Source organism: Myiozetetes cayanensis, unplaced genomic scaffold (assembly GCF_022539395.1).
Source record: "Myiozetetes cayanensis isolate MyiCay16 unplaced genomic scaffold, myiCay2020 scf6-25, whole genome shotgun sequence".
Classification (NCBI taxonomy): domain Eukaryota; kingdom Metazoa; phylum Chordata; class Aves; order Passeriformes; family Tyrannidae; genus Myiozetetes; species Myiozetetes cayanensis.
In genome coordinates, this window is record NW_026087853.1 from 55,638,945 (window position 1) to 55,783,123 (window position 144,179).

At 41.8% G+C, this 144,179-nt stretch overlaps 1 protein-coding gene across 2 annotated transcripts; it reads right to left on the reverse strand.

Annotated features, from left to right (window-relative positions):
* Positions 1 to 1,941: 1,941 nt before the first annotated feature.
* On the reverse strand, positions 1,942 to 80,530 carry ANO1 (anoctamin 1). Of its 2 annotated transcripts, XM_050335291.1 has the most exons (28): positions 80,396 to 80,530; positions 46,884 to 47,062; positions 44,241 to 44,567; positions 41,871 to 41,969; positions 40,250 to 40,401; positions 38,889 to 38,943; positions 36,357 to 36,408; positions 33,714 to 33,779; positions 33,161 to 33,216; positions 31,601 to 31,642; positions 28,120 to 28,184; positions 27,431 to 27,565; positions 26,041 to 26,201; positions 22,798 to 22,880; positions 21,152 to 21,163; positions 20,250 to 20,321; positions 18,285 to 18,362; positions 17,025 to 17,099; positions 14,837 to 15,038; positions 13,860 to 13,971; positions 13,653 to 13,710; positions 13,441 to 13,541; positions 12,696 to 12,841; positions 11,372 to 11,524; positions 9,765 to 9,817; positions 7,977 to 8,161; positions 6,720 to 6,825; positions 1,942 to 5,786 (listed from the first exon to the last, which is right to left on the reverse strand). In XM_050335291.1, the coding sequence occupies exons 1-28, from the start codon at positions 80,451 to 80,453 to the stop codon at positions 5,526 to 5,528; spliced, it is 3,144 nt and encodes a 1,047-aa protein (XP_050191248.1). In that variant the 5' UTR covers positions 80,454 to 80,530; the 3' UTR covers positions 1,942 to 5,525. The 2 variants fall into 2 exon arrangements, with proteins under 2 accessions (XP_050191248.1, XP_050191247.1); XM_050335290.1 differs by lacking the exon at positions 18,285 to 18,362.
* Positions 80,531 to 144,179: the final 63,649 nt, after the last annotated feature.

Genomic DNA, 144,179 nt, shown 5'->3' on the forward strand with positions numbered 1-144,179 from the left:
GAGCAGGCAGAGCAGCCACTCACCTGCACATCCCCTCTGGGGCTTGAGAACTTACCTGCTGCTGAGCCAAAGGGCTTGTACCCACCAGGACACAACTTCAGTTCTGGAACCTGGGTGAGATTTTACAGCTTGATCTGCTCAGTGTTAAAAACAAGTGTGTGTTCTGAGAGGAACTGTTTATCTTTGATTGCCAAGGATCGTGGTGTTATTTGCAATGCAGTGGAGAAGGCACAGTCGCCACACTCTCACTGATCCTGGAGATATTGTCTCCTTCCTACTCTGTTTTCATCCCATTCTTTCCAAAGGATCAAAGCCTTCCAGCCTTCATCTCAACACAGGACCGACAGGGTTGTGTAACTTGGCAAGATGAGATGGCAGGAACAGTGCAGGAACACTGGCAGAGGCTGCCTGATAACCCACCTACAAGATGTCCTTGCCTTAGGAAGCCATTCTCTTCCCAGAAAAAACTTCTGTGGCTGATCTGTCAGCTAGCTCGGGTGTGAGAGCATCAGCCAAAAGCCTGTTCTTCTTCTCTTCCCTATTTGCACCTTTCCCCCAGCCTCCATCTCATATTCCAGCTAGAGAAGACGACCAGTCTTCATTTAGAAGTAAAAATAAGGAATAACCTTTTCTTCTGCTCCAAGACAGGTTGCTTAACTACCTGCCTCTTGCCCTGAAAAATGGGCTTTGTTACACTTTTAAGTTTCTTTAGAACAAACACTCTGCTAAACATCTTGTCTCTTTTTTCTCATGAGCATCCCAATGGATTACCTTTCCCATTTTGGCCTGAATTTTCTCACAGAGGTGGTACTGAGCAAGGTGAAAGCTATGACCTCAAAGTCTTTAAAACCAAGTTGTAACCAAGTTCCCATGACTGGATTTTCCAAGCCCTTTACCTGGTGGAAATGAGAACAACGGGGCACCCAGCTCTTTGCTGCTCTTACAACGCGTCTGCATCGACGTATTTTGGCTTTAGCTGGCACTGTGGGTTGTAAAAGAAACCTGCAATAACTGTCATGAGTTTTTAAACTGGAACTAATCATTCAATAAGCAACTCTTAGCCTCATGCAAAGTATGCTGCACTCACAGGGAATCAATGGAATTACTTCCTTTGGCTTCAGGTGGCCTGGAATCAGGTGGCGTGAATGGCATTACAAATGAAGGATGGGGGTTAAAATTCAAAAGAAGCCCATTAATAGTTTCTCCTTCCAAAAGGCCTGTTGGGCTAAAAAAAGAAGGTTAAAAAAAGAACTTCGGTTTTTCTCTGCTGGACTAAAAATGGCATATTGTGTTTGGTCATGGAATAAATAGTGCTCAAATGTGCAAAAGAATTGAACCAGAGTTTGAATGGAATTCATATAAATTTTAAGACGGGGTTTCTTCAGTGGTAAGAGGAATAAAAGTTGTTTACTCTGAAAACTTCATAGGAAAATATAAATGCACTCAAGTGACCTCTGGAACTTCAGGAGAAGTCAGACTCCTGAGGTATCAGGATGAAAAGTAAATTATTATTGCTTATTGGAAATCACCACAGCCAAAAGTATCATTAACAGCTCAGGACCACAGAGCATGGAGGGTTTAAAAATAGAAATGTGTCTGTGTCTTGACGTGAGACTTATTCATCCTTAAGCTATTTAAGACTGCAAAATATTTGCAAGACAGTATCTTAGAAACACAATGACATGGAAATCCAGAAGATTTAGATTCCCACTGGCAACACAATAGGGTGGGTATGATTTCCTCGTCGGATGCACTGACATTGTGTCTTTGCTACAAACTTTGGATGGCAGAAAGCAAACTGTGATTTAGCAATGGTTCAGAAATGATCTACAGAGCCATTTCCAGCAGCAATCTTCCCTATTGTCTGCATTTCCTCTCTTGGACCGAGCAAACTGGTATAATGACTTTCCTCTTTAATACATTAATACTTTGGGTTTGGGATTCTTTTTTTTTTCTTCCCTTTTTGATCAAAGCGGGGCTGGGAAATGGGGTTTTGTACTTACAGTTTTGGGGCAGAAGCAGGCCGAGAACAGGTGGAATGCACGTTGTGGAGATACTGTCATGTCAATACAGAATTCAGCTGTATTTTTACAAATAAAAATATTTGTTTTGCTATCTTTCATCCAACCTGTCCCGAAGAGTTCATGGGAGTCACACTGAGGCATGTTCAGGTATCCCTTGGTCACTTCCAGATCCCTGCTTCTCTGTTTTAAGGTTGTTTTTCCCCCCTCCCCTCTTCCAGTGAATCCTTATTAGCATAATCCTGCCTCGAATTTGCTATTGCTAAAACCCAAACTTGTTTCCACTTGCATCCCAAACACGAGAAAACCTTCTGGAAAAGCAGCACAACCACAGTGCAAGCCTGGTTTTGAAAGGCATTATCTTGTATCTAACTATTGTAAGGTCTATCTATTTACTATTTTGTCCTTAAGAATTGACAAACCCAAACAGTTACCAACTGGGCTTCTGGTGTTCATTTTCTCAGAACAAAATTCCCACCTTCTAACTAAACGTCATGAGTTAAGACTGTTCATATTTTCTGGCTAGGAAAGGAGGATTGGTATGAAGCCTCATGCTTTGCCCTCTCACAGAACTGTTAAATGGGAGAAGATGAAAAAAATTCAATCAGCAAATCAAGTTCTGAGCCCAGCTTTGCCTGTGAAGGTCCCTCAAGGCAGCAAAAACGTGATCTCCACTCTGCTTCCCTTCACTGTTGAGTCAAAGGAATCCCTGAGCTTCACTCCTTGGGTTTTACCATTCCTTTCTTAGCAATTAATCCACTTTTCAAATTAAAAGAACAAAGCAATTAGCATTCTTCCTCGTTAGGAGCCCATTTCAAATGTCTTAGTGAAAGCTCCTACACGTTACACTCTGCTAAATGCCAAGGATTAAATCAGAAGAAAATGAAAGCTCCCAGGCTAAGAGCCATCACTTAATATTTAGTGTCTGCAGTGCAACCAAAAACTCCCCCTGTGCTCTTGGAGACAGAAGGATTTCAGGGGGGATTCACTTATCTCCATGTGGGTCTTTCAAAGCAGCTCAAAACCCCAGATGTACCTTGGGCTTTGTTAGGAAGATGTCGGGACACTCAGAGCACAAGGAGAGCTGGGAACAGAACCTGTCCCACAGGAGAAACTCTTGCATATTTAAGTTTATTTTCAAATAAGTGTTCAAAGAAAAAGAAAAAGGGGAAAAAAAAAACCCAACAAAACAAAACTGAAACCAAAATAAAACAGATTTAGTATATATTTGCTTTTCTTAAAAAAATGATTCCATGAAAGGATTTTATAGATATCTAAGTAGTAATACAGATTTTTATATACAAAATTCCATTTCAAACAATTTACTGTACAAAAGAAAGTATAAGCAACTATTTAATGATTTCAGCAAATTATGAAAAACTCTGCTAAGTATGTGTTCAGGATATAGTTCTACCATTTACAGGAATGTCAGTATTAAGTTGGGAATACTTTCAGGTGAGTATTTACAGATTAAAACCCCCTTCAAGGACGTTCCCTAAGATTTCTCTTTAGAACAGGTAGTTCAGGTTTGTCTTTCTTCTGGATCTTTTGGGCTACCGAGGAATGAGAGGAAGAACATGTTTTCAACAAGATGTGTGGACAGAATTCTACTTGAATTATTCCCACTCACAGTCCTTTTGCAGTCAGTGGGCCTGATCTGGTAAACACTCACTACTAGGAATAACACTTACGTGGGAATAAATCAGGCAGGATTTGGCCCTCCAGCAACAAACTACCATAAGTTACAAATTTTAAAAATAGTGACATTCCTGCAAGTCAAAATACAACAGAAACAAGAGTTAACAAAATATAAGCCCTTTATTAATAAAAATCTTTGGTTGGATCAATATTTTAAATAAGCTTCAAGAATATTTGGTTAATACCATTTTCTTTCTTCCACATAATTTCTCTTCTGATACCTTCTTTGGACAGACTACAGAAAAATATCAAGTTTATCACATACTTTAAAACAAATAAATATATCAAAAGCTAAATATGGCAATTTTTTTTTAAAGTTCTAGCATTAATCTTTAAATTAGTTTGGCAAAGAAAAAAGAAAAGGAAAAAAGAAATAACCAACTTCTCTTGAAAACAGTCTTTCAACGTTTGGTTTTTTAACAAACCATACAGTAGTTAGACTCTAAAGAAATCCTTCCTTTTTATTTTCTTTTTCAGTTTTATATTTGCAATGCAAGTGCCATGGACGAGACAAAGCAATAAAAGAAATCAGGTTAATTGCACCAATATTATTTGGAAGTGCAGTTTATCAATTGACAAAGCAAAACTAAAATGTATTATGCTTAAAAGGAGTTGTACTGATGGGGTTTAACTAGGCATGGTAAGTAAGGATTTTACACTTATACTTTAAGGAAGCTCCTTGTACAAAAGATAGACTATTTTAAGACAAAAGAAGAGTCCTGTAACTAACTGAAGGTCTGGTCCTGTAGCCCCAGTGCAGGCAAAACTTCCACTGAAGACAGTGAGCGGTACACATTTTGGGTTCACTCCTCTGGCACAGCCTCTGGGAAATGCCACTCAACAGCACAAAAAACTGTGGGAGAAACTGGGGTGTAGACTCCCTTCTCCTGCAGAGGACACAGGGCTACAGGGGGAAACCTGGCTGGGAAAGGGATGTGCTAAAACAACAGGGAAAAGGGGATTTCCTCAGCAACAACAGTGTCCGAGTACTGGGCAGGGCAGTGCGAGTCACTGGAGCTCCACGTGTGCTCTGTTAGTTCAGGGCATTTCACAAAATGCTCTGTGAGCATCTCCCTGCTGGGAGGATCCCAAAATTGTGCTGCTGCTGCTGCTGCCTGGCCATGAGGGAGGAGCTGCTGGGAACTGCAGCCTGGGGCACCGGGGTAGCTCCATCCACAGCAGTCGCTCAGTGGTGAAAAAGGACTTTCCAGATTCCCTTTCCTGATGGTTCTGGAGGTCTTGGATACACAGCGAGTTGCCACAAGTGCCCCAAACACTTGGTGTGACACTAAAGCTCTGCTTGTTTCAGACACAGAGCTAAACCCAGTCTTGGAAAGCAAGTCAGTCTGGGAGGCTTTACGTGGGTTCTCTCCACTCTAGAGCTGATTTTGTGTGTAATTTATCTGGTTACCCCATGGACCTTCAAACCTGGGTTTCCAAAAATATCTTAACTTGCTATTATTATTTAAAATTTACTTCACTAGTTAATCAATAGGCTAAGGTCAAATTCTCAGAGAGTATCTCTAGCAAGATGTACTAAGTACCTGCATTTATTAATGCACGCCAACAACAAGAGTGGTATCTAATGATGAAATATAAAAATTCCCTGCATTTACTGCTTGTGCAAAAGAAAAAGAACATTACCAGAAATAGAACGTGGTCCTCCATGTCTGCAAGAAGGGCATTTCTCACAAAGATGGGAGTGAAATGGCAGCACATCCTTCAACATGCACCAGGTTGTCCATTACTCGAGTCCTGCCCTCTGTGGCTTGTGGAATGCCCCGACATACTCAGCTCCCTCCTCTTCTACACATCCAGAGGATAGGAATGGCAGGAGGACAAGCTGCCACTGTGGCTCCTGGAGAGTCTGGGGCTGTGATTGTTACAGTTTTCACCTTTTCTCTTGTCCGTGTCTTTCCAGGTGTCGAGCATGTGCAGCTTCCCTTGCTCTTCCCTCATGAAGACCTCCACCATGAGAACCTTCTCTTTGTGGATCTGCTGACTAATGTCCTTGGGAATGTCTGGGATAATCCAGTCCACAAAGTCACTCATAAACATGACCAGGTTCTGGAAATGAAGTTGTGAGAAAATGTCAGCAAGGTCAAATGAAAGGATGGCTGTGGGGAAAGGGGGCTGGTTTTGGTGTACTCAGGGAGGAAGGATGAAGAAAGGACAATATTTGAGTTGGGATCAACTGCATGTCACAAGGCTGGTGCTGAACCAAATTCACCTCAACTGCTTGCTCGTGCTAGAGTTGAAAAAAAAATACCTCAGGCTCAGATCTCTGTGATTTATGTACGAATACTGTCACAGCCACTGAGAATTCCAAAGGAAATACTGGCAGTGATAAACAGCTCAGGAGTTTTGCAGTAGGAAGGCAGAAGCAAATGTAAGAGGTAAAAAGTGGTGACAGCTTGTAAAATACACTCCAGTTAAATGTTTCTGATTTAAAAACCTTAATTCAAGGAGAGGGAGGTCCTTCACAAAAAGATACATAATTTATCCAAAAAAACCCCAATAAATTTTTTAAACAAGTTTTTCAGATAAGGCAAACTTAAAACACTTGTGTCACAATAACCAGTGCCACTGTTGTGACTGAATAATGCCATTTAAGGACAAATGACAAGATTTTGCCTTCTTGTTCAGGTGCAACATAAACTGTAACTGGGAAAAATTTGGAAATTTCATTTCTTGGCTAGCTCTAAAAATGATTTTGCATTAAAATTGTTGATGTCCTATGGGAGAAATTGGTGGTACTTAATTAGTATCAGCCTTGTGCTTTGCTGCTCTCTAAGGTCATTAATTTCTTCTGCATCAAACCAGTTCAGAGAATCCCTGGGGATGCATTTTTGCACTGAGGATATACCTGTACCTGGGTTGGTGGTACGAAGAGGGTGATGAGGATGGGCAAATTTCTTTTCCTTTTCCATGAAACAACTGTGAATGAAGATGTTTCTTTGGCCTAATAACTTATTCCCAAGGGTCTGCAGCGCAACCTACCTGGAAAACTATCACAAAGGCTAATCTTGCTGCTAGGACAGCCCAGAAATCCTTTGAAATGTCATATTTGTTTTCAGACCAGGGGGGTTCTCGATAATCTTTGTATCTGCAAAACAAGACTCGGTAAATTGGTGATGTCATTCAGAAATTTTAGCACTGGGATTAATAATTAATACCAAATACTCAAACAATAAGTGGAACTGTCTAAAAGAAAGTTCACTATTACAGCATGATGTCTCAAGTAACCTTCAAGCTTTACTCCAATTTAAAGGTCTTCCATCTTAATACCCCCTGATTAGTACAAATAATATAAATTTTTCATAAGATGGAGTAAAATACACAGCTCAGATGATTTATTTTGTTTTAACGTAGGTAAAAGGACAACATCTATTTTTCAAACTGATTTTAAAGGCAAAAATACTGATCTCAGTAAAAACCAGTTTAAAACCACAGCATCCTGTCAATATTTTGATGGAATTAGGGCCCCATACTTTCAAATGATTTAAAAGTCCTTGAAATACCAAAGAACGGATGGAGTGGCAAGAATAAAGTGGCTGGGATTAGAAAGCAAATAAACTTGGCATTTTGCTTTTAGACCGTGACACTGACACTGCTGTTCAGTCAGTTCTGTGCTAAAACCTGTTTGCCAGCCTAATTCATCCTGTGCCCAGAGAGCACCAGAAGGGAACCAGGAGAAAGTAAAAGCAAGCAAAGGTAATACTTATGCAATTTTGGTTGGTGTGGTTTTTTTTTTCCCTTTCTTCTTGGAGTGATTTTTTTTCTGTTTAAAGGTCATTGCAACCAATTAACTTGCACTGTCAAATATATAAAGAATATAAATATAAATGTGATATATATATAAATACAAAAATATAAACATTCTTCTATATAAATATAAAATATTATGTTTATAAAGGTGAGGTTTTTTCCCCTGATCAGTTTCTTTAAGTTTTCACTATATGTGAAAGTCATCTTTTTTTTTTTTTACTCCCCTGGAACGTCTCTTTCCTCCTTGTCCTCTTTGCATGGACAAACAGTGAATTTAACTAATGCTAATGTCCATTTCCCAGAAGAGAAGCAGTAATTCATATTCAGGCTTTGTGACTGCTTAATACGTAAGCCAAGATGTTCAAGACAAGGGATATAAAAGCCACCAAGGTGCTAAAAAGGAACTGAAAATGCAAGGGGCGTAAAAATCTGCCCCGTTCCCAGCCGGCTGCGAAAACGCTTCTCATCAGTTATCATTCAAGGGAGTACCTGCATATCTGGACCTCGTAGCCAAGATCCAGGGGGTCGTTGGGAGCTGTTCCTGCTTGGAAATCGCTGACATTAAAAGAGGATAGTGTATGGTTGACGAAGCCATGCATGGTGCCATTCTCACTGTACATGTACAGGTACACGAGGCGTGGAATGAAGTCGGATGTGAATGAGATCACAAATGCCTAAGCCACAAGAGTAAAGAGTGAGCGCAATATCCAGGCACTGCTTCATTAACAATACCCTCATTAATTGCCCAAACAACTCATGCAACTTAGGGGACACTGCAGCCTACAGGGCCCTAAAAATGGGGCATTCACTGCTGATATTTACTATGATATGGTGATATTTGCTGCTCTGCTCTTCTGGGTTGCAGCATATCAGATGGAGTAATTCCACGCCAACTGAGATATCCCTGGGTGATCTGAGCCCCGCAGAGAATGGAGCAGCTGCACCCCCAGCACCAGAGGAGAATTAACACAGTAGTCCTTCTCCTTGCCCCAGTCGCAGCTTGTCCCTGGTGCATTGCCACAAGGTCCAACTGATTGATTTCCAAGCGCTTTTCCTGTTCTGCAAAGAACTGACAGCGAATCGACTCTTCAAGTTCTCATTGCATTGCAAAAGGGCCATTAATTGTGTGTGGTTTTTGACTCCATCAAGATAAAAGGATGAGCAGACGGAGCCCAGTTTTAATTTTGAGGTCACAAAAATTGCATTTCGTTTGGTTATTTAAAATGGTTCTTTCAAAAAAGATTGCACAGAAAACGCACAACAGCCAATTTGGCTGAGTTCTCCATATCTTTACCCTTCCTCATTTATCATTATTATGAAACATTCTCAGTGGCATAAATCTCATGTACATGTGGAACAAACACGGTACAAAATGTTTTATTTATTTTATGGTAAAGAGGAACAGTACATTGATCAAAGAGGGAAAATAACACTGACAAAGAGACTACACAGAAGGAAAGAGAAAAACATAGAGGAATTATTTCCAAAGAAAAAGACGAACTAAGGCAGCAGACCAAACAACCAAAAGAATGGTTTTGCCACAGCCCAACAGACCCCTGGGGGCAAACTGAAGGGATTTCCAGTCTGGATAATGTAAAAAAAAAACCCCCAAGTGAGTTGATGGACATGTGGCCATGAGCCCTACACAGCCTCTGGTTTGCTGCATCGCAAACAGCTTTTGTTTTCATCTTTCCCCAGCTGGGGTGCAAGGAGGATGATGATCATTGTGGGATTATATTCCTACAGAGTACCAGAGAAGCACATACATTAATATATTAAGGTGTGCTGAATTTTTCTAGGGGCTGGGATGCGGATTCTGATGTTGAAATAAAAAGTATTTTCAGGGTTCTCAACACTCTCTGAGTGGGAGCAATGGGCAGGTTCTCAATGGAGGGGCACTGTGCTCTGAGGAGATGAACTGATTCTCGTCCCATACCAGACCCAGAATAGCACTGAAGTTAAAAAATATATCATCTTAGTGGAAGTATTTCAAAAGAGCAAAAGTAAGCAGCCGTGGTCCTGCTTGTTTGAAGGGCAAAGCTGTTTTATGAAAACATTCTGGAGAGAAGCTGCAATGACTAGCTACTATTTCACATTATTGCTACTACTATCACAACTTTAAAATAAACACTGCAACTAATTCTCTGATAGTCCCAAAACTTTCTACATCACACACTTTCGCTTGATTTAAGGGATTTATGCTAAAATCAAACTAATGGAGCAGAATGGAATAGCCAGCCTATTGAATTCAAGTTTTGTTCATGCTGATTTACTTACGTTTATGATGACAGCAAGCTTTCCAATGCCTCTGAGAATGTTATACCAGATTCCTGAGGGAAGAGGCAAACATATAAGTTCTGTTCTAGTCCTTAAAATTCCATAAATTACATTTTTAGTTAACGGTGCTAAGAGCACCTGAACTAGAGTTACATTTTAAATAAAAAAAAAGGAACAAATTATAAGAAATTAATTTAATGACTTGTAAGCAAAGGGAGCCAAAGCTATGGTTTCCAAAGCTATGTCTGAGCACTTTTTTTTTTTTTTTTTAAGCTAAAAGCTTCTTTGAGGAAGAGAAAGGCAAGTGTGTGTGAGAGAGGAATGCTTGGAAGAGAAGGCAGGTGTAGGTGGCTTTACACAGGATGATGTCCCTGGAAGACTCCTACAGCCTGGCTTTCTGGCAGAGCACACACAAACCAGCCTGGGCAGAGAACAGAGCTTCAGAAAAAGGTATGACAGTGTCCATGGAAGCAGGGATAGACCTCTGTTTGTGGCTACCCACTGCCTTAGGCAGGTAGGACGTTATCCCTCTCCTGATCCTGACAATCCCTGTGCTAAAAAACTCGTCTGGTTTGTCTGTGGCCCTCTCAGTCTGCCTTTAGGATGTCTCTGAAAGGAATGAGGTTTTTTCACCCACAAGGCTGTGATGGAATTGCAATGAATTGCAATTAACACCCTCTCAGAAACAAATTAAAAAAACAACAACAAAAAAATCAAAACCCCACCACAGCCAAAAAACCAACAACACCCTCCCTACCATCTCCACCAGCAACCCACGGCATCAAATCAGGCAGCCACAAAAAAAAAAAAAAAACCCATCCCCAAAGCAAAGACAGGGCAAAACGTGATGTGTTCTTCAAGTCCAGGGTGATCCCAGGCCACAGGGTGAGCCCAAGGAAAAGCTCTGCCTGTACAACAGCAGAATGAACCCTGAGTTTAGTAACAGACCACGAACTTTCCTGCTCTCGTTGGCCAGCTCTGTAATACAGACAATTATCTTATTTCTATTTTTATTTTAATGACCTTTTTAGTCCTAAGTAACCAACATTTGGGAAAAACAGCTTCCTTGATACGTACACCTGGAGCTGTTAGGCCTCCCAGTAAGGGGTGACTGGTCTGTTGTCCCTGTACAGCAGAGCCCAGTTCCAGCTACATTCACTGCAGCTTTCACCCTTCTGAAGTTCTTCCTGAGTAGGGACACGTTTACTCACAGCCTTCTGAGTCTCCTCTCAATCCCAAGGGTATTTCTGAGGCCAGTCCAGACTTATTAAATGCAGAAATTTTTGCCTCTACAAGAAAACTGCATTGCCGGGAAGGATCATTGCTGTGCAGAGCCATGCGAGATATTTTGCCACTGCATTGATCATTTTGATTTAAAAAGTGATAATGCTTGCTTAATAAAATATTAATCTGAATTTAAAGCTCTGGTCTTCCTATTTTAAAAGCAAAGCCTCGAAGAGTTATGGCAGTTCACAGTTAAGCCACAGTCTAATGTTTTGAATTTTCCTATAAATATCTTCCTGTTATTGAAACTAACTCAGCACAATAACATCCTGCCATCAATCCAGGAATAAACAAACAGGGACGCAATAGCAATAAGCACTTACCTATATCCTTTGCTCTCACTGCCACCGGTCTCCTCAGCTCAGTCACAAACTTTTTGGCATCCAGACGGATTTCAATGATGTTGTTCAATAAGGCAAACAGAGGTGCCAGAGGGAAGGACGCAACGAACAAAGTTACAAACCCAAACTGGATAACTGGAAATGAAAAGAAACCCTTTCAGTGGCTGTGGGTAGTATTTACCAAATGCTTCCATCACCACGTCAGTGCCATCCCCCGAATTCTGACAAGGTGACAAGTTCTGGGAGATTAAATCCCATTTTCTGTGTCAGGCACAGTTTGCATGACAGCTGTTCCACTCAGGCATGGAAGGTCCTGTTGCCACCTTGCAAAAAATGCAAGGAAAAGTAACCACAAGGATGGGGAAGCTCCTAAAACAATTTTTCCGTGGGGAAGACCGGCACAGGAATGACCTGAGGGAGTGGAGTTATGGCAGCAACAGTGTTAGCTCTACCTACACTTGCCATTTGCCACCTGGCAGGTTTTTAGCCTTCACCGATCCCACTTGGAAGCTTTGGAAAGGACATGACTGATTCTCTGCCTCTGCTGGGAATAACTTGCTGCCTACAACCTGGGATGTATCTGCTTTTTGTTTGCTGAGGATATCGCACTGATGTCATGTTCATCCTGGCACTGCCAGTGCCACATCCTTCTCTTCCTCTGTTACTTCCAAATGCTGATCTCAGTAACTGCATCTTTTCTTATTTTTAGGAACTGACAGCATGACCTCTTAGTCTGTAGCATTAGATTTCCATCTGTTTCAAGTACTCTGAACATCAAGGTCAATACATATTCTAATCTGTCTCATTCAATATAATGCATTACTTGAAAAAAAAATAAATTAAATGTGATCTGTTGAGTACAACCTGGCCTAGAGACACATCTCTCTCTCAGCAGATTTAGACCAGACTTCAGAAAAAAACCCAAAGACTCTCGTGTGGAAATTATCAAACCTTAATTAAGTCATCTGCAATATAAGGTGGAGCTTGGTGATAAAATATTCCTCACAATCTCAAGTATATGCCACTTGTAATCATTTGCATTTGAAACTTGGCAGTGACGTGTCACATGGCTTGAAAGAAAACATCCACAATATCGTGCTAAAGTAAGGGCTTGTGAACAGCAGGGAGCACAGTTCAGCCCTCAAGCAGCCAGGGTTGGCTGAAACATGCTGCAATCCAAGACCGTACACGTCAATAATAAAGTTATCTTCATGTCCACCGAATCTACAGTTCAAAAAGCTCTGCCCTCCATCCCAATCAGTCAGAATAATTATGGCTTAATATGCCTTCTTTCCACCTCACTCACTCATTTCCATGTATTCAGGGGTGAGCCCAGCAAAAGGCTCCAGGTTATAGTCCACTTCATAACGCTGCTTTTTTTTCATGTGCTCTTCATGGTCCAAAGAACGCCGACGCTTTAATTTCAAGTATCGGATGAATTTCTTCATTTTTCTGAGGGAAGTGGAAATGATTCAGTTAGAATCCCATTCTCTGCTCATTTCTCAGTTATTCACATTAACAGGCACGACAAGCTCTGTACTTATTTTCATAAGAACTGTGCAAGAGCCACGATATGCTATGAGTATCTCAGGTGTATATTATAAAAGTATACATCAAAGAGATCAGGCACTAAAATATGGTAATAATTGAATCACTTGTTCACCATGACACCTCTTGCTAACCAGTAGGAAAGCAATAGATTGCCCAGCACTTTTCAAAGACATCTGCATTGCTGGATGCATTGTAGCAAGGATGCAGCTACTCCCAGTCACAGAAGCATGGAATTCCAGAATGGTTTGGGCTGGAAGGGACCTTAAAGCTCATCTTGTTCCACAGGCAGGGACACTTTTCACTAGACCAGGTTGCTGGTCATTCAGCTTGGCTTTGAAGCCCCCTCAGCTCCTGCTGCTCTGCAAACACAGACTTACTGCAAAACCTCTCACGCAGCCCGTGAACCACCTTCCCATCCAGGGGCGGAGGACACACAGTGCAAACTGCAGGCACTGTAAAAAACACTTGCTAAAAGGAAAAGAACAGAAGTCTCTACTTACGGGATGCCAATCTCAAACAGATTGTTCTGAATCAGCTGCTTGCCCAGCATGATAATACTGAGCTGGATGCACAACTCCATCAGGCAACCGCCCGGAGCACACTGGGGTGGACAGGGGAAAGGAGAGTCAGAACAACCTGCTGCATCCCCCTGGCAGGGGCAGAGGGTGCTCCCACCCAGCAGGACTCACAGACAGGATGGGAATGCAATTACCTCTTCCATCCGGAAAGAATGGAAAATGTAGACGTAGTCACCTGGACGTCCGACAAACCTAGGGCACAATGGTTAGAGTTAAATGTTTTATACTTCTAATATTTTATTCTTAGAGCATTTCATGTCACAATCCATGCCTTTGAGTGGGAACGCTCAAAGTTTGGGGCTGAAAAGATGAAACCCTGAGCAGCCCTTGGCATCACTCACCGGCCTTTGAAGAAGGCGACGTAGAAAATCGGGGTGTAGGCGTTGACAAATTTCAGGAGGAAAGCCTTGAAAATCAGCCTCTCTTCGAAGTTCTTGTCAGTTTTGGGCACCTCTGGAACCAATGTGAGACAGAAAAAAGGCGTTAAGGAATTATCCTACCTGCAATGCTTCAAGATCTTATGAACAGATTTTGGAAAACATCTTTTAAAACAAAGGGGTGTGTATGTATAGCCTTATATATATATATATGTATACATGTGTATCTATACTTTTTATATATATATTATATATATGTATATATGTGAATCTATATATACTTTTTATACATATAAAATAAGTATTATATATAGTTTATATATACATAATATTCTAATATTCTCTCAACATAAAAATATATATTTTCAATATATAAATATATGTATTTATTGAGGTTATATATCTATCTATCTATGTTGAGGTTGGTGGTCAGTCTGCTGAGGATCCCACCATTCAGACACGCTACAACAGTAATTCCAGTTTCATTCCACATCTGGCTGACCTTCAGGACAATCGTTTGCAGAGGGATGAAAACTTACCTGAGATATTCCTGAACCCTTTTATTACCGACAGCTTTTTTGGAAATTACTAAAAAAGTTTTTTTACTAGACTGCTTTTTTAGCACCCTTTTTCTGCACTTTTCCATGTGCCTTAAGCCAATTAAAAAATGGCAGAAAACAAGGGCTACTTGTGGGACAGAGGAGAGCGAAGCTCGAGATTAGGCATAGGAATTCCTGCCGGGTTAGTGATCTGCTCTGCCACTGCCGAAAGAAAAGCTCCGACAATAAATGCTTCTGAGTAGCTGGTCAGAATTTTAGCCACACATTAGAACTTCCTGGGATTCGCTCGCCGCTTCGCAGCCGACCCATGGGTGGCAGTGATTTGGGTCCCCCTCCTTTTGGAACTGTCCCAGAAAGTACCAGCCGAGGGCCTAAACCCACCGATCTGCGTGAGCCACCTGGCGATGCAGCCGTAGACCTCGTCCAGGATGATGATGACAACCAGGTTGATGATGACGGCGGTGGCGGTGACGGTGACGCGGACGCTGGAGCGCCCCGAGGGCGTGGAGCTGATGGCCAAGGCGGCGGCCGTGGAGATCCTGTAGATGATGACTCCGAACACGATGGCGAACGTCAGCCCGACCTGCCAGGGGAGAACGGCCCGGCCCTCCGGTGAGACACCCGGCTGAAAACGCTCCCTTTGGGGCTCAGCAATGACCTCAGAAACGGGGTCTCTCTGGGCCACATCCCCGCTCCAGCCAATCCCGCATTCAGGCTCCCAAACACTTGGATGGGCTGCGAGAAAGGATCCTCCTTTGCGAGGGACTTGAAAATCACTTGGAAAAAATTGATATGACGGTGCCACAGCCACAGGCAAAAGGTTTTTTTTTTTAAAAGGCACCCAAATGTGAACTACTTGCTTAGTAGTATTAAAAAAAATTATATATTACTAATTGCTAAATACTGAGCACTAAATACTAAAATATTATCTATTACTAATTAATATAAATATCAATACCTATTAAAAGTATTGGTGAGCTTGCTTTCAGGCCTGAAGCCAACAGCATCTTGCTTAGCAATATTAAAACAAATTTATATCTTACTAATTGCTAAATACTGAAATATTATCTATTACTAATTTATATAAATATCAATACTAATTAAAAGTATTAGTGGTCTTGCTTTCAGGCCTGACACCAACAGCATCTTGCTTAGCAGTATTAAAAAAAATTATATTTCACTAATTGCTAAACACTGAGCACTAAACACTAAAATATTATCTATTATTAATTAATATAAATATCAATACTAATTAAAAGTATTGGTGGGTTTGCCTTCAGGCCTGACACCAACAGCATCTTGCCTATTAGTATTAAAAAAAAATTATATTACTAAAAACTAAGTTGTAAAATATTATCTCTTACTAATGAACATAAATATTAATTAAAAGTATTAGTGGGCTTGCTTTCAGGCCTGTCACCAACAGCATCTTGCTTAGTAGTATTAAAAAATATTATATATTACTACTAAGTAAATAATTAGCACTAAAATACTCTATATTACTAATTAATAGAAATACTAATATTAAGAGTATTAATGGGCTTGCTTTCAGCCCTGGCACCAACAGCATATACACATGGTATTTCCTCTACTGATATAAAAAAGTCATGTTTGAAACAAATAGGAATATTTCTGCTTAACTCTAACACAAGCCTTCAAATCCCTTACTCAGGTTCGTTGTGCTTTTATAATCACAAACTGAAATTAAATCTGACTAAATCAACACAATTCCTGGCAAAGTAAAATCTCACTCAGTTTTTCATTGTTTAAACAGAGGAATAATTTTAAAACACGGTTCTTATGAGGTACCAATTCTTCAGGTGAGAATATTAGATTTGCTGCATTTCCATTCTCTAAAAATGCAAGCATTAAAACCAAACCAAAACAAACCAAAATCCTTATCCCACAAAAAAAAACCAAACAACCAACAACCAAATCAATTCAGTTAGTCTGGAGAATTCTACTTTTGGAAAGGGCTTAAGCTTTTTTTATCTGCCTGCCAATCTGTTCCTTACCTTGAGTTATTGTTATTTCTGTCAACATTTGTTTTAAATGCTTATGCTTTATCAGCAAGTGGAAGAAGGCTGTTCTCATCATTACTTTACCTTTTTCTTGAATTAAGTGCTCTGTTTGCAGTTCTCCTGTTAGATGGGGTAACTCCAAATTTGGCTGATGCATTAAAAATCCTTGCCATCATGATTGCAATTGGCAACAGCATTTCTTTCAAAGAGGTTGGTACAGAAGTAGGACTGTTTTCTACTTCCTGACCACTTTCTGACAGGTTTTGTCCCATCAGTGGTGGTGGGAATCTTCACTTCCATGCCCTCATTTTCTCCTGCCCTAATTTAGGATTCTTATTCCTTTACTGGAAAGAGATGGCAAAGCAGAAACTCAAGTTCTTGAAAAGATTTTAGACTATGAAACAATAAAATGCTTGAATTTTTTCCACTGGGAAAAAGTCACTGTGAACCACATCCATCTGATAAAAGTTTCACTCATGTTTCCATCCCTTCTGTTCTACACAATGACTCAGTAACACAAAGTTCAGGTTTTGCCAGGTGGTGCTTACCATGAAGATGATGCCAACAAAATTGGTTAAATAGGCTGGAAAACGGTCCTTCCATGTCAGCTTTTCTTTATCTGTCTGAAAAGTTTTTTTGGGGAAAAAAAGAAAAGGCACATTTAATGAAAAAAAGGAGGGTGTGATTTTGCACGTGGGACAAAAACAGAGAGGGGGAAGAAAAGGTTGGTAAAAACACAACCAGTCAGACGATGCAGACATAGTGTTTACAGCTACAATTCCACACAGGCAAATTGTTTACTCCATATCCAGGTTCAAACTGGTCAAGGAGCCTGCACTGGGAGTATAAATAAACCAGATTTTTTTTTTCTGTATACTTTTTGAAGGAAACATGCAAATATGCTGTCAGAAAGCATGAAGTAAGGTCTCTCTTACTGTTAAATATTTTCTTTTGCTTTCCCTAGAAAAATTCTCCTCCTTCCTCTCTCCCTCCCCAGTTAAAATTTGCAGCTTTGTAGTTACATAACTGGCTCACTTAAAATACAGATTTAAGCATGGTATGGAGTAACTCCAAGGTGAACATAGAGTTGACAGGGAAGATCTTGTTTTGGTGCGTGGCAAGACTTTAAATTCCTTGGGTGTGAGTGATTTTTAACTATCCCCTTGGTATTCAGTGGATCACACCAACAGGAGTTAAGGTGCCCATGGCAGGGGGCTGGAACGGGATGGTCTTTAAGGTCCCTTCCAACCCAAACCATTCTGTGATCCTCTGTATAAAAAGTCTTTGTAGAATTCCCTAAATCCAGTCAACCAGCCACTGCTTGAATTTGGCCCTGAAAAATGAATTTAGAGCACTGTTGCCCATCCAGAGTCCTTCATAAACTTTGATGCCCGGAATTGTTTTGAAACACCAGAAAATAAAGAAGAAAAGGAACATCACAGGAGAAGATGCACACATTGTAACGAACATAAAATTTTTGCTCAAGTTCTGTTTTCACGACATGCACGTTGTCATTTGCAGGGAAGTGCAAAGCAACTCTCTCAACACACGGCCCATGCTCCACTGCAAAACAAAGTCAGATTTCCCAGGATGGGAAATATCTCAGATTAGCCATGCAGTGCCATTCCCAACGCATGGAACAGCGTCCCACAAGGTGCTGAAGAAACAGGGGGGGAAGAAGGGGAAGAAACCCAGAACTGAATATGTGAATATTAAACAGAGGTTCAACAGCCAAAAAAACAAATTGATTTGTGTCTTCCATAATTACTCATAATTTGAGTTTCTTCATAAGTTTGAATAAAAAGAACCAATTTCACCCCAGCCATGACTGTCTTAACTCTTTGTCTCCATTTGTTTGCTGTCTCTTCTGGGAAATATCGGTGCTTCTGATGGCAGCCAAAGGAAAACAAGAAAGGGTCGGGCAATATCACATTACAAAGCACTGCTCAATTAATTACACACTCTCTACTGCCTCAGCTGACACAGCACTTGAGCACAAGTGAATGCTCTTTTAGTTTGCTTAAGGCTTTGTGTTTCAGCTTTGAGTTAATAAAACATAACAACAACAGGCAAACCCTTGCCCCAAATCCTTGGGTACCTCAGGCAATCCTGAAAAAGATATTCCCTTTTTAATTGTGCCTTTCTTTTATGAAATATAAAGAATGTCCAAAAACTTTTTCCTTTAATTTTTTTTTTTTTTTTTAATTGGACTTCTCTTGAAAATAATATAAGGAATTTCGGTTTAGCTTTACATATTTTTTTTCTTTGATAAGATTTCCAAGTTGTCTTACAACTGTTGAGAATTTGAACTTTAACACACCAGATCCCAGTGAAAGATAACCACCAAGTCTTTCAGGAAAAAAAAACACCAAAACAACCTCCTTTTCTCACGTTTCCCAAATTAGCAACATCCAATTTGAACGCAGCCCAAAAATTTATAAATAGTCTGGTTAAAAAAAAAAAACAAAACCCCAAAACCCTCTTAATTGCTCAACTTTCATTCTTAGGGGGCCACCATTCATTAATTGCTCAATTAGTCTTCCACATTTAAGAACTGAATTCTTAATATACTCAAAAGTACAGCATTTTTTACAGGTTTTAGCAGAATACAGTAAAACCTGTATTCAAAATTGTTTACCCAGCCCGTAAGAGGGCAGCAACCCAAATTCTTTCCCTTCTGCAAGAGATTTGAAAGGGATTTGATCTGCTGCAACAGAGGTATTGCATATGGCACTGGACCACTTGGAGCATCCTATAGATTAATGGGAACAAACCACTGGCAGCTCTGCAGCATCTTTTAAGAAGATGGTACTCAAGTATAAATTTACTTTAACGCCAGTCCAATCTATATATGCTTCCCTTAAAGAGTGTATTCTGCAAATATTGTTATTGCAGTTGGTATTTTCATAGGGTTGTCATAAAATCCCTATTTAGGGAATGGCTCCACACTACTGTGCCACTGGTAACAGAGATAAGAGAGGAAACTCTGCCAACAGGTTTGGTTTTTAGCTGGAGCTTTTGCTTCTCTTCTTAAAAACACAGCACACAAATAGCTAAATTCTTGCAGTTAAGGGGGAATAACTTCTGGTGGGGTGGAAACCCATGTGTGAGGGAGAAAAGGAGCTTTTCCAAATCAGTCTGCTCTTGACAGGCAGTCACAGGGAAAGAATTACAGCCTTCAGGGAAAGGGCAGGGAAGCTGCTCTTAGGGATGAGTAGCTGCTCTCAGGATGACTGGCAGCACCTTTCTCATGATGGTGTAAAAAGAGCAAGTTAAAAGCAGAAGTGAGCGCTGCATTGTTCAGTGGAATAAAATGGAATTTGTGCTTTTAAAAGGCTGAAGATCATTCTCAGAGCTGGAATTCGGTGTGGAAATTGCTGTTAGTGCTCTTCATTAATGTTTTTATTTGCAGAGACAGTCTAGCAAGGCAGAGAACTTCTCCTGAGAGGTTTTAACTGCACAGAATAAGATGTTTTGTTGCAGTTTTCTCAAACTTGATTTATTAATGTAACAGGAGCACCCCTTTGATGGGGCTCAACTAGTTTCCCTAAGCCACAGTCCTCAATCTCATCATTAAAGGCATTTCTAGACTTAATCAGGTGTTGTGCCCTGGCACACAGCAAGTATTCTAGGATTGAAGACTCCTGGAACTTAAACACAAGTGAGCAATAGTTCTGTCTTTTACCTATTCCTTAGTCTTGGGACAGTGCCTGCTGTAACAACCTTCTTTTTCAGTCTTTTGTAAGTGAAACAAGTCAACATTTTTACCATACCTCTTTATGTTTGTGTTCTTTTCTCAGTGACTTTTCTAAAACTTTAGCTTCGTACTCTGCTCTTGGATGATCCTGTGAAATAAGTCATATTTAATAAAAAGCAAAATTACTTGTTTTCTATATCAGCTACATAGGAACTGTTTGCAGGTCGATTTCCTGGTAATTTCTGAGTTTTATAATTGAATCCCAATTTGCTTGATGCCATTCATGTCAACTGATAGTTGACTGTAATTAAAAAAATGTTAAATTCTGTACCATTCATAGTTCTACAGCAGCAACTGCAGAACAATCTGGACACCCACGTGCAATGTTACACAGATTAAATTTAATACATGAGATATACAGCACAACCTGCAGACAGCATAGTTCATACCAAGTGACATGATGCTTGGATTTCAATTACCTATATTTTCGATAAAAATTAGATGTCATTGTCTGTAATTTCAGTGATCCTCAGCTCGTGAGGGAGACAATTTTCTGCTGTAAGTTTGCAAAATACTCGGCTTTGGGATCCCAGAGAATTGTCAGCTGGGGCCTTCCCCTAATCCTGTCTTGGACAGCACCCACAGATTCTCCACGTGCATTGAAGGAGAAGGTGTAGGAAACAATTGGAAGTAAGAGACAGCCAAAAGATTCAGAAAGATTCACGGATTCACAATAATTATGCATTCATAAAAGAGTCAGAATTCAAAATTATGCGTTGGATGGGAAACAGAACGGAGCTGAAAAAAGTCTGAACAAGTGGAGAGCAGGAGGGTGTAAAGGCAAAGCAACCAGTGGGAGATCTAAAGAAAATCTGATGCTCAAAAAAGAAGAAATGGAGGTCAAAAGATGGCATTCATCAGTAGACATGGAATAAAAAAGGTAGGAGCGATTGAAAAAAAAAAAAAAATTTTCCAAACCTTGACTGCCTCCTTCAGGAAACCAGAAAAACCCCACGAAAAACAAGAAAAAAAACACAAATAAACAAAAATTTGATTACTGAACAGTTGCAGATCATACTGGATTTATATTTTCAAAATTACATAAAACAGACACAGGTACAGCAGATGGTAAAAATCAGTCTACTCGTGTTCTACATTTAGTAACATTACTGTCAGTGTTTTATGAACTAAAAACACCAGAAAATGAAACACTTTGGGTTTTAGCCTTTCACTTGAAACCCTGATTCTTCAACACGATTCCAGCTTAAGTTTCCCCCCAAAATCAGAGACAGGAGGAGCCTAAATTCGGGGCTAAACGCATGACTAGATTATCCAGCACCGACTACCCAAAACACAGAACAAAATATACTGTATTAGCAGCTGCCGTGTGGAGCTCTGAGCTCAGACATGAAGGGGATAGACATCGGAAAGATACACTTAATCCTCTCCACTTTCATGTATGATAACAACAAGTTGCCAAAAATAAAAGAGCGGTGTAGTGCCCAGGAAATAAATCCCTCTATTAAATCCCAGTAAACAGGTATGAACCAGCACAGCACACGGCACAGAGGCTGCTGGCACGGGGGCCCCTAAATATATTAGGAAAGGAGATAAACATATTAAGGGCAGGGGATAATTCAAACAGAAGGACTTTGGGGGCGAGGGGAACGATGCCTGTGCCCGGTTTAGTGAGCTGGGTCGTGTTAAACCCGGGGCTGGGTAGGGTTTTGTTTCACGTGAGCAGTATTTGTTGTGTATCTATTTAGAACATCTCGAGATATGACAAGGGAGGTCATAGTTCTTTTAATAACAACAGCAGGGCAAGGCTGGGGGTGGGGGGGGGCTGGGACCGTGTTCTGCTCCAGGAAGGTGCCTCCTTTATCTTTTTTTTTTTTCCAAAGTGACAGAATTAAACCCAAAAAGGTGGGATACAGCTTTTCAGCTTCTCCTTTCCTCCCTGGATTTTGATGACCTTTTTTCATACTTATTCAGCCCTTTTTCCCTTTATGTTCTTTAGCATATTTAATACAACCCTGGCCAGAGATATTATTTTTCTTAGCCAATGAAAAAAACCCAAACCCACCACCTCCACACTATGTCCCTCCCAATGCCTCAACCCCACAAGTCTGGCAATGCTTTCTTAGCTATTTTCCAAGTCAGGGCTTGATCTTGCATCGTTAAAGTTAATAGGAATTTCTCAGTGCTTTATTTTACAGCGCTGTAACTTTATCAGCTCCAGTACATTCATTCCTGGTTTACAGCAGTGTGTGATGAATGAGGTCCTTAGCTGTTGGCACCCTGACATCAGCCCAGCAGTGAGCTCTGAGCTGTATATTCCATGCCTACACTAGGTGTGACCAGACTACACACTTCAAGAAAAAAAAAATAAATAAAAAAATCACATTTTGTGGCTATACAATTACGTTTCTACGGCAACAAGACGTACTAGTCATACCCTTGCTACAGAAACCTCAAACAGCTCATTTATAGGGATTTTCCTCTCTCCTGAGTGATGGAAACACCCCAAGAACAATTCCCCATGAGGCAAAGCCTATCAGGTCAGGGTGAGGAGCTATTGGTAACACCACGGTGGAAATGAAAGAGTCAGAACTGAAGGGACAAACCTCCTCCTCTTCAAACCCAGTCAGGTCCCACCTGTAGTTGAGACGCATCTGTTTTCTCTTCCAGTGTTCCATAAAGGTGGCAGCTGAAACAACAGTTTGACATATAATACCATATAACTTCAATTTTTGCTCTCTTTTATTCAACAGTCATGTCTGTCTGGGAAATACTTATGGACCAGGAGTCAGTCAAATGTTTTTTCTAGGTAAGCTAAAAAAAAAAAAAAGGGCATTTATTGCAACCACGACTTCATGCAGAAAGGTGCCTGCAACTTTTAAGGGGTCTAAGAAAGTCAGGCTCCCAAGCTTATTTAAATATTTTTATGTGTGATTAATGGTCCTCACCTGCATATAATTTCATCCAGAAGTGCAAACAAACCCATGTTTAATCTATATAAAATATAGAGTGATTTAACTAACCTTGAACTAACCTAGACATCAAGATAACTACATCATATAAAAATGCTTTACACCCTAAAAGATGCTTTACACATCTAAAGGTCATAATAGTGTGGTTGGCTCTAATCATTCCACCCAAACCTGGACACTCACGGCTGGTGTGAAAGCTGCAGGTGGGCAGGCTGTGAGAGAGGAAGCCTTTGTGGGTTTTTATCACTAAAAACACTGCCATTTTCTTTTTGATGAAGAGGGACTTAGAGGAAAAAAAACCTCATTAAAGCAAGTCTTGAGTCCCAATGAATGATCCCAGCCTATATCAGTCTATCTGCCCCTGAGACTGAGTGAGTTCTCAGAGGACATATTTAGATGCTGGGAATACACCAGAGTTGTATAATAAATAAATGATTATGAAAGAGGCAAGTCTACCAAGAAATGGTGTTCCCAGGGGAGTTTCCTGCAGTGAGTATTAACAGATGTGCTCAGAAACACTCATATCCAGAGAAAAACAGAGGCAGGGAGAGGGTAAGAAAGTTGAATGGAGAGGAAAGGACACCCTCATGACTGGAGCCAAGCTGGGGCCGTGACATTCATTCGCCTTCCAAGTGAAACTCTCACATGGAAAACTTACAACTCAGCCCCTTCACAAGCCACAGGCTTCCTGTTAATCAGGATGGCCATAGCTGTGTCTTGAGAGGGTCTGTGTCATGGTTCTGGAATTGCCTCCCCTCTCCCGGCAGTTCTCACGCCGGCATCTGCAGCTTCCACGTGCAGCCAGAAACACGGAAAACGAACGGGATGTCGTTTCCTCGTGCTACCAGAAACCCTTCTGTGGCCCTGGCTTACAACGGGGCAAGATGAAAAGACTGTCTGAAACACAGCCAGCTCATTTCAGAAGCCCTAAGTGAAGGTGCCAGGGAGTGATGCACCACTGCTCTGCCAGGAGCACCTGCATTTTCATATTTCATCTGCGCTCGTAAGTGGAGCTTAAAAATTCCCAAAGGCTGCTGTCCAGACGATCTTATCAGGGTTCTCTGACATTTTTAATGCCGTTTAATACCAAACAGCACTGGGCTAGAGTCCATGTTTAATGCTGAACTTCTGACCAGGGCTCATTTTGGTTCTATAGTTGGTTTAAGGTTTGTGGGAGTGGAGTTTGCCAGGGTGTTAAAAGACCACCACAATACAAAGAAAGCCTGGCCTAATGTTTGCTCACAGTAATACCCCTAAACTTGGGCTAATTTTCTTGCTGTGCTAAGGGTGCTCTGTGTCCTGAGCAGGTTACTTGAGTCTCCTCTGCCTCAACTCTTCAACTCTACATGAATTCAATAATGAAAGTTCAAAACTATGTGGAAAAAGTTCTTATTTTCCTCAACTGAAAAAGACCTCTCTGAAACAACTTTTGTTTTATGTGGTATTGTACCACAATGGAATTTTAGATCGATTCCAAAGAACTTGAGGAGTTTCACGTCCCACTTCAAAAATCTCTCAGATTTTGTACAGAGCCCAGAAATTGGCTTCTGCCAATCTTTTTTACTTTGCCCAAGACTGTAAAAAACAGTTGAAGAGACCCATGTTTGCTATGGAAAGGGAGGCAAACTGTTACTTTTTGGACAACAGGGTTCACAATAACGGTAAATAAGGGAGACAGAAGTTGACACTTGACTCTCTGCATGAGAGAATTTGGCTGTTTAAAATCTGACACTGCATCTTGCTTTGGGGTGTATCACATTTCTCCCTAAATGCTGTGTGGCCAGATGATGATCTGTGAGACAGCAATCCCTCCTCTCTGCAGCAAAGCTGGTTGAACTCAACCTCCCCCCACCACTTCCCAGCTTTCCCTCCAAACCTGCACCCCACTGTTCCCAAAATCCCTCTGCCCTAGTCCTTCTCCTCATGGTACTTGATAATGAGCTCTTAGCATTGCATCATCTAAAACATTATCATCTCAAATACAGACCTTGGCCAAAAAGACAACTGCTTTAAATTGAATTCTGTAGATTGTACTTGAACCTGTTCAGGTGTATGGTACTGTAAAAGCAGCTCCCACGATAAATAAAACCTCAGGGTATATTATTAAGATGAAATATAATTCAAACTAGGTTTTGTTAATTCATATTGTATGTGGCCACCAAAACTCCTCTCCCCCCGTGCCCATGCCTGGGAGGAGAAAAGCCCTCCAATAACCATTCCTGAAGTCCCTCTCAAAGAGGTTTCATGAGAGGGTTAATATCTTTACCCAAGTTCTAGAGACAAGCCAGGAAAGGTTAATTGATGTGCTCAAAGCACAAGGGCAGTCAGCAGCAGGAAAAATACCTCCAAAGCCACTGTTCCCACTTCAGGGTCTGCCTGCTGATAAACTTAATTGCATCTCAGAGCACGCTCAGGAATCAATGCTGGTTTGTCCTGAAGATGCTAAAGGCCATTACACTTCCCCCCAGAGCCCTCCCCTCAACCCCAGAGTACATTAATACATTTCTTCTGTAATGTTCTAAAGTGGAAGCTGGCTCTGCAAAGAGATTTTTTTTTTTTTTTTGGCAAGCTGTGCAATCCCATTAATGAAATTTTGACAGACCACGCAGCAGTTTTATGACAGATGCTTAACAATGTCATTTGACGTTCAGCTTGAGCAACTTTTTGAATTTTAGCCTCCAAGTCCAGAATATAAATTTGGGTGTGGCAGATTCATGGGAAAGAAAAAAGCTAAAAAAAAAAAAAAGGAAGGATAAAAAGAGAAGCTCTTTATATCATTAACTGCCTGAGTATAAATACACTGCTTTATCTCTTCTGTTCCTTCCTGTTGTATTTTAAGTAATTAAAAACTTAACGTGAAGGCATAGATCTTCTCACCCCAGAGAGCCATGAAGACTGAGAAGAAGACAGTGGCAGGGTTATCAAACAGATGACTCGCACGAGCAGTCGCACAAGCTGAGCTCATCTTCCAGTAACTGCACGTCCTGTCACACAGGGGGCACATGGTGATGTTGTTTCTCTGGTCACACATTTCCATACTGCAACAAAGCAACGAGACATGGGGAAAGCATGGTCAGTGTGGCTCCATCTTCGTGCTCTGATGATCTTCTCTCCTCTGGTGGTCTGCAGGACCACCAGATACCACTCTAAGAGCAGTTCAGAGAGCTCAGAGCAGTTCTGTCCATAACCTCCACCACGGCAGGGGCTGATGGCTGATGGCTGATGGCTGCTGACTCCCTTTTTACTACAGGATTTTACAGAATAAAATAAAACTAAAATACTCTTGTTTTGAAATTCTAACTACAGTAATAGATAAGGTACAAGTATCAAAAGACTGGAGTTCAACCAATTTATCTTCTCCGTGCTCCATCTGTGTAATAGCAACAGTGACCCTCCCTTTGACTTTCTTTAACTGTTGGAAGCAGTACAAAGCAATCTTAATGAATTTTAAAAAACACCAAACAACTATTTTTTCTGTATCCATTATCTGCTTTGTTATTCAGGGCTCGTGGTTGTTGTACAAACCATGTAATTTGCATCTCCAGCCGATGATGCGTGCAGGGCAAATAATGCAAAAATCAGAGGGCTTTAAAAAACATTCTAATGCAAAACTTACTAAAGGATTAAAAATAGGAGGACATCAAGATTTTGTTAATCTGATCACGGTTGCTTGTTTGAGGGCTGTACATTCTTGATGCATCTCTAAGTCACACAATGTCGAAGCACCAAACCCCATCATTAGCAGCATTTTGTTGGTTTGTTTTAACATAATGATCTCAGTTTGGAAAAAAACAACCAACAACCACCTGAGCAACTGGCCAAGAATTATTTGTAGCGCATCAATGCAAACTCCACATGTAAAATTAACAATAAGTGCTAATGAGATAAAAATGGGCTGTTTTGTGCCCTTGGTAGGGTCCATCACTTATTGGAAGCTGAGACCAGTGGGGCTGCAATCCCTCCCTCCTGTGCAGGTGGCTTAATTTTAAGCACAGCTCCCAAAAGGTGAGGCCTGCAGGGCATGAGGATGGAGAGTGGTAGGAGCACACCCTTCTCCAGCAAGTTGGCACAGAGAGAACTTGGGAAGCCACAGCCAGGAAACAGGACTGGGGTGTTGGGATGTGGATGGCACAGGCCAAGCCCCGGGAACCACAGGCACAGGGGGTTCAGCTTTGCTCACCCTACATGACAAAACATTTCTAAAGAAAGGTAACTTTGAGTTTCCAGTGCCCTCCAGCAACAAAATCTACTTATTTATTTGTCTTACCTGGGTATATTCTCATCCACAGTGGCACAGCCATAGAGGAAAACGATAATGCCAACAATGGAAGCTGGAATAAGCATTTGTGTATAAACTCCCAGCCAGGCAAAATATAGCCCAATCTTCTCTCCAAAGTATTTTCTGAAATACATTTTTAAAAAAAGAAATGAGAGAGAAATGTTTCCTATTTCTTAAAATAAAACGTGGCTAAAATTATGAATCACAGATGGATTAAGCATGGAGAAAGTAAGATCTGGTGACCTGTGGGAATTTTCTTCTTCTCAGAGGACTCTCTTTCTCATGATGCTTGGAGTTCATCCAGAGACACAGACAGGCACCATGAAAACAAGTCAGCTCAACTAGTCATTTTTTCACCCCCACACATTTCTGCTCTGCAAATTGGTATCTTTGGATCTTTTGTGAGCGAATCCTCTTTAAAACGTACCTCATTTTCTTCAAAGAGCCTCATCATGAGCAAATAAAAGTGATTCAAAATTCAAAGATTCCACTCTAGGTGGGATGCATCAGCACGTTCCAAGCTCACACAAATCTCCTTTTCTCCCCATTTCCCATTCACCAGAATCCCCCGGGGTGGCACTGAGGGCACGGACACCCCGCCTGGACACCCACATCGGCACCTCCGAGCACAGCTTCACCTCTGCCCCACGGAAACCCACCAAGGGCTGAACTCTCACCTCACCAGGTCGATTGGCTGGTATTTATAAAACACCCCGTAGCTCGCCCACTCCTCGCACAGGAGCTGCAAAACAGAAAGGAGAGGTGAGAGCTGAAGGGGCAGCGTGTTCCCCTTTGGCCCCAGCAAACTGCAGAGCTCACACTGGGGGTCTGCTCTCACCGCGCTGCGGTTTCAACCCACAGCGTGCCAACACGCTCAGTCTGCACTGAGCATTAAAAAATAAATGTGCTGATTTGGCATGCCTCTAACACAGTGATGAATTCTAGTACATTAAAAGGCTCTTCAGCAACTGGACTGATGGATAACCACAGCAGAGGCAAGGGAGAGCAGTCCTGGTTTTATGCTCCGTAGCAGAATGGATGTGAAAGATGAATATGCTTCGAGTATTGAGAAGGCAGAAAAAAAGAAAAAATTAGGATAAACTGGTTTGTTTTTGCTACACAAACTATATAACTCAGCATCCATCAAGAGGTGCTGGGCAGAGGTGCCTCAAAGGCTACATTTAGGATCATTTTCAGCTTTAAACCACAAGAACCCAACGATTTCCACTCTTCCTTTTGGTTGGGATATGGCCCAAAGAAAACAATGATCCCCATTACTGATCTAAAAAATCCTCACAAAAATCCCTCACAAAAATCGGTTCCTTTGAGACCTTTAACTTATCCTTTATTTTGTAAAAGATATAAACAGTGCTTCTCAGACCTGATTTTTTTTTATTAATGCAGTTCAGCTAATGGAGTGAAGAAGAAATCCAAAAAATACTGAAGAAGATGAACTGGGCTCTCTGGCCACCTCTGTGGGAGAAGAACAGCTTTACATCTGCTTGTGAGGTTAGATCTCCCTTTACTGCTTCATCCCAGTGCACAAACTTGGTAAATGTTCCTGGAGCAAGGACTGATATTTCAAGGAGACCCCTGGACAGTCACTTCTGTTTTTATTAATTCAACAACACAATTGCTTTTGTTTTTTTTCCTCAAATATAAGAGCACAAACTGATTATTGCTGAGGTATTTATTGAATGTGGGGTAAAACAGAAAATGTCAGAGCTTGGTTACACAACCCTCCCTGGGTGGGGTGAGGCTGCACACCCAGTGCAGCTTTGGAAGAAACTTGAAGAGGAACCGAGACTTGAAGCAGGATCATCAGAGGGAGGGCAACATGATTAAAACCTTGCTCACAGCAAACAGCCCAAACAGGATGTTATTCCCTAAATATATAGGCTATTTTATCATGAGAACCTTGACAGATGTCAAACTCCTCCATCTCCCCAGTGAAATGAAGGGCAGGCCAGAGCCTGACCACTGCCCGTGCCCGTTCCTCCTGCTCACACTTCATCACACGCAAGCCAACAATGTTTCTAGAGCAGTTTTGGAATTCTCTTGCCAAACAAACCACTAACACAGACTTTCCAAGCTCAGCTGCCGAACTTCTCGTGCAAATGGTTTGAGTCATTAAAAAATAAAAAAAAAAAAAAAGGCAACTTCTTAACTTTTACAGAAATGTGACATCAAAAATAGAAGTGGATTGTGGGTTTTCCCCCTCAGCAACCTAAAATCATTAATCTGTATTAATTTCCTTACAACAGTAAAGGTAGAAACTGATCCTAACAGTAGGCCTGTATTAAACAGCAACATTCTTGTATATTTTGTTTCTATTCTGCTTTAGGTTTCTTTCAACCACATTTTCCAAAAGTTTAGGGCCCACTGCCTGTGTCTGGGAAGCAACGATTTGGGGCACCTTGACATCCATGTGCACTCTGTTTTAACTTCTTTTTTACAACTAAGTCTGTGCTGTAAATTGGATTCCTTTTCTGTGATCTAAGCTTGTCAGGCATATCAGGAAAATACTCAGCTAAAGGGATTTTGCATCAGTGCCATGTTTTAATTTTGTGCAACTCGAAACCAAATTTGTGTCTAAAGTACAAATGAATTATCTCATTTATCCTGACATTTATCAGCCTGATATTCAAAGCACAGCTTCAAAGACGTGATTAGAGGAGATCAGCACACTAGACCTAAATATTTACTTCATTTCTATGCCTCAAATCCTTAATTTTCTTGTTAAAAAAAGGCACAGACCTAGGCTAGCACTGGATTAGATTAAAGAAAGCTTCAAGAAACCAGAAGAAACATGCTAAAAGACACCAAAAGATTATTTGAGGGAACTTAAAGTCAAAAGCCAAGGTAAACATTCCCAAACACACAATGAACTTGTGAAATGAGTGAATTTGTGAGGTTTGAAATGTTAGCAGTGAAGAAGATAATCCAGACACTTTCAGAAAATATAGATTTTCATCCTATTTTTGGATGGGTGTTGTGTTGCTTAATAATGAAATGACAGGTACATGGTATTTTTAACACACAAATCAATAGAGGGAGGGCAACAACATCCACTGTCTTCTGATGAGCCATTTACATCCTAAAGGCCCAACAGATCGTTAATTTTGGGTACCTATTTTTATATGTCCAACCTGAAGGTCTTTAGATCTCCTTTTCCTACGAGAAATGAATGTCCAGAGCATTTCTTTGGAGACGAAACCATGAACCAAACTGGAAAGGCAAAGTTTCAGGTCTAAAAGCCACCACATGACACCCAAATTTAGCAGCTCCTCCCAAGAGAACTGGTTGTAACCTCTCTACTTCAGTTTTTGTCTGATAGAGAGACAAAAGCCAGACTTCTTTAGGGAAGTGTGACAGGCAGGGTGCAGTAACCACACTTTGAATTAAGAAACCAACATTTCCACAAAGAGTGAATTTTTTTTTTCCTTATGAAAAGTGTTTCCTTAGAATAATTCCCACTTGTTTTACCACAATAGACTGATGTCTTTCACTATACAGACAGTTAAACCACAATTTAAACCATGGACTGAAGAGAAATGCTGTACATCCACAGGACAGTTTCTGCCTGAAGAGCACACGTTAAAGCTTTGCTGAGGACCTCTTATTCCTGATAAATATTCCATATTTATCTTTCCCAGTTGCTTTCATGCTTATGTTTGCGAGTGCTTCCCACACACACACCCCAGTTCTGATCCTCACACTGCAGATCAGCAGCAAATTTAATTCGGCAGAGGTTGCAGTGCTGAGACTGGACCTCGCCATGGAATGAAGCAGGATTTGTATCTGGTAAAGATACCAGAATATGACTGAGCATATTCTCATCAGAGCTGGCCTGAAATCATCTGAACTTTAGGAGGATTTATACATAAATGCTGTCAATATTTTCACCAATGTGGCAAGAAATGTATCATTATCGAGCTGGGTATTTTATACATATTCCTTATTTATACACACCATATATACTACTTACTGATGCATATTGTACTGCATTCCACATTTGGGCAAATTTAAAAGCTGGGAAGTACTTCTGTACTTTTGCTGCTTGGCATTTAGTGCCTTTTTGCAGTATTTTCTGTGGAATCTTGGCAAACATCCAGATTGCAACAGGTGACATGTTAAACCCCCTCTGTATCAACTTACTTTTCTGTCATTGGGTTCCACGTTTTCACCTTCATAGTCACCCTTTAAAAGAAGAGAAAACCTGCGTCATTCAGTGAGTTGTGCCCAGAACTGCTCTGTATTTGCATTCCCCTGTATCCCACTCACTCAATGCATCAAAACCAGAAAAAGCAAGCTGTAAAATAATGCTGTATTTTAGGAGTCCATTTGTCATGGCACACTTCGTCTTCTGTCACCAGGCACATTAAGAAAGAGTAATAGTGTCTGTCATTGGGGGAGAAGGAATGAATAAGTGATAAAGGTGGCCTAAAAATGTCAGGGGAAAGGATGTGGTATTGCCAGGGTATTTGGGGTTCAGCTCAGTCTGCTTGAAAGAGAAGAAACCAGCTGAGAGAGCTGATCCCTATCCAGACTCCAAACACTCAGGGCGGATTAGATTTGAGGTTTTAATTTGGAGCTATTTTTAAATAAGATGAAGGAGTAAACCAAGACAATAAATAACTTATATACAAGACTATCAGTAGCTGTCTAAAGACGTGAGGCAAGGACATGCAGAGAAGTTTATTTAGCCTTTCTCGATTTCTACACGATACCGCTGCAGTTTGAGAGTCCTGGCATTTATGATAAACATCAGGCAGATAAAGAGGCTCCAACATAAAACTCTCACAGTCCCATGTGAAACCAGTGTGAGTGTGGGGAGCAGAAAACTAGGAAGACACACTTCATCCTCACATCCCAGGCCAGAAAACCGGCACCAGGCTTGGCAGCCCTTGGATGCTCACACAGACGGTACATCAGGAGCAAGGAGAGTGACTGCCACGTCCCCTTGACATCTGTTAAGCTTTTCTGTAGAGCTAAGAGTGTGTGTTTGTCAGTTCTAGCTGCACCTCGAACCTCTAAGTAAAAATGCCATCGGCATCCAGCTGTGGGCCCCTCTGGCAGGATGGGAATCTGCAGCCCTGGTATGAGTGTCACCAAAATTCCTTAGCTCTCAATAACCCGCTCCACGAGCACCACAGTTGAACACACTCTTGACAATCTTAGTGAACCGCCCAGGAGCAGGTTTCATCGGTTAGAAGGTCTGCAGTCACACCCAGTCCCAGTGCTTTTACTTCGGAAAATGCTTATGGTTTTTCCTCCAGTGGCAACTGATGGCACAGACACACACAGCTACTCACACCTCCGTACAGCCAGGGGGGATTCAGGGAGGCAACGAGGGAACCAGCCCTTGGTGCCCCAGGAATAAATATGTTTCCCAGCACTGATGCCAAGCATCTCCCGAGCAGAAGGTCAGAAACCAACAGAAGCATTTAATTCGCTAAACCACCGAAACGACTCTCCTAACGCCACGTTCCAGTGTCACTCATGATCACCAGATGCAGGACAGAGGTGGGGGGAGCCATGAAAACTGAGCAGAGCGATGGAAACAACGTGCAGAAATTCCTGCAGTCGTGGTACAGGTGAGCAGGAAGTCAGGAACGGAAACACTTGTGCCAGGGATGATGCCATTAACACAAAACACATGAAGGGTTTCTTGGTGACAGACAGTGGACACGTAAAATATATTACAAGATCACTTACATCATGCAGAGGATACGCAGCACTGTAAACTCCATTGGCAAGCAGACTGGTGATCCCTTGAAAAATAAAGACATAATAGTTATTTATAATTTCAAGGTTAGACAGTCTCACTTTATCATCCTTCCTGGAGATTTCCCTCAAAATAACAGTCATTTGATCAGATAATGATTTTTTCTGCCATCTCATTCCTTTCCATGTAGCTTCATTTTTAATCATATAGGTTATTATACATGACTCATTTTATGAAATGGAAAACTGCAGAGAGCAAGAGGAAGTCATATATATTTGAGAATCAAGAAGTAGAAGCCAATGACTTGAAATTAGTCATTAAAATAAATTACATTTTCTGAAAAGTCAGTTTGATTTAAGGGCAAGCCTGAAGATTTGAAAGTGTAGCAGAAGGCTGGATCACAAGGAGAACGTGGCTGGAACTGATGGCACATGGAAACACACATCCACACACATCACCCACACAGAGCTTTGAATTGAGATTTCAGATTGATCAGAGAAATTGTAGGGAAAGCCTTTGCGAAGACCTTGGCGTAATACTTACCATATTTACCACATTTTCGTCTTTTATTTAAAAGGGTAGTTTCCTTCTTTCTTCCCTCTCCTTTCCCTGTTTACACATCCGTTTATTAGTGACATGCAACGAGGCTGAAAGCAATTAATGCTTCATCTATAAATTTATGTGGCACAAGGGGCTGTGAGGTGTCCCAGGGCTGGTATCCTCCTTATCCACCAGAGTGCGGGTGGGGCAGGAGGAATTAAATGTGCAAGTCTGGAGGAGCACAACACTGCAGCTCCCTGCACCATTCCCAAAGGTTGGGAACCTTGACTTTGGAGGGTTGTAGCTCATTGCTTCTCTAACTCTCTGCAGATATTAATTACAGGCACTTCCAATTGTGGTGTATTAACCACGTCTGGAGGTGTTGTGTCATCCATCTGGGGAGTCAGTGAACCAGTTCTGGGTGCTGAATCAGGGCTAAGTCAATCGCTTGCCTTTGTGCAAGGCAAGGGTGATTAATGCCAACTGGGGAAAAAAAAAATTAAAAAAATCTGGCCACTGGCATTGTGGGGAATTCAAAAGGATTTAAAAAAAGAAAAGAAAAATGATGTGCTACAGTGTGCTCCATGTCACCCATCACTTCACTGCTAAGAAAAGAGTGTGGGACTGGATATGAAAGAACAGCAACTATGAACCAGGAACCACTATGAGCCACTATGAACTATGAACCACTGTGGGCTCACAGAGTCATTTTTGATTGCTCTTGGAAGGGGAATTTTTCAAGTTCATTAATGTTTTCGAGATACTAATCACCTGCTGGAGGAACAGCTCCAGGAGTGCTCAGTATCTTGCAGTATCATTAATTTTCAAAGCCCTATTTAAGATTATACAGGTCTATGAATTGTCTGCAAATGTTCTGGCAGAAACAACCGGTGAGCAGATAAATTATTTTTCTAGTGCTGTGTGACTGAGAAAAAGAGCTACATAATCCCCCCTCTACATTTAACAATGGAGACAGATTCACATTTTCACGAATTTTCAAAATAAACAACAAAGACTGCAGTGTTCCCTGGGCAGTTCCCTGCCTTTTTCCTGCTGGGCAGCAACACTGCAGCGTTATCTGTGTTTGCTCAAATCTGTTTGCTGGGTTGTAACCCAGCATTCCAGCATTGGAACACAAAGGATCTGGCTGAGTTATGCTGAGTGCCCACGGCTGGGCTGGGCTGGCCTAATGGCATTTTTATTGGGTATATTGTGTGGCCTTGCCAGTCCTAGGCAGAAGAATGATCCAGGAATCCTAACACTCTACGATCCTTTAGCCTCTGGCCTGTTCAACTAATCTCTAATGTGTTTCCCATTTCTGGACCGAAAAAAAAAATAAGAAAAAAAAATAATCAAGTGAGAATCCAACTCCAAGGCAAGAATTCAAACTGAGCTGTGTGACCTTCCCCTTTCAAGAGTGCAACGACGTAATTTCCAGTGAAAATGATCCAGCACCAGACTTGAAAAGGGTCCTGAAAGTCACAGATTAATTTGGATTTCCCAGGCTACAGAGAACAGCACTTCTGTTAATACTGGCTGAACACCAAAATTTAGTGTATATAAGGAGTCAACAATTGTACATTGTATGTTGTTACTTCAACACAAAAGCCAAAGCATGGAAATGATTTCTGGCATAGTTATTCTTCTATTATTTGATGTCTTTCTAAGCAGCTGATGGGTCAATATTGAACAGAACTACCTGTAATTCAAGTTCTCATTGTTTTATTTAACTGCTTGTAAGCAAATAAACGCTATAATAGATTTCAACAGTTATCAAACATTTTCTCCCATGTTCATGCACTTTGCTCATACAAACTTGTTTGGGAATTCACCCTGCTGTCTTATTTATTTTGATTTACCATTAACTATTTGTTAACTTTGGTCTCATGGTCAAGTATACGCCTAAATATGCATAAAACAAAGCTTGCAATAGCTGAACAGGATAAGTTCCCAACCAGTCATCAAGGTGATCTGATTTGCAATTCATGTTTACCTGCATTATGAGTTTAATTCTTACAGCACAAACCCTAGGGCTGAAATCCTAAAATTATTGGTCGTGGCAGCAGAAACTCCACACCCCTGACTTGCAACAACTGTTTTGAGGGCCAGCTCCAGTGCAAGCCTCAGTCCTTGGCTGTGCCACTGGATTAATCTCAGTTCCACTTAGGACAGTGTTTTGGGCAGTCATCAGTTAAGACCATTTCACTCATGGCGCTGAAAAATCACCCCCCTCCCTTCAAAATGTGAGGCTCCTGCTGAAAAAGAACGGGCCAAGCCATAGACTTTCACTGCAGTTACTGAAATTCATGGTGATACCCTCATCCATTTCAGTGAGGGTAAAACTGAGCCAGCTTATCCACTGGTTTGTATCAGCAGCCAGCACTGCTGCAGAAGACCTAAGTAACGTCTGCAGGGGCTGAATGCTCACTTACCATTTAATTTAGAGTCAAATCTCTAAAGTCACATTTGAAAAAATGTCAAACAGCTACCCTAATTAAATCAAATTTCCAAATAAAACAATTACATCCACATACATCAAATTAGAGAGCAGGGGGAAGAACCTAAACTCCACAGCCATTTACAACAAACAATTGTTTTCAATACCTGAAAATTATATTGACCTTAGAGCTAAATAAAGTTCCTTACCCATGCTATATTTTGCTTTGGTACATGTTGTTCTTTTCAGTATTTCATAGACCTGCAGGAGCAAAACAAAAGAAAGGAAAGGGTTACTCCCGACACTGCCAGTGAAAAGCACAATCTTTCTGTATGCAGCTCCAATATTGGCAAAACCAAGATGTCAATGAAGTCATCATTCTTTACTAAAAGTCATGGCATTCAGGAGAGCAGGGTTTGGAGCTTTCCACGCCGAGTTATCCGTGCAAGGGAGAAATGCTTAACTAAACAGCGGCTACCGAGAGAATTGACTGGGGGAAACGGGGCTGCATCTACCCAAAAATGCTATTTTTGCTTGTGTTAGGCATTGATTGAAGATCAGGAGCCCTCTTCTACCCAGAGCAGCTCTTCCTTCGCCTCCAATGGCACAGGTTGGCCCCAATCCAAGGGCTCCAGCAGAGCTTCGGTCTCACGGCGTGTACACAGCACGCAGCCATTTATCAAACGGGACTAACACGGGCTGACCTTAAAATTTCTGAGCCTGCCTGACCTCAGTGGCAAAACAGATGTATTTATTTTGGGATTTATTGCATTTATTGTCAAATAACCTTTGCACAAGCTCAGCAGGCTGCCCCAGAGGTCGAGCTTTCGGCCGCTCCCGGGCAAGGCAGGCACCCGGCTGGCACGAGGCTGGCAGGGGAGCGGGCAGCACAGGAAAACCTGGAGCAAAAGCATCTGCTGCCCACTGCCTGGTCTGTTCAAGGAGTCATGGATTGGTTTCCTGGCTCCCTAATCCATGTGTTAACTTGGCTCCTGCCCAATTCACCTGAGGAAGCAAGTGAGGGCACCCGGGGCAAGCCCCACAGCTCATCTGCCTGTCATCTTGTAACCCCAGTGAGTTAAAGGGCTGTCACAGAGAGATTTCCACTTATAAAATCTTTTTATTTTCTTTTTTAATAACCAAAAGGTCTTGGGCTTAGTTTCTATCCAGCAAAGACTCACGGGTAGTGACTAGATTCCTGTTCACTCTGCAGTAGGCGGAAGGGTCAATATTTGCACTGTGGTTCACGAAAACGTATGAGAGAGAACTTTTAAGAAAGAAGAATACAAATAGAAAGGAACACAGGATAAAATGGTGCTGGGAAGCATTCAATATGCCCTTCATTACTGGGTGATTTTTTTACAGGGATTTAAAACAAAGCAGCACACTACAAGTATTATTGTTATATGCCCAGTATTCCTTGAGTGGTTTAAAAAAAACCCTATCCCTCCTCTTCCTCTCTGTCTCTGCTACAACCTACTGTTTCAGCCCATTTTTTAGTTAGTCTTTTTCACCCTCTTGTCATACAGTTCCATTTTGTCTTCCTGTCTTGCTCAGCCTGCTGTCACAAATTTTAACTCTTCACTTGTTCCCTTAAGTTCCTTCTACTTACAAGCTTTCTTTTACTGTACACCCAGACATTTATAAAAGAAAGCCTATAATCTATTATTTTTGTTTTGTTTTTGTATTTGTATTTATTTTTTCACTCTCAAGTTAAATGTTTTATCTCAAACAAACCAAACCTATGTTTGTCCTTTTCTTTCCCACTTCTGTGCTGCTGCTGCTGCTGCATCTGCCTTCCCTGGCCAAGCTCACTTTGTCCTGATAACCTGCACTCACATCAAACCACTGCACTTCAAGCTAGAGGGGAACTACATTATGGAATACACTGGAATTTCAAAGCAGGAAAGCAAAGTTAGATATCTCACACCCCTTATCATCCCAACAATAAAAGGCAGCTCCAGCTGTGATATAAGCTCTTTTTGAAACCACTCAGCATCCCACAAGGCTAATGTTAAATATAAGATAAAAGCAGGCCTGCAGTCACATTCCAACACACCAGTTAGGGGCAGTGGAATGGGGCAAGGAGTCCATGTTATACTTTGAAAAGTGCTGCAGCAAGTGCTGCTGGGCACAGTCCCTTCCAACTGCCCTGCATGTCCTTTCAATTCCCCCCTCAGTGCCTATAAAGGATGCTACACCTTCTTCCCCACTCTCTGTAAGTCAGACAAAAATCATGTACCTCAACACTTTAAATACCATTCTAGAGAACTCCCTCTCCTCCCCAAACTATAACTAATACTCCCTGTAAATACCTGGCTGTTCTACTGGAATTTCGCTTGGGGTATTTCCCCAGTATTTTGCAAAAAAGAGCAACATTATAGTTACAAAAAGGTAAATGAGTCAATAGGGGTGCAGGCAGCTGGTGACAGAAACAGTGGCAGAATTTAAATATCCCTTTCTGGTGATATCTCTACTAAGAAAGTGTATCCCAGATTAAACGTGAACTAGAAATGATTTTCCAAAAGGCAGCAAACTGTTAGCATCAAACACTATTCAGCACATAAGCTAAACGTGGAAACGCTTTATTTATAATTTTAATAACAGATGGAACAGGAGAACCCTGGCATTTGGTTAAGAAAGGTAAACTTGAACAAGCATTGCATTAAAGCTGGCAAAGGGGCTGTTAACACATCAATTAAGGCACTATCCACCATAAATTATTTATATTCAGTACTTACTATAGTGCTTCTTGTTTTGCTGTCAAAGAAGGAATCCTTGTCAGACAAATCAAATCTGTTAAAAGATCAGAAGGAAGCCCATTAGGTTAAAAAAAAAAAAAAAAGTCAGTAATTTCCTGCTCTTGTCGACCCCTTCAATATTTTCATTTCTCCAGGGGATCTCTCAAAGCTACCACTAAAAAGCAGCTTGTAGAAACTTTGCTAAAAAGAAAATCCAGCCCAACTCCCATAATTTAAAGAGGCTGCTTATCCATTTTACTGGGTTTGTACGTTTAGGGGATTTTCTGCACAAAAGAGACTGTTGATGCTCACTGAAGTTGAATTCCTGACCACTGCTGGCACCGAATTTCCCCTGATCATCTCTATATTTTCCTCTGTGCCTGAAACCCCGTGAGGCCACTCTTGCCTCCCTTATTCAACAAAGGCACAGTTGGCCTCACTGAAAAAGCCACCACTGCAAACAGCAAAGGGCACATCCACACCCAAGCTCAGGAGCATCTTTTGGACCTTCTGTGAGCCACCAGGCTCCTTCACTGCAGGAACATCCTACACTCAGCGAACGCATTTCCTGCAAGTCCAACACCATGTCAGATGCCACATACACTGACTGGCCCAACTCACACACACAGCTCCATCAGTGTTCTGCACCCCTTGATGAAAAACTAAAAAATGCTGTAGGTGCAGTGAAGAACTCTTGCCCTGGGACTGTTATTTGTTCCAGCTGGCACATCCATAAACACAGGCTTCAAAGAGACTCCTCTGGGATTCTGGCCAAGGAAGAGCAGCAAAGCAAAGCAGTCCAGGGCAGCAGAAACTTTGGCTGGACCCCACCTTATGATTTTTTCCTACACCCACATTTACAGCTGTTCTTACTGATCTGAGGATCGATGGCAAATCCACCACTGACTTCACAAAGCTTCAAAGATGAGGCCTGGCTGGCAGAACCTCTGTCAGCTGCCCACACCAGATAAATGAAATTACTCTAAAACTTATCAGCCCACATCTCTGGCTACACATTTTACTGAGCATTTTACTTTATGTGGAAAAGAGACTATTGTAAACCACATTATAAATCTTGTTCGGCAGCCTAACAGCTGAAGTGCATGGCTATATAGATATGCATTGTGTGCCACAACAGCAGCTAAAACTCACAGAGATTTCATCTAGTGGCTCTACAAAGGCTCATTCCTCAATGGAGAGCAAAAAAAAATCCCCCCTAGAAGTAAATTTGCTACAAAGTGGAGCAGTAATCCCAATCAAAGTGTTGGTATTCATTTCCCCATTCACGTTTTGGTGTCTTAGCTGCTACCAGGGAGGCTGGAACCTGCTGATGTGGAAATTTAGGGAAAGCTTTCACTTACAAGTGCTGCTTCTCTCTGGAGAAGGGGTAGGAGAGGCGCTTCACCGTCTGAGGTTTGTGTTCTGCCACCTTGGGCTGGATGGGCTCTGTTATTTTTTGAATCACAGAATTAATCTTTTTCAGAAGACCGTGGGTCTGGTTGATCTGATACATCTGAGGGGGGCAAAGGGAAAAACAGTAAAACTCTATTGTTCTTTTGGTTTTCCATAACTCAGAGTGAACTGTAAGGAATAAAGCAGCAATAAAATAAATACAGCCCAATAAACAATCAAGGAGCATGGCTTAGCTTCTTGAAATCATTCAGAAAGACAGAGATGGATGGGAAAGTCAAACCAAGGCAAGCAGAGGAAATCTATTGCTTTTTCCCTGAGAGAAAACCTGGCCAGTGATTGATTCCAAATAATCAGCACTTGGCTCCTGAAACACCGGTTCCTCTGGCTTTCACCGTTTTTTTGGTGCAGTGGAACAAAGAAATAAAGGAGCTACAAGGGCCCCTCTGCAAAACAACTTTCCCAGGGGGCTTTCCTGGGAATATTGTCTGTATTTCAGGAGTCTCACCTCTTCCATATAAATGAACCAAAACATCTTGTATTGTCAGCTGAAGTTCTGTAGCACTAAATGCAGGAATTGTGTTAGCAGGTTAAAAAAAAGAGGATTATAGGCTTCCCTCTCCAAGCCACAGAGACTACGTGCAGATCCATGGCAGGGCTCCCACCACAGGAAGATCAGCTGGAAATAAGGCTTTTGGGATCTGAGGGTGTTGCCAGGCACATGGCTTCTCCTGGGCAGCGTCTGCAGGGTTAGGTGGCCTCTTTTACACACTGAAAACCCATCCACAGAATGCCCACCTGAACTTTACTTCAGTGGTAAAGCAGCTTTAACCACAGGATGGCAACAGAGCTTTTTACCTAATTGTGCTTCTGATTAAAATCAGTGGCGAGTGAGGCAATAATGGGGATTAATATGAAATCCAAACCAAAAGTGTGGTTTTACTCTTGTCATAAATGATGCTGGGCTTTGAGACTGTCTCTTGCTCCATTACAGACTTCCCTCTGCAGTCTGGGACATGCACTTAGTCCGTGTTTAAATATTAATCCATCTCTAAGCTGTGCTCACTGAACAGGTAGCTATCTATCATGGGTGATTTAGAATTGATGAAAATATACTGTCATCTCTTTAATGATATTTCAAATATTCTGAAAGGTAATTTATTTTGTGGGAGAGTGGCCCCCAACCCCTGCAAATGTGACTCACGATGGACATGAATAGTCACCAAACCCAGCAAGACAATTCCTTATTTTTATGCTCATTTTCACAAATCTGGTGCTTCAAATGAGGAAAAAAATGTTCAAAACACACACAGAAATTTCATCATCAGTTTCAACCTCTTCTTTTAAAACACACTGAGGATGAAATCACTCTCATCATGTACAGATGGTGGTAGTGGCCAGAAATTCTTGATTTCCATTCCTCCTTCTCCTTACTCTTTCTGCTGCCCCAAGCAAGTTTGTGACTCTCATTTTTGGTGCAGATTACTTTTAAAATGGTCGTGGGAAGAAAAAAAAAAAAAGCAACATATTTAAACTAAGCCTTCAGGAGGAAGAAGGAAAGCCATGACTCACCTTTTTTGTGGGCATCTTGAGCTTAAGAAATTCTGCCTCCCGACACAATACATTCCACGGTGCGTGTATTTTTACAAATCCAATCCCATGGATTTTAGTCTTAAAAAAAAAACCACACACACACACAACAAAAAAGCAGGAGAAAAGGTTACTGATGAGAGGAAATAAATTATTTTCCCCCCTGTGATTGATACACATTTAAGGAACAATCAGTCCATTACGGCCAACATGATAAATCTCATTTGTTTGAGATAGCTGGTTTCTAACAACAGGACAATCACTGAACACCTCACTGTGCTGAGCTGCTATAAAATGTGACTCAAAAATACCATTGTCTTCCAGAACAATTACCACAAGGTTAAACAGATTAAAAACTGTTTGGGAAATAAAAGCTAATGCCTATGGACACGAATACAGGCAAAGCCAGTTAAATCTGAAGCACAGGCATCCAGCCAAATGGCGTGATTTTGTGAGTGTGTTGTAATTACTGGGGCTGAGAGAGCCTCCTGAGAGCTGCCCAGTATCTCAAAGGAGCAGCCTCAGAACCAAACGTGAGTGTTCACATTAAAACACTACAGGTTATGATTGGGAAAACTGGTAGGAAGAATTCAACAGAACAGAAGGAAAGAAGGCCGGACATGGATGTTTGCTCCTGGCACTCCCACGTACACCCATGTTTACTCCCACTGGAGCAATCATTTCAAAGGCACTGGACAAATGATATCAAACCAGGAGGCATTCAGCAAACAGAAGAAAAATGACCTCTAATGCATCTTTCTAACCTTGCTGCTGTACCAAGTCAGGCAGTACAGTAACGAGCTCTCCCGCAGCTTTATTCCTCACTGGTTTTCTAGAAATTGGTTGCTCCGAGGACCAGAGAATGGTTTGGGTTGGAAGGGACCTTAAAGATCATCCAGTTCCAACACTCCTGCCATGGACAGACCAGGTTGCTCCAAGCCCTGTCCAGCCTGGCCTTGTTTTAATCAAATATTTTTGGACACTGAGCCACCGACCACAACTCTGTGTGTGCCCATCCAGCCACTGCATTGAAGAGAGTTAAAGTGACTTATTAAACATCATCTGTTTCAGAAACTTTTGCACTTTTGGAATCAGTAAGGCCTCCCATGCAACTTGTGGCTTTTCAAGCTCCAGTGATTGCAGGTTTTTCTCCCCTACACTGTGTAAATCCCTGAGGTTTCTCCCTACTTTCCTGATCTGCTCTGGTACCTCGCACTGAAAGGACAGAGTTCTCTCTCTTTTACAGCGTCCTGGTTTGAACCCTGAGCCCTTCTGCATAATTTGAAATCATATTACATGTCACAGGTGGAACCTCCCATCTTGCAAAGGATTTAAATATCCGTGACTTGGCACAGCCAAGCTTTCAGTTCACTACAACAACCTGCAAGTTGGACAGAAAGCAAGTCTTATTTTCACTGGAAGACAGAGAAGGGAAAGGTCTGTTGAGGGGTTTTTTTGCATTAGACCATGTAAAATATATATATTACATATGTGTATATATATAAATACAAAAAATATGCAAATGTCAAATTCATGAGTAGTAGGTGGTAGACTTATTTTCCTAACACTCTTTTCAGGGGTCTAAATGTTTATCTCAGCTTTCAGATGCTGTCAATAAAACCAGCATAAATGTTTACCCTCTCCCTCAGGAGTTTCAGGCGTATTGGCTGCATCAGTTCATTGTAATAGCTTTCTTTGAAATTAATATGGCTGTGTCTATTTTCTACTAATCACACGCTGGCAGTACTTCACACACATCATTTTTTCACAGGGGCTAATGGTCTTTTAATAGAATGTAGTGGTTTCAGGGTACAGGTGAAAGGAGTCACAAGCTGTACTGTTCACGTCTAAGAATGGAAAGAGCCAACTGTAGCACAGACCCACGCGCTCGGGTGCGCACCAGAAAACCTCCCGAGCAAATTTAATTCCCTTCGAGTCTCTACAGAGGGATAAAAATGTCACTGCAGTGGGTATTTTTCCCTCAGAGCTGGAATTACCAGTGGACTCAAAGCACTGCATGTTGCAAACCCACCAAACTGGGCTTAGCATTCGGGGCAATTTAAGCCTCGCTAAGAGATGTGACAACTCAGCAACGAGCTGTGTTGCAATAGTGGACGTGCCACGAGTCCTGGCCAGGAAAAGTCAGGAACTTCACCTCACTGGGGCATCAACAACACCGTGGCACATTCCTGTGATGCGGATTAAATCCGTGGGTGAGGATGGCGCTGCCAGAACTGACATCAAATTCTGCAAGAGCTGGGCTTGTGTAACCTTGATCAGAGTCAGGTTCACAGGAGGGGCCCAGCATCTCCCAGGATTTGACCTCTTTAAGTGTTTTGAATGGATCCTTACATCCTCATCACGTTCCAGTTCCAGACCAGCCTCCACGAGGTTCCCTTCATACTCCTCCCTGCGAAACCTCTTGTCGTCCTCATGGTAATCTATGTGAGGTTCACCTTCCCCCATTTCCAGCTGCACTCCCTTCCCGGGAAGTGGCTGGTCCTGCTTGGTGCTTCGGACACTTGAGTCATTCTGCTGAGCTCTCCTGGCGAGCGTCTTCCCTGCTGAGGACTTCTTGTAGTGATAAACGAGGATGTAGTCTACTTTCCTCTTGCCATCTCTGAAGTAGAGTCCGTATTTGCAGTCAGCATCTGGATTTTTGGACAGGGAATTTAACAGCTGGAAGCAAGGAACGGGGGTGTGGAGAGAAGGAGAGAGAAAAAGAATGAATGCATAGGCCAACATGGACACCAGACAGACCATCCCTCGTATCAAGGCCTCCTTCTTGCCTGGAGCACATGATGACCTGTGTTCAAAGAGCCAGCAGATTGGAGGAGCCCCCCCCCCCCCATGCTACTTACTCAAAAAATTTTTGCAAGTTAACACCTTCAATTTTACTGATAGCCAGCTGGGATTTTATTGGCCAGAAATAAATAGATTAGATGGCTGGGATTTAATCTAATCACCAGCACACCAGTTCATAAGTCAGCTACTCGGTGGGTTTGGTTTTCTCCTTTGGGGGTTAATCGCCACTAAGATCATCTGTCCTTTTCCACCCGTGACATCTGCAATGTTGCAATTCTGACAATCAGATTAATATCATGTGGAAACATTTCTCACTTCTCTTATCTATCATTGCAAGTTCATATCATCTGAGAAAGAGATCATCTTAGATAGAGACTGAAGGGAGCCAGCTGGTCCTGCAGCGCGGCCAAAAATGCAGATGGACTGCGGCCAGGGAAGTGGGTTCAGTGCTTATTGAGTTTCATCGCTTTTTCTCCCCCACTTATAAAGCCCATGTCACTATGCAATCTGATGGTGGCAAAGGCTTTATTCCCAACCTGAATTAACGCTGTACAAGATGCAAGAAAGGCGAGACTTTCAACACAATTCCATTTCCAAGCATTTCTCTGAAAACTGCACAACTGCAGAAACATAAAAAGGCACTAACAATTATTAATTTCTACTTTCGTAGCATTTCTCATGCATAATTCACAATCCTACTCTTGGAGATGCACAGACTAAAAGAAAAAAAAAATGTAAAAAATTTAAAAAAATTTCAAAACTTACACCAAATAAATAAATATACAATAAAATAATATAGCATTTGGTGCCACCATGGAGTTCACTCTTTGTCCTCTTCCCTCTTTTCCCTGTTCCATGGAAGGTTATTTAACCATGACAAACTCTTCAGGGCACAGGCTGTTCGTGTTTGTGCCCTATATTTAGTTCTTAAGCACATATAAAAAGACCATTATTAGCTGTTATATACAATTGTTTCATGATTACCGGGCACGCAAGTGTGAACCCAGGAGGGTTTTTTTAAAGCAAGCTTGTGGCAGGCAACTCACTGATGCAAATTTCTACAAGAACCAAATACTAACAAATGGTAGCTAACTGGATTGTATTTAACTTGTAAAGATGCATTGATCTGATTAATTAATTAATTAAACAGCAGTTTCTGAAAAACTGGACTGAACCACCAGATGAGAATGAGAGCTCCTTCTCAGTTCTCTGGACTTTCCTATTGGAAAGCTGACCATGTGGAAAGCTGATTACTTAGGAGAAGGTGCTGCACTGTGGTTGCTGAAGGCTCAATAAATTTATTAATATATGAGAATGGTTATGTCCCACTGCAAACAGGGTGCAAAGAAATAAGTGGCCAGATTATTTTAAGGGTGGGGTATTAATGCTGAAAGGTGCTCATGGGCCACAGGCTGTCTTGCAGGGCTGCTCTGCTGAAATACAGAGTTGCATGGACTTAGACCATGTAAAGCTCATTGTCCCTTCAGCTGAGGATGGGACAGAGAAAAGACATTTCAGTTTTACCACAGCAGGGGAGATATTTACACCCTGACAAATTAGTCCTCCATCCTAACTAAGCCCAAGCACCATAAAACACGTCTTGATTTTTCTGGTACCTCTTTCCCCAGCAAGATCTGTTATACAGCCCATTCCTCCTCGATTCCTTCACCTGAATAAACTTCTTTTTACATGCTTATGGCACAACCAACTCGTAATCATGTTGGCTATTCACATTACCAACTGTCTTTAAAATCTGTGTTACAGAATTTAACTAAGGCACAATTAATGACAGAGGATATCTAACCTCTATTGTGTGCTACCCAATATTAGTTTAATGTTGCCTATGATAACAATGGCTTTTGCATGAAATTTTAGACATTTTTTACTGTTCTCCTCCATATGGGCAAGGAGGTTGCCACAGCCTTACTGCCAGATTCCTTCCACTGAGAAGAGCCAACACCTTTTTAGGCTACAGGTCAAACAAGGCTCCCTTGCTTCCCTTTCTTGCACATCAAGGAACAAACCCTGGGCAAAACCATGTCCCGTGGCTGGTGGCAATCCTCCCCAGCACCTTTGAAAACCAGAGGGAGAGGATTTCAGAGCATCCTGGGAATGGAAGGAATGAGAAACAAGCTGAGGGGTGAAGAGCAGGACGCCTGTTATGAGACATCTGGCAAGTCCTTTACTCACTGTGCTCTCGTGCTGGTCATATCCGATGTCCTCAATAGCTCGGATGTTGATGATGTGGATCCCCTTCTCCTCAGCAGGCAGACAGGAGTATTTCTTGTTCACCCTCATTCCTGTGTCCTCTGGAACCTCGCTGAGATCTTCTGGCAGAAAATCCACCCCATGAAACTCACTGTCTCCGTCTGAAAAGAAAGTGACCAATTTTATCAAGACACTTTTAATTCCCAACCCTTGCTCCTCCCAGAGCCGCCCAAAAGCTGAAACGTATCCTGTTCCTGCCTTCTTCTGCCAATGAGCCCTTGTGCAGGGCTTCCCACCCCACCCCTTCTCTGTGCCTCCCTTCTCAGCTTTCCTCAGCCCTCTTCAGCCCTACCTGGGTCTCCTCCTCCTCCTCCAGAGGAGAAGTGCTCAGTTAACTCAGCGCTCAGTTAACTTTTCTCCCTGCACTGCTGTCCCAGGATGTGTTTATGGTCTCATGGAATGGTTATATTTCTTGGCAACAAAAGGGAAAAAAAAAAGAGGGAAAAAGAGGGAAAAAGAGGAAAACTGCCTGGGAACAAGCTGGTGAGGATAGATGGCACGGTGCTTTCCTCTTTTCAGCTGGCATTTTCTCCTTCAACATGCACTTGTTCATGCTGAAAAACAAAGTTGAAAGTTTCCCTTCAAGTACCTGTATACTGCATCAGATTTACTGAACCATCCTTTTTTAAGTAGTCTTGAAAATCTGGGCTTTTCTCCCTCTCAACCTGCCACACATTTAAACTGTTTCCACTGACTATTTAAGTATATAGATACCCTAAAGGATCTAACATCAAAAATTCACTACAAACTGAGCAACCAGCTGACTGACAAAATGCAAACTAGTGTTTGCATATATGCACTTATTTAAGCAATACAAGGCAAAGTGTTCCAAGATTTTATTCATTTTGACATTGGAGTAAAATCCTGCAGCATTGTACCTTTTTTTTTTTTTTTTTAAACCACACAGGAGCAGGACTTGCTTGTCTAAAGAGTGAATATAGAGCAAGAATTTTAGAATTTAGCCTTTAACGGGCTGCTAAATCACCTTTCCCAAACGACAAAACCATGCAGAGGAGCACACTAAAATAGTAGTTATATTACAACAGGCAGTGGTTGCTGCAACTGGTTCAACACTCTGTCTCTGGAGCAGATAGCAGCACAGGGGCTCGAGTGCACAAGGAGGGGCTGAGAGATCCCCACTTACACAGCCCAAAGAAAAGGCAAATGACAGGGTTCGATTCCTGCCTTCAGCTGCCAGCTGAGCAGGTACAGACACAGCAGTGCCAGATCCTTCCCACAGGGGCACAGCAAAAGGATGGGAGGCTACAGACACGAGATGCAGCAAAGGAAATTACAACAAGACATGAAAAAAAAACCCACCTCAATGCTCTAACAGCAGGGGTGACAACATGATAGGGAAGGAGCCAGAGGGACTACAAATCTCCATCCACCCCTGGAGATGGTCAGAGCTCGACCACACATGGCCCCAAGGAACCTGACCCAACTTTAATGTTGGGAGGGCACTGCAAGGACCTGGTGATGTGCAGGAGCTCTCACGGACAACAACCTACTGGAGCAGGGGAGGAAGACGCAGCCAAAACCCTGGTACATCTCTTGAGCTTATCAGAGAAAGTTAAACATTATTATTATGGAAGTCACAGCTGCAGTTATGCCTGTCTGGAACTTGCAAACACCACAAGTTTGTGGATCTTCATTTCAATTCTGGGAAATCTGGTGCTCCGAGCGGCTCTCTCCAGGCTGCCTTCCCAGGAACTTCAGTGCTCATTAACATCATCACCCTGCCATAAAATCTGGGCATCAGTTATCCTCAGACATTCATGGGCACAGCATGGAACACCCACATCTCTGCAGATCTGTGCTGCTGTTCTTGGCCTTTCTTTAAAATTCTCAGTAGTTCCCTCGGAGCAGATGCCACACTTGTGGTCTTGGGGCAGCATCCTCCAACTCGGTGAACCACTTGTAACAGTTAAAAAAGCTTTTTTCTGGAATAATATAGAGATGCAGCCAAAAAAAAAAAATCTTCTGTCTCATGGGAGCAATTAGGATGTTTGTAACAATTCCCTACACATGTATGCTCTCTTTTTCCCAACGTATACATGCACATACATGCAGAATCCCTGAACAGTGGGAACTGGAACAAGGGTGATCAGCTGCAGGACCCAACGTACTCAAGCTTTTATTCTACAGCTGTAAAATACTCATAAAATAATACGACAACTTTTGGAACTTCCTAAGGATACCAACCTGCCTTTTTATTTGGAAGGATGTCTGAAACAACTTTGTATGAGCAGTGAGTTAAGTGCTGTAAAAATCCACTCTTCTCTTTCCTCCTTTTACACTTCTACTAAGTAAACCCAAGTTACTTCAGCAGAATACAGAGGATATTGGAAGAGAAGCACCTTCTTCTGACCAGGTGAAATTGAATAGGTAGAATATCTCATAATGGACCTGTGACCTGAAAAATCCTAGCTTAGAAATTACAACTGGGATGGAACAGCTTTAGAGCAGCAAAAATCACAAGCTTCACTGAGCCCAAACGACCTCCCCGTGCTCTGGAGCTGCACTTCTGAGCAGTATTTGTTAAGCACACAGCACAGAGCAAGGAGACCTGCTCAGATGATTCAGGACTATTGTGCAAGCCCAAATAATCCCCCATCCACAGGTATATATTTACACTTCTGTTTACACATCAGTAGCCTGGCAATACCGGAAAGAACAAGAGCTTCAGGTAGGCAATGAATCACGCAATTTTGGTTTATTATGACTGCTGGAAAAGACGTGAATTGTGAGAGCCTTCTTGATAGAACCTTAATTACAACAAGTTTGATTTCTGTACTTAAAGGTGGTGTCAGGATTTAATACCAAGTAAAGCCATCCAAAACCACTTTGGTAATCACAAACACACAGGGATTATAACCAGTTCACTTGTGCTGATTTGGCAGAGGTCAAAGCCTTCTGCTGCAGAATACAAAACATCTTTTTACATGGAATGGAGTATTTTGAAGGCTTAAACCCAAGAATCTCTATTTTGTGCTGATTATATTAAACAAGGACAAAAATTAAATCTCAAAATAAATTCATGTCCAGAATTATTTATGGCAAGATAGTAGGTGTTACATGAAGAGTGCAAAGCACATTAATGCCCTAATTCAGGTAGAGTGACATCCTAATCTCTTTGTTGGGAGCTGAAAGAGAAGAGCACTGTGAAAACTGCTAGCTTTGCTGCCTTCTAATGCTGACTAACCCACTCTTTTCTATTTATTAAGCAGAAAACACTACAACAAAGACTCGAAGAAGCACTTAATATATTTCAACACAGCTGTAAAACTAATCCACCCTTTCTCCTCTGTATCCACAGGTGATGTTGTTCAAAATCCCATGGATTTCCAGTCAGCAGAAGTCCCTAATATTCCTGGAACACAGACTCAGACCCACCCAATGCTTCTTTTACACTTTATTATGTGTTGCTTTGTCATTTCCCAATATCTGCTACGAATCACAAAACACCCTGCCAAGTGTACAGTACAGAATTTTGAATACTTTAAAGGGATACTTCAAAGTATTCCCCACCTGACTCAAAACATCCACATTCTATAAGACTGTAAGAAAGCTGAAAAGCACTTGATATCAATTTCATTCCCATCCATGAGCCAGGTTTGAGAAGGTATTTGTTGAAAATCAGATGGGTATGGAGCTTCTTCTTTCCTTAGCACAGGCACTGCCAGGTCATTCCCATATTTGCAGTTAATAACCCTGTATTTTTCATATCTGAAATAAAAGAACTGGCCTTTAGGCAGCATTTGTGTTTAGAACAGCTCCATAGTTATGTGACCATACAAATACCTTTAAAGCTGTTCCTTTTTTGTTCGGAGTGAGGTAACATGGGAGAGCAAGAAAGAGAAGACGTAGAAACAGATGTTTGCAGCAGCTCTTAAACTACCTTTCTGCTCCCTGTGGAAGTTTTCCCAGAGATTTTGGAATGCTGTGGATTGCAGTGAGCCTCCAGCTGCAATCCAGAGCACGGAGATGCTACAACAACCTTGTAAACCGCAGCAAAGTGAGAGAGATTCTGAAGTTATTTCCCTGTGAGATGCATCAGGTACAACGAGCCCCTGTGCCATTTCCAGTACAAAAATAAGCAAGCCCTGTGTTCATCTGGAGCAGACAAACCTCTATGAACCCCAGAGATGAGAACATGAGGACAGAAGCTGGGGTCTGTGCATGGCTGGTGTCTTCACACCAGTTACTTCTCCCCCTGAATCTCCAATGAGTCTCTCACTCTGAACAATATGGGAAACAAGACTGAATCTATTAAAAAAACCCCTCAAGCTTGAAAATACCTCCTCCTTTGTTCAAATTTCAGTTGCAGCTGTGAAAATTCTCAAACTCTTCTTGTAAAAATTAATGCTAATTAATGATGAATTTCCCACCACTGAAATTTTCCTCATTTAGACAATTGGACTCCTGTATTGGACTTTAATCACCAGGTGAACCAGAACAAAAAACCTGCTGTAGAAATGGGTGTATTTTCTCCCTGACTAGCCACAGACTCAGTCAACCAGTTTATTGATATTATAGTCATGATCATGCATAGCCACTGAATATTCTCAGACAAAAAAAATATTTTTATCATTAAAATAAATTTTAAAATTGCATTCACACCACGCAGTTTTTACAAAAATATCCTGCACTACTTCTAAATTAGCATCATCAAGTCAGCATGAGTATATATAAAAAAATTAACAACTAGTTCCCTGAAACTGATAATGTTGCTGAAGTTGCCTTCCCTTATCTCCTGTTGCTTTCTTTTTTAGGGAGTATAAGAAAGTGGTAGAGCAAAAAAGTCATAAAGACACCCGAGTTAACTGTCCCAGTTGTTCTCAACAAGGAAGAAGCAGGAGAGTTATGAGACCATGTGATTAAGACTATGAAATGTCCACGTTCTTATCTTTTTGCTTTAAATAAATTATGATAGAATTCAGAATGAAAACTTAGGAGTCACTTAGAATGACCCTGTTGAGATAGGGGAAGGTGCACATTATGGAAGTCATCTGCACACACACACGCATATGCCAAAAGAAATAACACATAACCTACAAGTAAAGGTTGAACATTTTGTTCACACCAATATGTTGGATATTTTTTTGGATTTGGGCTCTTTTTTTCAAGGAAAACTTCGATAAGATACTGAGATAAAATGCCTTAGTGTGGTTTTACTTGCTACATATTGCCCCCTAGCAGCAGAATCCTCCTTCAGCACATTCTGACCCATTTCTTTGCCTCCTGCATCTTCCAAATTCAAAGTCAGAGGTTAATCCTTGGGCTAAGAATTAAAAAAAAACCAAAAAAACCCAAAAACCCAAAACTTTCAAGTGACTCACCTATCACTTTCTCCTTTTCTTAGCCCACTCCTGATATACTACTGTGTATATATATATACACTGTATATATAAAGGTTGTCAGGTTTGGAGCCCAAAATCCCTGCTTCATCCCCAGGAAAAACCAGGCAAGGCAAATGTCACAGGGAGGCTCAGCCTGCCACCACCCCAGCAGCACGGCTCATTCCTGACCAACGGGTCATTCCTGCCGGCCCTGGAATCTCTGCCATGGGAATGCCAGCGAGGATACCCACTGCTGGCAGGGAGGGGAGTTCTTTTTTGGGCTGCTGACACCTGTTTACGAGGCACTGGCCTGGGACCAGCAGCCCGGGCAGGAACCGCGGTGCTCTCCGAGGAGCGCTCCTGCACGTCCTGAACTTCTGTTCTGTTCAAAGCCCAGAGGTTAAGCCCTGATTAGATCCACACCTGGGGCCAGCTGATTTAAATTTTCCTTCCCCTCTCCAGCTGTGAACGGCCAGATGTTGCCTCCAGCTGTGCTACTGGTGGAGAGGCAGCAGGTTTCACTCACAGCACTGCCTGGCCTGGCAGGCAAAGGGCTGCTGGAAAAGGCAACCAACCTACCCTGGGGCAAGTTTAGTGCCTTTGGGGATGTTGACACCACCTGTCCATCCTTTTGGGGATGTTCATACGTCCTGTCTATCCATCTGCAGAAATGCCCCTTTCATCTTCTCTAACACCACGCTAAGTAGGACACCTTGGAACTCTCCCATCTCCATTCCTTTTCCATTTGTTTTAAAACTCATAGCCCAGGTCTATACTGGTTATTACCTTAATGAATCAAACATGATGTTATGATCCAATCCATTAAAAAAAAAGAAAATTATCAAACAGTGAAATAAGACTTGGACTCCATGGACAGTTTCCTTTACAGACTAGAAATACTTTTAATATACCTGATGCTGACAACTCTGTTGGCCCTTTGCATCACACTGAAGGGACAGAGACTTTGTGTCCAGTATTTGGGAGGCTGAAAACCAACTGCTGCCACATGGGTGGAAAAAAGTCAGCTCCTGGCAGGATTATTTGAATGATCAGCTGGTTTAGCTCTGCTTCTCAGTACTGAGAAATGGTGGATCTCTCTGGAGTGGGGCTGCAGCTTTCCTGGAAGGCTGTTTACAGCTTTAAAGTTATTGATCTATTATTATCATTGACATCCCAAATGCAGGTTAGAAGGACACACAACTATGACATCATTTCTATTTCTGCCCTTCTATTTTTGTTTTTAAAGATTCATTTACCCTGTTTGCAGCCCGGAGCCCCGGGCTTGAACACATCTGATCTGCCACAAGCCTTGTGAAATAAAAACAAAGAGCACAAATCACCTGAAAACTGCTGTGACAGTAAAATGAACATTTTTTTTAATTGAAATGGCATTTTCAACAGCATGTAAAGGACCAGAAAAATATGAATTCTACCATAACATCACTGCCTATTTAGAGCCTGTGAAATCTGACATTTTATAAAGACACAGAAAGTCTCTCCCCCATCCCAAGACAAACTGCATTTTTTTTCACCCCAACTACCAACAGCTATTTAATGATCCATTAAGTTTGCTTTCAGACATATTTCTAGTATACCTAAATTCAGCACTCCTCTTCTGCCAGACACCAGAAAAATATTTCAGATTTGCTTCTTTTTGCTATTCCACAAAAAAAAAAGCACTAGAGCCACGCTCAAGTCTGTCATAAAAACATGAGAATGGACTAGATATGCAAGGGCCACTGAATCCATGCTCTATGAATCCTGTTAGTTACATTTTGAAGGGTTATGATGCTCATTATTTTGTCTGTATGTTCTGAGGGAAGAGTTTTTATCTATGGAAGCAGCAAGATGAAAGGAAAAAATACTAAAAAAGAGATTATGGGGAGAGAATTGGTGTGTATTGGGACAACACACCTAAACTCTCACCAGCTTTTTAAGATGTCTAAATACACTTAAAATATTGAGTATATTTTCCCCTACCAGGCTATTACAAAACACTCCTTATACCAAACACGTGAAAATGAGGATCCAAAAATTACCAGTTTTACTGTAAAATCCCAGTCAGAGACTAAAATTTGGGGCTGAGGCCACAGCATGCACTGACTGGCAAAGCTGCTCTTTATCCCAGAGGTTTCCCATTTAAAGTCCTAATCTTGAAACATTTGCAGTCGTGTTTACATTTCCATGCAAAGTCACCAGGGCATTCAGACCACATACACTCGGGCAAGGATGTCTTGGAAGGCTTTGCTAAGCTGATAAAGGTTTGGGATACAATCACCACATTCAGGAGCTGCAGCTCTTTTAGGTTTGCCCTGAGAGAGGCAGTCACTGTGGTCAGGGTTGGGTCCTGTGGGGCAGAGCTCCACCTTGTTCATATATGTTTTTTGGGTGTGCCAAGGCAGGTGGAGCTGATTTGACAGGGAGACGGTGATATGTGATATTCAGCCAAGGTCCCAGTGCAGCCTCTACCTCTGTGCTGTTTGAGGAAATCAAACCAGATTCTGCCCTGAGTAAAAGCTTGGCTCTCTCAAGTTTTCTTCACGCCCCTGCAGTTTTAACTTGGATGCAGAACAGCACTGATTTATGACAATAAACGGGCAAGTTCCACTGGCAGTTGAAATAATCTCTCTCCCTGGGCAAGGGAATGCAAATCAATGACTGGGAACAGCTCTGTTAACTCCTGTCTATCCATGAGAATACCATTCCCTGTGCTCCCCAGTCTTAATTAACTAAGCTGAGGCATTCCAGAGACAGAAGACCTAAGAAGTGATGATGCAACCAGGCACGTTTTTCAGAAAGACTTGAGATCTGACTGCCACAGAGAAGCTGATGCTCCAGGAGGGTGCCACATGCCAGCCAAAGCAGCTTTCCTTTTGCCAAAGGATGCAGAAACACACGCTGCAGGAAAATAAGATACTACACCCTAGGTTTCCCAGCGGTCCCATCTTGAGTGGCAAAATCCTTGGAGCAGAGAGCTGATCCACCAGCAAAGAGAGCTCCCCTTCAGTGCAGGCAAGGGGAAGGATTGGGCCAGTGCCTTGGTAAGGCGTTTTGAGACCCCCCAGATGAAAGGCACACTTGAAATGTTTGAGCAGGGACAGACATTCTTTGCAGTTTGGCCCTCAGCAGGGAAGCTGGTCATGACAGGAGGGTTGAGCCCAGGATCACCAACCCCCTTCCTTAAGGAGCTTTTGACAATATTTATTATCTAATACATCTTCCTGTCAAAGGAGCACCCAAGATCCAAGCGTTAACAGCTGCCCTGTAGGTTTGTAACAGGGAGACAGACTTATTAACAAGACTGGATTATCCAAAGGCTTATTCACCATCAGTGAATTCACGTTTCCCACTGAAAAACAAAGGAGGGGAAATTGCCGTGGAATTGCTGTCAAGTGTGAAATGGAAAGGAGCAGAGCATGGAGGGCTCTGTGGTTGCTGCAGGTGGTCAAAGGCAAAGGGGCCAAAACCTCTCTCCAAACTTCTAAGTTTAACTCCTAACTCCTTCTTGTTTGTTCTGCAGCAGTACTTTTCCACAAGGAGTTCCGAATCCATACCAAGGGTATGGATTGTAGGAGTAGATTTCTGCTGGAGGGGCACTACTCTTTCCAAAAATCCAAACAGCAAACCCAAGAGTTCACATCATGAGACAGACAGATTTTGAAAGATCATTGTGTCCAATCCATGCATAAACAAGGACATCTTGGCAAAATCAAAGACATGTCCTACTAAAAAAAAGGACAGTTTTTCTAATTATGATAATCATGGAAAACACTAATGTACTAATAACAAAGGGCAACTGCAGTCCAGTATTTTATTTCAAAAATTGTGAGATATAGGAAAAGGGGGAGTCCTTTCTGTCTTGTTCCTTATTCTCTGAGAAATCACCCCCAGAATAAGACTGACAACCACAAGTATCAGCATCATCAGGCTTCCCATGACAAACTCTCAATACTCTCTCTCTTTAGTACCAGCTGTGAATCCTCCTCCACTGAGGAAGCAACTCTGAGCACCATAAATGTGTGAACCCAACCAACTAAAACTGGAAATCTTGTATTTTCAAACAGGATTTCTCTTCTGGAGCCAAATACTCTGTTAATCCCCCCGAATTGTGGCTGTTCCACCATGAATCAGACCAAAACGCATCCCATGCACACGGTTGATGAGGGTTTGCCCAAAGATATTCTGGGTAAGAAAGGAACCAGCAACTCCTGCCAAGAGCAAACACTGGACATCAACTCAGATAGAGGGAAAATATTATTTGTTTTCATATTTCCTGAGAAAGACACTGAGCATGTTGTAACCTTGTTATTTATAGAGGGTCAAGGTTTCATCCCAGAATTTAGGAAAGGAATTTATTTTCCCCTAAAGTGTGATTAAGTTTATAAGCTTAAGACAAGTTTTGATTGTGTGCCTGTTTGTTGGTTTTTTTTTTTTGGTTTTTTTTTTTTTTTTGGTGTTTTTTTTTTTTTGTTTGTTTGTTTTGGTTGGCAAAATAATATTTCATTCTCTGGTCTTCTTTTTTTAAAAAAAAAAGGAAAATGTGCTGTTCATTTATCTGGTAAATGTTTATCTGTTCAGTGTTAGAAAACCCTAAACAGTAGAATAAAATTGAATTAAACTTTAATATATTGCTTATCTTCAAGCATTGAAACACTGAGAAAAATAATACTCTGCATGAAAAAAAAATACCTTGTTTTGCCAAAATGTTTAGAAAAGTAATTTTTTTGAATACTGTCCTTTAGTGTATCTGTTATTCCATAAACTCTTTCAAAATATATTGTAAACTGTTACTTGTAAACTTTATTGCTTTTTAATAACACATATTCAGTGCTGGTTGGTTCAGTCAACCAGTTTACAAAACACAGGATGCATTTTTCTCAGCTACACTTCAAGTCTCATAAATAGTCTCTATATTTTTAGGGATTTTTTTTTTTTTTTAATATATATTCAAGCTCTTTGGAAATTATCTTGGTGACTGCTTTTTCAAACAAGCAATGAACTTATTGCTGATTAAGAGAAATAAAAGTCCTTCTCCCTGACCACAACAGTGATGTCAATATTGGATTTTAAAGGAATAGAGGGCAACTAGCTAAATAAAAACAAAGGTGTTGCAATTCTGACTGAGTGGAGATACAGCCTTGAACCATTTGCTTTACTAACCTTTTGGATGTCTGGAACTCTTGGCTGGTTTGTTATTTGGTTGTTTCTAATTATTATGACTGGCCATGGGTCTGAGGTACTTTGGGAAGTGATATGATACAGAAACAGCATTTACGGTGGAACAGGCACAATAACACCCAATCAGATATTGCCCAATGCATTCATTTGAAGGACATATGATATTTAAAATATTTGAACCAGCTGCAGCAGCTGCAAAAACACCTAAGGGTGTAAATCTTTTATTTTCACACTGTCAGACTCGGGCCCAATTCAAGATCAAGGCACCCTTTCCATGAGCTGCTTGGTAAAGATGTACAGAGGGGGAGGCAGCTCACCTGGCTCAACAAGACCAGGGCATCACCCTCCTGTGGCCCTGTTTCCCTCCTTCACGTGATAAAAATCTCAAAAAAACCCAAGACAACCTTCCAAGTGATGTAAATTTGCTGCCAGCTGAGAGCTACAGAGGAACAGCAGTAAATATTCTTGAGATAAAATATGTATGTAATCCATCACCCTGGATTTATACCCCATAAGAGACCATATACTGGGGGTAGGAGGGTTTAGGGGTGCAAATTGGTGGGGGACTTGATTAGGGGAAGCTAAGTCAGATCTCCTCCCTAAGGAACAGCTTCCACTGAATCAGCTCCTCCACCATCAATACACACGTAAATTTAGTGCCCCCAAACAGGTCATAGCAACTGTACCTCTGTCAATAACTACACATACTTACATGAAGAAATATTTCAACATTGCAGCACATGTAATATTTCTGAACCTGCTTATTTTCTTTAACTAATTTTAACACAAGCGTGATTTTTGTTTAGATGAAACCAAGACTCCTTTCCTAAGAACTTTTGTCCCTAACCATACTCCTTCAGGAAGTATTTACAGCTCAGATCAGCAGCTTGAATTCTTTACTCCTTTTCCACCTGCAGGCTGGTTCTTGCCTGTGACTTGCCCTTGAGACTGAGGACAAGCAGGACAGCAAATGCCACCACAGCACAGCTCCAGACAAAACAGTCCAACAAGATGCTTCAAGGAAACATCACGCACCAAAGAAACTCTTCCTGATTAGCAACCCACAGTGCTGCATCACCAAACTGTACTTTGTGGAAGGCTGGATGCTCTAATGGCACTGAAAATCGGAGCCACTATAAACGTAGGTATGACTTGCCCCCACCCAAAGCTTTTGGAGTGCCAGTCCTTACAGGAGAAAATATCGACAAACCAGTGCTGTCACTCCTGAACATGATGTGCCAGTGGAAAAAAAAAAAAAGAAATCCATCATTGCACCTACTCCAGGCCTGTGTTAACAATTCCCACAGCACCCCATTGGGATCTCCCCTGGATTAGAAAATATCAAGTGCTTTCTCTGCTAATCTTTGCACTTGCTAATCAGCCATCAGGCTCTTAGAAGGGACTCAGCCTATGGCCTTTTCAACAAGATTTAAGAAGCCAAGCAGCAAAATCAGCCGATTGTAGAAAAATCTGTATCTGAAATGCTGTTTTACATAGTAAAAACAATTGCTTGCTGGAAAGGGACACTTCTTGCTAATCTTGAGGCTTTTGAGCACTTGTATCCTGTTTGGCTCCTCTCCTCATGCCTATTTATTTGGGAAGTTTATGGTGCAATTCCCAGAGGTTTGTTTGGATGCTGTATCACTTACCCACATCAATAAACAATCTGGAGCACTGTTTAAATATGGAAACACTCTGTAGCAGCACAACCAAAGGGACTGGTTGTGCTGCTGTTGAGCCTTAGGAAATCTATGCCTCAGGGAAAAAAAGAGGTGGGGAAAAGGGGATCTTCCTGTGCAGGCAGCCATTTATCTGTCATTAACCCACCAGCATCACTGGGGCACATCACACAGCTGGAAGATTTACAGATTGCAAAACAGGGATGCAGTGCAACAGATAAAATTCCCACCTGCAATGACCCTTTTAAAACTTTTTCCTTCTGAGTGGAGTTTTGTTTCATCACCATGAACCAAACCAGACAGTCTGGTTGTATCCTCAAGGGACTCAGTCCTCATAGGTGCAGTTCAAGCTGGGATGCCAAGCTTCTGCACCCCTAACACACAGCAATATCCCCACCACTGGCACAGGGTCCACTCTGCCCTTGAACTGGAGACTCTTCCTTCTGCTTTTTGAGAAGGATATTATTGTTTTTACCATTTACTGACAGTTCTCTCCTTACTTTGTAAATAATAAAGACCAGGATGTTTCTGCTCAAGTCCCGGTGTCTTGTTTTTGGGGAGACACCTTCTGTTGAGAACTTCAAGCCACCACTGCCAGCAGAGGTGCCCTCAGATCAGAACAGCAGCAAACAGTGTCAAACCAAGTTGCAGCCAACACCTCCAGATCAAACTGCACACCCACTGCCTGTCCACCCTCTGCCCAAACAGGACTTCTCGATTTCAAGGAACACCCACAAAAATAGCTTTGCTGTGACTGTAAATCCTTAACAAGCCCATCAGGGCTCTCAGCACAGTGGAACGTGGTTCTGCTCAAACACAGGCTGTTCCTAAACTTCTCACATGATAGCTCTGTCTAGCATTGCAGGATGCTTCAGGACTCCCTCCTCCTGTGTCAGCTGATCCCAGCACAAGTGTCCCTCTGTGAGACACAGCTCAGAGAAAGGAAAATTACAGCTCAGAGCATGTCAAGCAAGGTACTTCCAGTAAAGATGAATGAGCAACAGCAGCATTTCTATGGGGTATTGCCTGCAGCACTCATCATCCCCTATTTCAGACACATGAGCTCAAATTTAAGCACGTAAAATGACAGAGGAGGCAGTGATGGAAGGGGAAGCTTGTCTTGCTAGAAGACAATAAAAAACCTAAAAAATTACTCCTTCATTACCTTCTTTCCTCCTACCTCACTGAGTGGTCAAGAAGCCAAAGGGCAATGAAGAACAAATGAAGTGCCCATGTGACTACATCAACATTTAAAATGCTCAGTTTAGAGGTCAGTTTGGACGAGGCTCCAGTGCAGAGGCAGGAGGTTCATACCAGAGCAATGGAGGCAAAAGAATAAAATAAAAACAAATAAATAAAATAAAATTAAATAAACCAAAACTATTTTCGTAATGGTACTTGAGAAATTTATGAATGGGATTCTGCGATGGGGTTGCCTGAAATAGCAAAGATTTGGACATGATGACCCAGGAGTTCCCTGAAAGCAGCTGGCACAGAGGCCACGCGTGCACACGGGGTTTCCCACTGTTTCCTTTCCTCTCCTGTAGGCTTTTCCCTCTGAGTTACAAACAAGTCCCAGCAACAACACAGAGCATCTCAGACTAGGACAAGGATGACAAACACTGTCCCACAAACAAGAATTCTACCCAGAAAGCAAAATGAAGTTTGCAAACCCCATTGGTCAAATGTGCCTCTTCCACCGCTTTCTTCCAAGACATATTTTTTCTTGGATTTCTTTTCATTTTGGTTGCTCCCCTGTAGGCTTTAAGCTGTATGACACACACTTTTCTTGTGAAAAGATGCTAGAAACTGGATAAAGTACTCCAGGTCAGGCTTTTCCGGCCCTGAGCAGGATTAGTACATGTTCCCTTACATGTATTGTGGATTTATGTTTAGTTTATGAGTCCTAGACCCTTTTCTGAAGAACTGCTATTTAACTGGCTCATTATTCCTACCCAGATGGAGGATTTTGCACTTGTCTGGTTCTCATCTCAAGTCATGGGAGCACATCCTTTTCCAGGAAGATAAGAAACAAAAGTCTGCTTTAACAAGGTAAGATTTAAGGCTGCCTGTACCAGATCCAAAACTCCACAGACACAAAACGCTGAAGGGTGAACGCGATAACTTCACTGGTTCAAGTTTCAAGAAATTTTTATTAGGGGAATTTGCCATCAGCATGCTTTATTTCAGATCTATTACCAACTGTCCTGCCACGTCCAGCCTGAAGTTGGCACAGAGGAATAGAGCTGCCATTAACTCATCTGGGTGATTTTTTGAGGAATTTGATGGAAGTACAAACCATATGTCCCCACGCTCAAAGAAAATGAAACCAGTACTTCCAAGTGACCTGGTCATACACAGATCCAATACCTGAAATTGTGGAATCAGGGCAAAAGTTTGGGTTTTTAACACAGCAAAACTTAGGAGGAGTAAAGCTGGAGGAGATTCTTCTCTGTAAACACAAGAGCACATCTGATGGAAGATCAAAAAGAGAACTTACACTAATTACACTGAAAAACAATCAGCACTCCAGAACAGATAATAATGAGGAATGAACACTGAAGGAAACTCTGATGTACTTCGTAGATAACTGTGGTACTTTAAAACTGGATTCAACTCAAACATGTAAAACATGTCAGTCTGAGATCTACATTTCAGATTGAGAATGTGTTGATGCACAACTAGACTTTAAAATAAACACACGGTGGAGCGGAACACAAACATGGATTGAAAAAGAAAAAAACATCAAAACCTTGCTCTTCATTTAAATCTCCCCTGTTGAAACAGCTTTAAAACCTCTTCTCCTTCACACAAGCTAAATCCAAATGCCAAATTTTACTGAAGATATTCTTAATAATTGAGATTTCAGCCTGGGTTGGGTGAGATGCATGTTGACTCAGTGCAATTTGAGTCACGGGTACAGCCCCGATCAGACTGACAGCTCCTTCTTTGACCACTTGACTAACAGGCCTTATTTATAAAGAAACTGGAAATAAGTGAGCACAACACCAAGGGCAAACATGTCAGTCCTGACTGAGGAAAACACAAACCTGTGATATTTCAGCAGTTCATTCCTCTTGTGGATTCTGAGCAAAGATCTCTCAGGCTGGATGGGTCTGGTTCACTCCAGACTAACTGGCAGGACCAAGTTAAAAAGGTGTTTCCAAAAGCATCAGGAGCAAAAAGGATGAGGAATAACACCACAGAGTAAAAGGACAGAAATTTGGAGTCATTCAAGCTTCTCTAAACACACTATTTTTTCTTATACTCCCATATAACAGTAAAATATTTTTCTAGAACACCCTTTACCAGAAAGTCACCCGAGACTAAACTAAAACGACTGCTAAAGTTTTTCTATGACTGCAGCTGAATGAAATACATGAACATGGAAAAAGCCACCACAGGGAGGGGAAAAAACACTCCAACAGCAACAACCTTCCAACTCAGAATATTTGGTAATTCTGTGAACAATCAATCCCTCCATTTACACAACAAATAATGTTCATGTGATACACTTCATTTTCACTCTCTGCAGCCAAGGCAGGGAAAGTGAATCTGTATCATGATGTGACTTTGATGGCATCAGGTGTCACCAAAAAAACATACAATAATCTTCAATATATCATGAAAACTCAGAAATGCTTTTACAACACAAAATATTGCCCCCCTCCCCCCCTCCACATTTTCAATTGACATCTCCTATATTCTTAAGTTCAAAATTCCTATGAAAATCCCCAGCTGGGGGCACAGAGAGCAGGACTGGAGCACATCCACGAGCTCCACAAAAATTAACATAAAGGCAGATTTTTAGAACACTACATCTAAACTACGAGACAGCATGTGCTGTCAAGATTACCCTTCACAAACAGTATTGGCTAGTACCTGTTCATGAAATTTGCCATTAAATTTAAACACTTCAGAGGGTGCAAGAAGAGCCTGTTGCTCACCCATCACCGAGTTGGGTTTCATGACTTTGCTGAAGGGAGACTAAATGAGTGTGTAACAGCTCCAGGGATGAGCACAGCACATGAGAATGGCCCTGAATGAGTTATGTACATGCTTCCTGAGCTCCAGCTTTTTAAAAATAAGCAAATTAACCAGCAGTTCTCATTAACCCAGCCAACCTTAAGGACATTTGAGTCGAGGGCACGGAGAGGGGCATCAGAGGGGAGACGGGGCACTCTCAGTTGCAAACATGCACAGGCTCAGTGCCACCAAAATGTCCTGACACGTCTCCATCGTGTCATTTCCAAAGCAGCTGCTGCCCACTGGCTCTGCTGAGGGTTTAATTACATGGAGTGAGTGCTGGGAGCCCAATGCTGCTCTTAATTAGATGGAATAAGCATTGGGAGCCCAGTGCTGCTCCAGCTAACAGGCTGAGCGCCCACCACAGTGGTCACCCTCTCTCTTCAGGTGATGGATAACCCTGGCAGCACGTGCTGCCTCATAGTTCACGTGTGCAGTGTTCTAAAAATTAATGTTAATTTTTTTTTGTGGAGCTCACGGACGTTTTCCAGTCGTGCTCCCCGTGCCCCCAGCTGGGGCTTTCACGGGAATTTTCAACCTAGGGAAATGGGAGATGTAAATGGGAAATGTGGTGGGGGGGGCAATATTTTGTGTTGTTAATATAATTTCTGAGTTTTTGTGGTATATTGAAGATTATTCTGTGCCAAAGTCACATCATGATAGACACAGATCACAGCAGTCACCTGCAAAGGTGGGTCCTTCCTGGTACCTACACAATTTCTTTACTGCTTGAGTCCATCCCTTGAACTGTCTGACCCTCTGGAACCATCAACACGTTTCTGACACCAAGCAAACAAGCAGCATGTGAAATTTGAACACATACCACTCCAAACACTGGTGCCCTTTCCTTAAGAGGCAAAGGAGACAGCTCTCATTTTATTTTCAGGGTGCAACAGAAGCTGGTACCAAGGAAAACAGAGGTGGAAATACTTTTCTAAAGCCCTTTCCAAAACATTTGCATCTGCATGCTCGATGATGGGTCGTGTCCACACACTGCAGGATTCTGGGAGTGGAGCAGGGGTTTCACATTCCTGAACCAGACAGGAGTGAAACATTTTCCAGGGAAGGGGCAGCCTGTATTTCTTTCAGTCAACTACCTGCCTACTGGTTACAGCCAGTGGAAAACACTAATACTGGAAATCTTACAATTCATAATTCAGTATTTGAATGCACAAATCTGGTGGGACAATGTGTATCTTCCCCTCAGCAAACTCCCAGTCCCGTTCACATGGAAGCTTTAAAGAAAAGAAACAATATCAAAATGCCTCCTATGTTTATAATTATAGCTTTAATAACATTCCAACTCCTTCCTAACTCTTCTTTCAGGTTCCATTTTTGGCCTGTTCTCAGTGACAGCCTCTCACAGACATTTCCAAACTGTAACACATACTTTGGTGACTATCAGTTTCACTTAGTCCAGACTGATTTTTACTTGATGATAGCCCCACCATGAAAAATAAATGCTGCAAGTCATTCCCTCCTGAAGCCTTATAAAGAGAGTTTAAAGGATAAGCTTCTCTTTAGTGCTCCCAGAAAGGTTTAGTACAGAAGCAGCTTTTAGACATCCTTGTACACACCCATCTCTTCACTTCTATCCGGACTTTTTGACTGGGTTAAAGCTTTATATGAAGCAAGTAAGGAATGACAGGACTGAAGTTTTAAGATGTAAGATTATAGTGTAAATTAGGATGGAAAGAAAGGAAGGAAAAGAAACTCCAAGGAAAGGTGAAGGCTGAAAACTCAATCAATAAATGATTGATCAAGTGTTTAAGTAGGAGAATGCTGAGGATGGAGCAAAGCCTCCTGAAGAGCTAAAGTTGGTATTGCTGTAAAATCCCTGCTTCTAAACCCACACACAACAGAAAGAAAAGCACTTTGTTGATGCAAAGGCTCAGAAATGCTGCAGTTGTAACCCTCATGGTCCAAGTTCATCATTTCACTGTATAAATCCAGTGGGGCCAGATGGGGCTTTTCTTCCTCTCTCTTTTTTTTAAACCAGAGTTCCTTGATCCTATGCTGCACACGCACACTGCTGTACAACACCACTGACACACAGAAAATGCACAGTGAAACTCTCACTGAAAAATGCAAACTCTCACTGAAAGACACCAACCGAAGCAGAGCATCCTGGATTCAGGAATGAGGTGTTTCACAAAAACAGCCTCTCAAACAACTTTCCCGACCGACGTGGAACTCGGAAGTTGTGAATATGAAAGAAGATCCTTCGGGGGTAAATTATCCTCCCTCTGTTTGGGCTAAGAATCCTTGCCCCCTTCCTCAAAGGAGGCTGTGGGATATGCCTGGAACATATCCTGTGGTTTCCAGGAGATCCAGCCCATAGGAATGTGCCGGTTTCCCACAGCAAACTCCTGTGCCCTTCCAATTTGGTGAGTAAATATTCCCATGCCTTATCTATCGATCGTGCCCAGATGTAAAACAAATCAGTCTGTGTAAGAGGAGAAGCTAGAAAAGACTGAGATCACCCAAAATTACCCACTTTCAACAGCTTTAAAAAAGATCCCCTTTCCTCCCAGGTGCAGCCTCCCTGCTCTGATGCTCCCACGTTCGTCCCAGGAGGACTCTTATGTTTCTCCTGGTCCTGGATCCTCCATCCCAAAGGAGCCAGCCCCAGGAGGCAGCGAGACACTGCGGCCACACAGCTGCCTGGCTCTGCCTCTGACTCTCTGCTCCTCCCTGGTGCCCTCTGACCGTGGGAAGAGATGGGATTCGAGGGCACTCAGCACCCCTTGGGGTGCCGAGCCTTGGGATGCATTCGGTGCTGGGAGAACACAGCTGGACACAGAGGGACAGCAAAGCACCAATGGTCTGCACCAAGCATGCTCAGGCACCGGTTAACAAACAAACCCTTTGCTTTTTTGGAGACCCAGATCTTTAAATCTCCTTTTGGCCACAAGTACTGTTCAGATAATCTATGTTTTTAGACATCTGATCCACCATTGGACAACCATATGGCCTGGGGGGCTGCTCAGCGGTGCCAGGGAAGGCTTGGGGCTTGCAGGGACCCAAGACTGATCTCTGCCAGCACCACTCTCAGTACTCACCAGTACTCTCGAGTGCTCATCTGTGCAAAGGACAAGTAACCAGAAAGAAAATTAAAATTAAAATAATAAAAAAAAAAGCCATATTCTTCCACGTGAACCTTGGGGACAGCTCAGGAGAGTCATCCTTTTCCTGCAGATGGAGCCCCTCAGAGCCCCTGGAGCTCCATCCCAGCTCCCTGAGCACAGGCACATGGCAAAGGGATGGGAGCTGGGAACACATCTCCTACAGCCATGGAACTAAGACTCCAACAGCTTCCAGCTGCCCTCTGCATCCATTGCTTCCTCTCCAAATAGAACCAGCTTAACAAATAGCTGGGGCACTAATTCTTTTTTATGAAAAAGAGAAAGTATCCAAGAAAAAAAAAAAGGAAGAAAGAAAGAGAACAGACACAAAATTCAACAATCTACCTTAAAATAAACTCTGCAGTATTATCTGTCTCTTGTCAAAAGTTATTAGGAAATAAAAGTGACAGACTGTCTACTAAGATACATCCCATGTCCAAGTGACACACCTAAAACTTGTCAGAGATTTCCCCCTGTTGATGTTTCTGCTTATCCTTAGTGCCCACATGTGTGACATTACTGGATATTCTTCCAGGGTGGAAGCACTTGATTTATTTGTTGAAGGGAAAGAACACTTTTTTCCCACCTGATTTCACCCTTCTGACGTGACAGGTCTTTGTCTGTTCCTCACATAAACCAGAAAAGTCCTCGACTAAAACCAGACTCCGTGTAATTATTTTGCCTTAAAAATAAAGTCAATAAAACTGGCAAATGTGAATAAAAACTGGAACCGATCTATCAAGGAACTGTAAACAGATTTTCCCTCACTGCACATTCTTCACATCAAGGAATCACTACTGGCCAGTATTAAAACCAGACAAATTATGTGGTGCTTTGGTGAAAGAGAGGATTAAACAACTCATGTGGACAAGTTGCAGAGATGGATAAAGGAGATGTTGCCTCAGTCCAGACAGCAATTAGCTCTTGGGAACTCAGTGTCTGGTCCCCAGCCTCCGCTGAACGCTGCACGTAGGGCCCCTACACAACATATCAAACCAGAACTGACACACCAGGCTTGGCCAACTTTGGGGGCTGTTTGAGAGCTGGACTCCAACCACAGCTTTGATGTGGTTGTGCACTTGGGGATGTTCCCATGGAGCTTTAATTCTTGTTAGGAGCCGCGGAAGGGTAGTGCAAGGACATGAGGAGAGTTCAAGAGAAAAGTTCTGCTGTGGGGGTGATGTGCAAAGGGTTTCCTTCGCAGGGGAAACGTACAGTACAAGCAGAAACATTCAAAGAGGTTTAAAAAAAAAAATAATGTTTGCAGTTGAACATCTGCACTTTTTTCTTAGGGGAAACTTTAAATGGAAATTAAACTGAGCAAAAAAGCAAACTGCAGTTATTGAAAGTGATCATGGGAAGGAGGACAGAGCAAGAGAAGCACTTCAGCTGGAAGGTGCATCCTGGGGGTACAAGCACACAAGAGTTTAGGTGAGTCTAAGTGAGTGCAAGTTGTGTGTCAGAAACCAGCCCACACCATATCAGCCTGACAGATGGGGATCTTATCTGTTAGCATTGGTAAAACCAGCCTAGGCACAGAAGTTCCTTTCGTGTCTATTCATTACAACTGAACAATTGAAACTCTCTTTTCCATACTTCAAATACCTACTTTAATTTTGGTTTCCCTGAGCGATGTGAAGGTAACCCAACAAGAGAGAAGTGATTCTTGCCCAATGCTGTGAGGAATCCACAGCCCAAGGTACTGTTCCTGGACTGTTCCTTGGAGCATCCCAACACCATCCCAGCATTGCTTGACAGGGCAGTATCATCCAGTTTTAGAGATGGTATTGAGTCAACCAGAAAAGAAAAGTGCCTTCAGATACAAATAAAAATCTCTGGCCTTCCCAAAAGGAGTGCAGGAGGTTGAACCCCAAGAAAACCCGTGGCCACAGAGGGGTTTGACTTTTAATATGGTTTAGATTAAAATCCTATCTGTCTCTACAATTTCGATGAGATTTTTGTTTTCTGTGTCAACCGAAGGCAATGAATAAAACAAAGAACTTGACATGTACAGTCTCCACTGTACAAACAACTGACTGTCTCCATAGAAAATTAGAGGACAGACAAACTGAAGTAACTCTAAAAAAATGAATTCCTAGTTTTGTAATAAAGGCCACATGGTCGGCTCAAGTGAGGAGAGGCATGACTGATCAGCTTGAACCAAACACCACCACTGATTTAATATTTTCATGCATTTTTTCTTCATCCCAGGACACATCCCTGTGCCTTGGTCAATGGGAAGTGCAGGACTCACCTTCTCACTTAGGAGAGCATTGGTGGAATTAATTACTGAGCACTTAATCAAATCAAACAGTGAATGAACGTACTCTGAAGCAGGAGTTTGTGAAAAACACAGAGCAGAAAACAACACCATGGACTGAATTTTTGTGGTTGAATGTGAATCCCTTATCTGTACTCACTGGAACAATTCTGGTCTGGGTTGCACACAAACTTATTTTGTACACCAGAGTCAAATACAGTTCAACAAAGCAGAAAATTAATAGGAATGCCATTTGGAGGTTTGATATTACAAACACCTTCTGTGAGATTTTAACACCACCAGACTCCAGATTCTGCCCTAATTTGGTAATAAACTGATATTCTGAATCCCATCTTACAAATACCACAAAACCAAACTCAACCTTGCCTCCTCTGGGCATCATTATTAAGCAAAAAAAAAAAAAAAATCACTGAACAATAATGTTGGCACTGTAAGTTCAAGCAAGGAACAGCACTTGCAAAGGTTTTGGATGTGAGCTGAAAACCCATTTAGTTAAGAATATTTTATTGTGGAAAAGGACGTGGAAACAGAAAATAAGTTAAAATGATAAAGAGACCTGAATAGAAAACCCGTGGTTATAAATGGAACGGTCGCTGTGAGCAGACAGTTCTGTACATCCACATCTGTTCCAGTTCAAAGCAGTTCATGTGAACCAGGGGAAGAAACTATTTTTTTCCTTCAGCTTCAGTGCTGCAAACCTAAGTCTGGCCAGGGCACAGAGTGGGAAGAGGGAGAAACCACCACCACTGCACTGGCTCAACCCAAGTTTGGAGGAGATGGGGCTGCCACCAACATCTCTCCTTGCCTTTCCCCTTTTCCCCCCCATGGTAAAACACACTTAGAAGAGAGCAGCAACATTTGCAAATACTTACGGCAGTTACAGCTGTTTGGTTTTGCTAAAACCAAGCTTAACAAAAGCTCTGGTTTTGTTCCTCCACTCACAGATAGTTTCTGTTTCACAACTGTCCCTTCTGGGGTAGCTTTGATGATAACATGGGAAAAGCAGACAGAACAGCCAAACGGGGAAATAAATACATAAAAATAACAGGACTGCTCCAGGATTCATTCAGGTTCCAGAGGAGCTCAGATTTCCTGTCTGTGGATCGGTTGAAACATTTTCTCTACCAGTTCTGGCTTTGTTTCTGTAATACCCACTTTTCTCCATCTTTTGAATTTTAAAAACAAATTTAAAAAAAAATAAAACAAGGGCAAAAAGAAAGCAGTGGCAAGAAAAATGTGATGGAGAGAAACAGAAAGAGCAATGGTCTTAAACTTGAGAAGGGGTAGAAGCTGGAATTAGCTCCCTGTTTTGGTCTGACAGCAACACCAATCTCCAGAGGAAAGACAATCCCTGGTAATAATCTGGTTATGAGAAATCTTTACTTTCCTACTTAAATTATTAAATGACAGCACAATATACGCCCTCCACTAAAACACATGAGATTTAAATGCCTATTTTGTTCACATTAAGGTTGAAATATGTTTGGTAGGGTCCCTGATTTTATTTGCCACGTGAAAAACATGAAAGCTTCCCGCAAACCAACCCTGCTCCTGATGCACAATGTGCTCCAAGTCAGTCAATACAGAGTAATTGCTGCACTGAAATCAATCACAGGCTCCCAGGAACTGCTTCAATGGGGTTTTACTTGAAAGATTGAGTGTCATGACTGGGGAGATGCTGAACTCCTTAACTACCATTAGACAAGTGCTTTGCTTCCAAAATTAAGAGGGATGGCAAAACCTCCACCTGAAATGCAAGGATTGTCACTAAATAATCCTCAAACCCCCTGAAACAGATGCAGGAATGAAGGGTGAGGGCTGTGTTGTGAAATACTGCTCACTGTGGAGGGTGGGAACTGTGCTGCAGGTTTCCCACAAAAACAGGGATGTGTGGAAGCTGCTGGGACACGTGGGAGGCTCTCCTGCTCAGTTGCCCACTTGCCACCAAAAGCAGGGCTATTTGTACACTTAAGTGCTTTACTGGACGAGGGCCAGAGGGCACAGCAAATTGCAGGATACAGCCCCCATGGGCTATTTTGAGAAAACCTACTGAGAAGAAAGAGAAAAAAGGAAAGCTTTCATTAATTTATATTATCAAGACAACAAAGATCTTGTTTTGGAAACGACAGTCTGGTTCTTTTAACCGAAAGTTCCTCAGATGCTAAAAGCAGGAACTTTAAAAATTCAATTAACTCATCTGCCATTTAGAAACTACTAGTTTTAAAAGGCTTAGATTTGATTTCTATGCCTCTGGTATGTAACAATGTTTAAAATCTAAACCAAAACCCGTTTCTGTTCTTCCGCTGCTAATTAGTACGTGGTCTTTGGTTTTTGTCACCCAGCTATTCATTTCTATTGTTAGATGGGCCTTAAATGATTAGGATTAATCAAAAATACTCTATCCTAACACACAAAAGACAAGTCATTACAGTAGAGTGAGAATGGTACCAGTGAGCACAATTTCTCTTGCAGTCCATGACTTGTCATTATTCTTGGTGTGTTTGAGAGAGCAGATTCTTTCTCAAATGAAAATGAGCAGCTGCAATTTTTAAAAAATAAGCTGTTTCATTTGAGTCAGATTTTACAGTGTGATGACACCCATCAGTCAAAAGTAAATAGCAGAATGGATAAGCACAGGCTGATGGTCTAAACTCCAGTTCTGAACTAAGAAGCACTTAGAACACTCTGACCCTATTTAATTTGGGTTTAATACATACTGCTCTGCTTCCACCCTCACCTACACAATGCTCATGGTCTTACCCTGGACAAGTATTCTCTTCTCGCAGCTGAATCCATGCCAAGTGAACTAAAATGACAGTTCTTGTTTTCTGTTACCTGTCAAACCCATAAATTCAACATATTCACTTTTGTCTTACAACAGAAGTTCTGCAACAGCAAATGAATGCAATGCAAATGAAGCTGATGGGCTCTCTTGATGTTTCAATAAAAGTTGTGAAGTCCTCTAAGATCCATGGGTAAAGAAATACTTTGCACTTCTAAAACACGTGCAAAAGGGCTGGGACACGATTTGGGTGTTCAGCCTTTGCCTCTCAACCTGGTTTCCAACCAGGTGAGCTCAAGGAGGATCTCCTGGACGTCCTTGAGTACAATTGTTCAGAAACAGGAGCTGTTTCTATTCCAAGAGCCCAGACATCATCTTACATCTCAGGGCATGTGAAGTAAAATATTTCTCAAAACATGTTGAATTTGAAATACAGATCTGTAGCATAGAAACAGCTGTCTCTGTTAGCTGAAGTATGTCCTGGCAACGTACCTTAAGCTGCTTTCTCGTGCCTTTAGCCACTCTCAGCTTCCTGCCAAATGGATTATTGACAGCAATTGTAAAGATGAAATAACATTTCAAATCTATGTCCCTGTCGATGTCAACACTAAACCCCAGAAGACTGTTCACAGACAAATTGATGGAGCTGCAAACACAACCCTACTAGCACAGTGCTGATACCCATATTCCCAGAAACCCTGAGAGGAAAGTTAAGGATCACTCAGTTCACACCCTCTATACGATCAGTCCTGATGGTTGAAAAAAAAAACCTGGACTGTTTTGACACTCACTCTTTATTGTTCTGTTCGTCAGCAAGTCCACTTCTCCCACAGGACACATACCTTGATACACAAAGCTTCAGAGAGCACCAATTCCCATTGTCCAGTATATCTTGTGTCTTTCCTATTTAATACACCTAACATACAGATGTGCTGCTTAGCCACAAAGAGAGGTACCCCCAAGGCATATTCTGGCCAAGAAAATGATGCTCAGGATGTTTTAGGTTGGATTACTTTGCATTTCTAATGAGTAAACAGAACTACAGCCTGTTCTGCTACTGATGTACAGAGGCAGTCTTAAATTTTAGTGGGCAAATACAAAATAGGAGACCATTAACCTTTAAATTCCTGGTAACATTCATTTATTTTCAGATCTGTTTCATTCAGGTTTATGGTTGGTTTGGGGCACGCTACCAGCAGCAGGAGGAACTGTCTGTACCCCCCAGGAGAGTGAATTTGTCAAAGTACCTTGCTAGAGCGGATTAACTGAGAGTAACTTTGTTGCTTTGGATGTTAGGTTGATCAACAATCCTTAGGGATTGTGTGAGAGCAATAATTAACTGGGATCTCACTCTGGTTTTATTACTTTATTAGTACACTAACCTTAAAATTCTGCGTTTAATTACTTTTTTTTTAATTCTCTGCCCGGAGCTGCAAGGTCTTACCACCTCAGAAGAAGATGCAGAAAGCAGCAGAGTGGGCAGTCTTTCATCTCCATATTTCATGTGTGAGACCCCTGAGGCATGGCCCCAGGGCCAGCCTTTTCCCTCCACGACCCCAGAGCCAGAACTCCTACACCTGGCTAAAATCCTGGAAAAAGCCTGGCTCCACATCCTTACTTTGTGACTCAGGCTCATTTCTGTTTATACTCCAGCGAGCTGAAGAATGATGATGACTAGTAGCTATATAGATAAATAAAGTATATTAAGTCACAGGAAGTAAAAAGGGAAAACCATTAATTTATTTTTAGAAACCTGTTCTTGCCATTCATCAGAAAAAGAACATTCAGAAGTATGCAGCGAGATACAAGCATCTGGATGAGGTTTGCTGACCACATACCAACATTGAGACTACACACAGAGAACCATTTTCCTTCTTTAGACCAGTCTCAGACTCTGTGCCAGGAGCACAGGATGCAGACAATAGTGTAGTAGTTTCCACTAGTGAGCCTGAGGAAAGGGTGCTTTCACCACACTGCTACAGCTGCTTGGACATGGTCTGCTTAGTCTCATCCTTCCCCTGGTCCCACAGCTGGTACCTGCCTCCAGATACATCGTGGCACCAGCTGATGCATCCCAAACTGTTCCACACACACCTTCCATCAACAGTGTCCACCCCAGGCTAAACACACGAGAAAAGGTCTCAAGGTCTAGATCAGCTCCTCCATATGAATAGACCAAGGTCCTGCACCTCAGCTGGGGCAATCCCAAGCACAGACACAGGCTGGGCAGAGAACAGATTGAGAGCAGCCCTGAGGGGAAGGACTTGGGGGTGTTGGTTGCTGAGAAGCTCAATATGAGCTCTCAGTGTGTGCTGGGCTGCATCAAAACCAGCGTGGCCAGCAGGTCGAGGGAGGTGATTTTGCCCCTCTACCCTGGAGTATTGTGTCCAACTGAGGGTCCCCGACATGGGAAGGGTGTGGATATGCTGGAGCAAGTCCAGAGGAGGCCACGAAGATGCTCAGAGTCACGTATGGAGACAGGTTGGGAGAGCTGAGGTTGATCACCCTGGAGAAGAGAAGGCTCTGAGAAGATCTTAGAACCCCTACAAGGGGCTCCAGGAGACCTAGAGAGGAACTTTGGACCAGGGCACATAGTGATAGGACGAGGGGGAATCTCTTCAAGCAGGGAGGGCTTGATTTTTGGCAGGTTTAGATTAGGTACTAGGAAGAAACCCTTTACTGTGAGGGTGATGAGGCATGGGAACAGGTTGCCCAAAGAAGATGTGGCTGCCCCATCCCTGGAAGTGTTCAGGCTAGAAGGGGTTTTGAGTTACCTGTTCCAGTGGAAGGTGTCCCTGCCCATGGCAGGGGGGTTGGAACAAGATGAGCTTTAGGGTTCCTTCCCACCCAAGCCATTCTGTGATTCTCTGACAATGTCAACGCTAATTAAAAACATAGAGGTGATTTAATACGGAGCTGGATGGCCAACTCCCAGGCACACAGCGGTAAATGCAGCACACCCACACAATCCTTCTTCTTCCTTGTCTTGCTGGTTTGCCAAAATCCCATGAATCCATCACTACAAAACCTTTTCAGGACAATAGCAGCGCAACTCACTGTGATGAATGGGATGGTGTTTGCATAAAAGCTTCCATCTTTTGCAGTCTGCAGCATATTTTTTTTTTTTTTTTTTTTTTTTTCTGGGCAATCATACCACAAGCATAAGGTCACACCATATTTTGAGTCTTTGCCTGCCAAAACCCGGGAAAAATTGCAAAGCACATCCATTGACATATCTAGCGGCGCGTCATCAGCCAAGATGCCATAGTACCAATGACCAGACATAAATACAGGATGGGCTTGTCTTTGCCTGCTACTGCTGCACTGAACTAGTGTCTGTCACCTTCCCTACTTCAAAGTAGTAAAAAACCCCAAACTTTGAATGATTCTCAGCCCTGGTTGTGTATCATTCCACCTTGCCTCTTTTTTGGCTTCTGAAGAATGATTATAAAACTCCCTCTACATCTTGTGAAAAAGTAGAGTTTCAAAATGTATTCAGAGGACTCTGAGTTCATTACTTTTACCTCGGTGATGTCACTGAAGTCAGTATCTGCTCACTTTTCTTATTCAATTTTTAACAATGTGTCCTGAATCTGCACTGGAAATGTAATTTAGTTGCTAGACTTTTTCCTTTTTTTTTTACTAATTTAATGCTCTGTAATGTATTTCTCTCTCCCTGGTCAAATTTTTTTCTTAGTGAACGTCACTTATCAACACACAGATCCCTATTGCAATATTCCAAGCTTGTTCTGCAAGCAGGATATCAGCTGACGTCAGTGAAGATGTACAAGGGGCAACAAATATTTGCAATGTGTTTAGAAAACAGAGGTTTTTTTCTCATTTTAGTACATGCTCATCAAGTTTCTCCCTCCAAAGGATACAAACAGAGGGAGAGGTAAAACAGCAGGACTGGGAGCCAGGAATACATAACTTGTATTGTTATGTATCACTGCCGTCATGACAGAAGTTAAATAATTTATAAGATATAAAAAGAGCAGTTAATGTCTGCAAACCACTTAGGCTTTTCATAACAGACTACAGAATTTAAAACTCCCCCAGATCACTTACAGTTGTGTGGGAAAAGTCATAGGTGTTTGTGTCAGCTTCAAAAAAGAAAAGGTTCCACCTTGCAGAGCTGCAGCCCGAAAGGACATCTCAGTAATTGTATACATTATTAATATACCACTGATAGGAACAGGAATGTACATCCAGGTCCTAGCACAGATACAGAGCTGCCAAGAATAAATCAGATATGCAGATAAGGTAAGCAGGCAAAGATATTAAAGAGGAATGGCACTGGATCTGGTGTTGCTACTATCTTTCCATCAGGTCAAATCTGGAAATAGTTCCCGTAAGGGCTGGAAGGACAGACTGCCAGCAGAAGGTTCAAAAATGTGAACTGTGGGAGTCTGAAGACGACAGAAAACCCTGGCATGTGGGCCAGCCACAGAGCAGAGGCAGGGACAAGACACTGGGAACAGCAAAGGGAGCTGAAACGGCAGAACCCACGGGGCAGCACAAAGGAACAGAACAAACGGAGCGAGGATGTACACGGGGACATGGGTCAGCTGCTGCAGATAAAGGCTAAAGGATACAGGGAGGTTAGGGGGCAGGGAGAAGGGCTGGCCCTCCCACCAGGATGTAGTACTACTTTCAGAAATAGAGGGACGAGGGATACAAATCAAAGGCTAAACCAAATAAATAAGAATCCGTTTCCCTGGAGGGCCTGCGGGCTTGCCTGTGAAGCTGCCGTGGTGACTAATGCAGCCCAGCACGAGGAGCTTTGCTTCCTGTGCATTCCCAGCCTCCCAAGCGAGGCAGCCTCCGTGGTTGTTGCTAAAAGGCCCATATCTACCACAAATTACCTCTCAGGAACAATGCAGACACCACTATCTTTTCTTTTTCTTGCTCTTCAGAGCAGCAGAACGGAGTCGCGCAGCGTTAGCGACATGGTTTAGATCTAACAGCTGGCACAAGATGACTTAGCACCACTGAAAATAACACCCTGATAGGGTCTCAGCAAAGCTGCCAACACCAGAAAATTTGTCATTTGTAAAACCCCTCTTGGGGTTTGTACCTATGACAGAACTGCAAGTCCTGCCGTAATCTCCAGTTGGCGTGCAAACACGGGTGAGGTCTGGAAGGTGAACATTCCCATCCCCATCTAAACATCTTCTGCAGCCTCTGAAATTAGGCAGAACTGTTTCTAACTTGGCTTGTGTAATAAGGTATGAGGCTGTGTGCAGAAAGGCTTTCTCAGAATCCCTGAAAACACTCATAAGAAATAAGGAAAGTGGTGACTTCTGTTCCTGGAGCTTACCAGACCAACAGTTCACCTGCACAGTGACCCAACAATATTTCCATATGAAAATTACCCATTTCTATATGAAATGCATGCTTGATAGGGTAAATTCTCCAAACTCCCCATCATCTTGCCCAAGGACAATGCCAAGGACTTCAGACAGGCTCTCCTATGGAGTCTGCTTGGTGCTTTTGGTCTGCACAGCCCTTGTCCCTGTGCTGACTGCCCTCTGCAGCAAATGAGGATAAAGCAGAGGAATCAGCCTTCCCATGGCACGGGGCAAAGGTTTACAAGTACCTTGTTAATACAGAGCTGGATGCTGAGCTCTGTGCTCCGTGTTGATGGGATCTCTATCCCCACAAGTCCCAAACCTTGCTGCATAGTGCAACACAACCATCTATTTAGCACTATGATCTCAGTGAGAACAGTTTCTCCCCGCTGGAGAAGTTTCTGGTCAGCAGTGTATCAGAGGGGATCTTGCTGAGGACCCGGCTGCGTAAGATGCCAGGCATGCCCAGCGAGTGCCAAGTATCCCCAACAAAGCAGGGGAGGGGAAAGATGAGTAAACTTGGCATTCGCCAGCCTTTCACACAGTAAAGTCCTGTTTATCATGCCTGCTACAGCCCCTTCCTTTCCTCCTCTCCCCAAAGTGATTCTAATTTAAAGTGAGCCTTATTTTCCAACCACAGCACGTCCCCAAGCATTTCCTCTTCTCAAAATCGCCAGAATTCAAAGGGTGCAACTCAAGTCAGAAGGGACATTTTTCCCTTCCCGATGCCAGCAAATGCTGCTCCTTCCCAGGGTCACTCTCCCGCCTCCCCGTTCTGGCACGTTGCTTTTACCCCATATTTCATGTCGCACCCGGACAACCACAGTGAGCATCCTGAGAGCCACACGTGCCTTCCCGGCTCATCCACCACACCTGGCTCTGCAATTCCCCGCTTCCCACCGACCCAGTGCTCCGCAGGAGCTCCCAGGGGCTGACAGAGTGCCTTGCTTGCTGTCAGTCCCGGGCAGGACTGAGGCACAAAGCTGGAGCCGCTGCTCCGGCCATGCATGTGCTCGTCCCCCAGAAATTAATAAGTTACTACGACAAATTAAAAAACTAAGTTAATGATGTGCATGACTGCAAGTTACAGAGCTGGAAAAGAAGTCCTAATTAAATCAATACAGTTATTAGTCCCTTGTCATCTCTGATTAATTATTAGCTTAATATGCTTCATCATTTTCACCGTTAATGGGAATAGCTGCAGTGCTACCATGGGAAGCAGGGCAATATGTACCAAAAACCTACAGAGCTGAGCTGGAGGTCCCAGCCTTGGATTGAGCAAAGTATGCCAGAGATACAACATTTAAGCTGGTGACAAAACTCACCCATGGTTTTCAACGGGGGCAGATGTCCATTCAGGGAATTTTTGATTGCTGAAAGGTTAAGGGGGTAGAGACCTGAATCCTACACCTGTGCTCCATCCTGAGCACTCCTCCCCAGTGCCTCTAAGCTTTTCTCTGAAGTGACAGAACATCACCACAGTCCTCTTAGAAGCCAACATGCCAGTACCTTTCCCCAGAGAGCCCACCCCAATTCTGACCCTCATCCAGCCTTTATTAGATGCCCTTGTTTTACCTCAGGACATGAGGAAGGAGTTGCATGTAACAAGCTGACAGGCATCAGCTGCATTGACTGGCTCCTTAGAGCACAGATGTAGCTGGGGACACCTGTCCTTTCATGCCACCAAAAGAGCCAAAAATAATGTGCTGAGGTCACTTTTTTTCTTGTGAGCGACAAGTTAAATAGTCCTTTGGATGTAGGCAACAGATAGTATATACACAGAGCTTATAGGACCACAGGTTTTCCCCTTTGTTTTCCTGTCTCACATCATCCTCTCACTGACCCCAAATTTTTTCCCTACTCCTTGTAACAAGCAAGTTTCCTTTGCTGCCTGCAGGAGGTTTTCTAAGTACAAGGAGATCATACAAACATCAAGGCTGCGTCTCCACACGTCTTTCCAGCAATAAATGCAGAAGTTACCAAACAACTGGATAGGATTTGTACCACAATACATGGCTGTGCTATGTAATTAGGCGGGAGTTTCATCTTATAACCAGCTTTTACAAACAAGCTCTTTTGCACAGGTTAACAGCAGAAACACAAACATGCACTTCCGAGAGCAAAACTGCTCCTTGAACTCATCAATGAAGCTGGTGTACAGTGCTCATGCTGCTTATGGGTGACTCAGTAAATTAAATAATGTCACTGCAAAATACTATGCTTCCCAAAGATAAAAAGCCACTCAAAGGATTTCTCGGGACTCTCACCCTATCGCTGTGATTACCTCATGATAAATTGCCACCTGCCCCGTGAGTAATGGTGGAGTTTCTAGTGCCATTTTATCATGTAGTCCTCTTACCGATATCTCTGTCACTGTACTGTGACAACACTTCAGCTCCCCATGCTCTCCATGACAGTTTTGAAAAGTTCAAGCTCCTTATTTTCATAAAGAAGTTAAGGTGGGAACAACCAGTGGAATACAGAAACCTTGTCCCCCAGTATTTAGATACAAAGCCCACCTGTTTTGTGTCAGACATTAAAGTTCTCATTCTGAGAGCTCTGACCAGCCTATGCTTTGATGAGCAAACAGCATTTCTTTAAGAAATGGGCTGAACTCCGATGAAATATTTGGCCATTTAATGAGCAGACTCCAGGATAACAGTTTTCATGGGAATCCAAAAAGAGGGAGTGAAGAAAAGGGCTCCCTGTGCTATTCTTAGCTGCCACCAGTTAGATTTGGAATTTTGATTGTAAAGCGTGGAATTTATAAATGGTGCCATGCTAAATTTACTTCATTTGTATACAATTCAGCTAGATAATCAAATGTGTTCCAGTATGTTCCTGGTTAGCATCTCAGTCCCGGTTTTATTGTCTCTAAACTGGGACAAAAATGCGCTCAGTAAATAGTACTCACAAAATTTGTGTTCCAATGCCTGTGTGCGAAGGTTTTATATACACAGTGTGTGTGTGTGAAGATTTTATATAAATGCACATGTGGGTGCACATGCATGCACACAGGCACCGAGCTGTGATTTATTTCTAGAGGGAAGCCAAGGAAATTCCCACCCCCTACCACTTAAACGATCTGCTCTTTGGCTCCGAACACTCTGTAACTTCTCAGCCAAGGAATGTATTGTCCCCTTCCAATATATATAATTTATTTTGCTGCACACATTAGTTAATGATACCGAGATACATGATTTAGTCAGTTCTGTAAAAGCATTACTGACAATCTCAGACAGATCCATTTCATTTAGTCAGATTTTTTTTTTTTTTTCTTTTTTTTTTTTGGAAGCTTGACTTCCGCGGCACAGTGTGAATTAACAGCAATCATCAACTCAAGAATTTGTCACATATACTTTGTACTCCGGCAATTTTTTCACAATTAGAGTGGCTTCCCCGGAGCTAGACGAGCTTTTAATTACGATATTAACGCAGGTTAAAAGGACTTTACACCGTTCGGTGCGGGGGGAAGGCGGAGGTGGGACAAAGCTATTTCATTTCGCCGCTACTCCGCGGAGATTATTTCTGGATTTTTAAAAATAGTCGATGAAACGCTAATAATAAATCCCTTATCGGGGGCAGGCGGGGCGGCCCGCGGAGCCCGTCCCCGGCCGGGCAGCAGCGCTCCCCATCCCGCACCGTCCCCGCCGCGGCCGGCGACACTTACGCGGTCCCCACGGCGCGGCGGCCGGCAGCCTGCGCAGGTGGATCTCATCCTTATCCATCGCCCGTCCGAGCGCTGCAGCCCGCCTGTACTTGGTACCACACCGAACTTGCCAGGATCCCTCCTCCTCCTCCTCCTGCTGCTGCTGTTTCTCCTCCCTTTTTCCAACCCACCCCCCCCGGCCACCGCCGCCTTCCCGCGGCGCCTGTCGGGGAGGGCGCGCTCACCCTGCGAGCGGCTCCGCCGCCCCCGGCACACTTTAAATACGGGCGGCCCGGCCCGCCGGAGCGCGGCCCTCCGCGGGCAGCCGGCCCTCCTTTCCCTCCCTCTCCCTTTCGTCTTCTCCCTCCCTCCTTTCCCTCCCTCTCTCCCGGTGGCGCCGCCCCCGCGGAGCCCCCGCGGGTACCTGCGCTGACCTTGGGCGCGGAGCGGCGGCGGCAGCTGCGGCCGCGGAAGGTCGGCGATGGACAGACGCTGCACAGAGCTAAGACCCTCTCGCTGAGTCCTCTCTCAGTGCTTTCCCGCTCCCTTTCCTATTTTTTTTTTTTTCCACGCTCCCGCGCCTCCCCGTCTCGCAAAAATAAGACGAGATTTAAAAAAAATAAAAAAGATGTCTGGGGGTAACTGGACCCCCCTCCTCCCCAGTTCGCTGCCCCGCGTTTCCCGCTGCCCTGGTGGGAAAGGTGACAGGGCTGGGGAAGCGGTGACAAGCTTCTCCTCCGCCCCGCTGGTGCCGGGGCGCCCCGTCTCTTGAGGATGGTCCTGTACAGGGCTAAGGGTTGGACTCGACGGTCCTTGTGGGTCCCTTCCAACTCGGCATATTCTGTGATCTCTCAGGGAGGCTGAGACTGCATCCCCCCTCCCTCCCAGCACTGCTCCAGGAGGGATGCTCTGGATGTCACCGTACACACCAACCAAGTCACGCCCTCAAAGAACATCACCGGGTTACTTTTCTTAACTTTGCTTTTAGGAATGTGAAGTGTGAAACAGCTGCCCCTCGCCTTTTACACCTCCCGCTGGGTGGCTGCAGTATTTGTGCAGGATTTTGAACAGGATTCCAGGCTTGTTCATCTCCACGGATTTAAACCCCTCTTCAGTGCCCCCCAGGGATTCCTTGGTCTCCAAACTTACTGCCTGAGCCTGTGCTGTGCTGCAGAAAGCAAAACTGACACACATTTATCTGCACCATTCCCTGACTGTTTCCCCCTTTTTTTTTTTTTTTTATTTAATCTCAGACAAGCACTTAACCCTCAAAAACGCAAAGAGAAATGTGCAAGGGCTCTGCCAGAAGGAAGCAGGATTGGCAGGCTTCCCAGCTTCTGGCAGTCAGACCCCAAGTACCCCACATTTGTCACAGCTCCTCTCACTGCTGTGCTTCTGTACCCGGGCCCTTCCCGGTCCATTTGCACCCCCAAAAGGGACATTGCTGAGTGGCATCTTGCCTGTGGTACTCACCTCCAGGAAATGGGGAACCCAGCACCATCAGGGGGAGCAGAGGGGTGGCCCACCTGGTGACAGCGAGCAGACACTGTTCCCACTTAGATCATGGGTCTGGTTCCACCCTCAACTCGCCTTGGCTACCCAAAAGATAGCAGGTTACGGCTCAGATGTCCCCGTGGGACAGTGTTCTTAAAACTGTAAAATCATCTCACCTGGGTTGGTTGGAAGTTTGACAGGAGGGACAGAAAACACGTTGAGATAAACACATAACTGAGGGAATTTACGTGTATGGACTTTTCCTTCATGGAGTATAAAGCCTCAAGGCTTTGAGTCCAGATGCTTTCAGGCTACATTTCATATCTTTTAACTCCTTTTTTAACTTTCGGGATTTTTTTTTTTTTTTTGAGACAGTATGGATTGGGCTGTTTTTAAAATGCCCATCACTTAGTTTATTCTTAGCAGAGGAGAGGGCAAGTAGATTGTGTTGCACTGAAGCCTCAATTACCAGCTTGCTTAACCCAGGATCAAAGGCACTTGGGAACGTGCTCTTTCCCCTTTGCCTAAAATTAATTTATTTTGGATGGAGATTTGCGACAGAACCAAATGTGGGCACAAGACCAACACATATATTTGTTTTACGGATGTGAAACACAAAGAAATCTGGAAATAATGCCGGATTCCAGTGTCCTATCTCATCATGACCACAAGCTCCATGAGCATCTGCTGAGTACAGCTGGGGTGGGAACCCAGCCTGGAGGTATGCACAGGGCAGGAACAGAATGTGCCTTCACCACTGAAGTGATACCTTTTCTGTGGGTAATTCTCTACTGAAAGCCCAGCCAGAGGTCGACCTGCTGATTGATAACATCATTTTGTAACAGGCTTTAGGAAGTTTTAGTCTGACAAGCAGTATTTCCAAAATTAAGCTTGTATTCCAGCTCCAAGCGTGGAAAAAAAATAGAAATAAAGTCGACGTTACTGCCTCATTCCAGGTATTTAAGTGTTAATGGGCAATCCTTACTTTTAAAGTGCCCTTAAAAATTAAAATACATTAAATGGCTGGTATTATTTCAGAAGGTCCTGGGCTGATATGGCCCAGATTCGAGTGGAAGTGGAAAAATTTCAGTGTGCTGTGGAACCTGTACTCCACACAGTAGCACTGAGAGGCAGGACAAGCTTCCTTCCCACTCCCCTCGATGAGCTCTAGCAGATCCTTGAGCTGCTGTGGAGAAGCCTGTTGTTGGAAACTGATATAAAGATAACGGGAGAACATCTGGACGGAGCCCACCTGACCTCCGCCCCTCTGTCCTGCTTCTCCACACTATTTCTTTCACCTGTCAGCATTCCCTGGGCTCCCCTGTGTGGGCACATGGACTTTTTAATTGCAGACTAACAAGGGTTGGACCATTGGTGCACCTGAAGTGACAGAACTGAGCAGTGGGGCTGCTCGGGCTCCGACCACGCACCAGAGTGGAGGAAACACAATTTGTCTTTTCAAGAGCCCCACGAGCTAAAATAGGCTGTTGGGATGACAGGAAGCAGAGACTCCAGCTCCAGTTTTCTTCCTCAGCCTGTGATAAACCCTGTGTGCCATCCCAACACATACTTGTGAGAAGGATGGCGAAGGGATGGAGGATCTACTGTCTGTGCCATAAAACAAAAATGCCTTCTTAACGCTTGGGAAGGCGACAGCGAAGCTTGGCATCCACACCTATTGCTGGAAATATTTACAGTCTGCTCCTGCAAAATGTACTGTGTACCTTTGTAACAATAATAATGCAGTTCTTGGCTCCTGTGTTTGGAAGCTGAGTGAAGGCTCTGGGTGTTCGGGGTGCTCAGGCTCCGAGGAAATGCCTGCCTGTAACGCCGGCCCCACCATCCCAAATGCCAAACCAACCAACCAACCAGCCCACCAATCTCCTCCCTGCCTTGGAGTTGCCTCTGAACTATTTTTATGAAGTCTTTTACACTTTTGAGGGGCACTCAGTGAAGGCAGGGATACACTCCAGCTCTCTGTTCAGCTGGGGCATCCAGAGATAAGAGCCCATATCCCTGGCAGCCACCCGAAAACAGCATGAACACAATCACATGATGGTGAAACAAGCCCTGGCCGTGGCTGTGACAGCAGTGGAGTCCCTGCTCCTCACCTTCACCACTAAACACAACACACTCCCTGCCTACCATTGACTCACCAGCAAAAAAAATGGGTGTGTTGTCACAGAATCAAGTTCCAGAGAACCCTGAAATCACAGGCAACGTGGGAAAGATAAACTGGGAATGATAAGTCACAATATAAAAACTAAGGCATACCCAGAGAAATTAGCAGGTGGTGAGATTAAATAAATAAGAAAAGGGTTTTTTCCATGTAATAAACTGAAACCATAGGATTATTATGTAAATTACTATATGATAGTAAATATAACAAAACTATAACACAGAGCATTGTTTCATTTTCATGAGATACAAGTCAAGTCAGAAGGAATTTTTTTTGGAAAAGGCATGAGAAATATTTGTGCAAAATAGCTCTAGTGGTGTCTACTGCACAAAGCGGTCTGGCTACAAATTTCAGCTCAGTAAGCTCTTAAGACTCTGATGGTTGGAAAGGCATTTGTGGGGAAGGATGTTTTGTTTCTAATCTCCTTTCCTTGCCACTTACCACTGACAAACACTGGGCCCTGGGCTAAATGGACCTCAGAGTATGGCAAGTCTTTTGGCTGGATAACACTCAGCATTTATACAGAGCTCATGTACCTAAAGCACAGGATATTTTGTATGTTTTGAACTCATTCATGTCAAACACAGGCACTTCTGTGCATGTTTATGTTAAATATTACTTCTGTGAACAGTCTCTCCTTCTTTTTTTTTTTTAAATATTTGTGTGTGTATGTTTTAACATTTTGCCAAAGTTGAGTGACAAAAACATTGCTGTTTGTAAATACCAATACACCAAGTACATACTCAAAGTTGCAGGTGGTTTAAGGACTGAATAAAACAATGTCCATAGTGACAAACATCCACTACCTTGCAGGTCTCTGCCTGTACCAGTGGCAGAAGCATGCTGGGGGTCACCATACAGTGCCTAAATTAAGAATAAATACTTAGAATGACCAATTTTCACAAGTTTAGACGACGTAAGAGAAGTGGAAAATGAAGTTCTGCATAAGAAAAAAAGAAATTAAGAGACAATCCCCCACCCTGCTTCTGCATATGCGAGGACTATTCCCTTTCTCACGTCCCCATGAAACACTTTCACCAGTTGCTATTAGGCACTAGGATGGGAAACACGCAGGGTTTTCCCATTAATGCTGCCGAAGTTTCCAAGTGTCATTTTACAAAAAGTCAGAGGAACCTCCCACTTCTCCCCTCGGCAATTTACAGTTGAAAGTAACACCACCCAAGAGCCCAGCCAGGGCTTTGAAATGAAATTAGAAGATGCTGTAAGCTGTGTTCACGGGAACGGCGAGGGAGAAGATTTGACTCAGACCATGTGAGTCACAGCTGGTCTCTGATTCTCCCCTTGCTGCCGATGGAAGGAAATTATGACAGCCTTGGCTTGCACAGCTGCACCAGCCAGAGGGGTGGGGGAATGAAACTGAGCCCACTCCCAATTTTTTTAAACCCTCTGCTGTTGGATCCAGTCCCTCTCTCTATCCCAAGGCAGATTCAACTGGACCCAAGCTACTGCTGGATCTGAGTTTCCTCACTCCTTTTGATGAGATTGCCATCATCCATTTCAAGCTCCTGTGGGAATATGGTGCTATGCTTAAAATTACCCTTGCATTTAGAGAAGTTTTTCCTAGTCTCAATCCCCTCTTGCTATAGGGCAAGTCTGCTGGTCCATGGCCATTTCCATTAGACATAGCAGTGTATGTTCCCTGCTCTTTGATCTGTGACTAACAGCAGCAGCTATTGATTACCTTCTTGAACTGAATCTTCAGGTAAATAAAAAAAATCAGAATAGTTCTCATGTACTTTTGATTTTCCTTTTTTTTTTTTTTTTTTTTTGTGGGGTGCAGTCCAAAGCAAAAATCAACCCACACTGCTCCCATGTGCAAACTGCAGCTGCATGCTGCAACCTGCCTCTGCATCTTTGGTCTTAAGCGATCAAGGTTAAATATATAAATTTATATATATTTATATATTATATATATATATATTTATATATATCTAAAATTGCTTACCAGAAGTTACTCTTAGAAGTTTAGTCACTTGAATCACAAAGAGGAAAAAGGGAGTGAAGCGTTTACTTGTGATCCACTTGCCACTCTCTGCATTTATAGGAGCCAACATCTCCCTCAACATGCATTTAGTCTAAGTGTTTTCTGCAACTTCGTTTTGAACCTACAGTTGTTTCACCATTTATAATTGAAGCAGCAAAGCCTTTTCTTATAACACACAAAGAGGTACTAACAGTGACTCAGGTTAATACCCCTTAAGTGGCTTGGATACTGGAAAGCTGCAGCCCATGTGCTACAGTCATTCTACAGCAGAATTACCGTCCTGCACAGGTTGGCAGCCCACTAAGAGACAAGTTTTTAGCACTTCATTAACGGTGATGGGAGTTTTGCCATGAGCAGCGATGGTTTTCTCATGCCAGGACCTAAATACTTTCATATCCTCGTTCATTATCAGCAGATACGACACTGAAACAGCTCAAGATTTGTTATCCGCAGAAGATTAGACTCTGTAAAGCTCAGAAATTTGACAGCACTTGCAGAAGGTGATGCTGGTCCTTCCAGCCCCCCAGGATAACAGAGGTCACACCTACAGACCCAAACCATGGTGTTTTGCTCCCTGTCCATCCCACCTCCCGAGCACCAGGAGCCCAGACTGACCTCCCTTTCCTGCGTCCAGCCCAGCTGCCACAAGCAAAGAAGCCCAAGGCCTTTTTGTTCCCTGGTGACTCCTCAAGGATCCCTCCCTTTCCTCAGCTCCCATCTGCCTGATGCTGGGGCTACTCCTCTTCACTCAGGTGTTTCCAGATGGCAGTGTGGCCACTGCTGGGAAGACCTGTATTGACTTCCCAGGTTTCTGCCACCTCTGGGGTGTGTGATCCTGTCACGAGGGCATTTTTGCAGTGGCAGCTGACAATTTCAGACCATTGTTTTACAACAAAACTTCCCAAATGGTAGAAAATTTGGACTTCTGTAAATGAGTGAAGACCTGAAGTTGTAACAGTACCATTTGGGGTATAACAGCAAAGAACCTGTTGCACTAATATTTGGATAATATTCCACATGCTGATATGTCTAATTTTCAGAATTTAATTCCTACAGTGCTCCAAAGTGGTCTATACAGCAATTACCTACAAACATTATAAGGCCTTTCCATGGACATGAGGCATTCCCAATGAAGTTACATGTGAGACTATCACTGATTTGTAAGTTTAGATTCTATACTTTCATATATTCTGTTACAACTGGTGGTTACTGGGTGTTTTTTTGTGTGTTTGGTTGTTTGGGTTGAGTTTTTTTTGGTTAAATATCTACAACGTATCTCCAAGGTGTTTGTGTTTCAAACACATGAATCACAAATTCAGTTGGGAGCTCTGTGAGGATTCCCTGGAAACAAGAGAACAATGAGCTGAGAACCCAGTCCAGGGCTGAGTCAATAGCAGGTTCAGAGAGGTTCACCATTATTTTCCAAAACATGAATACCAATGACCTGCTTGAGAAACTGAGAATGGTGAGCTTGTTAAAGTTGTGTTCGCTTTTTCAGCCTCAAACTGTGCTTCTGGAGGGCAGGTACCGAAAGAAAGAAGAGCAGAAAAATTTGAAGAAGGATATTTTAATACATCCCTCTGAGACAAGGTGTATGCAGATCTTAGCAGGACAGAGCATCACCTGCAACAGATGAGTCCTGGTAGTCAGGGATGGTTGCATCCTTCATGTGCATGTCTTTGAATATCAAACTGATCCAAGAAAGAATATGGACATTTCTACACTGTGCTTTGAATCTCTATAAATGAAATAATGGGGCGGGGATTGTTTCCTGGTGGGATTGAGCATCACAGACTTCCCTGCGTTATATCCGTGAATATAACTGGCCTGTCTATACCCAGATGGGTAATTAAGATTAAGAGAGCCATGCCATTTGTTATTGTACACAAATGAGCCATAAAAAGGCATCACTTGCAGCGCAGAGCACACACTGGTGTTTTAGAAGCAAGTGGTTGACACTGGGTCTCACCTGTTCCCACAGCCCAGGTCTCTGCTTTCTTCAAAGCAGGTGAAAATCAGGGTGGGAAGTCAGGCAAAGCCAGAAGGGGTGACAAACCCAAGGTGACTCAAAAGCCTGTAGCCATGGGCTAGGTTTAGATAAGAGAGGAGGGCTGAACAAGGAGGGATAAAAAGATTTGATAAAAAAAGTCTGTACACTCCTGAAGTCTTATTCACCGTGACTAAGCCAAAGTCAAACCTCTCTGATTAGCTCATGTCAGGGGTAGGTGTGACATGCAGGCCATTTCTTCAGCTGCAATGCCACCTTCTCCTCCTAATCTTAATTAATCTTTCTAATTAGGAGTTGATCTGTCATTTGAGAATTTTTTTGCAACTCGCCCTCCAGACCCTCAAACGCACATCTGTCTGCAAGGACAGGGGAAAGGGTGTTCCACACCTGTTTTTGTCAGGACTGTGACCCAAGAGGTACCCCGTGAAGGAGGTTTTTTTTCAGGGGGAAGCTGCTTTTCAGGACAACTCGAATCATAGCACAGATGAGAGCTGAATTGGAGTGGTTTTAGGAACTTCTCTGCGTATCATTTCTGTAGGCCAAAGTGGGAAATAGATACATTCACACACATTTCTGATCATTCTGGGGATTTCCTCTCAAAATCAGCTCTTGGTTTCAAAACCCTGGACCTTCAGGAGCTCTTAAAATTTCCTGGAGCCTTGTATTTTGCTGGGATGGTTGCCACCCACCCAGCCCATAACATGCTGCCATAGCCTGTCAGTCCTTCTCAGCTGCTGGGTTGCTGACAGGGTTCCTCCTATGTTCCTGAGTCACAGCCAGTTTGATGGATGTAATTTTCTTCCAGAACCCCAGCAACATGCTACTGACCCAAATCCATCTGTGTTTCATCCTGGAACTGAAAACCATGCTTTTTTTTTAAATTTTTCCTATTCTGTGTTACTGCACAAGACTAAGGGGGAAATCTGGTCATTAGTGACCACATAAGTAACTTTTCTTTGACCCATTTTATCAGCTATTCCAATGCTAAAAAGACAAATTTTATATATATATATATATATGTATGTATATATATATATAATTTGTTTCTACACAGTCCTTTTACCTTAACAACAGGTTGAATTCCCATGGGAAGATGCCAACACATGTACTGAGCATGAGGATATCAAGAGCTATGAGGTGAGGTAGTTGGCACAAGGGCTGAAAGGGACCAGTGACACAATAAGAGAATTTCCAGAGGCTGATTCTGTTCCAGCTCCTTTTTCTCATACATAACCTGCACACCCAACAACTCACACACGTGGAAATAATGGTACCTGAAAACAAGCCCACAGATAATAACTTTCACCATCAGGACACAGAGAGTATTATTTGATTATTGATTATATGCATGGGAACATGAAACCTGAATAAGAGAAGAAATCACAGTGTTCTTTTTGAATATTTTTAGAATACTTTAAAAATACAATGATTCTAAACTTTTAAATGCCTGTAATTTATCAGTGGCTTTAGTAACATCTGGAATAACGTAAAAACAATCCTAAAAAATTACAAGCTAAAGCTCTGTTTTCAACTCCGAAAAAAACCTTTTAAAAATCTTTCTTTTTTCCTCCTCTACCCCAATTTTCATACCTTTCTTAGTTATAGTTACTTAAGTTCTTCTCCATGGACACAATTGATCTTTATCACATTCTTTTAAACACGAGGGGGCACCAACAAGCCAGTAGAGCAAGTCAGAAACCATTCACATACAATAAATCAGAAAAATCCCTGCTACAACTCGTGATAACCTTCTGAAATGAGATGGATTTTGAAAATAAAGGAAAGCAATGCAATGTTTTATCACTCCTGCATCTGGAATGACTGGGAAAGCAATCCCTGCCATGTGCACCTTATGCTGCCTCATTTCTGTTATGTGGTAGAATTTGGATTATTTCCCACCACAGATGGTTCTCTAGGAAGGTGGAATCCTGTTTTCATGGTTTTGTAAGGGAGGAATCCAGCTTTGAAGCAAAAAAAATACCAAATACCCCCCGAAATGCAAAGCTGAGACAAAGGATCATTAGTTTTTTGTTTGGTTTGGTTTTGGTTTTACTATAGAAATATCAGTTATGTTTTCGTTACTCAAATTTCCTGTCCTTTCTCAATTTCTCTGTATTTCCACAACAAAGCTGACTAAAAAGTAATCCTTGGGATATAAATCAAGACATGAAAGTTCTTAATTTGGTGTGATCCCACCTATTGAAATACGGGAATCTGCACACACAAACAAGTGGAGTAGTGAAATTCATCCCAGTGCAGAGGGTGAGCACGAGACCCAACCCCATGAAAATCCCCAGAGCAGAGCTGTGGTGTGAGGGAAAGGCTGTCTAAGCACTGTTTGAGCACCTTTGTCACTGCTGAGCTCCTGCTGTGCTTTTCTAGTCCCATTGCAAGGCCCCGTGTCAGGTTGGAAGGTCACGTACGGGAAACATCAGCTGCTATTCATTTTCCCACTGCTGCTCATAAAAGAGAGCTGCATTCAAAGGAACATGATGTTTCAGTGCAGTGAATGAAAGCAAGGCAGCTCTGGGGCTTCAGTGAATGGTTTTGACAGAGCATTTTTCTTTTTAACTTTTCCTGACTTTCCCTTTTTCCTCCTGTTTGGCTTCAGATGCTGAAGGTTTCCTCCCGAGGTGTTTCCTGCTTTCTTAGGTGCACCCTCATTCCTCCTGGATTTTTTCTTTTTACGTTCTTCTAATTCTCAAGGTAACTCTCCATCTAGCCCTTCCCTCTTCCCAGCCTAAACAAACATTGGTGGAAGGAGTTTTCAAAGAAATGAACACTTTCCAGGTCAACATGGGGTCTCCTGGGGGCTCCCTAACTGAGAGGTCATTTAGGTAGGATCCTTAAGTCAGCAGGTAACAACCACAAGGAGGAAATACATTTTTTTTCCAAGTGTTACACTGTTTTCATTCATTTAAAATCACAGCTGAGCCCTGCACAGCCCTTTAGGGAGTTAAAATGTCTTTGCAATGCAGTCATACCCTACCCAGGTCAATTAAACCATTCATGAGATGATGATCCAAGTATGAAGGTTTCAAGCCTTCTGTTATTCTACTTGGGAAAACAGTTCCACAATGACACAAATCTCAGGGTTGAGATTTTCCTGATAACTGACTGTGTTTGGACCTGCACAGAATTGCTTTTCCCATTCCCTGTGTTCATCTGGGTTATGAACTGCCTGCTCACTGTTGTGTTTGTCTGTCTGCCACATGTGGGTCTCAAATACTGAAACTTGTCCATGGGATAACCTCTACTATCAGTTTATCTGTCCCACAACAAAGGTAGAAGTGGCTGTGGCCCAAAAAAAAAGGCAGAAGGTCTCTGTGGAGGCTGGAGAGACCAGGACACTGTTGGATTAAAAGTCCCTCTCATTAACTGCTTGCAGGTATAACCTTTGACTGGTGTGTAATCACAGCTGCTAAGTTTCTTTGCTCCAATTTGTAGACATGAAAATACAGTTGTTTGCAGCCATTAAAATACTGTTTCTTATATCTTACCTATTTAATGTAGGTAGAAGTGTTTATAAGTGGTTTCCAGAGTGAGAAAACTCTTTTGGCTTTGTAAATATATATATATGTGTTGAAGATGTAATGTATTCTTTAAATTCACCACAAACTCAGAAGTATCCCATGACTTAAAAATGGGTTTGTGGATAAAACACAGAAAGGGGAGTCGAGATGTGAATCCTTTTCACACCATTAACCACCTTGCTTGTGAATGTGACTCAGCTAATTTGCCTGTGCTTCGTTTCTCACGTGTAAATGTTTACCTTGTCCACTACTGACAACAGGCCCAGTTAGGAGGAAAAAAAACCCACATCACTTTTGCAAACTTGAGACCAAAGCCTGGCTTTTCCAGCCTTACCCTCAGGGCTCCCACTGCACCTACCAGCACTTGAAATCAGGGGAATCTCTGACTTAAGAAGATGTGTAGGTGTGTGAGAGAGGCTTTTTCTTAATTAGGTGGTGGGATGGAGTGGAGGTGAGGAGCAGGTTAGTTTAGCAGTGCCCAACTGTTGGCTGATCCAAATTTTTCTCTCTTTTTACTTAATTCCAGAAACAGTAGAGGTTTTTTGCTTGCATTGTGCTGCATCTCCAACTGTGTTTATCACATAAGCATTTGTGTGTGTGTGTTTGTAGCACTGTCATTTCCTGCACTTGCAAAAGCCCGAGTGTTTCTCGTGCTGTTGTGCATAACATCTCTTCAAGCAGAGCTGTTCCTGTCTGACATTCAACAACCAGCTTGTTCACCACAAATGCCAACTGAGCATCATCACCTGATGCTTTTGTTCAGGTTTGCACTGATCAATGTGCACTGACATCCTCGTGTTTTGCTTACTTTCCAGGAGTCATTATTCCTACAGCTGTGCTCAGGATTGCCTCCCCTTTCTCCCTTAGACAAATACATTTTGTTCTTTCTGCCTTCCTTTCATTTATGATCTTTCCCTCTTTTATCTGCAGTTATTTCACGTGTGCCCTGCGCTTCTGGGATGCCTTACATTAAACATGACTGCAGCATCCATCTCTGCAGTGTATCCAAACAACACACAAGACAGGGAAGCAGGCCAAGGACACCAGAGCAGTCTCTGTCATTGCAAAAGCTGTCCTGGAATTTTTAACATTCACATCAAACATCTGCTTCTTATCACCCACAGTACTTAATACATCTTCCTCAGACACATGAATCAACTCTGTGGGGATTTGGATGAGTTGATTTAAGGAAACAAGGTAGTCCTTACATGATAATGAAATGATACAGTGATTGTGGTCCCACATGAACAACTTTTGGTGGCAAGACTGGCTTAATCCATCCCTCTCCCTGGGCCTTTTATTGCTGCACTCACTCCTTCCCCTCAACTATGGCTGTGCAAACCTATGAGAAACTACTCAGGTAACTTGGCTGGATAGGGACAACAAAAAAGAAAAAGGAAGTTTTGTTTTGTTTTGTTTTCAGTTGAACCAGTTCCTCAAACCATCTCAGAACGACAACACACATGCTGGTGGTGGTCCAGAGCAGGAGGCAGCTCTGAAAAGGGGAAAGAGCTACTTATAAAGAGCCTGAACTAGAATTAGTCACAGAAAAGTTAGAAAATGCCCCTTTGTGAATACTGGAACTTCTAACATCAGGGATGTCAGGTCTGATAAAATTTCCTTTCAGGCAGCAGTGAAAACTTCCTGAACTTTATTTCATTCACTATGTCAGCTCCGGCATATAATGTTTCAATCCACCTGAAATAAAGTGTTCTTTCCAAAGCACAGAACTTTCCTGCAGACAGGAAATTCTCTTCCTAACCAACCAAATAGAAATAAAGTCAAATGATGAATACAACCTGGCTTTCTTGCTGTTACAGTCAAATTTCCACCCAAGACAATCAAAAAATAGAAAGAAATAGTACCTTAACTTTTCCAAAGCCAAAAACTCAAACTCTAAAGTAAAGCTTCTGAGCCATAGTGCTCTTTTTAAACCTTTCTTTGCTATGCAGATTTTCCCTTCATTTTGCAATATTTAGTTTGTCTTGATGGGGAAAAGGAATTTCGATCTGCAGAGATGAATTGTATCAATCAGCTCTAGAGCTGTGCTTTACAAGGAATTAGTGGTTCCTGAATGCTTTTGATACATGCAAAACTCAGAAGCAGTTAGAAACTTCGGACAAACTAGATGATAAAATACTCCAGGGAATCAGAAAAGGATAACTGGCCTGGATAGTGAAATGCCCAGAGCTTGTGTAACACATTTATACATTCATCCCTTCTCCCCACTTTCTACCCTCTGTATTTGGCACCAGAGCGCAAAAGTGCTTTTCCAGTGATGTGCAATAGCTGCTTCCTCTTCAGGTGGCTCTGTTTCAGTGGCACACCATGGTACAAACAAAACAAAGCACTGATAAACAGAACTCCTTGCCTCAAAAGAACTTGGCTGTGAAAAAAGCAAGGTGTTGGCAGGAGGTTCAGAAATCTGGGAGAGCGTAGCTTTGCTGTGAATGAACATCAAACACTCAGTTGATGAGAAAAACCTTGTGGCAGAACCAGCCATCACCTTGAGCATTGCAAAGCTTTAAAAATTGTAATAGCTCTAGTGATTTTTGTCAGGACTGAGGAAGACAGAAGACATCCTTTCCTCCTAAATGCACTCTTGTTGCCCATGTTTCTGGGGAGTGAAAACCCACTGACTTAAACTCTCTGTTCAGAGCATAAGGCAGACTAGTAGCAGGGAATAAAATCCTGAGCACGTTTCATCTGCCTTGGCCTGGGTCTGATGCCAAGAAAACCTCCAGCAAGATGAAGGGGTAGTCAGCACTGGATAGGAATGGCATCACAAGCAGGAGAGCCCAAGGGAGCTCTGGTAAACAGCTACTGGACTTGCAGGGTGATAAAAACAAAGGCAAGAAAGATGTGGAATGAGGGCTTCATGTTCTGAATCTGTCTTCTTGCACTGATGTAATCAAAAATAACTCCAATGAAGTCAAAAAGTTATAATGTAAGTGGGAACAGTAACAAATGTTTGGTCCTTACAGAACTTTAGGATGCTGTCAGACAATATGATGCTTAAGCTTTGATAAGAGGCTAAAGCAATAGTTTAAGAGTTGTTTAGTGCAGGGCTTAAGTATTTATACATCTTTTGTTAGCATTCATTTGGCAATTACCAACAAGTTATTGTGCCAGATGTATGTTTATAAACACCACCAGGTTCGCTAGGGCACCAGTTTCACTTATGGGATAAATATTGACATGTTTGTCTTAGAAAATGATCTCTTTTGCTTCGGTGTCTTTAATTAGTTCCGCTTTCTGTCATTCCCTGGAATTGATTTTTGCATGTTTACTCTTCAGGAGCTGTGTGTACAATCCTTTGCATAACTGCCAGAAATTGGGTGATATATTGTTCATCTCTGGAGCTTTGCTCAAGTGTTTTGAAAAGTGAAAAATGGAGGTTCCTATAAATCTGCCAGAGAGTTGTAGCCAGTTTTGTTATTTATTTATTTTCTATTTTTTTTTTTTTTTCTTGAAGTCGAAGAAACTTGGAAATGGGCAGGAAAAGTTTAAATGTGTTTTCTTTAACAGTTTGAAACATCATATTTCATGGTGCTATTATAAACAGTGAAATGCCCTATTCCCTTATTTGGTTAAAAAAGCAGTCAAGCTATATGCACTGGGTATTCTGCCTTAAGGACCCTTTTTTTACAACAATTATTAATTACACTGCGTGCTGGTTGGCATCCCATATTGGTGCTACTGAGCTGAGAAGCCAAATACTGAGAGTTTCTGTTTGAAGGTTCAGTTCATAACCCCTCTGTTTGGATTAAGAGCAAAATGTTTGTGTGAATTTTTTCGGAAAAAAGCTGAGCTTCCAATGTTTAATGGAAGTGGTATTATAACACAGGCCATGTCTCCAAAGTCATCTCAGAGCGAACAGCAAAACAGTTTTAAATGCAAACATATGTTTCATAAACTTTGCCTTATTTAAACTTTTTTTTTTTTTTTTTTAATGGGGAGACAAATTTTACAGCTGACAAAGTAGAAATTAGACAGCATTATGTTCAACAAGCATTCCATCCTGAGGGTTTTTTTAAGCTTCATAACCAAGATTTCTATTTATCTCAGATTACGCAATATTGAGTGACTGGAAGTCTACCCCGTGTAAGGATTTTCACATTGCTCTGCATCCCATTTTCCAGGTTAATTATCTGTTGCAATCTAAGCCTAAACTTAGATGCAGCACTTAAAAAAGCTTTGTCCTGGTCTACAGTTTTCAGACATGAATCATCACATAACTTCCCCACACGCTGATGGCATTCGCTCGAGAGGAAGAAGTTGATCTCACAAGACACATGTCAATGCTTGTCCAGGAGTTGGGTGGCAAGTCTGGTTTCAAGAGGTATTAAATTAGCAAAAAATAGGGATGAATGCCTTTATATGGGCACATTGTAACTGTTTCAAATGTACAAGTGGAACAGAAAAAACCCATGAAAGATGGAAAAGAGGTAGTTTACCCGATCAGACTCTGCTCATCCAAGATTTCTTCAAAGCAGAGTGTGCTCTGCTGAGAGCAGAGGTGCTGCAAAAATCCACCAGCATGATAGTCACTGGATTTTTACAACACAAAAAAAGGGAGAAAGCCCACCTGTGCAAATACACCTTGAAAGGAGAAAGTTCACAAGCTTCAGACCCCTGCACTGAGACACTGGAATTCACACCCTTTCTTTTCCCTCACAGATGACCTGGGATCACCCCAAAAAGAGAAGAGACATTCTGGCATGCTCTGATCAAGCGAAAGACTCTCTCTTCCCTTGAAACTCATACAATTTATTTAGGGTATGGGATCAAGTCTACCAAAAGATTTTTAATACTTGACATTACCTGGCTCCATAAGTGCCTGAAACTACCAGGCAAGTAATTCAAGATTGTTATGAAAAAAACCAACAGCTTTAAAAATGAAAGAGAAATACTCTTTAACTTTTTGAAAACTCAAAATTCAGCACTGTTTTTCCAAGTTCAATTACAACAGAAGGGAGAGTTCAATGATTTTAACTAGCTTTAATCGTTCTTGCCTACTCGTAGGCATGAGAAAACATAACACAAACCTCCAGATTACCTGTCTATTGGTATAAATTTAAAATCTTAACTCTGATCTGAATGCAAGCCTTGAAGAGTGGTTTGGTTTAATTTCAGAAAGACTTTTTGGTTTTGTTTATGAAAATAATGGTCACTGAAGTGTAATACTTGATGTAGTGATGCTCAGGAAAGGAGCTAATCCCACCCTTGCTAAATTCTAACACAAAGCACAGTGGGAATATTCGAATTCAGATGCAAAGCTTGAATTACTCTCTTTGTATCAACTTTTCCAGCAGTTGTTTCTCAGTGCAACTGAAGAGCCTAGTGGGAAGTGTAACACCAGGAGTCACCAGATTCTCACCCTTGTGTGAAAACTGGAAGACTTATAGGTCAAGTAGAGAACAAAATATTAGACTGTGCTTCTGCTTTGAGTGTCTGGAAAAGTGTCAGCTTCTCACTGTGTGTGGAATCTCTCCCTCAATTAGCAGCAGATTTCACCATTTACAGTGACTGCCAAGTCTGAACAACCAGTAAAATGAAAATATTGGTCTGGAGTTTGTCCTTACATCGCACATAATCAGCAGAATGGTCTATTAGAGGAGAACACTTCACATTAATAAAGTTCCAGGGGTTAAGGAGATGAAGAAATATCACTGAAGGTGTTGGGAAAACTGGCAAATCTGTTCTTTCTGCCAAAGGTGTGCGAGTAGAAATGGGTCCAGTCTCATTCTCAGACCTCAGAACATCTCCTTGGGATTGCGAAGTCTGCAGTGGAAGGGGTTAAACCCTCTAAGAAGCAGCTCTATGCCACATGAGCCATTACAGTCACAGATGTGATGAATTATGATTGAAATTTATGGAATAAAGTTTTCTAGACACAAAAGTAAAGTACCCCAAAGCTCTCAACACACATTCAGAATTACACCCCGAAATTTGAGCTACCTTCCAAGAAGTCTCATTGCACAAAATCCAAACCTCATGAATGAGAAATATGTCAGGTTAAGCAGATAACTCTCTCTTTTCTTTGCTTCTCTTGATTTGGATTATAAATGTCCAGCAAGATGGTCCTATTTTTTTTTTTTTTCTGTGTGAACAACAGAAACTGTTCCAGAATTAGCAGAGAAGGGAATAACTGAATGGAAAGTTATCGAGTGAGTAGAGCTGATGAAGACAGTTCTGAACTAGTTCTGTCAGCAGCATTTCTGGCTTCTGAGAATCTGAAGGGTCTCGTTTCTGAGATGTCAAGTCACAGTGGGGGAGTTGCCAAAAATAAGGCACAATTTAAGAACAAATATAAATCCTATCTAGTTCAGAAGAACTCGTCATAGGGTAATAGTTTCCCACAGGCTTGAATACAATCAGGGAAATGGTCCTTCTAAGGACGTTTCCGCTCTGGAGGGATCCCCCCTCAAAACTTCAAGATGTTATTACAGAGTCACTATCTCCAGCTGCAAAAAAAAAAAAAAAAAAGTCCTATGAGAAAATTACTACCCTGACATTTCCTTCTGAGGTCTCTTCTTTCTCATTTTCCAACTGGAGAGCTTCTGCCTGGGAGTGTGAGTCAGTGGCAGCAGCGGGACTCATCCTGTCAGAGACTCTGATGTAGGAATACATCTTTTCCACGGATTTCTATACCCCATTTACCACTGCTTTGTCTCAGTACCCTTCATCAGTGTTTGAGCAACAAAGCTAACATCTGCCATGGGCTTGCTCTCTCATCTTCCCAGTGGGAGGAGTGTGTACAGCGGAGTGTGGTTTATAATGTACTCACCAACATGTGTATAAAAGGCACACAGAGCTATGCATGCAAATCTGAGAGAGATCAACAGCCAGGACATGTTCCCTGAGCTTTTTCTGGGAGGTTTTGACATTTAGGATGGTCACCAGCTCCTTTGGAAATCATCAGGAGATGGAGGGACTTGGAAAGAAGCTTTGCTATCTCTGTAAGGTGAATCCAACACTCACTGAAGAGCTCCACCACCACCACCACGGGAGGACCTCCTGCATCACTCTGGCCAAAGATGTTTCTGGATGTTATTAACAGCAGTTGAGAGTTAGGAGTTGCTCTTGAGAGCCCAGGAACAATTCTAAAGTCAAGGCAAGCTATAATCTTGACCAACCAATTGTAAGAGCTCTGACCAAGAGCATTAAAATGTAGTTAGGAGTTTTCATGAGTTCTATAACATAAGATGTGCTGTGCTTTGAAAAAAAACACCCAGGTGCCAGGAAACAATGCATAGGAAGGAGATGCATTACAGCATAATTAGGCTGAATTAAAGTGATCAGATTTATATGAAGTGGCTGCAAAATATGATCAGTATTCAGAATGAAATTGTAAGAAAGAAACCTGGCTCCTTTTGTACGCAGACTGCTCAAGATTATTATGCCTGTCTCAAAGTGCTGGTCCATGGGAGCTTCCATGTCTTGATTCTCAAAGGAATCCCAAAAGTGCAGCAAAAGCTGCAGGAAAAAGGAGAGTAGGGTAGCAGTACTCAGAGGACCTAATTCACGTAATGTATGACCTTTAGTATCTCTCTGTGCCTGTATCTCTTTCTATTCTAAGGCTTTTTAAATTGTACCTTCCCAGAAACACAGATCATATTTGGGGCATCATCATTACCATATTTCAATAAAACTACTGTTAATTTTTTTAAAAAATGAGTTGGGTACTAAGTAGGGTTTGGATAAGGATTCAGGAAAATGGAGTTCACTTCTCAGGTCCAGCACAGAGTTCCTACATGAATTTAAACAGGTGTTTCACTCCCTAACTTCTTCCCAATCCTGGAAGACAAATCAGCTTTGGAATTCAAAGCTTCATCCAGGTAGATTGTGAGGCTTACCAAAACTTCTAAACACTTCTGCAAGCCTGCCTCTTCAGATAGTGAGAAAATGTGAAATCAGATAAGCTTAATCTGCTTTTGTATTTTTGCTATCAGAACTTTGCACAGCTCAGATTTTCTCTTTACACCAACTGCAGATAGAACCTGAATTCTGTATTGGAGATTTCCAGCAGAAGGAGATGCTGGCATTGTGACGGTTTTCAAGACATCCCATAAATACAGAATGTTTTATCTCACAGTCAATCCCATTGTTCATAGGCAGAACTTGGGATTCAACAAACCTAACAGCAAACTGTTATACAGGAAAATTAAGAAGCTTAGGTGGCAGTTTTTATTTCCTCTTCTCCTTCTCCTGTGCCTTCGAAATTACCCTTCTCTTCCCACTGCAAAGAGACCTCCTTTTAAGTGCATTTCTCTAAGGAAATGGGGATGTGTATCTACTTAATTTAAAGGGACTGAATATTTGTGTTTTGGAAATTTTTTAACCTGATGATGAGCTGCAGTCTTCTCACTGTGCTGCAGACACCCTACCAAAACAAACAAAGCATCTGGCAACACTCTTTGCCTCCAAGAGGATTTTCACTCCTCAGAGGACTAATGCACGAAAGTAAAAGGCATAAACAGAGGCTGCATCTTTGGTGAGAGTCTACAGATTCCAGGTTTTACTCTCTGCTTCATGAGGATAAAGATTTCATGCCCTTTACACCGAAATAGAGGTGCTGAGCAATCTTGGTAGCAGAATATGAGGCAAAAAGAGTTGAGGCTGGTGTGTAGTAATTGTTGAGGGCAGGTAAATGGCAAAGAGCTTCACCTGAATTACAGATCAGGAGAGCTGGAGAAAACCCCAAGTTGTTTCTCTGTTTTTCGTTTCTTACATAAAGAAATGTAGACCATTGATTTAAAGGTATTGTGTGGGAATTAACAGCAATGAAATATTTAGGCTCCCTGAAAGTAATAATGAGCGTGGTGTTATTATTGCTTCACTTTAATCCTCCAAAATACATTCTGTTCTCAAACCCTTCAAGTTAAATGATTTCATTAAAAACCTCTAGGCTTAGAAAAATCATAGGTCTTTCTAATGTTCTCAGCTAAAATTAGTTATATGCTGTGTGAACTGTGCTACAATGATGGTGTATGTTGTTGTAAAGAGTTCAAATAGTACATATGACAAATGTGAATTGTTTATTCATCTAAATTACAGCACACTATCTATTTTTATACTTGGTTTCTCTGTCTATGGCACAATATTTACTTTAAAGACAGTAGGATGTGTATTTTATCCAATACTGCTACCACCCCCCTGCTATTTTAGATAGTTGAATAAAAGAACAATAACAACATATCTTTGAGTACATCACAGGTCCATCCTTATTCCTGCGCATATTTTAAAATAAATACTTGATATTCACTTTTTTAAAACAATGCATCAGTGATATAAATGCTAAACACATGCACATGATATGCCACTTGTTCTTGAAATGATTAAAACAAATTCAGTTTTGCTAAAGAACATTTCCAGCTTATCTTTCTGTTATAGATAGTGTTCTTTAAAGTATAAAATATGACTTGTAATACCAGCACATGGGGATTATTTTCTACACCTGAAACTGTTTGGGGCATGTATGTGGATATAGGGTAATGATTTTTTTTCCTATCTTACTATTGCATAATTAAGAAACAAATATATTAAGTCCACTGTGCTATTGCTCAACCTCAAATCCAGTGCTGGATAAAACCAGATTTACCACGGGTTCCATTCTGATTATCTCACAAAAAATACTTCCTTTCCTCCTCTCAATTTTTCAGTGGTCACCCAGAAAACCAAATTAGCAAGGAGTCAAACTGAAATAGATTTCACATAATTCACTTCCTACTTGTTTGAATAACTTTTCCCTGGAATTCACACTGGAGATCTCTTGAGACCCTCCCATCATAGTGACATTTCCTCGCCCAGCTGGGTCAGAAACAGTGCACTAAATGTTCTTGTGCAGCTTAGAGCCTTTACACCCCACCGCTGCCACCAAGCAATGCACAGACAATCAACACAAACAAACTTAAAGTCTTGTTAAGCCTCACACAAATTAAGTACATTTAATTAAATTTCGGGCCACATTTTATCTCATATACATTCAATCAAAGACTGACGCAATTGTTTTCTGCAACAAGGAACAATAGCCATAATTTGGAGGCCTTAACTTTCACTCAGTCCTTATTCAAACCAAGAACAAAATAATGAACATGAATGACTGAGGAATGAAAGGACTCTTTAGAATAACAAGTAGTAAAGTCCAAAATTACTTTATATCTCTCATATATATATATATATATATATATATATATATGTGTGAACATGCCAACAGACACTGCAAGTCTTTCATTGTTGCTGGTATTTCCAGGTGAACATTTCACCACTAATGTTGGTTTGGTTATTTTTTTTACTTTCTGTGGTGATCTACTTGGATTCTAAGGCAATAATTTCTGGGAATATCTTTTTCTCTTCATATGAAATTCACCCTCTGGTTGTCATTGTCCAGTGCTCAAAAGCAGCACAGCAAAGTTGTGGCTTGCCTAGAGTTAAGCCAGGCTGATTTGCTGCAGATATAAAAACAAAACCCCACCTTCTGAACTTCAAACACAACCCAAGAGGAAATTACGAGTTTTGAAGGGAAAACAATTTCCTCTTTTTAATTGTAAGTACTCGAATAATATGAAATTCTATCACAGATTCTTTTAAGGTGTCACAGACATAGGGATGAGAAAAGTTTTGCAACCATTTCTCTCTTTTGCAGCTACTAAATTCATCACTTTACTGTGTCTAATCATCTCTATTAAATACATCATAAATAGCCACCAGTGAAACAGAGATGTCAGCTTAGCAATGTCTTTCCTAAATATTATTTTGATGAGAAACGTGATTTATTTATAACATTTCAAACACTTTTCCTGTTTCTGAGTTAGAAAATGCTTCCCATAGGTGTGTTTGCAGTATGACTCGGACTAAATTCCATTAAGCACAGGTTTATTTACTACTGGAATCATTGTAGGAAAAAGGAAAGTGTTACTTGCAGGGGTGCCAACAGCAGAGTCCATCAGTTTGCACTGGGAGTTTTTCTGGTTGCTCCAAAGGAATCCGTTGAAAAAACAGGATATTATTTGCATAATGTATCAAAATGACTGTTAGTTTTTTCCTTTATGGAGGCACAACAAACTTCCTGACACAGATAATATCCTAGCAACTCTTTGTGGTAACAGGGACACCATTACAGCAACAGAAATATTTACAGTATGTTTTTATGGAATATTAAGTCTCAGCTATTTAAAAAGCTGGATGAATTGTTCTGTATTTCTAAAAATGGAGGCTAAGAGTAAGCCTGTAAAACTGTGCATAGTTTAGAATCCAATTGTTTCTTTTTAAGTTAGATGCAGGGTGAATTTGGAGGAATATTTTTAAGAGGCATGATATTCCTGTCATTATATATTGGTCAGTGTTTCCAGTAGATTTTCAGCAGTGTGGTAATTTTTTGTTAGAAAATATTAAGGAGGTTGGAGAGAGACTGGCAATGCGGCAAAGTTTAACTCTTGTTTAGTAAATTATGTCATGAATATACACATCAAGAATAAAATATCAACAGAAAACTGGCTAAGACATCAATGAAAATCCATATTTTAATATCCAGATATTCAAATTTCATTTTATCTAATAAATGATTTAAGAATAACATAGCATATTATTCAGTGTGTATATGCAGTTTATTGCATTGCCTTAATTTGTATAACAGTTTTAATCTCGAAATTTGTTATAGTGTAGAAAATATGCACGAGTGTGAAACTTTTAAATGAACAATTAAGACTTTTGATAGTGAAAGGCGAGTTCCTGAACTGTCTTTACACTCTGGGGTTGGTCACTCACATGACCCCACTCCATTACAGTCAGTAGGACTTCCTGGGTGAGGAACTTCCTGAGGCCCCTTTCCTGAAGAAAGTATTTGCTGCAGAAGGGTGATTAGGTGAATGTGGAAGCATCTCCTGAATAACAGCTGGTCACTTATATGCTGAAATATTCTCGTTGCTGCCTTGCCTCAGAAAGTGAATCTGTAACTGGTAAGGCAAAACCAGCGTGAAAGTGAAGATCCACTTGTCTTTCATGATATCCTTTAGGTGCAGGTCTGGATGCTTCATTGTCTTTCTTATGTTCCAAAACTGACCAGAAACACAAAATGAGTGAAGAAGTGCAGCCCCATGTGCTGTGAAGGAGCTCTGCTGTACACATTTCACTGGCCACAAACGGGGTCTCTCTAAAACTTAATGGCTCTTTGGAAAACACCACATTAATAATCCAGCCCAGCAAACACACTTATATATTGATGCTTTTACAGCTTTCTCACTGAATGAGTTTAGTTATTCATTCGCCTCATGACCCAAGTCAGGAAAATGTGTGTTCAAAGTACCCTGTCATCCATCATTTTCTTAACTTTAAACACATGTCAGATCCCTGTGAAGCCGATCAGCCCTTTAGGTCACTTTGAAAACTGTAGCTTTTGAGCAGCTTTTAAAGAATGTTTTAACCTGACCTCTCTATTCCTTCGAGATAGCAAAGTCAAGACTAGGCCACGCTGATGATTTTTAGCTGAAGGAAAATGGAGCTCAGCACGCTTAGTTACCACCAGAACCAGGAGCTGTAAGAATATTGTGGGGTTTTAAATGAATCCAAGTGGAGTTTTGCTTAATTTGTTTCGTTGGCTTTGTCGGGAAATATGATATAGTGCTCAGGAACGTAAACACTCTGACTTATGAGTTTGTTGCTATACAAGTAAAGGGCTTTTTCTCAAAGTCATGGCAGACACGAGTGTACACAAAGATATTCTGCATAGCAGGGAAGGCCACCCACAAAGTTATGCGAATTTAATTTTTTTGATTCACATTCCTCTTCTCCCATAAAAGCCAAGGTGGGCCATGGCTGTTTTCCCATAAAATGCTGAGAACACTCAGTCTGAGACATTTGGGCCTTGAACAGAGAACACCCCCTGCCCCCATCCCCAATAACACCCCTCCCCAGATAAGATTCTCTCTTTGTATGTTCAACAGGGCAGCAAATTCCCTGGAGGAAATGCTCAGGCTGAGGGAAACATTGCAAGGATGTTATCCTTGTGCATCTCCAAAGAAATTTCCTGGCTGCCATCAGACCAGATTCCCAATGCCAGCCATGGGCCCAGCCACAAGAGAATGCCACTGCTGGAAGAAAAAGCATTCTGGCTCTGGGCACCTACATTTTGCAGCTGCTGGGGATGCACCGTGGGTGGTCGGAGCCTTTGGTTTCCCTTCTGAGACAGCAAGGGAGATAACAGCAAGGGAAAAAAGGAGAGAGAGGAGCTTGGAAGCTCTAATCTGAGACATGTGGAGCCAGATTCCCCGAGATCTAAATTAACTTGTCTCTGGTCACGTCAATTTATGATTTTGATGCCTTGTAAAAGCACATTTTATGTCGTGAAGAATGAAGGAGAAAAATTAAGCCCTAAACCCAAATTTCTATTGAGTACATTCTTCATCTTCCACTGCCACTTTAGGACAAACATAAACCAAATCAAGAATAGCACTGGGGTATTTTCCTAACAGAGGCTAAAAACTCGTCCCTGCTCCTTTACTGTTTTTTTTGCTGTATTTATCTGGAATTCAAACAAGTGGCAGCTCTGGGGTATATGGAGCCAGTAACTTTGTTGTCTGAGTGTTTTTAAATATATGCAAAGCAGTTTCTGGCATTCCAAAATGTGTGTACATAGTCATTGTCAGGCCATTTCTTTTTCAAGTTACTACTGGTTTCTAACAAAAATTCCAGGAAAGGGTTTACTCTAATTGTCTGCAGGTATCACTGATTTAGGAAGATGAAATTGGAAACTAGGATATTCCTCTCTTGGAAGAAGTTGAAAACAACTTAAGCTCAGCAGATCTGCTTTAATTTTGGCTACACTTTTTTCCTGAAGGTGAAGCAAAAATATGCTTTCCCTTATAATCTTGACAATGTTTAATTTGGATCAGACAGCAAATATACAGACAAATTTTGTAATTTAGGGGAGGCAAAGTGAATTTCTCTATTTCCCAGTTTCTTTGTTGGGGAAAAAGAAAAAACAAACCACAAGGGAGTGCTTTGAGGACAAGCCCTGTGGTCCTCTTGTGCTTCACATGATGTTCAGGAGTGTGAGCCAGCAGTGTGCAACAAGCACTTGGAAGTGGCAGAGGGGCAACCCCACGGAGCAAGCAGGAATCCTTTGCAGGATTCCAAGATCTGGGACAGATCTTGGTCCAAATTCTTGGACAAGTCTTGTCATCACAAGTGATGGACATCCAGAGGAGAATGGTTGGAGTTCTCTGGCAAGTGACGTGAAGCCAAGGAATCTGACACCATCCTGAGCATCAAACCCTATCAATGTCTCAGAAGAAAAAGATGATGCTAAAAATCAGTCATCCCATCAAACACTGTGTCAGCTTATCCCTCAGAGGAAGGAACACAGAAACAAACTGCTAAACAAAAAACTGCCCTCTTGCTGCTTTGATTTTGACAGAAAATGTGATGAAAACTCCAGCCCTTGGGCAGAGGTTTATCATTCTGACTTACTGAGGATGAGGACCTGGTTCAGCTGCTCACACACCCCTGGCTCATCCCATTTTAGCCACCCCAGCCTAGCTAAGATATTTATGTGCTGGAAGATCTACAATTCACACCTGGAGCTCCAGGCAGAAGCCAGGCAGGATACTTTGGAGCATCTCAGATGGCACTAGATCACTGTGGGCATCAAATCCATGTCTTGCCATTGACCTTCTCTCAGAACTAAAAACAACCCATGCTGTCAGGCACCATTTGTGAGCACAGCCAGAGAGCTGGATCCCCCTTTGTGTGTATATCATTTTTCTCAGGGGGGTTTATGGTCAAGTCCAAACTTCTTATCATCACCTCCTTAGAGCAACTGCTCATTTACTACAGACATCTGAGTTTCCCTGTGCAACATGAAGTTGGCTTCCTATGGGGATCTGTGTGATCTCCAGGAGTTAACATCCTGAGGCTGAATTAGTTTTAGCACCTCTTTATTGAGTGGGTAAATATTTACAACAAACTGTCCAGACTTCAGCATAACAACTTCAATTCTTCCTGGCAAGAAAGCCAGCACAGGTCACTTTGTCAATGGCAAGGCTTCTAGATAATTAAACAACACTCACTGGCCACTAATTTATATGCATTATAACTCAGACTTAAGAACCTAAATAGACCAATAGAATAAACTTCACAGACACTAAACACTTATTTGCTGTGACACTATTTACATTTGGGACTACAGAAAGCAGTAAATCAAAGGAGGACTTTAGCAGAGGAAGAAGAGAGAACAATCTTCCTTTCCCCAATATTAATATTTAATAACATTACAGACATATGCACTATTTGATGCAATACCTAAAAATGCATTCAGGATGGGAATTTTAGATGAGTGAGTCAAATAATTAACAGTTCTGAAAAAAACATCCCTTCAATGTTCTTTTAACACCCCCAGAAGTGGACACAGACATTCACTAATACTCTTTCTAACACGTGTGACACGCAAATAGCCCTTTAAAACACCCTCCCTTGACTGTGCACTGAGATTCTGTGCACAGGCTGCAGCACGTGGACCTGGGATTTTAAAACCCTCTTGGCCTGGAGATGTCACAGCCCCTGTTCCCTGGCAAGTGTCTGTCACACTTGGAGCACACTGTGACCTGAGGGCCCAGCTGCTTTCCATCAGCGCTAACCTAGTCCTGGGCAGCCTTCTGCTCCTTAATTGGACAATAAAAACACACATGGTATGTCCTTGTCATCTTTCAGCCCTTACTCTTGGTTTAGCTTCGATTTTGCAGCAAAGCATAATTTGATTTACCAGTACCTGCGTTTCCAAATTCTGTTCTTGTGGGAAGAAGACCCAGAAAATATCTCCAGGAGTATTGTCAAATGAGCCTGGTGACAACTGATCTACCATCCTGACAGCCCAATATTATGTTATATTCCAGTAAAACACATTAGTCATGAGGGAACTGTAGCAGTTGAGCCTCAGCTGGTGACCAACAAGTGGAAATCCAGATTTCTGCCTATTTTTGTGAAAAGGACAGCAGCTGTGCATGGACATATGTACAATAAGAGTTGACACATAAAATCATGTTCCAACCATGCATAAACCAGAGTGAAAACAAAGAGAAAACATCACAGTGGTAACAAACTAGAAAATGAGCTTAAGATGTTGTAGCTGCTTTTCCTGGCACAGTGGCAGGGCCTACTGTCAGATTCTAGGGCCTGGTGTGAAAAGCAGCAGCAGAAGAGGCATAAAAACATATTAGAAGTGATTGTTCTTGTGGCAGAAATCGAAAATTGCACGCTGCAAAATTATATCCAAGAGTGCTATGAATTCTGCTCTGTGGGGGGTAAGTTAAAGAGAACAAAGCATATAAATAATATTCTATCAAAAGGTCACCCTCCACAAAAGTGGGCTACAAGAACCCATCTACACAATTAAAAAGTTTGGGGGTCTGGGGATTTTTTTTTCTTGCAAAACTAATACTGAGCATTGAAAACAGAGAAGAACATTGAACACAGGCAAGAAGCACAGCTAAAATTCCAAGGGTCGTTCATCTCTGCCATGGGGAAATAAATAAATCCATTTCTGTTAAGGTTCTTGGGTTTTAGCCTCTGATGCTCAAATGTCGTCACCGTTTTTATTTTTTTTCATTCCGTGATTTTGATCAAACCATTTTAGATTATGCAGTTTATAACCAGGTATGGAAAAATCATTTCCCCTTCCTTTTTCTCCGTGCAGTAATATTCAAATCAATGCACAAGTTCCTTTCTGCTTTGAGCCTGGTACTTCTGTGTTTCACAAGATGTTTTATTTCAGGATAATGATCATGAAGATGGATTACATTCTTGATTGCTTTTGTGTTTCCTCAGTTGTTGTTTGTTTTATTACTTTTGGCAACAAATCAGAACCAGTGGAGGTGTCTTCCAGTTGCAAGCAGGGAGTTTTATACATGCCTTATCACATCATTAAATCAATTGTGGTAGTGATTTCTCAGCTTTTCTTGGCTGTTCTTTCAGCCCTTTTTGAGTTTTCCCCAAACATAACAAGGTACAATTAGTGCTAATACTCAACCATTATCTACATCATTTTTCAGCTGGGAAGTCTTTGATACATTTTAAAGCACAGGAGATCTGTCAGTTAATAAAGTCAGCTAAAAGTGTAGACATTTGTCTTAGTTCTAGGTGTTGTGTTTTTTTGCTTCCTATTTGGTCCTGAGTAAACGCATCGCTCAAAGCTGCAGGACATTTTCCTTGTGGGCACATGAAAAGTGAAGGCACAAGCCCAGCTGGATTTCTCATGGCAGCAGACTTAGCAGATGTCTGTGCTTCATCCCTCTCAGGGCACTGAGAGATACCTCGATGCCTTTCGGGGCAGACGCCGCGGTGCTTCCCCCCAGTGCCAGAGGAGTTTACACCATCGTAAATAAGAGACCTTATCTCCAAGGCTGAAAATTAAATACATTTTCAAACAAGCTCTATCAGATGGGAGGCATCAAGAGGCAGGCTCTCAGTTAGCCCATGGGTGTCAGCCTATGTGGTGCTCCATCACACAAACCAAGGCTCCAGCAAGTCGTGGTGCCTCCTTTCAAGTGCTGCCGTTGCTTCCCATTTTAGGCAGAGCAGCCATGAGAAACTGTCCTGCTCCTGAACTATTATTGTAAAGACAATGCCCTGACATTTTTTAAGCTCTGTATTGCTACTGGATTTGTGTACTTGTGTTTATATACATTTTAGATTCAAAGGTCTCCCCTGTGCTGGAGTACATCCAGTCTCACAGGTCACATTAAGGGAGAGTTTTCCTTGACAGCTTCCTGGGGAGAAAGGCATTTTCTGCACTTTCTGTGCTGAGCCCTGGGCTACAATTCCTCATCAGAGGAATATTCCATGGGGACTACTGGATCTCAGAAAACCCCATGCAAATAAAAGTAAACATTTTGGAGATCTGTGCGTATTATGGTGTAAGACCACGTACTCATCTAATACTTTCTCATATTGGGAGCTGCAGAGGTAAGAAGCCACTCTTCTGCTTTCAGTTTGTGGTGCCACACAGCCCAAAAAACTTGCCTCTCACAGGGAGCTTGTAATCAAAATAGAAAAGAAAGGGCAGTACTAAAATACTGACCATTCAGTGTGAAAACAGAGAACTGCTGGGCCAGCATCAGTCATAAGGTTCCGATCACACTCTCAGATGCCTTGACATCTTCAGATTTTCTAAGTGATGTGAAAATTAAGATCAAGTGAAAATTGATGTTGAGGATTGATTTGCAGTCTCAAGGACAAAGCCAGTGGCAGCCCCACTTAGGTGGAAGGTGAAAAGTAGGATCTTCTCAGGGACATGATGAAAGATTGATTGGAGGTACAGAAGGAGGGATAGAATATAAAACAATTTTTCAAAAACTAAGGGAGGAAAAGATTTCAAAAACAATACTAATCACCTCTCTGAAGAATGACAGATTAAGGAAAATAAATAAATGCTGGAAATAATTAGTAGCTACAGTAACATCATCACAAACATTGCATATCACTGGAACCGTCTCCTGATCTCTCATAATGCAAGTGCTGATTCCCCAAGGAAGTGGGTCTTGCTGCCTCCAGTCTCCTCAGGTGACTGAAGCATTTAGGTTTTCCTTGTAGGCTCTGACAGATGACTGTTCTGCCCAGGTCAAACATCTGTATTAAACATCTATGTTCTGTATGTCCTGGCACTGTGCTGCAGACTAAGAGAGACTTCTCCATTCATAAAGCAAATCCCTCTAGGACCTGAGGAGCAGCCTCTGAGTGCACCTTAAAATGCTGCAGAATTTAAACATGGAATTTAAACACTGGGTACCTGCAGGTATTCAGACTAGATACCTCACACTGAAATAATGTGAACTCTACAGTGCATGAACAAGGGCTTTGACTGCACCATTTTAATTCAGAGAGGGAGTTTTCAACCCTCCTGTTCAATGACTTCATAATAGCCTGGGGTAGATCCCATTCCTGCTAGATTTTTTCTGTGCTAACTCACACTTTGCTTTGCTCACTTCTTCCTGACCAAACGAGGTTGGGCTTTAACATCTTTCATGTTTGAAAGGTTGCCTAATAAACACCAGCCTGGAATAATTTAAACTATTATTTGCTCAGACCTTCAGAGTTGTCACTGGAAGGCAAAGCAGTAGAACGACCACGTTCCAAACAGCTTTAAAGCCGGAACAAAAATAATAATACAGATACCCATGTCAAGGACTTGTGTTTTTTCACCATTCCTTTAAGCATCCCACACACATTTCTTGCTGCTCCAGCCATGCCCTTCTGTAACATTCTCCCAACATTTACACAAAGCATGTAATTACAGTGCCTGCCTTTGATGGGACGTGCCTCAGGTTACTACATGTTTATGTCTTAGTGGTTTGATTTAATTGCCTGTGAACTTGTCAATCCAGAAAGCTGCTTTAAAGAACCCTGTGTTGTTTAATGGTGGTATTACAGAACCAGCCCAAGAGCAGAGCTGCATGGAAAAGGGAATAATTTGCTAGGTGAAAGAAAAGGTCACATGGAAATGCTTGACAAATTGTGTTTGTCTTACAGGACTTTTTTTTTGGTGAAGGAAATTTGAGGCCCAGGAAACTGAGGCCAAGGAACACCAAAGGACAATGTTTGGCACACAGTGACAGGGGGGAAAAAATCAGGCTGGGGGTCAATGGAAACAAGTGGCTCTCATGTGTCTCAAGACTAGGAATTAATGAAAATATTTAATTAAAAATAACTGTTTTCAGACACATGCCTCAAACCTCTACATAAAGAACATCTGGTGATGAGAAACCACAGAGACAGACATCAGGTATTTTGACTTCTGCTTACAAAATTGCCACCACTTTCCTATGACTCTACAACTTTCTTTTGTGATTATGAAGAAATTAATTTGATAACAACACATGCTCTGAAAACAAGAGCTTGGCTTCAAATGTCAAGTGCCACAAAAAAGAGAGCCTTATTTTAACAATTTATTTTCAAAGGGAATGGGTGAAGACCCAAAAGGCCTGGTATAATATTTATTGGTCTATCAGGCAATCTGCAAGTACATGAGCTCAAGTAGAATCTCAGATTCTATTGTTATTTCCAGGATGACATATAAACCACAATCCACATTTTCCAAAACAAAGAGGGCAATAACCTTCTTCTTGAATTTCCTATCACTGAAATAAGCAGATTTCAGCTGTTCTCAGCTTCACCAGGCTGAACTGAAATAGAACAGTCCCGTCTGTAATTATAAATTCATAAATCACTCATCCAGATTGTGTATTTTTTGTAATTCAAGGTAGGCAGGATGTGTTATACTAATTCACAGATCCAATCCATGACCTCCTGTGTTTTGAGAACAGTGCCAAAGATGGAGCTGCAGAGTGAGTGTCTTGATGTTACAAGACACAGTGAGCATTTGTGAAACACAGTTTGGAAAGCACTGCAGAGTGGCAGCCATGCACAGGAAATTTGATATGTAACAGATTTAGAACAGTTATAAGGAACAACTTCCTTTATGATGACGTCTAGGAAGTCATTTATCATCTCACAGAGGAGTCTGGCACCTTAAAGTGTTTATCTAAGGAAAGGAAATGAACCCCTGTCATCTAATAGAAACAGTATTTGATCCATTTCACAAAGAAGTACACTGGTCAAAGGAATTTTAAATAATCCTCGACTCCAGCATTTGGCTATACCTGCTTCTTGTCTCCAGGAAGCTCTCAATCCATTACTTTCCTGGTGTTTTCCTTTCTTTTCAATCCTTTCCTTATTTAGACAGTCTCTGGGTTTGAAGATTATCCAGGATTTATTCTTTTCAGATTAAATTTACAAATACCTCCAGTTACATTGAATAAAATAGCTGATGTACTTTAAACATACCCAAAAAATTTAGTTTTCAGGAAGAAAACTAAGTTGGATTCACTAAATGTTCTTGAAGTTTATTCCACAGACCACAACACAAGGACCACCATGTTTAGGGCATGATCCAATGTCCATTAAAGCCTTTCCACAATCTCCAATGGACTTTGATTAAGGTGTGTGGGTGGGATCATGATTGAAAACTTTACTGAAAGAAGTGTGTTATAAGGAGGAATTTATTTAAAATTAGCAGAGAACAAGGAGGGAAACCTGCAAGAAAAACATGTGGACAAAGAGGAGAATGGGATGGGAACAGGTTTGATGGGAAGTATAAAAAATTGAGTGAAAATAGCAAGAAAGCTCACGAGTAGAAATGAGAGCCAGAAAGCACAAAATAGTAGATTTATTGCTCCTCTGAGACAGATGTTTAAAATTGATTTGTGGGCTGAGAAATCCAAGCAGGAGTCTGAATAAGACACCAAGAAGAGCAAGAAATTATGATTATGACTCTTACCACAGTGTTAGGGATGGATGAGAAAGTAGGGAGGGAGAGAAGGGATCTGGGAAAAGACAGTTCCACATGGCAGATTTCACCAATAATCCGGAGGGGGACAGGAGAGAGCTTCAACTCTTAATTTCTAAGTCTTGATAGTGACAGCTTTAACCTGGGAAAGGAGCAGTCTGACAAAACCCCCCAGCCTGCTGTCCTGGGCTTCCAATCCAGGAGGGTCAAAGTGAAAGACAAGTGTGAAATTCGGTCTCTCACAGAATATTTGCGCTTTTTACAGCTTCATCTGCACCAAACCACTAGGTGGGCATAGAAAGGATAACAGGACAAGTGTGGAAGAGGTCATAAGGAAATCCTCAGGCATGGCTCTAGGTGATCAGTGCTGAAAGCTGTGGTTCCTTCCCCAAAAGAATGAGAGAGAAACTGAAAAATTGCTACTGGTCTGGGGTCCAGGCAAGGAAGCAAAAGAAATAAGACTGCAGGGAGGCCAGAAGATACTATAATTTTCTCAGTGGAAAAAAAAGTAAAATTCTATGTATTGAAGGAAATAAGTGAGCAAAAGTGATTGTCAAACATCAGCTTCTGGTCACAGGGCTGTGTCAAAACAGCTGACTCTTCAGAGCTTACTTATAGATTATTGTTCTCTGGGGCAGCAGGCACAAAATATTCCTGTGAAGTGACTGATAACTGAAACAGGTTGAATTTGTAGTTTTTGGGGCAATATGGGTTGCTGGCTGTGCTCTGCTTTGCACCCTGAGTTCATCAGGGAATGCAGGTGAATTCCAGACCCTCCAAGTTTCCCTTTCACTGGGGAACCACTGCAGACTCATATTTTCCTTAAGAAATAACAATAATAATAATAATAATAAATACCACCCCCCATGTTCTGTCCATTGCTGTTTTCTGCCTCCCATCTCCCCCTAACTTTCAGATAACAACTCTATGAAGAATGTAATGATCTGCCTGAGCATCTTTCTCTCTGTCCATGACCCACTTGAATCACTCAATAAAAGCTGTGCAAACATGTTTAGGAACTGCCAAAGGAAGGGGGGGGAAACCTCCTTCCCTGCCCTCCAGGTGACAGGTTTTAACTATTGATATTTTTATATGCCTCATCCTTAATTTGGAGACAGTGTTATCTAATTCCAGCGAAATGGCAAATCAATTCAGATTCGTCCCTGACATAACTTGTTATTTTCCTTCTACTTTCAGTGGCTTTTCACTGGGAGCTCATTTGGCTGAGGTTCTCCTACCTGGCTGAACTGTCCTCCTCTGACCTGTGCTTGTCTTTGTTTAGAAACAACGCATCAGAGACAGGAGTTGAACACGGTGCTGAACAGGAAAAGGAAAAGCGTGCTGAGTCCAACAAGCCTTTTACATTTATCTCTTCTCCGTGTTCCTGCTGTGCCACTAAAACCTTAAATCCACTCTCTCAGTTAAAGAACATCTGCCTTCCCCACAGGTCATCCAACTCTTCTTTTCTTTAAATGACCTTACTTGGCAAATTTCTCCTGTGTTTACTACCCATGTGAAATCTCAGAGCTCGAATTCACAGTCTGGACTTAATTTTTCTTCTTCTTTTTGCTTGCACCATTCTCACTGCAGTTTCCTCTTCAGGTTTGTGATGATCTGTTACACGTTTTCAGTACTTATAGAACTAAACCTCTTTCTTTCAATGAATTAATTTCTCCTCCTGAAATAAATGACCTGATTCTTTCCCCCTGCTCTCTTTATTTTTCTCCTGTTCCCCCAGTAGACCCTGGCTGATGTTTCAGAAGGGTTTGGCTGTTTTGTAGCAACAAGCATTCCTGAGAAAGGCCAATTCCTCTGTAGCTCTGTGCAATAGATGCTATGGCCAGGCTGAAGATTGCTGTCACTTAGGTCTACATAAACCCTGAATAACACCATTGAAATCAAAGGAAATGGATTTCAAATTACCTTTTTTACATTATACCTTTCAAACATTGAGTTTTATACAATTTCAGATGTCAACTTCTAAAGTAGTTTTGCTCTTGTTGTAACATTTTCATAGGAAAACACATTCAACCTGCTAAATTTTATAACACCCAAAACCCTCTCTTCAGGAAACCCCAGAAAAACAGTCTTATAGAAAAGTGCAGAAAGCAGCTCTATGTTTACCAGCAGCAAGGAGGGCAATCACTGTCCACAGGAAAATGATTTCCCATTTTCCAGCTGGGAAATGACTGCTCAGCTCTAGGTGATGGCCTCATTTCTCCCCTTCTTCCCTCACCACAGCCTGGATGAAGCGAAGGGTTCACCAAGTCCACGCAGGACTGCACAGTGTTGAAGTCCTGGAGTGAGAGTCCCTGAAGAAAGGACTTTGATTAAACTGGGCAACTTTTTGCTAAGCAGAGGGCAAGAAAACAGGGAAGGGTTGAATTCTTCCTCCCTTTTTCAATGACCAGCACTCAGGATGTGAAGTAGAGCACAGCCAGCCAGTTTTATCTTCATCACTAAAGACCTTGTAGTTATATGCAGCATTTACAGCCTGTGGGATGTCCTGGCAGCCTCTACCAGTATAATGCAGAAATGTTTTACTTCATGGAAAATAGAAGTTTATGCTGTGTGACCTTACATGTGTCTCTATTCAAATGTCAGGTTTTCCTGCTGTTTAATCCTCCTTTAATGTTCATTCCCAGAGGACTGGCTCAGAGTTACGTTTTACCATAACCTGCTATATGTCTCATGACCTCCCCTGATAAAGCAGTCAGTGGCAATTTACCACAAATCCCAGTCACTGAGAGACCTAAATGTAATTTTTTTTGTGCAAAATATTCTCTGCCCAAATTAAACTCTGGTATAGACCCATCAATTTTTGTATCACTTCTATTCTGCAAGACTGTGACTATGCTGGAAATGGGCCTCTTGTCTCCTCCGAGTGTATTATTCTATGTGATTGTGTCTTTTGAGTGGAGTCAGTAAATAAAAATCACTTGCTCTAACTTCAGTGTGCCCGACTTTCAATACATTCATCCAAAAAATTTCAAATCTTTTAAAATCTTGTTCCATCCATCAAAGCTTTCAGTGCTTCCAATTTTAGCCTCTGCCAGCTTTGGATGTTGGCACCGTCCCACCGCCATCATTTCTACTCTACTCATCACTGGGTCCTCAGGAGTAAGGGATTAGAGAATGTCTAAAAATACCACGGAGGATGTCATTAATTTCAGTCACTTCCCTGGAAAAGCAGACACTGCACATTCTGTTCAGACCTTTGTCCACCTCAGACTGTCCAGCTTTTCCACAGCTGCCCCCAAGGCAGCGTGGTGCTCCGACTTGGGAGCGCAGGGAATCATGTGAGGCTGTCCCAGAGCCCTTCACACACTTTTCTGCTCTCCAGTATCAAAAGCTAAATACTGGTAAGATAATTCTGTCATTGCCTGGTAGTGACTGAGAAAATTATTTCCTTAATGTTTTGGTTCCTCATCTACTTTCTGCCTACTCCGTGCCTATAAATAGGTTTGGTGTCATTTGAGCAGGGAACTACAGCTTCACGCTCAAGGTTTATTTCTGCTTCTCTAATCAACTGGTAATGGACTGTGTTGTAGCATTCCTCTGCATCAAAAGGAGTAGTCAGCATTTACTTTTGCTCCAGAGCCTGAAGATGTCCTAACTGCTCCACAGGAAAGAAGTAACAAACCCATTGCCAGAGAACACATGATCTGCCATCGCCGGATTAAAGGACATAGAGCTGCACAGAGTAGGTGAGCAACAGAAAATAAAGAGAATGGTTAAACATAAAAAGGTAATAGAAACAATGGGATAACAGGTTTTCTGAGCAAGGCCACGAGCCGATGTCACTGAAGCTGTTTGAATGAGCAATTCATTTCTAAATGGTTTATTCAAAAAAGATGGACTTCTGAATCTGTATGAATCTGTAATGAATGCCTGTATCATTAGCATTGTACTTGCATGCTTACCAAGGAAGAGAATAATCTTTGAAAGGTTTGGAAAGTGGCAAAGGACATATCTTAGACCAGTTTTCCCAAGGAGAAGGACAAGACACAAGGAAGAGTGGAGTTGCTTTTACAAATGAAGCAGAGAACTGTATCAAGGACACCCTTTGGTGCCCCTTGCTGAGTGCCCCGTGCAAGATCACTGGAATGAGCTTTAGTAGTGGTGAGGGTTTCTTCATGTTGTTTTGCCCCTATTCACAGAAGTTTACTTGAAAGCATTTTTTGAAAAATACTTTCAGTTCAACACACCGTGTCCTCCTGCAGTCGTTTGGGATCGTCTGAGGTCAGGAGTGTTCCTGTGTAACTCTGTGCTATCTCTGTAGATGATTGACACCAGGCAAGGCTGCACGGCCCTGGCAGAAGGGCCAGGGCAGCACTGCACCATTATCTGTAGGAACACGACTCCTTCATTTCCTCATGCTGAGAAAAAGTTGGGAATAACGATCCAGCCCCTGCTCAGCAAGGCCTCGCTCCTCTCACAACCTCTCTAATCTGCGGCACATTTAAAGATCAGTTCACCTTCAAAGCATCACTTGACTTTATCTCTCCTTGTGTCTGTTCACACTGTCCTGGCCAAACCATTTTACTGCATTTTATCTGCAAACTCACTGTGACTCAGGCTGAACATGGACACCTCCTCCCACTGCCTGGTCCGTCATCCCTCCGCTTCAGCCCTGCTCCTGCTGCCATTACTGTAATTGCAATGGCATGTGCTGCAGTTTAAGATGAAATACAGCTTCCCACAGTAACCTTGGGTTCTCATCATTTCTTGTGCGTGTTTTATTGAGGATTTTTAGGTCTGGCATTGGTCCTCTCCCCACGTTACTCGAGCATCTGTGGTTTCATAATGGAAAAGGGATAACCTACAGTACTGTAACTGCCTGTCACATCAGCTGGAATCAGTCTCTTGCTGTCCAGAGGACCAAAGACTTCTAAATTACTCCTTTGTGAAAGAAAGTATTACATACCCAGAGAACAACAAGAAGTAGCCATCTAATAGGGGAAAAATAAATACCTGTAATCCTGAAAATAAGCAGTTTTCTATACTCATAACTCCAGGGTAGGAGAGCCTACATATTCTCTCACCAATTCTGGAAGGGGAGCAAGTGTTTTTAGTTTGCAGCTACACATTTTGTAAAGCCTTCCTGAGGACAGAAACATGAGGCAGACAACCCTTCTGCTCAGGATTTGTTCAAAATATATGGATTAAGAACTGCATTTTCTGTGTTCACAAGAGAGAAACATTCCTATGTTATTCGCTGTTTGTAAGTAAGAAATGAGGCAAACCAAGGCCAGGATCAGTAAAGCATCTAAAACTTTGCTTAGCTCTATCCCTAAGCACCAAAACTTCTCAGAGCATGCCTTCCTTAGCCCCACTCCAAGTCCTATTTCCCTCAGTTTCACACCAGCATAAAAGACTTCTGCTGACTCTCTGTGAATAGTTATGCCAAAACACACAGTCCAAAACAATCCAGAGGCACTATATTTTCCAAGTGGCATTAATAAACTTCCCCACTGCCTTTCTGCACAGTCAGACTATCTGAATCTGCTTTTCAACAGGTAAGGTTTTCACCGTGTTTTTCATTACAAATCTTATCCACAACAGCAAATTAAGCCCGAAGGAGAAGAATAAAGATCACTTTTCCTGTTTCAAGTGAGAATTCCCATGCTGTCCTAAACTGAGGGGATCTTGCCAAGAGGCGTCAAGCTCCATCTACCGGCATTAAAATGAACTTGTAACTCTACTGGCATTAAAATCAACCTGAAGTCAGCACGCTGAGCTTTGGGTCTATCTACACAAAACAAACAAGGAGATGCATTGCCTTTGCAGCATTTTAGTCTAATTCCATTATACTGTCTGTTCATCCACCTTATTTAAGTAGTAGCTGGATTTCCAAACGCTTAGGTCATTAGTTATGTGAGCATAGGAGAAAAGACTCCCACAGTTACTGCAGGAGATGCTGAGCTATGCATAAATAACCATACATAAACATGTATAAATAACCATATATTATGCCTATAAAGATGCATGGTATCCACACAGCTAAACCAGAAAATATTGCAGTGCTCTGTTTCTTATGTTACTCACATCCCGAAGAGAGGCTTCTGCAAGGCTTTGACCTTCTTACTTCATCCTTAATTCAGTCGTTGAAAACACTCTTTAGTGGTATCAAGGAGGGCAGTTTCTATCTGTAAAGTCTTCCCTAAATGACTGAACAAGGAGGGGAGACCTCCCTTCAGCTGCCATCCTGTGAGAGCACAGCAGCAGCAGCTGAGGGAAATTGGGCTGCAGAAATAGGCACAGTCTCTTCCTTTAACCAAGAAGACAAAGTTAATTTGCTTTCCTCCAGCATTTGTGCCTCAAACACATAATTTCTACGTGCTTTTTCCTATACACTCTGCCTGTTTTCAAGTATAAAACCTCGGGGACTGGAAATAAATTCAGCAACCCTTTTGAAGAAAGGCAACTGCTGCTGGTGCCTGCAGTTTTTATGTCAGGTGGAACTTTTGATAACTTAAAGATAACAACACATCAGGCTAGAGCCGTGCATAAGTGGGCACTGTTTCAATTGTGTGCAATTATGATAAAATCAGTCAACTCAAACACAGAGCACCAAGGCTTGTGTAATAGGCATCGTGCAAATTCAAATCACCTTCAAGCTACTGAAGGTATAAAATGACCCCTGTACATCCCTGACTGATGTACAATAAATATAATAGATTTTTAATCTCATTGAGCCAAAAAGGAGAGAGAGAACAGGAACAGCTTTGACAGGAATCTGGTGTTCAGAAAACTCAACAATCAGAAAAGTCTATGATTAGTGTTAATAGAACATAACATCCTATCCGTTTCATGTTTATTTACTTTTGAGGGAACATTCTTGCCTTAAACTGCATCCTGTTTCAGTAAAAGCCTCTATGCTGAAGTCTTACATTCACCAAGATTAAGAAAGTAGGTCGCCAAAGTCCTGTTAATCTGCAGTGTAGCTCAGCTGAGTGGATGTGGGAGCTCCAGCTGGGACTGAGGCTTCGCCCCTTCTCCTCTCTCCCAGATGCTGCCTTGTTCCCTCTCCTGGAGCACTTTGTAAAGCTCATCCTGCACAAAAAGCTGGAAATTCAAATCCTTTCCCCATTTTCCAGTAGTTTACACTGGTGACCACCAACTTCTCCCTCCAATCTTCTCCTCCCTTAGCTTTTATGACTCTGCCCTCTCCTGGCTGGTTTCCCTCCTTCTTCATTGTTTCTTCCTGATGGAAGAGTCAAGGGAAACCTCACAGAATCAGCTCTTGACCCATCTTTACCCACTCTGTATATTTAAATATATGAATTTATTAGGAAAGTGTCTGTCTGATCACATCTGAAAAACACTGGTAACTACACAAGTAATGCATGCACTATGTGTCAACCATCTTTATTCTCTGGGGGATCCCATTCCAAAACATGGGGTCATCAACAATATCTTCCCTTTTCTCAAGCTTAGGAACAACAGCAGTGCAATTCCTGTTGCTGAGGACGGCACTCTGAGCATTATTTTTGACTTGGACCTTTCCATGGTGTCTACGTTTGGAACCTGTTCACCCTAAATTCCCTGCCTAACCAGTCCAGAAAGTTAAGCCCAAGTTAGGTCTAGCTGAACTTCACATTGCAGGTTCTTCACCTTAACACCTTTCCCAGCTGGGATGAATCAGTATATAGTATATACTTCAGCACTCCTTACGTATTTTGAAATCTCACAGTCATTTCAAATCTTGATATTTTTTCCATAATTTTCAGATTTGAAATGGCCTTTTTTAAAAAAAGAAACAAAACATCAGCAATCAAAACAACGGTAAAAATAAATGTCAGTGCTTTGCAGGGCTGAAGGAGAGGTTACCCATAAAGGTAAACTTTATTAGCATTTCTATATCACTATCAATAGGAAGATTAATAAAAGCACCAACTGAAAATGCTGTGAAAATATAACCTTTTTTTTTTTTCCTATATTTAAATTTTGATTTAGACACTCATTTTAACTAAAACTCACTAATAATTAAGTCAATCTATTTTGGCCAGCTCTACTCTTGGAAATGCTATCTTGTCACCCTTTATCTGTTCCAAAATCCTTGGCAAAGTCATAACCCTCGACTTGCTCCTGCCACTCCTGTGACATCCTTACTCTTTCTCTTCATTCAGCCAAGTTCAAAATCCCTCTTTGAAGTGACACCAGAGCTTCTTACTGAGCCTGACAACTCTTTTGTGGAGCTGTGTCTTACAGAGACGTCCTTGACTGTCATAAATGAAAGGTCCCATTCATTTTTTTTTTTTTAATTTCTATTTTTACACAACTGTTTGTTACTTTCTTGGAGGAGATTTCCACAGGTATCCCCTCCTCCAGAACTATGCTAGGCCATAAAGCGTTTGAGACAAAACTTGACTTAATATGATCAATTTTACACTTCAGCCTTTTACTTTTTCCTCTTGTTCCACTGCTGAGCATTTCCTTACCCACCACCATTAATGCCATGAAAATATCTAACAGATAAAGGACTTACCTGTAGCAGCCTCTGACTGCCTTAAGCATCCTGGAAGCATCACATAAGCCTTTATTCAGCTGTAAATATGAAGGAAACCTCATTCAAGAAAATGGGACTAACCACTGGGACTCTTCAGTTTGATACTGAGAGCCTTAAATAGTCATAATGTGAAATTACCTAAATTAAAGACGCATATTTTGGTAGTTTCATAACACTGAAACAGTATTCCAGTCATTTTTTCTCAGAGTGCTCAGTGGGAAATGCTGGTATCTCAAATCACATAATTTGTCTTTACTAAGAGCAAAATTCTGCTTTAGCATTTCCTGGAGCAGCCTAAGGCACTGATAACTTCATAGGAAGAGAGCTCATAAGTCAAATATGGGGAGCAGCAGTTCTCCAGTATCCAAACAACTTTATGCTCTTTGTTTTGCCTTGCCAGCTTGTCATGAGCAGACATTTTTCTTCAGAGAAATCTGGATGAGATAGAGGCAGAAATATTTGGAGAATCTGGGCCTAAAGTCATCTGATAAGGATGCAGACCCTCTGCCTCCAGAAGGCTGGGGGCAACTTCTCGTTATTTCTGAAGTGGAAGATGACACATAAATGGGGAAAACTCACTCCTCTCCTGCCACTTTATGTGCAGAATGGCAGGACTTCATCTTCACAGGCCCAAACACACAATGGATCTCTAGCCTGAACTTGGGCTTCAAGAATATTTTGATGTACCCCCATGGCTCATCGGGATAAATAGTGTGATGAGGGGAAAAAAAAATCAAGGTTAGCCGAAATAGTTTATTCTTCTTAATTTGTTATCTGGTTATTCCTGTTGTCCTTCTTTTCCAGGAAAAACAAGGGTTTAACTCTACATAATACAGTAAGATATGACAGGGTTTACTACAGAGAGGGTTTAATGCACATTTTACCATACATTTTGCTATTACTGATTGGTGAGGCATATTTTAAATCTGCAAAGTGTTCTGCTGGGTATATTTTAATGGGCATAACTTCTACTCTGTAATTGCCTCAAGAGTTTTCCCTTTTACCCTGACATCTGTCCATTCCCATTGCCATCCTGAGCACTGTACAAAGCTCTGTCCTGTCGTCCTCCTGCTGTGACCATGGCCCTCCTCTCTTTGAAGAATTCCAAGTCTCTGCTTGTTGTCTTCACCTTGAAATCCCTCCAGGATTGCACCTTGCATAATTATTCCTGCTCTCTTGTGAAATGCAAGTAGGCAAAGGCAACTCATGGACATTTTGAGGCTGAAAAGCTCATTTTCTTCTGAGCTAGAATGAAGGAGAATGTGTCCATGCACTCTCTCTCTGCATCTTCTTCACACTTCCTGACCAAACTTTCCCTGGGAAGTTTCACTGGTTTTTTGTTTTGTTTTGTTTAATCAGATATGAAATATTTGACTCCAGTTAAGAAAACATACTTCGATGGAAACGCATTTGGCTGAAGCTGTTCCAAAGCATCAGCTCTAATCACCTCTGACTTTTAATCAGCCCGTGATATCAGCCTCCCACTGCAAACTTGTTACTTTTTCAAACTTTAGTTTGTCCTGCTTCCTCCCATGCTGTCCTTTAAACCCTCACAGAGCTAAGTCATTCTCCTCCTCCTCCTAATCTCTCCCTTGGGATGAGGGAAGCTTACAAAAAAAAAATGGATTCTGGTTGATTGGTCACTCATTCTTTGACCCCACTGCCTCCTGAGCAGTATTATTTCATTTTTTTTTCTCCTTCTTGGACTGTCTTCCTCCTGTTTGCCATGAACACGTGCTGGATGCTGTCATAAATGGGCCACCTTTTTTAAGGGCTTTTCTTGCCCTTGCCCTCATAGTTGACAAGTTTCTCATTCTACTCTTTGCAGGATCATAACCACAGTCACAATCATGTTGATAAAATACTTCTACCTAAAGGGCAGTCAGGACATGAATGCTGCTGCTCAGAGAAATTAATAATTCTGAAGAAAGCAATGCAGCAAAACAGGCAAACAAACAACCAGTTGCAAGTTAACTTTTTGGGGAAATACCTCTGAGCAAAGCAGAAGCTTTCATTTCAGCATTTCATTTCAGCAGAAACTTTCTCTAGGAGAAACTTTTCAGGACAAAGATGAAATCTGGGATTAAAAAGACAGGAACCAATGCAATCAAAATATTGCAGGCAGGTTCGTTTTCATAGCACTGCATTTCAGTGTCCTGTGTGGCTGAATTTGGAGAAGCAAGTGCACTGGGTGCTGCTGGGTGCAACTGGCCATAGGTTGTTTTGGGTTTCTTTCTTTGTTTCCCCCTTAAAGATAATTATTCACGGTTTCATTCTAGGGAAAACATAAATCTTTACCATGAAACTGAGAAATCTTTCAAAGAATGAGAAATGAAATTGTTTTTCTACACATTCAGTTTTAAGTATCAGACATGGGGCACGTTGTCTAAACTGTTTCTAAGCCTCAAAAGTGAGTATTTTGTGGTTGGTCTTTACTGAAATAGTCATAATCCCAGTAAGGCACACGCTGGCAATCTGGGATTGTATCTCACTGATTTTCTGTTCCCCAAAGTGCCATTTTACACCCCCTGCAAGAAGAATGTGAATTCACCCCTGTATATGTTGTAGTAGACAATAATAATGAGCTGCAGAAATATTTCCTTATTACTTATATATAAGGAATATTTTCACCATTGAATATACAAAATCATGTCACACTTACCTGCAAAATTTCCTCAGTGAACTCACAGAAAATTAACTTGCTTTTGTAACACTAATTGGGTGCATGCATTCGTGTGTTTGTACACAGAATCACACAGGATTTAAAATCCAGGCCAAGGACAACACAAAGTCACTCACACAGCAGGTCATGTTTAAATTCTCTGATCCCTCCCTGCTTTAGTCCTCTTAAAAAATCCTGTGTATATTTTGCACCTTCCCAGCCCAATTTGTCATTGAAAAGAAGTCCTGAGTTGCACCTGTATTACTAAAATTAAAAAAAGAAATCCAAGAGGGAAATCAGCTTCCTCTGACTGAAAAAAGCTCCACTAATTGTAATAAATATGTTTCTTGTTCAAAAGACTTTCAAAAAACCATTTCCCTTATATTTCCAAATAAAATATGACCAGTTGTCAAATGCTAACAAACCCCAAATATTTCGATTCCAAATTAGTATTTCAAAGTGAAACACTGTTTTGGTTTTGTTTTGTTTGTTTGTTTGGGTTTTGTGTTTTTTTACTTTATTTTTATCAATTTAGGAAATGAAAGTTTATGTTGAAATGCTGGTTTGAAAAAGCAGATGTAAACTTTCAAACAAATTGTTTCTACATTTCGGATTAGAAAACTCTCAGTTCTAGCTAAAGACTAAGTCCTTAACTAGAAGTGAAAAAGGTTAGCTTTGAAGTGATATTATTTCAAATAATATTTGAATTAGAATTATTCTTGGTACCCAGACTCCCTTTGCTGTCACCAGATGGCAGCCTCCACCCATTTCGGCGAAATTCAGGTTTCTTCTGTGAAGTTAAATTTGGCTTTTGTGACTATTTTCCTTTTCAGGTGATTTCTTTGCTCTACACGCTTTTGCTGACTTCATCTCAGTGCTCTGCCATCATTTCTGGCTGCAACGCTTTACACTGCCTTTAAATGCTTTAAATTTAGTTGCTCAAAGCACTGGTGGCGAAGCCATAAATTGGCATGATTCAGTGTATTTCTTTGGCTCAAGGGAAGGCCAAGAATGGAGAATTCATTACATAAATGCTGGAGAACTTACTCCATGCCCTTTTTTTTTTTTTTTCCTCTGGGTATCCACTCTCTTTCTTGTAGTGAAAAAAAATTGAAAAATTATTTGCTTAAAAATTCGGTAGTTTCATCCCTGAGTTAAACTTGTGGAGATCTTATCCCTGAGTCTGTAAACAAAGCAAAGGAAACATTAGGTATACCAGCAGAGTTCCCATTCTCTGCTACTGTGCCCCCACAGCCATATCACTTCCAAAAAGAATGAGGGTAGGTCTGAACTGAAATTAGGGACTCAGATACCTATGAACTTTCTAGAAGTAGCAAGAATCTAAATCCAAACTTTGGAGCTAGTTTCATAACACTGGGCCAAATCCTCTTGTCAGGAATACACTTAATTCTTTGTGTCTTCTGGCACTACAAACACTGCTTTGAGTTTGGTGCTTCAGCCATCCTTCGTTTATAGTTATTAGGGGAGGAGAGATTTTCCCCATCCCAAGCTTCCCATGCTTTGGATGAGAAGACAGAACTCACAGCAAATGCCACGTTGCACAGGAGTGTGAGGTGAGAGATACCTGTAAAGCCCTCACTAACCAGCTGTTGTTAAAAAGCCCTCAGTTCATGAAGATCCAGGGTATTTCTGCAGAATCTCTGGTTTAAAACTTCTCATCCTGAAGACCTCTACGTATCCAGCTGCATTCTTTTCCTAGTCCTGAAATGCAGAAATCAATTTCTACTTTAAAGGCACCAAATCAACACTTGCAGACCTTGGATCCTGCTTCTGGAGAGTATATCTGAAGAACATCATCTGAGCTAAAGATGATCCCTGGATCCTTGGGGGTGATGCATTTGGGACAGCTAATTGTGAGATCTGAAATGGGTAATGAGCTCCAGATACACAGATGGTACTCCAGGAATATTGTCTTAATTTTCTTTTTCATTTCCTTCCCTTTTAATAAGATGTTCCTATAATTAAACTAGCCTAAGGCTGGATTCAGTGGGTAATAACTCACGCTGAGGTTCAGTGAGAGCCCCAAGCTGAATATGCTGAGATATGAATAATATACAGTTATTTCTTCCCCCTGCTGCTTTCACTGCCATATCCCTTGGCCTGTTTGAAAATGGGGAAGAGAACACAGAACTTGTGAAGCCAACACTGTCTCCTGCCAAGGAAGGAGCTTTCCCTGCCTCCACCCTGCGGATCTCCAGAGGTCAGATCCGCGATGGATCCATCCACCCGTTTGGAGCCTGCCCAGCACCCAGAGGTGGTGTGACAATCCAGAAGGGAGGCTAATCCTCCCACCATGTGCACTGCCAGCTCGCTGTGAGTGTGTGAATGGCATATTCACGTGTGCAAAGTCACACCCGTGCACACACAGTGCCAGGGATGGGGCCCTCACCAGCGTTCCCAGCCAGCTGCCCACAGCTAATGAGGAGCGCTCATTAGTCAGTACTGAAAACAGCTCTGCACAGGAGCCAACCGAGGGGCTGGCACAGCTCTTTGCTGCTGAAATCTGAGGGAGGTAAAAAGGTTTTCAAGCGTTTGGTGTGGTTTTTTTTTTTTTCCCCTTGTTTTGTCAGCTCCCATAACCAGGAATGTAGAGAGGCCAAGTTGTTCACGAGGTGAATTGCTCATCCATCAAGAAAACCTCTGAATGCGGAAAGTTTAAAACCTCCTAATGCAGAGACTTTAAGGATGTCACCATTCCTCTGACTTAAAATTATTGTCCCTTTCCTCCTCAGAAAATTCCTTTACATCCTTCGTTTTCCTGTTTCTGTGACAAGCTAACACCTGAGTCACATTCTGGAGTCTGGCTAAGAAATCCTCAGGTAGCCCTTAAACCTGTCTTGTCACCAAAACACCACAGCAGAAGAACAAACAGCAAGACAGGCACTGATCAAAACTGCCAAACTGACGTAACTGTGTGATGAAAAATCCAGCAACAAAATTCCAGCTGATCTATTAAAAGTCTATAGCTGGAGATGAAGGTGTGGGTGTTGTTCAGCGAGCTTTTGTTGCTCAGGACTTCATGTCCTTCAATCATTCTGCAGTTGTTGGTACTGCATCATGTTTATTCCCTGTTGATCCACACCTAACTGAGGTCAACACGTGGCATTTCTAAACATACTTTGTTTAGTCTCGGGGTTTATCCCCCCGTAAAAGCGAGCAATTAATAAACGAAAGGATAACGGCCACACAAAGGGCGGGCTTCCAAAACCCAAGGCGTGAATGTTTCACTTTGAATGCCAGGGCTTCAGAGACTGACAAGCACTTCTAAAGCTTCACCTAGAGAAAGCACATGTGTGCTTGTGCACCGGGGATCAGCAGAGCTCTGCCTGCTTGAGCCCGGGATTAGGCGTGTGAACTGACGCCGGCACTCTGTCATCGGCACCCAGAGCTCAGCTCCAACCGGGCCTGCCACACACAGCACTGGGGGGTTCGTGCCACCAGCCTTCTAAAGATAGCAAAGCATGGCCAAGGAGCCTTTGCTCTTGTTTCAGGCTCATTAGATGAGTGATGACAGGTTATAGCAGTGGTCCCTCGTGGCCAGACAGCAAGCCAGGCCCCCAACTGCTGCTGTCCACCACAATTGCAGTTGAATTCAGCCAGCTGTTGTAACAACCGGGGAGACACAGACCTCCCTGAGCTCTGCCTTAATGAGCTTTGAGCATTTTATGCAGGTTCCCCTGCAAGATGCCCCTCAGACTGGGAGGCTTTGTGCTGCTGCTGAAGCACATGGCTGTTACCTCTCACTTCTCACGTTGGCCTCCATCTGGGCAGAAACTCCTTCCCCTGAGCTGTTTCCTGGCTTTCAGCCTGCTGAGTCTGAACTAAGTTGAATATTTGCAGGGAAAGAGGAAGCAGGTAGCTTCCCTCACCTCCCTGTTTCTCTCCAGACCGACTGTAGAATTTATCCTCTTTATTTCAAGCAATAAACCAACAGGGGGATTTTTTTTTTCGCAGCCTCCTTCATATAGAACAAAACTTCAATATCAATGTGCATCCTGAGTTCATTTTTGCAAAGCAAACAGGGGTTTTTGTCTTTGTTGGGGATAATTGAAAATATTTTTCCTCTTTGACTCTTCAGAGGAAATAAGAGAGTCTAAATACTCTTCATTTGTAAGAGATGTGCCTCCCAAACCCAGAATTCTGGGTAAAATTGTTTTCCCTGTTTCTCTTCTTTGCAACTAGTTTTACTAGAGATAACCTTAAGAGGATGTGAAAACCCCTCAGTCTCTTTCCCTTGTTTTAAATCATTTCAGTGTTGAATATTTACACCTGTGAGATGATTATAAAGTGTTCAAGAGGATGAAAACCTCACAAACATTGTTATTTTCCAACGTGCCAATAGACTTATGGCCTCTGTTTCTGTTTAATTTGCTAGTGGTAGATACAAAGACATATCTACCACCCAGCACCCAGTCCCATTTTTCAAATTTGTGTTAGCAATTAAAACTAGAAAGACTTCTTAACTTATTTCCAGTGTGCAAAAACTTCTCAGAATATGTGGGAAAGATTTTGTTTCTCTTCTGAGGACACGTTGATTCATTGCCCTAAATATTTCCTAGTCCAAACATCACACATTATTTGATGCAGATGAAGGCGAGGCTGAGAGCCAGGCATGGGGCACGGTTTGAGAACATGATGAGGCCTCTGTGGTTCTCTAAGTCATGTTTTAAAATAAATTGCCTTAATAACAATGATGAATTGAGATATTGCAACTGTTTTCTTACTACCATCACTTGCTTTGAGCTCTGAGAGAGACAAGAATCTTCTTCTTTCTAGAGATGTTGTGATGCATGAAACATCAGGAATCACTGAACAAAGCACTGATCTAAGTCCAAACAGAAAAGAGCCTTTTTATAAAAAACTCCATCACAGTTTTGTGCAGCAGTCACAGATCTGCTCTTTTAATGGCTCTGGGTTAATACATTCTGAGTGATGTGACACTTGGTCACATTATTACTGATTACTGATTTTTTCTCTAATTATGGAAGCTTTTTATGTTTCAGTGGAAAGTTATTCAGTGATAATTTTAAGCCTTGATTTCATTTCCATGACTTTCTCATCCTCACTGCCTTCTTGTAAAGACCTCCTGTCCTGGCTGTCTCTGTTTAACATGAATATTAAAACATCCAACCTCGGCACATAATGCATATTCTGTATTTGTAATATATGCTAGAGAATTAATTCTAACTCTAGGGAAGTAAATAACAACTTGTCTACTTTAACAGCTGGCATTTGCTCACAGTTGCTTTGTCCTTTTCTGTATTCTTCATGCCTTGGTGCAAACGCAACAAGGTGCTTCATAATGAGTCTGCAACTCACATTGCATTCAAAACAAAGGGATCAAACTGTAATCCTAGTTCTAATATTAATGGAAAGCAATAACTTTTAATGAACAACTCATTGCTGTGCTACTAAGAAAGTGACAACACACTGCCTCTAGCACTTGCAGTAAATATTTGCTTTTGGGGCATCTGAGCACTCCACAAGTTTCTGACTCTTATTTAAGATCTGACAGATTTAAGCAAAAGCATAGTATTCTTCCTCCTTTTTTTTTTTTTGTTGTTTTTTTTTTTTTTAATTTGTCACACAGCTGAATTTCCCCTACATTCAATTCATTCAATATGCAAAAAAAATTATCCTTTTTAAACCTAACTCTGCAGCAGTATGATGCTCTCCCAGGCCTCACTGAACTGCATCACTGTTCAAAGACTGGTGCAAATTCCTCACACATTTTCACGGTGCTTATCACCACAATAGCAAAGTGCAACTCAAACAAGAATATGTGTATATTCACAACATCTCTGTGAGGTGACAAGTGGTGTTATACTGTCATTTTACAGCTTACAACCGAGACTGACAGGGCAATAATATTCACTGACTGTAGGTACTCCTCTTGAGGCCCATAAGAGCTGATTATTTAGAGTGTGAGCATCATGTAGCACATGCATTTTAAAGTGAAATGCTGCTTTTCTTCAGTCATGTCTGTCAGTGCTTTGTTTTTCCACAGGTCTTTGTGTCTCAAGTCAGGCACCAGATAATGAGAAATGCAAGTTTCAGCACTACATGAGAAAGATAAGATCCAAATAACTGGCCTTGGGAGACCAGGGTTGTGCCAGGCAAGGAAAATCCCATTTCACTGAGGAGCATCATGTTCCAGAGAGCTACATTTAGAGCATTGTAAGTTCCAAAATTTAAACTGAGCTGCAGGGCCTGTGACCTACAGTTCAGGTAGCTGACAGTATGAGAATTTTTGTCTCTTCCTATCAAACTGGGAAAGGAGAATCTAGACCCAAAGTCCAGTACCAAAATCACAAGACCATTCTTCTCCTCAACGAAAAAAGCGGATATCGATACAGGTCTCCTGTTAGAATAATTAGTAAAGAGATGACCTGCAGTCAGAAGCCAACAGAGTTATTCACAAATACCAGCGAGGCAATCTGTAGTAATTCTGAAATGTTTATAGCCTTCATTCACCAAAAATATGTTACTTTAGCAGAAGAATAGGAAGGGTAGGAGCAAACGCTGTGTCTGACATCGTTACTCATTCCCCTGGACTGCCCTGGTGCCCTGAATTAAACCCCCAAAACCAACAAGAAACTGTTTCCCAGAAAAACAGTCTCAGACCAGCATGTTTTTTCAGAGCTATTCTCACTGGTGTTTATTTCGTGTGAGCTGATGAAAGTCCCAAGGGTTTACCTCTGACAAAAGGAGAGGGACAAACACGGGAGCACCCAGCAGCTCAACTCAGCTGTGGCGAAGCTGCCAAAGGAGATAATTCTGCCAAGTGAAATGGCTTCCAGACTGTGCACTTGTGTGTCAAAATGACATTAGTGTATTTTGACATAAGTGCTGTCTTTTATCAGGGATAAGCTTCAAAGCCACAGAGATGGAGAGATGGGAAACTGGAGGTTGGCAGGAAAAATAGAAGTTGACAGAAAAACATAAAGAGAATTTGTTAAAACAAACCCAGCGCTCCAAGGGCCAGCAATACCTTCAAGCATCAAATTTAGAGCAAGGGATGTTCTGGTGCTGTAAGACCATGATAAGTTCAGGGATAGTAAATAAATTTTCTCTGCAAAATACAATGGAATTTGAAAAACCTTGTGCCTGCTCTAAAGTCTGGAGCTGCCTGGCTGCTGCTAGCTGATGAGAGAAGCTTTAGTCACACAGAGTATGGAAGTAGCTAAAAAAAGACTGAGGTGCCTGTCCATGTCTATTTTTATATAAATTCTGGACAGTTTGGGTGTTTACCCAAACAAAGTTTGTCAAGCAACTCTACAAAGCAGGGAAAAGCACTTCAATCTTACTGAATTAATATTTTCAGAGGGAAAATGTTTGGCCAAAGTTTACATTCACTACAGGCCACTCACAGCAGCAAAACCTGAATGAGGCATCCCCAGTCCCAACGTGGAGCTGAATCCCATAGCTCAGTTCAACACTTTGGAAGCAGAACTGCAAATTCCCTGCACAATCTCTCACTGATGGATTATGTACCTGGGAAGCTGGATTTGCCACTGGCAAAATACAGAAAGATGAACATATAGCTTTGTTTGCAGCACTTATCACTGAGGTTTCCCCTCTCTTTGGTTTGCAGCACAGAATTCCCATTAAATTCCACGGGCCAAAACCTCGCTGAATGGGGTTAAAGGTTTCTAACTTCACATCAACAAAATTTCCTACCAGAGTGATTGTTATGTGCAGCAAGGTGGGTCATTTCCCTCTGGTGTGTTTTCCTCCTCTTATCTCTGGTGGCTCCAAAAAGCACATAGGATTCACTGAGGCTAAAACTAAAACAACAACCTGCGTCTGGTCAACCAGGTCATCTCTGATCTTGCGGTCAGTCCCCTCTGACAGCCACACAAGTCAATAAAAGTGCTCAGAGATGCCAGCAAGTTTAATTCCCCAATCTATCCCTTTCCCAGGCTTGGGAGAGGATGACAATTCACCCTGATTTCAGCAGTCAAAGAAGAACAGTTCTGCCAATTAAAGATGACGTGGCTTGTCTGACAGCTGTATATTAGCATGGTTGATGTCTGCCTGGCTCTGCTAGAGTCCAGAAGCTTCTGCAGGGCACACATGGAGATCAAAGACTTCTATCTAAGTCCCTTACATCAAAATATTTACTTGCTGTCATCTGGAGAGATAAGGAGAAGTCACAGCCTCAACATCTGACAACTCTCTTGTGATGCTACTAATGTGCCCCATTTGCCATTAATGTCACCAGTGATATAAATAGGATATTGCAATGCCTACATCAGGGTAGTTTCCAGACAGAGATAGCCAGATCAAATTCAACCTGGATAAGGCAAAAGAAATACAGCCAGGAAGGAGGGATCACCAAGAAAGTGGCTCTTGTGGAAGGGAAGGGTAATGGAGAGCAAGCCCTGAAGATCAATAGACTCAATGACTTTTTTTGATTCAAACAGGGCCTCAGATATATGTGCTTAGATTTGATCCTCAGGGTGGTGTTATTCCTTAATGCCATACAGTCCATCATGACTAAGTCACTTCAGCTGCATAAGGCTGAAGAAAACATTTCATCATGCTTAGCACTATAATTATAAAACTACAGTATCATTGCTAAACTCAGCCAGGAATAACTGAGAGAACAGATCAGCTCCACAGCAGTTCAGCACAACATTTTGAGACAAATAAAGAACATTAGAAATAAATTAAAAATAATATAACAATATTAAAGTAATACATTACAAATATCAGTACTCGAGTGAAAGCTGTCTTTTAGAGAACTACTTGTTTTTTCCCTTTTAAAGCTTTTTCAAAGCTTCTTATAAACAAGAATAACACATGGACAAGTATGGTAGTGACAGCACAAGCCAAGGAACAATTCTGAAACACTGTTTACTGTTCTTTGTGCTACTGCAGATATTTCCTGCACAAATTCTGGTATTTTAAAAAGTTGCACCAAGCCCACAAAAGCATTTGGATATTCCATTCCTATTAAAATCCCAGGAAAACTACAGCAGGAGTTGAGCACTTGTTCCTAATCAGTGTGTTGGAGTAGCAGTCCAAGTAGTGGGAATGGTAATAAAGAGAGAACCCAGCTGCCACAACATCCAGATGCCTTTTAGGAGAGATGACAAATTTTAAGTCCACTTGATTTGGAAATCTCTGATTTTATGCTCTAAAATGTAGCCCCAGTTTTATTTAAGTGCTATTTTGTTAATTCCTTTTCTAGGCTGCCCAGTACATGATCTGACAGTCACTGAACATGAACTGAAAATTGTAAGTCAAGATTCTTAAAATGCTACTTCAGTATTTTAATTTTTATGTGTAAAATCAGGCATCATAAACTGAATTAACCTTTTCCACACTTCCCTGGACCTTAATGACACAGTCAGGGGTTGAACTTGACATTTGGGATCCAGATTGCTGGAATTTCTTAGTGATTCCTAATAGAAATTTTGTTCTGGTCTTTCTCAATCCTGGGAAAAGCAGGGATTTTTCAGGACCCTTGTTGGAAGGCATGTTGGATTCGTATTCCCACAGCTAATTCACAGAAATGCAGAGCTAATTTTTTTGTAGCTGCTCACGGCATGGAAGTCAACCTGTCTGTTGCAGCACTTGGATTTCTGGCCCTTTTCCAAAGTGTGGTATTGTTCACGTCCTTTGTCTTGCTATTAATGTTCTTACTGTTACTGCTTTGTCTGTTGGGTCAATGAGATTAGATTTCATTAGCACAGCAAACCAAAGGCAAAAAAAAAAAAAAAAAAAGAAGTTATTAGATAATCATTAAAGCACATCTGTTGCCTTTTTCAGAGTGCCAAAGTCTGAATTCCATTGAACTAGTGACATGGCACTTGACCAGCGCTTAGTTCAGCTATGGGCAATGAGCTGCAAAAGGATTAAAATATTAGCAGCCAGCTGATTCAACCTAATCCCTGGCAGTCCTGTTTGGATGGCAAAGAAAGGTGCCTAGAGCAAAAAAGAGAAGGAAACAATTGCAGTAGGAAAATGCTAACATTTTTGAGGCCATCCCACAAATTGTGCTGTGGTGTTATGCCAAGACATCAGTTCCTCATGTCCTCTAAATACACTTTCATGTACTTCCACCTCGAATCAGAAGTCCCTGAGAACTTCTCAGCCTGACAGGCTGGTTGTTGGAGAATGGCAAAGTCATAGGCTTTTTATAAATGTATAATTTTAATTTCTTTTTTTAAAGGAACTTGGTATATGTTGTGTATATACCTTTGCAAAGTATTGGAAATCACATTTTTACAGGCAAAAGGTAGGTTTTCCAAAGAAGTCTTCAGGGAAGGAAGCACCCAGTTTCCATCAGGTGTCTCTTGGGGTTTAAAACTAAAGTCTTGTCTTATAACCACTGTGGGTCATGTATCTGTCCGTGACTAACTCTTCAGAATTATGTAAGAATTTACAGAGGAAGAAAAGGAAAAAACTGTAACAATAATACTAATAAAAATCATATATTAGGCCACACACATTTAGGAGGATTTACTTCCCTTAAGTAATGAATGTCTGGAGTGTTGAAATCTCTGTAGTTTTGGTGTGACTGTCATCAGCTAATTTAAGAGTTGAGACATTTGATTAGTGTAGGTTTAGTGTAGGATTCCTGATTTGATTATTAGAGATTCAAGCTACTCAAGTTGTACTCAGGGTGAAAAGAAAATTCTGGGATGGGTTTCTGCCATCCCTGACCACATTAAAAATCCACAGTCATTCCATGTGACCCACACAGACATTCACAGGCACTAAGGACTGAATCCACAATCCACTAAATACAGAAGGAGTTTCTTGTGTTCCTCACAGTTCAATTTTGGTGTTTTTTTTCCTAAGAAACACCTACAAAACCAAACCAGACTGATACTCTTTGCAAGCTTCACTACCTGGATTGGTTAAACTATATCTCTGTGGAGTCGAGTTTTTTTGCTACCTGTTCATTGCTACCTTTCCAGCAAATTTGGAACAGTGGAGATTCTATTGCACTGGGTTTGATGCTGATTTTACAAAATGTAAGAAACATACACCAAGGGGAGAGAGGGGCAAAGAGGCGTGTCAGGTTCAGCTAAACAATGTGGCTGCACATTTATAAATGACCAATTTTTTATTTTTAATCAAATCACAGACTCGGGTGTCCTTCATGGCTATTTATTTCCAACACTGCTGCTACCCTCCCATGTAGCTATTACTGTCCTTGCACTCATTAATCCCAATAAATGGTTGCTCCCACAATTTCTCCGTATTGTACTCCTGGAATACGCCCTCCCAGGTATTACTCACCTGGGATATCAGTAATAAACAAGAAAATTATGATAAGCCATCGAATCTGTAACAGGTGGTGAAAGGCAGAGAGGAGATAAACCCTACCATTAGAAGTTTATTATTGATGGTTGTTTCATCTATTATTTTGTTTTAACAATTTCTTTTCTTTCTATTGCTGACTTATCTGTCGGAATTCCTCTTTTAATGAGCAGGAAGTTTGCAATATGACTTTGCTACTGCTTAACAGAGGAAAAAAAAAACAAAAAACCATGAACCAGGCATGCCTAAGAAAGCACAGGGCCTGGGTAATGTTCCAGAAAAAGCAATTAAGGAATAAACCCCATGTAACTCTGTACTCCTTGCCTACATAAAAGGCCATGTTTTTTGATTACTTTTCTTAGGGTAGGTTCTACCTTGATTCCAGCCTTGCAACATTCAGGGACAAGAAACGTGTCTACCATACATCCTGCTGCTTGTCCCTAATGACACATGTACAGTAACACTACATAAAACTCACAGCCTTCTGCTGCACATCTTTCAGTGCTTTGTGCTCTTTGGGTTACAGTCATGCTCAAAAAAAACCACCAAAAAACCCCAGTAATTGTTTAAATTTGACTGGTGTAATATTTCCAGTTGAACTGATTGGTGGACTGGGCAGGCTGTGCACGAGGTCTGTGTTCCTCCTGTGTTATGGCTTGGTTTTAGAAGCCAATATGTATCTATGAAGAGTCTGTATTGCTGAACTCAGCTTGTCAGCAGCAGCTGCAACTTAATCTAGGGGCGATAACCTGGCCCTTCTGAGTTCCAGAACAAAATGAAAGTCAAGAAATTGTAGATAATTGGCTGCAAGAGATTTTTTTTTTTTTTTTAAAGAAACAGAGCATTTCTCAGCCTTTTGGAAAGAAGAAAGAGGTGTCCATCATCATACAGATGGGATTGGAACCAGCATCCTGGATGCAAGAAGCCTAGCTTCAGCTTTCCTTGTGCCCCCAGGAGGGGTCATCCCACATCCCTGGCTTTCACCTAATGATGTCTTTTCTGAAGAGTAGAACAATGTTTGTGTATAGAGCAAGTTAGAGGGGTTAGAGCAGCCCCTAAACAGGAAAATCTCTAATCCAGGTGTTCCATCCACTTAGGGGTTGCTCTAACCTTTCGTTTCTGTATGAAGATGTCCCAGCTGACACAGTGAGAATGGTCCTTCCACAGCCTTTGTCACTGATCCTCAGCCTCTTTGCATGTGTTTAACACTGCAGTGAAATGCAAATCTTCTCTGAGGCCTCTGAGCACCTCACCAATGCTTGTTACAGCTATAAAATGGGATTGGGGCCTGAACTCTGATGGGATCTGGCCAATTGTAGCCAGCAGGATAGTACCCCATGGAGCATTAGCTTCCAAAAGCAGGTTAGAGAAGCCATAAATCTGTTTGCACTTGCAATGGCAGCCCATTTGCCCCCTTTCTTCCAGTGCATCTCTCACCTCTTCCTAAATCCTGACATACTAAGAATGCAAAACTTCAATTGTTCCTACCGATTTTGTATTTTATTTATTTGCCGACCCTGGTACTTTTTTCTTTTTTTTTTAGGAGATTTTAGCAGAACAGTTTCCTAGTTTTGGACAAGCCTAACTTCAGATGTTTCACGAAGGTTTGTTTGTAAAGTTCAACCGTTTTCAGAAATAAAATTAAGACTAAGTAATTCAAAGGTGGCAAAGCTCTATTTCATGCCTTGCATATGGATTTGGGGAGAATCTAACTCTGAAAAGCAAATAGACAAAAAATAGCAGACTACGAGTTCATATTGCTCTGCAGGTCACTCCACCTGCTTTATTAACAAGGCATACTATGTCATATAAATAAATTCTAATTGTTAATCAGGCAGTTCTACCTTTTAAAGCTCATCCTTCCTGTTTCCCAAAGCCTAGAACTACTTTTAACATTCACTCACTTCAGTTTTCCTAAGAAAGTTCCAGTTCCTGTGAGTCAGAACACCACCTTCTGGACAATTATGACCTAAATGTGACTAAAAATGCTCTTAATCTGTGCAGTGGCCTGTGTGCACTGGGAATATGTCCGTGCATGTACCTGCTGTGGTCACAGTCCAGCATCAGTTCCCCCAGTGGTGTTATGACCAAATATTTCCTGGTGTGACTAAATACCCATCAAGGTCCAAGTGCCTCTGTTGTGCTTTAGGCCTGGGGTTAATTTCAGCACACAAAGATTAGAAATAATAAAATAATGATTCATTTCTGATCTTTCGGAGGAGCAGCCCAATGCTCTTTCAGCTGAACTCTTGGTGGGTGATTTTATTCCCATCAGCAAAGAGGATGACATCTACTTATTTCAGTCATTGGGGAAGTACTTAGGAGAAAAATGTGGCTCATTTTAGCCATTTGGGAAATATCATCATGTTTCTAACGGGGGAAAAAAAGGCAACACGCTTACAATGAAGCAATTGAAGTGAATTGCTCTAGCAGTCCATTATAATTGTTTGATATGACTTGAGACACATTCAATGCACAGTAGATAGCCAAGAGGGGGAACAGCTTAAAGTGTGAACAATTTTTGGCAAAACTGCTATATACCAACACTGCAGCAGCTAAAAAATTAGGGTCTGCTTTAAAACAAACAAAAGTACCTTTTTATGCAGTAGACTGTTGTATCAGTTATTGCATCCTTCAGATGGTACTGTAACACCTTCCCCAGAAACCCAGGTTAAACCTGGATTTAAAGAGCCAATTTGCTCTTTCTTCTGAAGAGATGAGCACTGCCATGGCTCTGCATATTCTTCATTTCTTCTGCACCCTGTGTTTTATACAGCCTGGGATGACGAGCTGACTCACGGAGGTTGGTATGGAGCTGATTAGGAGCACCCGCCTCCAGCAAACAGCTGGATTCTGATCAATCAGATAAGATACTGCCCGGGAAGGGACGTTAGGGAGGCTTGGAGTCTTCTCTCCTCACTCCAACAGTTGTTATTTTGAGCATCTGAGCTCTCTAACCCAGAATGATGAAGTGCCAGTTCAGGGGCTACTTCAACACACTGTTAAATGCACAAAACCCTTATTCTTAATACACAAGTTATTACTGCTTGTGAGGATCATCAGTGTCTTCACAGACTGCTCAGTGTCAATTAGGTCTGTGATTTCAATCTGCTGATTTTTATTTGCCACTCTGCAAAAGCCTGCTGCAGGAAAACCTATAGTCATCCTATTTACTATGTTTCATTCAACTGGGTTTTTTTCCAATCACATAAAAATTAAAAAATCAGAAATGTACCTTTGTTTTTCTGTATAGAATTACAATGAAAACCAGCAAATATTTTGACCTCCGTTTTCAGGGGAAAAAAAAATCATAATTTTGGAAACTTCACTTTTCAGCTGCCTGAATTTAGGAAGGCGTGGGTATGACTGACAGATGTGGAATGTATGTGCTGCCAAATTCTTTGGTACTAAAGGATTAGTTAAATAAAAATTGTCTTCTGCTATTTCTAAACATGTGTTGTTATTAAAAAGTAAATATATTTCTTTCATTGTATTTCAATGTATTACAAATGTCTATCAGTTGTAATATAAAACCAATATCTGTGTATTCAAGACTTGAAACTAAATGGGAATTAGGTTACTCGTGGTTTGGCCAGAAGTCACCTCTACGTTTTCCTGATGTAAAAGATTTTCCTCGTTCCTCTTGGCAACATTTAGAATATTGCAGGCCTACCATTTATGGTAAAGGGTTCTGTTTATTGCTTCGGATGAAGAACACACTTCAGATAAAGACATGCAGTTCTTTTAATTCTAATACCTTTGGATGAGGACCAAGAATTATGTTAACCTAAAGGTTAATTTTAACAATTTCCAGGAAATCTCAATTAGAACTTTGGAAAATTCCATAAAATACCCCACACTTCTCATCATCCTTTTATGGTCAATAAATAAATTTGGAAGATCTCAAGAAATCTGAAAGTTTGCCTTTACAGGTATTTGAAATGGATTTTTAATTAAAAAAAAGAAAACCACCAAGAAACAACAAACCAACCAATCAGACCTGTAGCATTCTTTTCTTATCTCAAAAGCAATTAAGAGGAACAAATTAATGGAGTAACTTCAGAGTATTTATTACTCACTGGGAGATACTGTACCAGACAGTCCATGGCACCTAAAATAATTATCAAGCTTTTATTATATTATGACTCCCACGTGCACTGGTAAAGAAATCATGTGACTTAACAAGAAACTCTGGAGTAAGACAGAAAATGTTGGATAATAGTAGGAGTATGTGTAACCCAGGTTGAAGTCTTGTTCCACTTAGCCCAAAGACAAAGGATTCTGCTGATTTCAATAGTTCTTGGTCAGGCTTGAGAAATATTTTGCCAAAGTCACTCTGCCTGAGAGAGCTTTGGGCTTATTTTCAGTCATACTCTGGTACAAGAAAATTAGAGGGAGGATCTGGTAAGTTCTTGTTCTGATACTCTCAGCTCCATTCCCAACAACAGACACCACCTGGGCAGACTGCGTAACCTCGGAAAATACTCCTGTTTCTTCAGCATCATCTTCTTGCCCTGAGCTGCAGCTCCAGCTTTTCAGCAGGGAGATATTTGGCATAAGGACTGATCACATTCTGCCTCAGTAATTCACCTGCAGAGACTAGTGATTTATGTTAAATAAGAGAACACAGTGAGCAGTCAGTCATGAATACGTTCATTTAAACTCTACGTAGCTATTTGTACTGAGCATGCACGAAAAAATGATTTTCCCTTATCAAAGCGTTTTACTTACCACAAGAGGGCACTGCCTTTTATTTATTTCAGCTTGCACTGTCCGTAGTGCTCTTGCGTTTCATCGTGCTCTCTAAAGGGAAAACGATCAGATCTCGACCACATGTAGCACACGATTATTTCCTATACCTGTTTATTTTGACCATCTGCTCTCTTCATACTAGATATGAAAAAGAAAAAAAAAGCTTGTTTGTGGCTTTCAGTGTTTACTGATTGTAGACATTGTTTTCCCTTTCAGACTGTAAAATGTTTCAGAGCCCACCACCACACTTTTGAATTTTCAGACTCAGACCAGATCAGGCTTCGGGTCCCCTAAATCAGAAAAATGGTTCAGTTGTCTGACTAATCCTGAGATTCTTCTAAATTCGGGAGCCTCTATCAAGATTTGAACAGGGAGGTTTTGGGTTTTAAATACATAAAGAAAGCAGGAGGCACATGAATTTCTAGGCAGCTTTTTTATACTTCCACTATAATAAAGCTTTTTTAAAATTGTATATCAGACTATGGTTTATACTGCATAAGCCTGTAAATATGACATTGTTGAGTAGGTACTGCTAAATATTCCCATAACAGACTTGTACTGCTTACAAGGACAGGGGGATTTACTGATATCCATATTTATATTTAAACAAACAAACAAACAAACAAACAAAACCCAAAAAGACATTTCCATTAGCTGAAACAGGAGATGGTGAAAACTGATTTTATCTTAAGATGCATTCAGAATGTTGCTGGCTGTTCTATTTAGCTGGATTCCTCAAGATGCTGCTATACATGCTTACAAATAAGGGTGTTATACCAGGACAGGATTTCTGGGGCATTCAGATCTTAAGGAAGTTTATCAAAGTAATTGCTATTTGAGTGAAAAAGTTGGTTTTGTGCTCCTGTTGAAAACCTGAACTAGTGAGTTGCTGCAAGCAGTGAACCCTCCTCTACAGCACCCCCAGAAAGTATCCAGTGTTTGCTTCCTCTCTTGTGAAAGAACATCTGTTGTGAGTGGTATGAGCGATCTTCTGGGTCTGACCCACCTCTAGTTACTCTTTTAATAACCCAAGTCAGTCTGCACAGTAAGTAGGACATGCAAGGGTCTCCTTTCCACATAATGGATAGGCAGCAGTAACCTTGCATCTGCTCTTGTGTTACTCTGTCACTCACAATCAGGGGTTACTTGATGCCTAAAATAATTCCTCCCCTGACAACTAATTCATCTGGGAAGAAAAAAGACTCCATCCAGATGGTGGGAATCTCACAGGCTTCTACTTTTTTTTTTTTTTCTCGAAATGGCAAAGTCTCTCCTTTTTTAAGAGACACTCTGTAAGTTATATAACATTCTTGGAGATATCCCATGCCATTATTAGCCTTTAATTATGTTTAGGCATTCAGAAAATAAGTCCTTCCTTGACCTGGGAGACTACATCTCTGAAAAATGGGGGCTGCTAAAATCCTTTACAAAAGTGAGTCCTAATGCCAAATCCCATGTTTTTCTCAAGATATAAAAATTAAGGACAGAGGGGATGGTGTGGTGGGGAAAGGAATGGGACAGACATTTCTAACTCTATGCAGTGTTGATTTGCAGAGGTTGCTGGAAAGTGTAACCATCTGTGGACTTCTTCATGGCCCATACACCAAAAATAAGTGATTTTAGTCCAGCATTTAGCAGGTGCCTCAGTGATAAAATCACAGAATGATTTGTGATTTGTAACTGAGGAAATGAAGACATAATATTTACGGGAGGAGGGCTGGTTTCCTTACCTAAAGAACCAGGCTTCAGAAATTGGTTCTTAAGAAAACATCTGCTCTGTCTGTTGAGACAGCTCTCACCCTGCAAGGCAGGGGGGTGCCAGTATAATTGATTTTCTATTGTTCTGTTGTAAAAGTAGAGCACATCAGCCAGCCTGACAGTTGTAATACTATTTTTCATAAATTAAGCTTTCTATTCTGGTGTGGGTCAGGCCCTCATAAGAACCTCAGCTCTTGGGACTTTTGGAAAGGTTCTTGATCATGTGTTTGGAGACAAGAGCTTGGAAAAAGGTTCAGGAAGGCTCAGAGGTCAAAATGCAAACATAAATGTTGTATGCCAAGGACTATTTGGGGACAAATTTGTACCTGCTGCATATCTGAATCGGGGAATACTGGTATTAACCATCAGCCTCCTGTCTTCCATGAGAGCAAGCAAGGTAACAACAGGGATGGCAAAACATTAATTTCTATTAGTGGGATTACTAAATACCCTGCTTTTGCCAGTAAGACAACACTGTGTGGGACTTGGATTTTTATTTTTGGCCGGTCTTTTAGCACAGTGCAGCATTTTTCTGTAACACTCTGTGGAAGTATCCCAGTGGCATGCTCAGCACCATGGGAATGCTCCCTGCCCAGGCCTCCCTGTTGTGCTGTGGGAATAATCCTGGTCCCTGGGTCTGACAGCCATCCTGGCAGACATGCCCTGGACACAGGAGCTTGTGTGGCTCTTTGATTTGCTGTGACCTCCAGTGTGGGCACCTCTGAGTCGTTGCCTTTCTGGAACAACCCCAGGCTCGACTCCATGTTCTCACCAAGTTATCCCTTAAGGCTGCCTTAGAAGCAACTGGGTACAGCAATAGGCTAATAAAAATCAACTGCCTCGTGGTAAAAAGGCTTACTGGGCTCAGGACACCATCTCTGAGCTGCCCATCTCCTGTCTGATGGATGACAGCCCAAAGGGATGAGGGCTAAACTCTTGGAGAGCCCATCCCACAGTGATAATGGACACTGCGTGGTTACCTTTGCCATTTAATGTAAAATCCCATTGTTTTGGGTGTCTCTGGCTGCAGAGGGGTCCTCTGAGGAGAGGCCAGAGCTGCCCTGGGCAGGACACAGCCCGATCCATCAGGTTGCGGTGAACCCACCACCAAGCACAGGCCAAGCCCCTCAGCCAGGCCGATGGCACATCAGGGAAAGAGTGTTCAATAAAGGGCAGAAAGTGCTGGACAGGCAGAGGAGGAGGGGTAAAAAGTGAGGAACACCCCTGGAGCACCCAGATCAGGGAAGAAGAAGTGCTTCAGGTGCTGGCTGGAGCAGGGATTCCCCTTTGGAGGGACCACAGTGGGGACACACGTGAGGAGGATGGAGCAGCAGAGGAGCTGTCAGGGACTAACCACAGCCCCTGCACCCCAGAAAGGAGCTGAGTCTGGGCAAGGGTGAGCGATTTCCCTGTCATTATCTCAACCCATGAGCTTTTCCATCCCATTTTCTCCCCTCTCCCCATGTCCCTGAGGAGGAGAGCAGGAGAGTGGTTGGGTGGGCACCTGGCCAGGGTTAGCCTTCCCCCACACACGTACACAGAGTACTGGCTCTGGCTCTGAAGAACTTCCCTGAAAACGAAGGTAATAAAGTGGAAAAAAGGGAAAGATGTTTAATTTTAGAGGCACACAAACTGCACATGTTGTAGAGCCACATAAGGCACCTGCCAAGGGAGACCCAGCTCAGAAACCTGGTGTTCTGGGATGGCACTCAGGTCCCCAAACCACCTCCCTTCCCATAACAGGACTGAAGAATTTCATGAAAAGTCCTCTTTTCCTGTATTTTGACTGATTAGCTGGAACTTTATATTCCAAACTGGCTCGAGCTCCATGCACTGAATTTGGCCTGAAAACACGCTGTGGTATTTCCATCTGTCAGTAACAGATTAAAAAAAGATTCTGCGGATTCTTTGTAAACAGCCCTAAACCTTCACCTAAGCTATTTATATCTAAACTGAAGAAACTCTTCGTGATTGATGGCTGGAATCCTCTGCCAAATTCTTGCCAGTAGAGTGACAAACCAAACTCAGTGAGACCTGTCCACCACTGAAGGGATCAGGAGCAAGACTGAATTCCCAGTATTTGTTGTCTGTTCTTAAACCCCACTTCAACCCCACTCCTAAATAGCAGGTTGAAATCTGTTTTCTACTGACTCGTGACCTTTGGGAATGAATATTCATGTTGCAGGAGGGTTACTAAGTCTATATTAAATATTAATTCACTCATTTTTGCCACTTGCTTTTCTGCTTAAAACATTATTCTTAGGGAT

Coding starts and splice junctions, on each gene's coding strand:
- ANO1 (XM_050335291.1), bottom strand. CDS start 80,453: ATGGATAAGGATGAGATCCACCTGCGCAGGCTGCCGGCCGCCGCGCCG. Junction 27,566..28,119: donor CAGCCAATCGACCTGGTGAG/GTGAGAGTTCAG, acceptor AATGTATTTCAG/AAAATACTTTGGAGAGAAGA. Junction 13,711..13,859: donor GTCGCCTTCTTCAAAGGCCG/GTGAGTGATGCC, acceptor ATTGTGCCCTAG/GTTTGTCGGACGTCCAGGTG.